A 141,327-nucleotide genomic window follows, 5' to 3' on the forward strand; every position below is an offset into this window, starting at 1 on the left:
GCACCTGGTTTCTCACAGGGTGGGATGTGAGAGCCCACAGAGCCCTTTGGGAGGGGCAGGACCCCCATGGGCTGCACGGAATCGCTGGTGAGTCAGACCAGAGTTGTTGGGGAGTTATTGATCTCCACAGAGAGAAATGTGAACAGCAACAGGAGTCACACCAGGCATGTGAGGGTGGAGAGCCTTGCCCTGGTGTCCTCCCCACAGGCTCTGCCAGGCTGACCACGGGAGATGTACCATCATTAACGTCCTGGTCTCGGTGATCGAGCTCTGCCTCTTCCTTTATAACTTCTCACATGCTGTTAAAGCTGAGAGGAAGGATTACCTATCTCAAAACTAATGAAAAAGAAGTACTGAATGTTTGCTTCTGGCCAAGAAAATAATTATTTTGTTACACGTGTCAGTTTGATTTCAGCATTAATAGAGCAAGCAATAAATACTGAATAAAAGCCGATCCATTTATTTACAATTTATCTGCCTGGGGTTTTATTGTTTCCTACCATCTCGTGCTGTCCATGAATGATTTATCCAACGCTTACATTTCCTAAGTGCTGATTTGCAGAAGGAAATAAGCAATTTCTGTCTGACTTCACGTGTATTATGAAGATCTCTGAGAGTTGCCAGCCCTGGGCTCGTCCTCACCTGCCGTGGTGGAGTGTGTTCCTTCACAGCTCTCAACTGGCTCTTGGCACTCCTGTCCCTCTCCCTGCCTTCCACCCACACAGCTGGGGTGGGGGTGCTGCTCTGGGAGGAGGGAAGCCAGGGTGTCCTGGTGCTGTGTCCCCTGTTGAGGGACATCAAGCCATTTTGCTCCTCTGGGTTCAGTTTCCCCATCTTAGTTGGGGCTTGGGCAGAGGCCCCTTCATTAAGGGCTTGGTGCCCTGAGATGACCTTCAGTTGTCTGCTTGCAGCGTGCAAGTGCTGGCTGGAGCTGAGGCTTTGACTCCATCACTCCAGGATCTGAGCTGGGAATGACAGAGGTGGCTGTGATGGGAGAATATGGAGTTTTGCAGGAAACAGAGGCAGGGAGCTGTTGAGTACCTCAGGGTAGTAGAACAATCGTAGATTGGATTGGAAGGAACCTTGAAGATCACCTTAAAGACCACAGGCAGGGACACCTTCCACTAGCCCAGGTTGCTCCAAGCCCCCTCCAGCCTGGCCTTGGACACTTCCAGGGATGGGGCAGCCACAGCTTCTCTCAATACCTGTCATTGATAGTATCGTGTCCTACAATCGTAGGAACTGTGCCCTGGAGCTGGAGAGCAGCATTTCCTTGTCTTTGTGCTCCTGGGAATTGCACAGGGTTGGTGGAGAGAGGAGCTTGGTGGAGAAAAAGGCCAGTAGATCCAGCTGTGCCTCGTGGCTTGGGCAGCAGCTTCAAACAGGGCTGTGCTGACTCCCAGCCAGTGCTCAGTGCTTGGCACCAAAGGTCAGAGCTGGAGGAGAGACCAGCTCCACAAGTGCTTCGCTGTAGATTATCCTTGAAGCCTTTAAAAGTCCAATCCAGGTTGTGCCTGCCTGCTTTTCCTTAGAGATGCTTTATCTTACAGCCTTCAGAGGAGGGGAGGGGGAAAAAATGTTAGTTTAATGTTCTTGTGGTTTTCGAGAGGACGCGGCAGGGGTTTGATTAGTTTATTGCTTGATGTCAGATTAGAAACGGAGCTTTAAGCAGGGCTGCTCCAGCTGGAAACGAGTAACGGGCGGCTTTGGAGACATGTTCCAAATTTGTGCATTCCTGCAGCTCTGCAGAGGGACTGACACTGGAAATGCTCCTGGAGTTGTTCCTCAGCAGCAGCCTGTGCCCCAGCCCTGAGTGGGATTTCACTCACGGCTCTGGAACAGCCCAGTGGATCTTCAGCGCCAGCAGCAGAACAACACGTGGTTTATTGAGATGAGACCACGGGCTTGGGCTTCTAATTAGAACTGTCATTTACAGAGGGAATTAAGGTTTTGTTTGAATTCCCAGGACGTGCAGGATGGACGTGTAACTCATCCCGATCAACGTTACATTGTGACTTTGTTCTGGTCGAGCCTTTAAAAAGGCGGTTTCTGACCCACTGGGTCCTCAGGCACATTTTTCCTGTTGGGTGGAAACACGAGGATTTGCTCTCCGAGATGTCGAACAAAGGGGTTCTCAGACTTGCCCTTTAGGTAACATTTAATGTGTCGTGTGGGTGAGGAATTTTATTAAAAAGCAGCAGATTTGGCAGCGTTCTGCTGTGAGGAGGAAAGCTGTGCTGTCTCCCTGCCCCTCTAAAGAAAAAGGAAGGTTAAAATACGAGAGCTGCTGGTTTTTGGCTCTGAGCAGCAGGGTTGGAGAAGCCAACCTGCAGTGGCTTCTCCAAGCAAAGGTCTTCCTGGAATGTGCCCAGAGAGACACATTCCCTTTGCCTTCCCTTCCACTCCTCCCTTTCTCTCTTGGACGACATGGTCAGGACTTCAGTTGCTTCCAGTTGTTATTTTATCAAAAATACAAGTGCTGGGGGAAGGCCTGGTACGTGCTACACACACTTGGATGTCACAGTGCCCCGAGTAAAATGTCCCCAGCTCCTACATGAGGACAGAGATGACCTTGGGAGGCTGCTGGGCATTTTCACATGCTGTCATTTCTGGTGTGAGCTCAGTGCTGAGCTCAGGGCATGGATGGCTGGTCTCCCACGCTGTCTGGTGGGACCAGGCTGGGAGAACTGCTCCAGATCTGGCCCTCAGTGGGAATAGGCTCATCCCCCTCTTTCCAGAGCCACCGTGTCACCTTTGGCTGACTGGCCACCTGCCTGGAGCCAGAGCAATGTGGGAAACCCATTTGCTCCTCAGTGGAGCCACAGGCGATGGCCCCGGAGCAGAGGGGGTGTCACTTGTGGCCCATTTGTCTGTGCAATAAAGATCTGAGATTTCTGACCTCCGAGATGTTTTTGGATCCATAAATTACCAGTGATGCCGAGGGCAGGGTCAGGGGTCTGACCCCTCGGCAGTTTGCAGGACCTTTTGCCTGTATTTTTCTCCCTGGAAGTGTTTTGCTGCCTCAGTTCCCCCCTCCTCCAGGTTTCCATCCTGTCGGTGCCACCAGCCCTGGGGTGCAGCAGCAGCACTGGCCCCACTGTTCCCCCGTGGGCGATGGGTGGTGGAGCTGATGCACAGGATGGGCAGGAAGGGACAGTGCTGGTGAGCAGCCTGTGCATGGGACAGAAATAGGTCTGGAGTGGGGTTGGCAGCTCCCCTGAGCCCAGACTCTGGCTCTGCCCTGTCCCCTCACCTGTCCCCCAACTCTGTATGGGGTCCCACGGGTTTTGGCAGGCCCTGGCTCTGTCCCAGGGCTCAGTCTCCTCTGGCAGCAGAGGTGCTGGGAGGGTCCCCCCATCCCACCCCCCACCCCCCCCATGGTGACCCCACTGTCCCCAAGGGCAGGGAGCAGTGCCAGGGGGATATTTGGGGGACGTGGCTGGGACTGGCAGTCAAAAATAGCTGTGCCACCTCAACCCTGCCAAGGGGACAATGGCAGACCTAGGGAGGCAGAGAGGACACTGTCACTTCCTTGTCCCTTGCCAGCCTGAGGGGTGGGAGGAAGCAGAGATCCATGGAGATTTTTACAGTTTACAAGAGTTTATTCAACTGGTTTCTGACTTTAGTTCTACCGAGTGGGTGCTGAACAGTTACAAGCTCCTTCAGGTAAATTACAGCCAATCTAACAAACAAACAAACAAAGAGGGGGGAAAAATAAAAACAAAAGAAAAAAATAAAAAGGAACAACTGGGAAAAACAATAAGAAAATCCACAACTTTTTCACGTGTCATTAAATATATTCATATATAATAACCATAATATATTAGTATGCATTGTAAAGAAACATCGCCCAAAGCAGTCTGCCATGGTCATAACTAAACAACATTTACAGTTCAAGATATTAACAGAAATAATAAAAAAAAAATCAACAAAAACAGTTGAACCCCAAAACAACACAGGTTTTGTGAGGGGACGAGGGGGGTGTGCGGGGAGAGGGCACGGACACGACGAGACGAACAGAAACGAGACGAAGCGACTTTTGTCGGGTGCTACCGTCAGTGATGATTGTTTTGGCATTTCAGCTGCTCTCCAAAGCCCTCCTGGAGGCACCACGGCCCCTTCCCTGGTCACCCCCGCTGCCCTCCCAGACCCCCATCCTGTCCCCAGGGCCGTGGGGGTGCCCGGGTTCTTTGCTGGTCGTGGTGTGGTTGGTTCCCCTCAGAGCTGCACCCCCGGCCGTGCAGGGCGTGTTTGGGGGGGGGCATCTTGTCCCTCTTTGGGTGACTGGACAGAGGTGTCCCCCTAGGAGATGTCCTGGAGCAGGGGGTGGCTGCAGGGAAGTGCTGCATCCCTGGGCACCCCGAAAATGGGTGTGGGGGAGGCTGTGTGCCAGTTCCACCAGCAGCTCCTCCAGGTCAGGGTTACTGGGAGTGCATGAAGGGCACTGGGGGACAGTGCATGGAGTGAAGGGGTTTCCCTGGTCTGGTTGGAAATGCAAAACTCCAGCGGGGATGACGGGACAGGATCCTGGTGGGACAGGGATGGGGACTTCACCCCTGTGGGATCTGAGCTGTTCCATGTCCTGTGCGAACTCCTTTCCTTCAGATTTCCCAGGTTGTGTCGGTGCCTGGGGGGGTCTGGCCATGGCATGGAGTGGGTGGTGGTTCTTCTGCAGCCTCTGAGACCAGTGGGAGCGGGCAAGGGGTTGGGGGTGTCCCTGGGTGGGTTTAGGGGTGTCAAGGCTGTGCTGGGGAGGGTGGCTGTGCTCGACAAGGTTGGAAAACGGGAGTGAGCGTTGGGTGTCCAGGTGTGCTCAGTGGGCAGTTCCCAAGTCCTCGTGTCCCCTGGCCTTGCCTTCCTGCACTCCAAGTGAACTGGCTTTCGGTTGGATCCCATTGGTTTTAGGCCATTTGAAGGTCTCCTGTGGTTCAGGACATCCCAAATAACCAAGGACATGCTGTCTCCAGCTGGTGGGGTGTCCCTGGCATCAGCTGACATTGGCTGCAGGAGAGCATCCAACCCCATTCTGGGGCTTTAAGTCTCCATTTAGACACTTGAGGTCAGATTTTGTTCCTCAAAACTTGGTGGCTTGGGTTCCCTGGGTTGCAAAACTGTCACCTCTCCTTGAGCTCTGAGATGAGAAAAACCAAGTCCACTCTGGGAAAGGGGAGAAAACACAGACTTGAGGGGGATTTGCTTGATGTCCAGGGTGGGATTTTTCTGCTAATACCCACACTAATTTTGGAGGGCCTTGTGGTGGCAGGGGGAGGCTCAGCAGAGCTTGCTCCCTCCGGGTGGTGTCTCCAGCAGCCCAGTGCTGGCTGGAGCTTCCCTGGGAGCCTCCACTTTGCACCTATTTACATGGCTGCCTCGCTTTATGGTGGTTTATGTCATTATATAAATATTGTCAATTGCTATAAAACAAGGCAAAACCACTGGAAAATGTCATAAAATAGATGTTTCCAAGTTTCCTAAAAGGAAAAATATCAGGGAGGTTTTGCTTTTCATAGCGACTAATGTTTGCTTCTCCTCCAGGTACCCGTCCTGCCCTCCCTGCCTTTCCTGTCTCCCTGGATGAGGTGAACTCGGATATCCCCATTCCTCACGGGCTGCTGTGGCAGGGGAGCAGCCTGGCATGGGGGTGCAGTGCCTGGGTGCCAGCTCAACAGCCAGGCCTGCCCTCAGGATGCAGGTTGGAGGTGAGGCAGCCCCTACCTGGCTTAGTGTGTTTGTGATTTGAAATTGGGAAATTTAAATTTGGGGGTTTCACCCCCAGCAGAAGGAGGAGAACAGTTTGGGGAGCTCCAGGTGGGTCACACTTTGTTCATCCAGTCCCTTCCCTCAGGCAGGTCTCTGCCCTGCACGGGCTCTACCTCAGCCAAGCCTTAGAGCTCTACCCTGGCCCCGCAGGGACAGTCCCTGGCACTCACTGTCCCACCTCCTTTGTCTCCAAGGAGGTGGCCACCTAATGCAGGGATGCCAGGGAGCTACAGCTCCAGGGGGAGTGAGGGCAGAGCTGGTGTGGATCTGGGAGAACTGCCAGTGAAACCAGTGGCCAGCCAGGATCTGGGTGTCATCTGCACAGATCTTCAGTCATCTGAGGGTTCATGGTCTGCTGACAGCACCAGAGAGGACCGAGCCCATGAAGGAGATCTCAGGGGTGGCCGCAGTGGAGACTCAGGGATCTTCTGGAGAACTTCTGGGGCTGGATGCCAGGTTTTGGCCAAGTCTGGGTGTTTCCTTGGGGAACCTGGTTATTAACTCCTTGGCTGGGAATCGGTTGCTGGGAGGGCACCCCGTGGGCTCACGCTCCTCCAGTGTGGTGGGGGCAGCACTTCTCAGGGTGTGGGGGCTGGAGCGAGGAGTCGCTCCCCGGGTTATGCACATGGGGAAGCTGCCCACCAACAAGGTCCCCTCTTGGCTGTGCCTAAACTGGGCTCAGAGCATCATCACGGCTGGAGACCTCGGCCTCCCCAGGGACCACACGGCGGGTGGTGGTTACGGCTCTGGGGTACCCAAGTCTTCGATAACCCGTCAGTCGATCTCGGATCTGTCCTCGGCGAAAAGTCTCTGTTTAGTTTCCTCTACAGTAACTGTCTTGGTCAACCTAAGCTGCGAATACGTATTTTGGGGATGGGGAGTTAATTTCCAGCGTTGCTGTTGATTAGTTTCTTACAGGTCTGATGTTCCCATGCCGTGCTTTGGAAGCAGCAGATGTTAGCAGCTGAAGGCAGTTTGGTGTCTCTGAGTTCTTCGGCAATGGGGGGCAGGAAGAAGCGTGGGGGGGCACTGGGTGCCGCACCCACACTCCCCTTGGTTTGTGTCCATGTGCACGATTGTTTTTGTTGGGTTTAAGTTTTGTTTTCCCCCGGAATACGAGGTGCAATCCCGACAGCCCCACGGCCACGATCCCCCTCCCGTCCCCCCAGCCCGCCCCGGCGGCGCGTCCCCGTCGCCGGCCCCTGCCCGCCCCAGCTCTACACAAAGCAGCATGCACAGTCAGTCTCTCCCTCCCGCGCCCTCCGTGGCCTTCTCCTCCTTTTAGGCTTTCTTACACTTCCCCTTCTTCTCCCGCTGCTGGAACTTCCTGAGCCGCCGGGCCCACGTATCCCGCCACTGGATCACCAGGCTGGTTTTGTCCGCAATGATGCCGCTCTGGTCAGGAGAGTCCTCGTTGTTGCCCAGCAGCAAATACTTCTTCATGGGCTTGATTTTGGGGCACTTGCATGCTATGTCCTTGGAGTGGATCCACAGGGTCTGGTCTCCGCGCCGTATCCGGTTGCTCCCTTGTTTGTAGACGGAGATGATGTTGACCGTGAACTTCCACCAGTCGGCATTTTTTTCCGCTTTCAGGATGTGGATCTGAACAGCTGGAAAAAAAACAACACACGAGGCAAGAGAGGAAAAGATGTTACTGTCTGAGCTGGTGAGAAGAAAATGAATTTCAAGTCTTACCTAAATGGGCTGTGTGAAGAAGAAGGATTTTATCTCCAGAGCCCGGGCTGGGGGTGGCAGCGGACAAGGGTGGTGGGTGCCCCAAAACTGACCCTGTCCCCAGGCCACCCACCATGAGCAAGAGCAGCCAGTTCTGGCATCTGAGGGTCTCAGCAAAGGTTCTAAGACCACCACAGACTTGGGAGATGCTCTCCAGCTCTGCTGCCACACACAGCCCTCGGTTCCCAGGGAGAATGGATGTGGTAACCCAAGGCCCACGGGGGCTGCAGGAGTGGCTGTAACAGCAAGAACCATGGCATTCCTTGTGCTGGCAGCCCTGGGAATGACACAGGGCTACCCAGAGCAGTGGCAGGGAGCAGGTTGCTCGTCCTCCTCTGTGTCCAAGGGAGGACCAGCATCTCCCAGGACGTGGTTGTGAAACAAGCACAGGCAGAGCAGCTCCTGGGGCTGTTGGTGCAGCAACATCTGCCCCAGCACCTGTGAACTCTTAAAGTGATCAGAAAATCTTAAAAAAACCCAGGTGGATTCGTGTACACTGGACCTGTCTTTTCCCTTGAAGCCACAAGCACAGAGAGAATTCAAACCCTGGGACAGCTGGTGCCTCCAGCCTCGGGGGTGGCCTGAGCACAGGGCAGAGCCCCATGCATAGGTGTTGGAGGGGGCAGGACAGGGAATTGCCTGTTCCCAAACAGTGCTAAAGCCCCAGGCTGCGTCCTAGGACATGGGATGAATATTCTTTCCAATCCCCATGTCCAGAGAGCAGCTCATGCTCTCATGCTCTCACAGCCAGAGGATGTGTTTCTGCAGGAACCCTCCAGCCCCTCTGCTCTCCCTTCCTCACTGGATGGGCAACTTGGTGCTTCTGCACCAGGACTCTCAGGCAGCCCCAGGTTTTAAGAGAAGATGAGCCCCAGTCTGGAGCAAAACACTGGGACTACTCCTTATCTCCAAGCACTTGGAATCTGGAGGTAGGAAAGACCTGTGTGGGGCTGCAGCACATCTGCCCAGGGGCAGTGCAAGGAGGGAGCTCCTCATGAGACCCCGGCCTTGGAGCAAGACACTGAGCAGGTTCAGACCTATGGATGGATTTGGAAATGGGGAGGATCCCTGGTCAGATGTTTCCAGGAGATGTTCCTCAGTCAAGGTTGTCCATGTCTTGCTGTGGAAAAAGCCATTGCTGGAAAAAGCACCGAAGAAGGACTGAGGGTGGGGCTCAGAGAGCACAAGGAGAGGTCAGTGGCAGTGTCCAACTTTACTTCTGGCTCTGGCAGTCACTGGAGCATCTCTGCAGGTGCTGAATAGCAGCCTTGGGCTTCAAGGGGATAACTTACTGTGCTTGGCAGAGAACTGGGAGATCACAAACTCCCTAAGGAGGACTGACATGGGAGCTCAACTGTGATCCATAAGCAAGGTGATGATGTTTTCCAAGCCTGTGGCTGATGCTGTGTAATCTCCCCTGTTGCCATATGGGCTGAGAAAGCCTGGGGAGGGCTCAGCCCTCCAGCACTGCACCTCTTGCTCTTTCCTGAAGCACGGTTCCTACGTGACATTATCCCTGCAGCCACCAGCATCTGGGCAGGAGGGGTGGCCCACAGTGCCAACAGGGACAGAGAGGAGAGCTGGCTCAGCCACCACTGGGGTGGGAGAGGGCTCTCTACAAGGTCCAGCTGGGATGGTGCTGGACACCTGGATGCTTGAAGGGAGGGCTCTGCTCACGACTGAGTTCAGAAGGCCCTGCAGCCACCGTGGTTTTGTCCTGCAGCCCAGGTGGCCCCAAGCAGACAATGGTCACTTCTGCCAGCCTTCCTCCTCCTCTTCCTCCTCCTCCTTGGACACCTCGCCCATGCTGGACACATCCATGTCTCCTGGCCATCCCTACAGGTGCTGCTGTGCCCTCCTCAGGTGACATCCTTGGGTTTAACCCTGATTTGGGTTTAAATCAAAGGGAAGGAAAGAGACTTACATGGGAAAGGGAGTGTTTGGCCCCACAGTACGGTGAGGAAGAGGAGATACAAGCCTGGAGGCAGCTCCTGCTGCACCAGTGGCCTTCCTCCTGACAGCAGTTCCTCACAGTGCAGGGGTGGCAGATGAGGATGGGAACTGCAATCAGCTGGGATTGCATCCTCCAGGGAGTCTGAGCACATTCCTCCTCACTAAAAGTCAGCTTCCAGGAAAATATCCTCACCAGGCAGTGACTACCCAGCCCTCCTAGGGTTGCTGACTGTTGCTGACTGTCCCCACCAGCAGAGACAGAGGCAAAATCCCAGGTGGTGACACCAGCCCTGGCTGGGAGAGCAGGCAGGGGCTCCGTGCAGGCTGGTGCAGCCCAACTATAAAGTGCTTTTTTACTAAATCTTTGAGCTTTTCCCTTTTTCCCACTCTTCCCCCATGCCTTGGGAGCTATAACCCCCTGCCCATCCACCTGCCTGTCTCAGCTGTCTGGCCAGGCCCAAGCAGGGCCAATCCTGCTTCTATAAATTAACAGCAGGAGAAGAAACTCCCCAAAAAACCAGGCAAAACTCTCTCATTTGCCTTTTAACAACCCAATTTCCCCCCACCGGGTTAGAGATGGAGGAGAATCACCCCCTCTATAAAAACACACCGTGCCAACTGATCCCAGGCTCTGGGAGGAAGCAGAGCTCTGCAGCCCAGCACAGCTTTTTAACACGTTGCAAAATATATGGGGTATTTTTTTTTCAGAGCATGTCATGGAGGCCAGATGCTTTCATTAAAAAAAAATAAAGAAAAAGAAAAAAAAAGAGGAAAAAAAAAGGAAAAAAAACAACCCTAAGCTCTGACCATGTATTTCCCTGTCTGGTGTGAAGGTAACAAAATGTGAAGATTAGCCAATTTTTATTTTTTGGAAACAAATCTTTCCAAAAAAGCTTAAACCTTTGACCTGCCTTGGGTCCACACTGACAAAATGGAGAAAATGAATGAAAAGGAACCGGAGAGAGGTGGTTACAGGAAACTCCGCTCTAAAACACACAGTCTGTATTTTTTTTGATGTCAAGGCCCCCGTCTCTTATTTTTTTCCCCTTTTATTAATGAAGTGGAAGGAGTGAAAGCTTTGAGGAAGGCTTGGCTGCCGTGGCTGCAGCTGCCTCCCCTGACAGCCCGTTTTCTGCCCATAACTTCACATCCAGGACATGCAGTTCCCCCTGAGCCTGGTTTTGGAGTCCAGGTTTAGCAGTGCCTTGCCTGGGTGTTTCAGTGGTGGAGTGGGACCAGCTTCTCCAGCATCTCCCAAAGGACACAAGACATGCAGAGACATACCTAAGCTGGCTTCCCTGAGGGAATCCCCAGGGATTTAGACTCTCATTTCTCATGAAAGAGAAGGTTTCAGCCCCTTCATGATTTGGAGAGGGCTCAGCTGTGCCCCCTCCACCTCCCAAAGCTGGTTTTGGTGCTTGGTGTTGTCCTTACCTGCCATTTCCTAGGGCAAAGCTTGGCTTTGTCTGTGCTGGGGTGAACTGCTCTCACTTTGCTTTCCCACTGAACCCCTGTTACCAAGACTGTCCCTGTCACCACATCCCTGGAAAAACATCCCTGAAAGCATCCATGGGGCAGCCAGATGAGAGGATGCAATAGGGGATGGTGGTTATTCACCACTGGGGAGATGGTGCTCCCCTGGCCACGATGCCCTGGGAGTGGGTGGTGACCTGGAGCAGGAGCACAAAAATCAAACAAACTGCAGCTTTCACAGTGCTGCTGCTCCAGCTGGGGCTGGTGACAGTGGTTTCCAGGGAGGATGGGCCCCAGTGCAGGCTGGTGACATTGGTTTCCAGTGAGGATGGGCCCCAGTGGCTTGTCCCTGAGCTTTGCAAACAGTGGGGAGCTGAGCCCTGCAGGCAGTCTGAGGCTGCCGCACCCCAGACACCCCCACAGCTCCAGGGATTTTTCTCCAGGTTCACTGTTCTGCTCCCTGCCAGCCCCAAAGGAGCCCCAGTCAGCAATGGGCACAGAGAGCTGGGGGACCTGGTGAGCACATGGAGCAGCCCCATGAACCACATCCCACCCTACACTGGTGCTCCTGGACCACAAATCCTGCCTGGATGGTGCCTGACAAGTCTCACCACGTTATGCTGCTTTGGAAGAAGAAGGTGGCCGAGTGGTCCCTGGGCTGTGGGAGGGGATGGAGTGTCCCTGCTCCCCTCCTGCATTCCCTGGAGCTCAGCTCAGGGGCTCAGGATGCTGCCTGGCTCCCGGAGGCTTGGCAGGGAGCCTCCAGCCACAAGAAAGACCCAAAGGCTGGATGTTGGAGATGAAAGCAGAAGGGTGGATGGCTTGATGTTAATAAAAACAAAACCCAACCCAAAGCCTCCAAACAACATGTCTGAGGGCAGCTGCACGAGGCTTAAAGCAAAGCAGCTCCTTGCAGCATTCAGAGACCATGAGTCAGGGGCCCGAAAATCCTGGGATTGCCATGAAAAGAGTGAGGCTGGGAAAAAAATTAATTATTTAAATTTTTAGGTTTGCTTTTGGGGGTTGTGATAAATCTTCTGCTTTCGAGGTTTCCCCTGCCAAGGCTGACCTAGGCCTGGGCTGCAGGGCCAAATCTGTGCATCCTATTGTGGATACACAGAATATCATGTATATCCTGTGCACTGACCTGTCCATGGGAGCTGGAGCTTTGGGGAGCTTCCAGAGACTGGGAGCATCACTGTGCTGGCCCCTGGGGAAGATTCCATGGGCCCAGGGGGTGGCAGTGGGAGCAGAGCAGTTTGCTGGGAGAACAAGAGGGTCTTTGGACTGATGGAAGTAGGTGTTTAATATGGACTGATGGAAGTGGGAGCTTGGGGTTCAGGTGTCCCAGCCTGAGATGGGGCTTTCCAAAGGCTTGGCTCCCATCTCACTGCACAAGCAGAGTGGAGCCCATGTGGATTTTATTCCAACCCAGCAGCTAAAGGTGACCCCGACACCATCTGGGTTTGGGAATGTAAAGGGCTGGCTCCTCACTGGAGCAAAGAGTTAAAATGGGATTTTTCTCCTTATTTTTTAATTTTTAATTTATTTGGCGGCGGCTTTGCCTCGCTCCAGTTGCCAATTTCCTACTGGTTTAATATTGGAGATTTATGACCCCTAATCCCGGCCGGCCTGGGTGTGCCCTGGCCAGGGCACGGTCCCTCCCCATGGTGCTGAGGGTCCCCTCGCTGCCCGGGCTCACTCCCTCAGCACGTGGAGTGACTCCCTCAGCACAGGAGGGATTGCTCGGCACTTCCCCGCTCCAGGAATGGGATTTCTCCACCTTCCTGGGCAGTGGAAGGGTCTGTGAGCACCGGGGATGGTGCTTCCCCCCGTGCCTTGTGTTTTCCTGTGGATTCAGGGTTTTTTCTCCCCCCTCCCTCTTTGCAAGCTGCCTTTTGAAAACACGTTTTTCCTTTTTTCCAGCAGCCCCTGCCAAGCTCCTCTCGACAAAGGGGGTGACTAAGTGAAGGCTCCGCAAAAGGAAGGATTTTTTCTTCACTTTTTTTTCCAAGAAAGGGCAAAGTGAGCAGATGATCTCACCTTTCAGATGAGGATCCTGTTCCTCAGCCCCATCCTCTCCCCAGTGCTGGGCTGGGGACACAGGACCCAGCACAACGCTCTGGGATCATCTGGGCAGGATCAGGCCCTGCTACAGCACAGGGGGCTCAGAATCAGGGGGGAAATGAGGTTTAAAAGCTTCAGGTTTCCTTTACCAAAGCCACTTGGATGAGCCACAATCACACAGAGAGTGGGAAAAGCCCCAAAGGTCAGGATGAAATGGCAGCACCCAAGTGATGGTCCCACATCACCTGGATCAGCATCACCTGCTCTAATCAAATAATCCCTTCTCCTTTTGGGCCACGGGGGAATCTCCACCCTCAGTGGGTTCAGCAGGGATCCCCTCTGCTTCCCCAGGCTAATTTAAGTGATCCCAACCCAGTGAAACCCCTCCCCTACCCCTGGATTTCTGGGAGCTGGGTGACCCTGCGCTCCCCCACGCAGCCAAAGTAAACCCAGAAAAAGCTTTTCTGCTTCTCTTCTTGCCTTCTCCCCTCCCCGAATCTCCCAGCCCGCCCTCCCCGCGTCCTGTTTCACTCCAAATATTTGCACCAAAACCCACCTCGCAGGGAAAAAGCCCAATTTAAAATAAAAAGAAAAAACCCACAAACCCAACAAAAACAAACAGATAAGAAAAATAAATAAGGGAAAATATCCCCTTTGAATGGTTGAATGAAGCGGGGAGCTAAAAAGCCCCATTGAGGAGCGCGGGCGGATGATAGCTCCCGATTGAGCCCGCGGGAGAAGTAACTCTGTTCAAGCTAATTAGGGCCTTTTAGGACATTCAGCACAGCGATGGCAGCAGAACGGTGAGGAAAAGAGCCTCCTAATTGGCTTCCTGCTGGGGTGTCAGTCCCAAAGTCTTTATTATCCCTCCCTGCACCTTTTCATCCCTTTCTTCCCTCCCTCACCCTGGTGAAAGCCTGGACTGCCCCGGCACGGCACCGCTCACCCTGCTGCCTCACCAGGCTGGTTTGCCCTTGGAAAAGCAAATTTGCCGTGGCTGTGGGGCTGGTTGGGGCTGTTGGGGACCCCTCCAGATTCAGGAGGGCTCAGCTGGGAGCACCCCAGTTCCTGCACTCGCTCACCCAAACCAGCAAATGGTTTTGGCTCACTGGTGAAGCTGCAGAAGTGCTGCCGCGGGATAAAAGAGAAGAGAAAAGCTCTTTCCAGCTCCCCTAATCACTGCTCTGGGGGTATCTCTCCCCTTTTCATGGCTCCAGGGGTATCTTCTGCCCAAAAAAGCTCTTGACCTGCTCTCATCTCCCCGGGGTCTGTTGGAGCCCATGAGCCACTTTACAGCCTCAAACAAAACCAAGTGTGAGCTTTCAGCTGAACCCCCAACACCCCCCTGGTGACACTGGACAAGCCAAGGAGCAAAACCACACCAGGGCTGCCCCTTCAGCAAAACCCAGGTGCTGCCACCACCAAAACCTCCCAACCCTCGCCCCAAGAGCACAGGGAAAGGTGACACTGCTTGGCTGGAAAGTGCTCTGAGGGGGATGCACTTGCCTTTTTGTCCTCCCTTCCATTCTCCCAACCCCCAGGGCCGACTTGGATCATGACAAGTCCAAGTTTCCTGCAGTCAAGCAGGAACTGTTTTCTCCCCTCTTCAGAATGCAAATGCTCCAGTGTGAGCTCAGCTCTCAAGACATGCTGGAGAAGCCAGGTGGGAAAATGGGGGATGCATGTCCACATGTGGGAAATGTGTTTGTAGCTTCTTAGCCAGCAGAGAATTCACCCACAAGGAAACTCCATGGCTTTAGTGGCCTGGGACTCAGCCCTGCTCCCCTCCTTAATAACCCCATATATAACCTTAATAACCTTTTAGCAGAGACTTTCCCATGTGCCATTAAACCCTTTTATCCAAGGGAAAAGGCATTCCTTGGACCTTTCCAACATGTGATGAACCTCCAGCAGCTCCTACGAGCACGACCAGACCTCGGCACAGCCTTGCTGGATGGGGACCACAACTGCAGCCCAGCCTTGTCAAGGGATACTCTCTGCTCCACAACCATTTTGCCATGTGGATAAAGGAAGAATAAATGGGAATGGAAATAAAATATTTGCTCCCAAGGCCTTTTTCCCTCCCCTGAGCTCAGGGGGAAGTATCAGAGCACAAAGCCAGTGTGGAGCATCCCCTCAGCCAGCCCTGCTGGGAAGTGCCTTGTCCAGGGATGGGCTGTTAAATGGGAATTCGTTCTGCTCTTGCAAACACTTCCCAGACATGCTGAGCTGCTGCTGTGTGTTTGAAGGAGGAAGGAGGTATCTCCACTCCTGGGTGTTTTCATGCAGATGGAATGAGATGCTTTTGCTTGATAGTTTGGTGGAAATATATATACACACAGATACAAATATACACATGCATATATTTATATGTAGATATAGATATTAGATATCTTTTATGTAGTCCTCCACTGTGGTGGGAAAGACTGGCAGGCACTGGACAGATGCTAAACCCTGCAGCATCTCATATTCCCTGGGTTTTGCATGTGTGAAGGCTCAGCTTTGAGCTAGGCTTGCCAGTGCTCAGCCCACTCCCCATCCCTGGGTCAAACTCAAAAGCTCATGGTTGGTTCTTCCCCCAGACACTTTGCTCCCCCCTCTACAGTCCCTGGAGGGGGGAGATAACTTCCAACCCCTCCATAAGTTTAGCTGCATTTCTAACCATCCCCTGGCACACAGCATCTGTATTTAAGGAGATTTTTCCAGGTTGGTCCTGTTCCTGACACTCAGCTCATCCCAGCAGCGTTGGCATGGCTGGCAAAGGAGGGACAGAGCAGAGCCATCCCTCCCCACCTGCCAGTGGGTGATGTCTGAGCCAAGGAGGAGAGAAGCTCCTCCTGGGGTCACCCTGGATATGTCCTGCATGGACACTGCAAGGACCCACTGGTGACCATGTTGGGAATGGACCCACATTAAAAATAATCCCAGGAGCAGAGAGCTTGGGATGTGCCTGCTCCAAGCCACTGCTGCAGGGCAGAGCTGTGGAAGGATTCTCAGGACCTTGGGTACCAGCAAGGATTCCACAGTGTCCCTGGCTTGTCCCAGGGCTGCATCACCTTCTGAACTATCCTGGGATTAAAGGGGGATGGATTTGGGTGACAGGGAACTGCTTTCTGCTCATCCCCATGGCAAAGCACACTTTTTGAAAGCTGCTGTACCTTATAGCACTGTGAGAAGAGAGGGGACATGGTGTCATTGTAACCAAGAAGACACTGGAAATACCTGGAAAATATGAGTCTCCCTGCAGATGCTAAGACAACCCTCTAATCAGGGTCCATAGTGTCCTCATCCCAATTTCCCAAGAAACACACTGCATCACTTTCTCCACCAAGAATTGCTGCCCAGGGCTTCCTCTCCAAACCTGCCAAAAATCATTCCCAAAATTGCACACGACCCAGCACAGGTAGAGCTGGGCTGCCCATGGCTGGGACACAGCCAGCAGCCTTTCCCTGGGCTGGGAGGGCTTGGGGACACTCCAGAGGGGGATGCTCCTCCTCTGCATCCCTTTGCCACCTCTCATCCCTGGGAAGCAGCAGCGCTGAGAGGGAGGACTCACCATAGTCTTTCTTACAGTACTTCTTCATGTTGATCTTCAGTTTCCCCTTGGAGGCTTTGCAGTATGAGTCACAATCTGCACGGAGAGAGGGGGAGGGCAAGAAAACATTAACAAAACAAATTAGCCTTAAAATGAATAAAGGGCTGGGGGAAGGGGGGACGGCTCAAAGCTGCAGCCTGCCATGAATAAGCAGCGTGCCTGTTGATATCCATCTGCCAGGCCCCGATTGGGTCGTCTAAGGGGGCATTCAGAAAACCCTTCCTTTCTAAAGAAAGCTGCTCACAAAGGAAACCATCCTCCCGCCCGCCTCCCCCAGCCCGGCTTCCCTGGGCCGCCTCTGTCTTCCTGGGAGACCCCGGGGGCCTCCCTTATTGTGCCACCCAGAGCTTTTGAGAGCCACACAAATTCTCCCTGTTCTCCAGCTCCCAACTGGAGCCTGCCCGGAGCCCACAGAGGCCCCATTGTCACCCCTAACCCGGACCAGTGTCAGCCTTTGGCATTCATTGCCGAGAGATTCGGGCTGGGGTCACCCTCCGACAATGCGGGTCAGAGAGGAAATTAGCAGCCCATGAAGCATTAGCAAAGCCTTTTGGTGTCCACTCTACTGAAGTGTGCAAATAAAATGCCCCAGTAGGAACATTTCATTTCTAATGGGCCCCCACTGCTGGGACACGCCGGCCGTGCCCGGGCGGCGCAGGGGCCGGAGCGGCGGCAGGCGGGAGGGCTGGCACGGCCTCCTGGCACTGCCACCAGGGCTGGAGCCGGGCCACGGGCCTGGGTGGCTGCAGGGATGCTGAGCCCTGCCCCGGGAGCTGCTGCTCCCCAGGGACCTGCTCCGGTGAGGGATGTGGGATGTGGGATGTGGCTGGACAGCATCACGTGGTTGGTGCCCTCCAGCCGCTGCTGGGAACATTCCAGTGGTGCCACAGCTGGAGATGTACCACCCCGTGCCAGCTCCCAGAATCGGGGTGGGCTCATGGACGTGCTGCCCGTGCACATCTCATGTCTCCTCAGCACCCACAGGTGCTGGAGAGAGGCTCCCAGCACACAGAATCCCCTTATTCGGGAAAAAATGGGACACGTCTGGTACAGTGACAGCCCCCAGACACCTCCACTGTCCCAGCTGCCCACATCCCTCCACAGCCACCCATGGAGCCCAGGTGTGAAAACTGAAGTGCCACAGCAGGGCAGGGATGCAGGGAAGGATGGGAATGCTGCTGGTATCCCACAGCCAGTGCATGCCAGGTGCCCATATCCTGCCCCAGCCCACATGGGCAGTGCCAGACCAGAACACACTTGCCCAGGCAACACCCCCTCCTCTCCAGTACCACGACATGAAACCCTGGGGGAGAAGCTGTGCGGCATCTTCCCTGTCCCCCATCAGCAAGGCTGTGTCACACTCCGGAGTGGCACATGCCACAGCCTCAGCAGGGCTTGAGGCCTCATTCCTTGTGTGCTGCAAAAGCCCTTGCAGCACAAGTTCCTTCCCAGGGACACTGGCACTAAGCAGGTTGGGAGGGGAAACACAGGCACAGAGCTTGGAAGTGGCTGCACAGCCATAGCAGTGGCAGCATTTCCTGGCCATAACTCTGTTTGCAGCTCTGCTGTGCACACAGGGGCCGTGGTATGAAGCCAGCTTTGGGACAGGGCCATGCTGGAGGAGCTGATCTCCAGTGGTGGATGCTCAGAGCCAGCCCAGGCAAGGAGGGCAGATGTGGTGCACTGGGTGCTCTGCACCCTCTCAGCTCACCAGCCCCAGTACAGGAGGTGTCCCTGAGTGGGAGGTGAGTTCAGAACCACGGGGAGCTTTGTCAGGTGGAGAGGAGATGCTCCAGGAGGTCTCACGGACCCCAGATCCAACTCTGCCAGATGCCTCTGGCAGCAGAGCCAAACCCAGCCTGAGCCAAGCAGCAGCTGAAAAGTTTGAGTGGAGGAACTAACAAGTGAAGGAAACTCGAGGAGCTGGACACTCACACTTGCCAAGATCATCAGGTACCACCTCGGTACCAACACTTCTGATCCATGTGTGCCCCAGCCCCTCTCAACATGGCCACGAAGAGTTCCCCAGCTCAGCACCATCCTCCTGCCCCGTCTCTGCCTGCTGTTCCCACTCCTCAGGAGAGCATCCACAGGAATACATGGCTTCATCTTTCAGCATAACCCAGTCAGGGCCAAAACCAAAAGCCATGATTTGAAGCAAGGTCCCTTCCTCCTCCAATAGTCCCAGCTGAGGTTTCTGCACGGCTACAACCCAGCCAAAGCCCCTCAAAACCCAGGAGCTGAGCTGATGACTGAGGGTTTCCAGCCTCTGGTTCCATTTGCTTTTCTCATCTAACACGACTCTGAACATTGATTAAAACTTGAAATGCACTGAGAAAGGAGTGGATATTCCATAAAAGCTGTAGTTGAGATGATGGAGATTGGCTAGCAAAGTCCCAGCCATGCCTACGTGGCAGGATGTCACCATGCAATGGGGTGTGACTGCCCGGTGTCCCTGAGATCAGGGAACAGAAATATTCCTGATCCAACACACTGGTAAGATGTTCCTGGCCATAAACATTGCAGGAAAAGTCTATAAGGGAACTAAATGTGCATGCAGTGACCTGACAGCCCAGAGAGGCTTCCCCTCAGCTGCTCAGTGGAGCAGGGGATGACAAGGGACAGACAGGCCATCGCAGCTCCTACAGGTTTCTGACACCATTCTGCTCAACTGCTGATGTTCTCAGGACACCAGTGTGGTTATGATAAACATGGTGATGGTTCTCCCCTGGCACAGAAATCCTGGAGCTCTGTGGATATTCACTGCTGCTGTTACCCCTCAGCCCCTGGGCAGCAGCTGCTCTGCTACAGGGGCAGGTGGAGAGGGAGCAGCTGAGCAGGGACAAGCCTGGGAGCTCTGGCTGCACATCCCTCCTGTCCTGGCCAAGTCAGACAGATGCTGGCAAGCAGCTGGCTCTGAGCACTAGCAGGGTGGACAGCAGCTCCCACCTCCATGGCTCAGCCCCTGGATCTGTAGGGGGGTCTCCACCATCCAGGCTGATAGAGCCCACCTGGAGCAGATCCTCCTCCAGCCCAACTGCACTGCTTTGGGATCCACCCCAAGAAACAGCAATCAGATAGAAACCATTGCTCTGCACTTCAGTCCAGACCACTGACAAGAACAACCCCAAGTCACCTCAGCAACCTCTCCCCACAGGAACATCACTAACCACATCTGAGCTTCCCAGTCCTTGCACCACTGCTATGATAATTCCACACTGCCTGAGATTCCAGACCTGCTGGAAACCCATCCTCGTGCTGTTTCCCAGACAGGGAGCCTGTGGGGTGATTGGGCACCAACCAACTACCCCACACATGCTGCAGGACAGCACCCTGTCTCCACAGCACCCCATCCCACACCTCTGCTTGCTCCCAAGGTGAAAACCTGGAGCTCAAGACACCCACCTACAGCCGGGTCTGACCCTGTTTTGACTGACACAACCCTGTCCTGCCTTCTCTTTTCTCTTTCCCCAGCCCCACGGGCTGTGCCAGAGCCCCAGCTGGTTTGAATTGAACTCTCTGTGGCCAGAGCCAGCTGGTGTAAATCACAGTGAATCACCAGATGCCAGGGCTGGTTTCCGTGGGTGGGGGATTTGCCCCGGTTCATTTCCTTTGTCTCCGATGTGGAGAGCTCTCCTGCCTCCTGGGTGACTTGGAGGTTCTGTGGGGCCTCTTTGGGAGGGCAAATGAGATTTCCCAGAGCCAAGCATTGAGCCGGTTTGGCTGGGAAGCACTGCTGTGTGCATGGGGTAATGTTGAGAGATCACTGTTGCTTAGGGAAAGTGTGTGGAAGAGATGCTGCAGGATGTTATTTTAGTGCTGCCTAACGCCTGGGACAGACCCTGCTCTCATCCACCAAGGGACACTTCAGCATTTGGGCTCTGGGGAAGGTTTGCTGAGCTGCTGCTCCCTGATGGAAAGTGATAATGGAGCTGGGGAAGGGATGGGAGGGAGGATCAGCCGGCTGAAAGGGGAGGAGAGGATGGATGTGGAGCCCAGGGTGCTCTAACAGCCGTCCCAGTGACTCGTGGGTGTGCACAGGACATACAAACCATGTGAGACTCTTGCAAAATTTGTTCCCAGATGGTTCTGTTGCAAACCTCTGGAGTCCCAACACGTGTTGCTTGGTTACTCCAGGGACTTGCTGTCCTGCAGGTCCCTCTTGCCCCTCTCCAGGAGGCTGCAGAGGATCAGCCTGAGGTAACCTGCCCATGGAAGGTGATGCCAGAGTCTGGCCAAAAGGTCAGGCTGAAGATTAAGGGAGCTGCCTGAAGAGGTGAAGCCTCTTTGGGGTGGGGAACAACCTGGTACCTGAAGCATGGGGTGGTCGGTGTCCAGGTGCTGTTCAGCCAGGTGCTATAGGTGGGATGTAGGGGCACCAGGAGGGGCGGATGGGGTCAGGCCCAGCTCTCTGCCCACCGTGTTGTACAAACATCCCTTGCACACGGGGGTGCAGAACAAGGGTTGGTGCCCACCCTGCTGCTGTCCTGCCTTGCTCCTCCTCCAGGCAGACCTGTCCTCTCAGCCTGCCTGGCCCTGGGCAGGACCTGAGACCTCTCTGAGCTGCTCCTAGCCTTAATCTGACCCAGCCACCCCTCTTCTGAAGGATCCAACCCCCCCTGGCTACAGCACCGCGGTGCAGGAGAAACCAAGTGCTGATATCCAAGCACCCTCCTCCCCTGCTCCCGGCACTTTCCGCCCCGAGTTTGCTCAGCTGCACAAATATTTCAGAGCAAATCCCCGTTTCAGAGGCTCAAACCCAAAGCACAACCAGACCTTAGTGCTTTTTTTTTTTTTTTCCTTCATCACTGCCTCCCGGCGCGGTGACATCCTGCTCCTCCCTGCCGGGTCCCCGGGGCCGGGAGCGCCCGGCCGATTCCCTGCGGGGAAAGCACCAACTTTCTGCGTTTCCCGGATAAACAGAGTGGGAGGGGATCTGGGAAGAGGCGTTTGGCGCTACTTGTTCGCAGAGGGAGCAGGTGGCGGGCGGCTGTTTCGTGTCCGTCGCAGCTTAGTAAAAAGTGTCAGCACAGCCTTCAGCAGCTTTGCAGCTCAGCCCATCCCCTTGATATAACTAATTCTCTGGCTGAGCAAAGAGTTTTCACAGCTAAACACCTTCTTTGTTTTGCCTTTTTTTTTTTTTTTTTTAATTTGATTTTTTTTTAATTTTATTTTTAAACGTCTTCCTTTTGGGGTTGGGTCGAGCAGGGCTGGGGTTGCTCCCAGCAGACTGGGAGCTGTGGGATGCTGGGCCCCTGGTCACCCCGTGCTTTGCTAACGCACCACGTTCCTCCCAGAGGCTGTTTATTTAAGAGTTGGGACTCTGTGATCCTTGTGGGTCCCTCCCAACCCAGGATATTGTGTGACTCTGAGTGCTGATGCTCCCAGGGTTGGGCAGGATGGAGGTGCTGGCAGCAGAGCTGGGGGTGCTGAGTGTTGTTCCTGAGAAGACGCTGCACGAGGCGCCTCTTGCTGCGCTTGCAGTTCCAAAATGAGCTTTAAGCCCCCGCGAAAGCCACATGTCGGTAACGGAAATTAAAGGCCCCTTGATTCTGACATGATAGAACGATTAAAGCCACATTTCTTGGCCTGGGTACCTAACTCGAAACGCAGATATAAGGCTTAGATCCCCAAGGGGATTCAGATTTCTAATCCCAATTTATGCAGCTAAATTCCTATTGATTTCCCCCAGGTAGGGCCCTAAATGCCTTTGTGGGCTGCGATCCAAAGTGGAGGTGTTGTGGCTTAGAAGGGGAGCCCCAGCCTTGATGGTCTGACCTCAGCGTTTCAGGGTGAAGGGCATTTTCCTGCCTTCTCTCCCTGGGGGCTGTGCTTCCTCCTGGGGCTCTGGAGGGGGGGCCTGGGTGCCCCCATCTCCTGTTGTCCCTGGGTGGGATGTGCAACCAGGCTGAGCCACTAAATGAAGGTAAAGGGCCATTATCAAATCCTACATCCATGATTCTATACCTGGAGAGAGCAGGATTGAGGAAATGCAGTAGGGCCTGCCTGGGCTCCCAAATACCCCCAGAGTGGGCCAGTGCATATCAATGGGGCTGTTTTGACTTATTGTAATGCAAGGGGACTGTGGTGGTGAGCAGCTTTCATCTCTCTGCCCTTTTCTCTTCCTTCCCCAGCATTACTGGTCAGAAATCCCCACACAGGGCTGGTGCATGAGCTGCCCCTTGTGACAGGGGAAACAGGGCAGCATCCAGGTCCCCACCAGCTCTGGGCAAATCTGTGCTTGGAAATGCCAGTGCACAACACCTAGACATCTCTGCAGGCATCTCCAAACCCATGCTCCAGCTGTGCTGCTGCTTCTGGTTTTCTAACAGTTGGAGGGGGGATCTGCCCCCAACTAGGGGATGAGATTTATGTTTCTGTGCTGCAGAATCTGCACAAAAAGGAGAGGAAGGTGTATTTTTGTGAGCTCTGGTATCATAGTGATGCTGAAGATGGACCCAAGTGATCCCTCCTTTCACCAGGAGTCAGGGAATCCCAGTTCTTGGCTGTGTCCATGCCCAGATCCCGCAGCTGAGCCAGCAGTGCTCTCAACCAAAGCCCTGGTGTGGTTCCATGAGCCTATCCAACAACCACAAAACTATTCCAGGTGCTCCAAAGAACTGCTGCAGCCTTAGTCCTGTGGGACATACAGGACACCTACGGCTCCACTGGTCTGCAGAGCTTCCTGCTGCCCCTTCCCCACAGAATTGAGTGCTCCTCCAGGCTGTTCAGACTCTGGGAATAAATTTCCAGCCCTTCTCACAGGCAGCAATCCCACATCTTCAGCTCGTGGCTGGGGACATGGAGGAACAGCACAAGGAGCAGAAGGGGTATGGGGAGGGGGAGCCAGTTTTTGTTTGGGAAGGGCAGGGGCAGCAACGTCTGTCTCTGCCCTGTGATTGAGCAGGGGCTCAGCTGGGTGCTCAGTGTGCTCAAACTGGGCATGAAAACATTTCTGGAAGCTACCTCAAGGCATCCCAAAGGCAGTTTAACTCCCAGGCAACACAGGATAAAATGCAATCCACAACTACCCAGCACTGGGACAGGAGAGGATGACCCTGTGCCAGGGTTTGGCCTGTAGCAGTTATGGCAGGGATGCCTTTGGCTCTTAGACCTCTGGAGATTTCCCCAGATGACCATGAAATCCTGTTTTGCTTCCCACAGCACTGAGGCTGCCCCTTGCTTCCATCCCAAAGAATTATTTTAACATCTCCTCCCTCAATCTCAGTGAACGACTGTTAGAGTCATTTTGGAGAGTGCCAGCTCTGCTTGCTCCAAGCTTCCAGCTCTTGGCCTTTGCTGCCCACACATCCTGAGGGAGGGGATGCTCTGGAGAGGCCCTCTCCTTGTCCAGGGAATATGGATGGGATCCTCCCTGTGGGACAAGCAGCAGGGACTGCAATGTGTTTGGCTCTCAGAGCACACACGGCCTGCGAGGGATCGATGCTGTGACCTAATTTGGGCTGGACTACAGTGGGAGTCTTTGTCTCAGTGTTGGCTGCTTTAATATAAAGAAGCTCTAATAAAAAAGCAAACTTGGGGCAGAGAATCCCTCCCAGGTTATTCACTTTAGCAGTGGGATCACTTCTCCTGCACCCTTGTCCAGCCATTGGATGGAGCAGGAGGTCTGTTATGACTACATTGGCTCCTCTCCCCCACCTGGTGAGGACCCAGCTGTTGAGCATGATGCCCTTTGCAAATATGATGTGCAAATCAGTGCCCTTCATCCTGGGCCTGCTGCAGGACAGCCAGTGCCTCTGGCTGGTGGCCTTGGCCATCTCTCCAGCACAGCCAGGAGCCAGAATGGGGAGACACATCTTTTCCAAGCCTTGGACCTGGGATGAGCTGGGACTGGGCTGCTCAAGTCACACATGTTGTGTTGTCTACAGAATGGTCCCCAGGTTTGAAGCAGTCCCTACCTGAGCCTGTGGACAGGGATTCCAAGGGTCTGGATCTGCTCACAGAGGGTCTGTGCAAGTTCCTGGTGCACAGCAAGCCTTTGGTACAGCCTTGCATTTAACCACACAGCTGTGAGACTTCACTGTCTGTCCTTGGTCACCCCCTGAGCTGGCTCAGGGCAGCCTTGGAGCAGCAGTCCCCAGGAGCTGGCAGGGATTTGTCCCATCAGCTGAGACCCAGCCTTGGAGAGGGTCTGTGACCAGCCTGCAATGGCAGAGGTACCTGCTTGGGCACCAGAGCATCTTCTGACCTCCAAAGCAGGCTGAGGAGCACCTTTGTACCAGCACACGAGTATGTGGGGCACTGTAACCCTGCCCTGTACTGATCACACCATGGCACTGAGCTACACCAGCCCCAGTGGGGCAGGAGGAGTGGCAGGAATTACTTCCACTATTTTTTTGTTTGTTTTGGTGCTCTGCAGACCTAACCTTTCCCTGGGACCCTACTGAAACCCCCAGAAACAGATACACAAAACTTTTCCTGCAGGGCAGCTCCAGGACTCCCTGGGACCACCTGGCAGGAGCATCCTGAGCCCTGCCTGCAGTGGATCCTCACAAGACAGCCTGTTCCAAAGATCCCCAGGCAGCATCCAGGCTGCTCCGTGCCCAAACTGGGGACGTGCTGTCTGGTGCTGAGAAGCTGCCTGAACCCCCGGCCGGGCAGCCCCGCAGGGGGAGAGCCAGGACCACAGCATCCCAGTGGATAACTGCCATTAACCTCTCCCTTGGAACAAGAAGGTGCAAATGAGCCCACAGTAGCCTCCTTTCTTCTGGCTGAGCAAGATTGATTGAAAAACAAATTGGCGCAAATAAAGCATGTAATTAGATTAAAGCCTCTCGCCTGGAGCGGGCGGGAAGCGGCAGCGAGGGCTTCGCAGGAGCCCGCAGCCCCTTCTCACCTCCCCAGCACCCAGCGTGGCCTGGGGGACACTGGACCCTCCAGCATGACCCCCAGCACCCGCAGGATGCGGCCAGGGCTGCCCGTGATCTCAGGGGAACCGCCCTTGCCAGGCCCCCCATGCGCAGCCACTCCAGTTCCAGCTGTGCTCCAGGCATGGTTTGGGTGCCTTTGGTGCATCCCTGGGAACCCTGGTCACGGTGTTCAGAGGGAGAATCACCCCCAGACACCCCCCGAGCCCCACTGTGCCTCGGAGTGAGTTTGGTCCCTGCCTCCTGAGCTGCCTGCTGCCAGTTTGGGAACAGGAGAGAATGGCCTGAGTGATATCTGGTGTTTTGGGACAAGTGTGCCCATAGCAGCCATGGCCTCATCAGCATCCCAATGTTCCCGGATATAAAGGGAGTGAGTAGGAAGGTTATGGCTGCTGGTGACACAGTGGGGACATTCCCACTGTGACCCACTGGAAAACAGTGCAATGGAAAACACCACACCAACACCGAGTTTCATGGTTCATCCACCCCCTCCTCTCCACCCTCCTCACTCTCTCCCAGGAGCACACAGGGCTGGCAGCACATTTTCTACCCCCTTCCCACAGGATCAAACCCAGCACTGAGCCCCAGGAAATGTGGGGGTGCCAGCCCTGACAGTGCTTCATCCACACCCGGTGCTTCCCCACTCCAAACATATCCCGAGCCACTGACGAGCTCCAGGGGTGCTGCTCCCTGAACTCCAGGGGTGCCCTGGGATGCAGAACTGCCAAGAGCCACTGACAACACCATTAAATACATTCATAGGAAACCATCTGTCCTCAGGAGCATCAGCCACCCCCTAAATTCCTGCCCAACAGCAGCTCCCAGCTGAGCAGAACCGGAACAGGGAAAATCACACTTCCCACTTTGAAACAGAGAGCTGGTGCTGGGGACAAGGGCTTTGTTTCTCCAAGGGGAATCAGAATCTGGAAATGTCCCCTGATGGGGAGAGAATCAGTTCGTTTCACTTCAGAATCATCATCATTGTTTTTGCAAATGGATCTGACAGTGACGCTGAGCTGGGCAGTCCTTGAGCTGAAGCTCATGGCTTGGCTACAGTGCCCAGGGCTTGTGGGCACCCAGGTACCCCCAGGGTCAGGAGGACAGTCCCTTAGGCAGTGTCCAGAGCTGGGCATGTGGGGATGAAGGGAGACAGGGATGGAAAGATGTGGGATGGAGAGATGAGGGATGGAGGGATGTGGGGATGAAGGGTTGCAGGGATGGAGGGATGTGGGGATGAAGGGTTGCAGGGATGGAAGGATATGGGGATGAAAGAATATGGGGATGGAAGAATGGAAGGTTTGGGGGCGGAGGGATGGAGGAATGAAGGGAGGTGGAGATGAAGGGATGTGGGGATGGAGGAATGGAAGGATGTGGGGATAAAGGGTTGCAGGGATGAAGGGATATGGGGATGAAAGAACAAGGGGATGGAGGACTGGAGGGATTTGGAGGTGGAGGGAATCAGGTGCAGGGATGTGGGGATGGAGGAATGGAAGGATTTGGGAGTGGAGGAATGAATGGATGTGGGGGTGCAGGAAGCCCTGCACTGGGGTGATAAGAGCACAGTGCAGTTGTGCGTGAGGCTTATCTGCATTTCAGCAGTTTTGTGGGGTTTGTTTTGGGGTTTTTTTCCCCCAGACTTTCTGAGATGTTTTGAAGTGACCAGAAGTTTCCTCTCTGGAAGCCCCTCACCCCTATTGTGCTCACAGCCATTCACTGCAGATCACCATGAGAAACCTCTTTTCAGGAGGGAGCTGGACGCTGGGGCCGATCAATCAGTCAATCAATCATGCAGTCAATCCATCACCTCGCTTACAGCCCCAGACAGGCGAGAGAATACCCATGCAGGGCTGAATTCATTCCTCATTTGGATGGGTACAAAGCTGGAGACCCCCAGACTGAGCCCAGATTTACACCAGGGTGACTGAAATGACAGTTTCTGCCCCCGATTGTGCCGAAGGCAGCTGGGCAGACCTTTATTCCCAGGCTGCGGGATGCGCCCGGCCCTCCACAGACAGAGCTGCCACTCGCTGTTAGAGCTTCCTCGGAGCAAAGTGCTGTGGCTTTTCTCTCCACAAGGTCCCTCTGGCCATGCCCCATCCCATCCTCACCCAGATGAGCAGGCAGGGCTGTGCCCTGGCAGCTCCCCCCCAGCCCTTTGGGAGCCCTTTGGGAAGGAAGGGAGCGGTGCCGGGCCCTGTGCTCGGATCCGGTGCTGCTGATCCCCTCCAGACCCTGTGAGTGCTGACACGAGTGCCAACACACCTTCACACACTCCTGTTCACTGCACACCAGTGCTGGGTGATGGCTGAGGCAGGTCACTGCTCCCAACCCAAAGGAAAGCTCAGCCTGGCTGTGCTCCTGTCCCTGCTCCGTCATTTTCCGAGCGAGCCTCGCACCCCTCGCAGATGTTGTGGAGGCAGCTGGCAGCTCACATGGTGTTGACTCCTTGTTTCCAGCTGCTGCAGCTCGTTAAAAGGAGCTGTAGTACATTTAATCCTTTCCTACTGTCACTCTTGCCTTGAAGCTGTTGCTGCAGTGATGATCACGGTGTTTACGGGGCTGTGAGCAGGGGGACAGTGATCTGCTCATGTGCCTGGAGTGGAGCTGTGGAGCCAAAAAGGCACGTTCCCATGGGGATGCAAGGGCACAAGCTAGCTAGGGGACTGGGAATAAGGAGATTTCTCCCAGCTGCCCGAGCCATGAAATTCAAGCACAGCTCCTGTACACGTGATGGGAGCAAGGGATTTATTTAACTCATCCTCTACCTGTGCCTGCTGAGGTTTTGCTGGGGTGATGCAGATGCTGGTGGCAGCAGACCCCAGGGACCCCTTTTTCCTCCATGCCTATCATGGAGACAGGCTGTGAGCCTCTGACCACCCTCTGAAATCTGCATTTGGCCCTTCTGCTGAGGGATGCAGGAGCCCATTCCTGCTGCTCACCCTGTGATTGTCCCGGGAGTGATGGTGCGTACCTGGGAGCAGGGGACTCTCAGAGGGTGGCCTTGCATCACCTCAATTCATCTGGGCATGGGCAGGCAAAGATTAAAGCTTTTGACATTCAGACAAAAGAAAACCAACCCTTTTTTAGGGCTTGAATACTCTGGCTACCTGCAAATGCTGCTGAAACAGGAGTTCCAGGTCATCAGGGAGACCAATTTTCCCCATTCCTGGTTCTTGGGGGAGGATTCTGGCTAAATTTGGATATCAAGGCATGTACCCACCCCTGCAGTCTGAGAATGCTGCAACTTGCAGCCAAGCTGTGCACATTGGGGGAGCCCCAGGGATCACCAAGACTGGGGCTTTCCCCCTTTCCTGCACTTGCTTCCAGCCTCTTCCTCACCAGCCAGGAACAAAAAGGCCCAAATGACATTTGGAAAGTCCAGATCTGGTTTTGAAGCTGCAGAGGCTGATTTCCAGGGGAAAACACGTGAAGTTGCATCAATCCAATCACCTGGTTTTATTTAAGCCCACTAGCCAAAATCATCCACCTCAGATAATCATTCCCAAGCCAATCTGGATTTGATTCAGATAAGACAATGACTGAGTGGCAGGTTTGTAAACCTTTACCCCCCACTGTTATTTTTGTTTGCCCTTTCACTGGGGCCCTTCTGCCTCTCTGAATGGGACCAGAGAAGGAAGGGGTGGGAGCACGAACTCTTCTTGCCTCAAAAAGTCTGCAAAAGTGAGGAGCACCCCCTCCTCATACTCCAATCTCCCAGAATGGGAGAGCATGAATGCATTTCATCTAAACAATTCAGTTTTGGACTGTTCTCCCAAATTGATTGGGACCTCTGAGAGCTAAGCAGAGCCAGGCAGGACCCCCCACACCAAAGCTGATGTTGTCCCACCCCTTGTACCAAGGCCAGGTTTGGCCCACGCTCTTCTGCAATGTGCCCCTCGTTGGCTCCCAGTGGAGTGATGCTCTCTCAGCTCTTGGCCAGGGTGGTGCTTTCTGTCCCCTGTAGCTTCGAGCAAAGGAAATAAAGCAGCATCTCTCCCAGAACTGGCTGCATCCAAAATCTCTCACTGATTACCTTCTCCATCTCTGTAACCCTTTTGCTCCCACAGCACAGGAGCTCTGGCTTGCAGACACACTGATTTAAGGATGTGTTAAAAACCCCCATGAAGTTCAGCAGAATTCTACAGGATTTGGGGGGGGCTAAGGGTTGCCAAGGCACAGCACTGTCAGATGCTCCCCCTCAAGGGGAAGGCATGAAATACGGAGGGTTCAAGCTCCTTGGACAAAACAGTGCTTAAAAAGTCCAGGTTAAGTGTGATGGGTCCTGTTCCTGATAACCCAACACCTTGTTTTGTATGGACTCCCCAAACCACACACCTCATGTTGGCATCCAATGTCTAAGGCAAAGCACCCAAAGGGCTGCTCAGCAGGGCTGGGCTGGAGGGAGCTGCCTGGGGCAGCCCTTGGTGTGTCTTCAGGCTCCTTCCAGCCCTGCAGCTCGGAGGGAACATTTCCAGAAGCACACAGGAAACAACAGGCACAACCCAAGGCTGGGAGATCATTCTTGCCTGGACCAGCCTGATACTGAAACACAGAGTTGCTGCTTCTGCATTTACATGTAGCAGGACTTGTCCTTTCAATCAGTCCTACAGAACACCCTGGGATTTACCTTGCCATGACACTGGAGACCTAAGACCTTGTCCCTTTGCTCCCTGGGTTCCCCACCCTGGGAGAGCTCCTGAGCACACAGCAACACACACAGCCTGTGTGACAACCCTTGCCACGGGACGAGCCTTGGCTCAGAGTTCAATTCGAGGTGACGTCCATCACTTTTAGTACAAACTCCTAAATTTATGAACCCTCCTACACTGCTGAGGCAAAAGTAAACAGCCTTTACACCTCGTGTCCTTCACAGCTGTGGCACTGCTCAAATACCCCAGGAACCTGCAGGCAGTGGGACAAGTCACCCTTTCCTGGGACTCTCTGGCTCCTGCCATCATCCCCTGCTCAGACCTGGACACAAGACACATTGTTATAACACACACAGGTCACATCAGCACTCGAGATTGCTTGGCACAAGGAATGCACAGATCTAGGAATGTAACAGAAATGCTCCTATACAGCAGTAAGCAATGATTAGGGGTTTTTTCCCTTTTTGGAGGATTTTTGGTTCTCCAGTCCTTCTCCACCAAAAAATCTCCTTGGAACTGTTCTCATCCTTCTGAGAAGGTAACCACGAAACTTTAATCAACTAGTGGTGGTTTCAAATCCTTACCTCTTTTCCATCAAGTGTTGGTTCCACATTGAGTGGAACCACACATTGAGTTCCACCCTGTGTGCTTATGGATTTAGAACCTCTGGAAAAACCTCTCTCCACCTTCTCTACGCTCCCACATGCTCTGAGGAACACCCGTCTCTCAGGATGCTGCACAGCTGTTCCGAACACTCAGACACTTGGGCGTAAAAGGAAACCACTTGTCCGGGTACAAACACCAGAATTGATGTATTTAATGCAATTTCATTCAAGGGAGGGGGTTGCTCAGAAGGCTTTTAGCATCACAATGCTTCAAAAGAAGAGAGAACATACCTGCGGGCTCCTCTGTGCTGCTGGCGGCCGTGGTGGGGGGCGCGGCGGGGATCTCTGCGGGACAGCGAGGAGACAGGAGCAGAGGGGAGATAAAAGAAGGAGGAATTATTCCAAATCCCAGAGAGCCTGGCCCCTGCACACACTGCGTGTTCCCTCCCCAGCCGTGTCTACCAGCACGGAGGGTTTCCCAACGATGTCCTCCAGCAAGGAGCATTGCAAGAGCCCCAGAAACCAGTGCACCAGGACCATACCTACTGGGGAGCCAGGCCTCCCTGGAGGGTGTGGGAAAGGGGTTTTTTAATAAAACATTTTGGCTTGTGGCTGTGGGCTGCACTGTGCCCAGCCCCTGCAGGCAGTGGGAATGCTGCTGCCTCTCCCTGTCCCAGGGTTGTCCCTTCCAGCTGCTGTCTCCACCCACGTCTGAGGCAGTGTGAGCACTCCTCTCCTGTGAGAGAGGGTGCAGGTAAAGCATTGCACCTCTCTGCAGGGATGCAAGTGTTACCTCACACATTTAAGGGAAACACAAACATATCTGGTGCCTGGTTTTGATTTGGGACCAGCTTTGCAGAGCAAAAACCGCATAATATTCGGGATATTCATGCCCACGCCTGGCTGTGTTTGTTGAAATTCAAAGGATGGGCTGTGGATGGAGGGATGGCCCCAGCTTTGCAGGATGCTCTCCTTTCCCAGAGCACATACATAGCTCTCATCACAGACATCCTTCACACATTCAGGGCATGGTGATGCAATTTCTGTGCATTCCTGGTAATCCTGGTGGGGGAACTCCCTGCCAGCCCAGTTTGAAAGTGGAATTTAGGCATGAGCTGGGGGTCAGCATTTGTCTCCTTCCGCTTGTGCTCTTGGGAACACACCTGGCCACGAAGGCAGGGTTTGCTGGAGTCAGTCTGCATTGTGGTGACAGCAGCTCACAGGGGCGCAGTCCAATGAGCATTAGGGGATTTTTTCAAGTCATTCACTCTCATGCAATTAAACACAGGCATAGCCCATGTGAAAGACATGGTGCACAGTCAGGCAGCACATGGACAGCCAGCACAGCCATCCCAAAAGGCTGGGTGGGTACTCCTGCCTGCAGTGCAGACAGACCCTACTGGGGTATTTGTTCATTCCCCATGAGGTGTTTCTTGCATGACTGTAAGTCTCTGGGACAAGGAAAATATAAGCAGTGGTAAATCAGAGAGTAACTGTGCCCTTGCAGGAGAGGTGGCAGTGAGCCTGTGGCAGTGGGAGAGCAGTGTGGGCAGGGATGGAGCCCCCCACTACACACAGATCAAATACGTGTGAACTCCATCCCCTCCCACGAGTAGGATATGCTGACTGACATTTTTCAAGGATGAAAATGTGCTGGTTTGGGTTTTTCTGGGATGAGGGAATTGTGAGTTGCTCATATCCTCACTTGAATTGCTTCAGTGTCCTATGTGCAGATCCAGCTCCCAACAACTGCACATGGGCTTGACAGCCAGGCCAGAGCCCGGCTTGGAAAGCATTTTTAGCAGAAGCTTTGGCCCCTGGGCAAGGATGTTTTGCAGTGACACAGAAGTAAGTGGCTCCCATGGGTGCTGGGTGGTGCTCAGGTGGCGGGGCCAGGCAGGGCAGCCCTGCCAGGCTCACACCAGTCTTGAGCATGCCGGGTCGGGAGCTGCGTGATCACAGCCCGGCTCCAAACCCCTGGATGGGTCATGTTGAAATCCTGTGTCTGTCTTTATTTAGTGCAACAAATCCCAAGGGAGCTGATGCAAGGAACAATTTACTCTCTGATTTGCCATGGCCCTGGGGAATGACTAATGATAAACCTTTGTGCATACTTGCTGCAGCACAGACTGGAGCCACGACTGGAGATCTTGGGGAAACAAGCATCTAGTTTGAGCTCTTGCTGTCTCATTGCAACATAGGGAAAAATGAATCTCAAGTGACTAAAGCCCACCCCAGAATGTATGTTTTCTTCAGCAGGAGAAGGTGGAGAAAGGGTATCTGCCCCATAATTTGGCAATGGCCATGCTGAGAGGGAGATGCTGCGAGGGGACAGAGCAGGAGCAGACTGTGGGTTCCCAGCAAAGACTTGATTTTTTCAACCTTGACTTTTCTTGTTGGGCCTTTTTCCCCTTTTAGCAGCAGGGAATCACCCTTGAGGGAAGCAGTTTCTCCTTTCCAGCCCATCCCAGGCACGCTAATTTTGATGCTTCCTTTCGTTAGGGTGGGGGGAGATGTCTCACAAGGTCCATGAGCCACTGAATGACCCAACAGCAGCAAACCCAGCAGGCAGCAGAGAGGAGCACCAGGCTAAAGCCCACCTTGCCTGGGCAGTGAGAGCTCAGCAGGGGCTGAGTGGGGATCTGGGTGTTTGCAGAGCAAATGCTGCAGCGGAGACACTTTGGGAGCTGTACCTGTACCAGGGTGCTCCCTGCTGTTGTTTGAAGAGCAGGGGAGGAGAGCAGCCTTGGGAAGGCAAATTGAAAAGCAAGCCCAAGGAAGCAAACAATAAAACAGCCTCTGTTTCTGGGAGAGTTGTGTGAGTGCAAGATCCCCTTTAGCAACCCAGGTGCTATAACTGTGTTACTGTGATGGCAACTCCACCAAACCAGCAGCTCCTCTGATTTGAGGTCTGTGTCAGTGCAGCACAACCTGATTTTGGAGAGAAAATCCTGTTTGTAGTGATCTGCTGCAGCATCCAGACCTGATGTGGTACCCAAAAATAAATGTGCTCTTGAGGCACCTTTGCTCCATGAAGCAAAATCAAATTACCATCAAACTGGTCTGTAACTGCACTCACACAGCCCACCCAATGAGGCAGATGAGCTGTTTGGAAGCCAGTGCTGGATTTTGGGCTATGATCCCTCCTGTGGGCAGTGCAGATGGCAGGGGAGCCCAGGCAGCTCCATCCCCTGAGCACTGCCTGCTGGCACGGTCGTGACAGGGTTAAGCAGCCTCCCAACACGGGCAGTGGCTCCTGCGGGTTTTAAAGGGTTAATATCTCTAATCTACAGACATTGAAAGAGTGATCCACCTACTTATGCAGGGGGCGATGGGAGAGCGGCTTTGCTGGTAGCCTTTGGCGCATCGGTTGCAGGTGATGCCGGTGACACCGTCCTTGCAGGGACACTGGCCCGTGGTTTGGTTACAGGTTTGGCCGGCGGCACCCACGGGATGGCAATCGCACTCTGTGGGGAAGAACACACAACAAGAGGGTCGGGGAGAGCAGAACGGGGGCAGGCGACGTTGTGGCATCGTCGGGAGCAATCCCGGCGTGGCTCCACCTTTGCTGCCGCCGGCAAACATCCCACCCAGCCAGCGACCGCACTGACCTGGAACGGAGGTGGCATGTGGCAGAGGGGGTGTGGAGGCCCTTACTTGGGCACAGAGGGGATGGCACCGGGGAGAGGGTGGCCCTGCCACAGCCCATCCCACTGCAGGGATGGAAACGCAGCCAGGATGTCCCAGGTGCTGCACAGCCCTGGGGAGGCAGCATGGGGACACCCACCCGTGGACACAGAATCACAGAGTACATCGAGTTGGAAGGGGCCCACAGGGATCATCGAGGCCAACTGTTAGCCCTGCACAGGCCCATCCCCAAGAGTCACACCGTGTGCCTGAGAGGAAACACAACTGCCTTATCCATGAGTGCTGTGATCAAGAGTTTGCAGCACTGGAAGAGGAGGGGAGCAGGCAAAGCAGCACCCACTGCCCACACCCAGCAGCTTCAAACACCCTCAGGCTCCCAGGAGCAGTGGCAGGACTGTAAGGAAGAGGGACAAAACCCAGGAGTGTTTCATTGCCCCTTCAGCACACGAGATCTCAGGCAGGGAGCAAGTGCTTTCAGAGACGTTGGGAATTCGTTGGGAATTCGTTTCACGTGCGCTACAAGAAAAACCAAAGCAGCCACCCTCCTCCTTTCAGTGCTTTTGCTCGAGCCCTTCCCTGCTGAGCAGCATCCCTGGCAGCTGGCACTGAGGGAGCAGGAAGGAAATGCCCTTGTGGGATGCAGGCAGGCTGGAGGACCTGCTGTTCCCGGCCAGATGGATGGAGGCTTGACTGCAGAGCTGGGCAGATGTGAAGGGTTTGGCAGGGGATGTAAATACTGCACTTGAAAACATTCACCATCTCATTTCCCACAGTGGGACTTACCGGCGCAGCTGTTTGGTTAAAAAAAAAAAAAAAAAAAAAACCCAAAAAAAAAAAAAAAAAAGCCAAAAAAAAGGCATCAGGGCTTGTTATCATCGCTGCTCCAAAAGGATTACGGCCTCGCACATTTGTTAACAGCCCTGATTTCTAAGAGCTGCAAGCACCGTGCCAGACTGTGGTCTGCCCCTGCTGAGCGGTGGCAGGGAGAGGCAGGAAAGCAGGAAAGCTTTCCTTTTCTTCTGCAGCATCCTCGGGAAGGAGCCAGCCAAATCCCTCCCAGGGGAGCACTGATCCCGCTCTCCTTCTGCCCCTCAGGGGAGCTGCCTGCTACAAAGGGGGTTTGGGGGAAAATGTGTCCCACTGCCCAAAATCTGGAGGGGGCTGGTCTGTGGGTCAGGACCAGTAAGAGTGTCTCCATGGGCTCCAGTGGCTTAAAACCCCCCCAAATCCCCCAAACTGGGCATACCACTCCCATGAGGGTTTGTTCTGGACCCTGCAATGATTCTTCGTTTGTCTTGCAACCCCCCCAGCTCTGAGACACCCTAAATCCACCTCGTTTGGGGACAACAAATCACACCCCACATTCATTTCTGTTGGTGTCCAAGCTTTGATGTTTGGCTGGAGCTTCCCTCCAACCCACCCCAGCACGATTCTGCTTCAGCTTCCCTGTACCAGCAGCTCCAAGTTTGACCCCCCTCCCAGCAGGGTTTGGATAGTGCCTCTGGCCTCCTTGCACTGGGATTTCCCCTTCTCCCTGCGTGGGACATCCCATCCCTGTGCAGCCCTTCCCAGAGCACCAGCAAACTGCTGCCATCCCTGACTCCACCAGTCTTGGATGGGAAGAGATGGAGCCTTGCCAAAACCTGATGATTTTTCACATGCAAGGGGAAAAAAAACCTTCAAGAAACCAACACAATTTTTACTTCTTTTATCTTCTTTTCCTAACACTTCTGATTTGGTTTTTTTGGTTAAGAGTCCTGCTCTCTCCCCTGCTGTGAGCTGTCCCTGGGAAATAGCTGCTTGCAAACCTGCCCACAGCAGAAAATTTGCTTTTCTAAACTTAATTTTGACTGAAAAAGTTTCAACATGAAATGAGTGTGGCTGGTGATGAGCTCGGAGAGCAGAGGGATGTTTAGGTGGGAAAACCTGCCCATTGCAGCCCCAGGGGATGGCTTTGATAATGCTGGGGGAGAGGAAATAAAAACACATTAAGTGAAAGAGTGAAGAAGAGCCAGGGCAGAAAAGAGTTAAAGAAGAGCAGAGAGGCAGGAGTTAATACAAAAATAAGCAAATCAGGGAAGGGTTACACAAGAAGAGGCAAAGGGCAGGAGGATGGGGAGGAACACGCCTCATGTTTCAGGCGTCCCCTCTGGGGCTGCGCGCTGGTTTCAGGCATCGCCTGCAAACCCCCATCCTGTGAGTAATCCTCCCCCATGTGAACGGATTGCACCGATTTCAGTGGGACTGCTTGGACGAGAGAGGGAAAGGGAGGAAAAAAAAGCCTTGGTGATGAGTAAGATTTACAGAATCAGGCTCTTGGAGGCCGGGCTGCAGAGCCCAGAGCGCTCTTCTGGACACCACATAAATAAATAGCGATGCTGCTGCTTCCTTCCCTCATGAGGTAATGCCTCGGCACGGCTTGTCCGGAGCTGCTGGGTTATTTTTACAGCCGTATCTGTCTGAGGTTGTCTCCTCTCTCCCCAGTCCGGGCTCCTGTGAGGGCTCTGCAGCACAAGTGTCACCCGTGTCCCCACGGGCACGCGTGATGTGCCCAAGGTTGCAGAGTAGGCAAGTCATGGAGGAGCTGGGACTCACCAGCTCGTGGTCCAGGACCTCCCCAGGACAAAGCCCTGGCTGATCTCTGACAGCTCATGCTGACACACGGTGGGGTAAATCCCCTCTGGGTGGAGGGATGTGCTTTGTGTCACCAGTCCCCAGCTTTTGGTTGGAGCACAGGACCCTGCGCGTCCGGGACCGCTGCCCTGGGCAGAGCACTCCGGCTCCTCCAGAGCCTGATCCCATTCTGACTTGTCTATCTTCCAGAAAACTCTCTGAATCAGCAGCAACTCAGCCCTCGTGGCGCAGGGAGGCAGGAGGTGGTCTAGGCAGTGTCTGCAGATGTGTATTTGCCGTCCCTGTCCTAGAGAAGCTGAACCAGCGCCAGCAATTAGGAGCAATTAAAGGTAATTTGCAGTTCCCTGGCCAGTGCAAACACTTGCAGCCAGCAATTACAGGCTCTTCTCCTTCCCCAGCCGTGGAGTGGCTGGGCTGCTGGTGCTTGATGCTGATTTTTCTAGTACGGTTCAAATTCCTTTGGGCTGTAACCCCAAATTGAGGAAAGGCTGCAGTAGAGTCACAGCGGGGGTGTGATTGGTGCCAATGCCCCCTTTGGCATCCCCATGGCCTTCCTGATGGGCACCTTTGGACTCACAAAACGGCTTTTCAGGCCTCAGCTTCCCTGAGTGCAAGGATCTGTCCATCACCCACCACGATGCAGGGGGTCAGCAGTGCCCTGCACTGAGCAGAGCCCTTGGGGCCCCAGGGCTGAGGAAACCTCACTGATCAGGAATGGAGGGTGTCTAGGACATGACTGGGATAATAAGGGGGATAACAGGTGATTTTTCTACTGTATCCTCATGCCTTGCTTGAAAGGATCACCCCACAGAGGAGGGTGCAAGGAGATGAGAGAGCAGCAAAGAGGAATTATGTAGGTGCAAGAAAACGGGAGGTCTGCAGTCTGTTAGTCCACGGAGCATTGGGGGAAGGAAATAACCATCAGGATTTAGTTATTTCAGAAAATCTTAAAGAAAAATCCTTGATGTGGCAGAAATGATCAGGAATTTCCAGGGAAAAATGAAATTATTTCCTGCTTGAAAACATGGCTGTGGAGGAGGAAACAAGGAGCAGGAACCTATGGTGAGGTTTTAATGGGCACTGATGGTAGCAGTGGAGGTGCCTCTGCCCATAAAAGCTGATTTTTCTTATGAAATAATCATGGAGTGGAAAGCAGGGAGCTAAAAGCATTTCTAGGTGACTCCCTGCAACTTGGCTAGTCCAGATGTGTTGGTCTTCTGCGAGACAGACCCAAACTGGCCGAATGGATGAGGGGATAGCAGCCAAAATCCGGTGCACAGAAGGCTGCATAATTGGAAGGAGGGAACAGGATGGCTCATACACACTGAAGGGTCCCAATTAACTGCAACCACTCCAGGAAAAGATCTAGGAGTCAATGAAACATCTGGCTGATTGCAACGGAGCTCAGAAGAGCCACAAGATGGGAGGCTGTGTTATGAAAGGGGTAGAGAGTAACAGTGAATGTAATATCATGGCACTATAGAAATCAATAGCACGTCCTCAGCTGGGGAACTGGAGTGAAAGGCAGGGAGAGGCACCCATCTGAGGACGGAAAAGATTAGGAATGCCTTGCCAAGAGACGGTGGAGGGGTGCCAAGTAACGCAGAGCGCCGAGAAGGTCAGACAGGTGCTCCTCTTCACTGGTCCTTAAAGCACCGGGACAAAGGGACATTCAAGGCGTTTAAAAGGCAACCTTTTTCAATGATAAAAGGAAATGCTTCTTTGCACTGCACGTAATTAACTCGTAGAACTCATGCTACGAGACACCATGGCAAGGGCCCAACAGGATTAGATAGGGCTATGAATGAGAACATCTGTAGTTACATTAGCTGGGATTAATATATATACGGATATAAGCACTCCAAGCCAGCTACTAACTGCCTGCAGTTAGGAGGAGATTTCCCCTGGGGCCAAGCTCTTGCAGAACTGGCTGTCTTGGAGTTTTATATCTCTGTCTGGAGCTTCCAAGACAAGCCACTATTTATATGTACAAACCTGCTGAGGCAGAGCATCACCCGCCCGAGCACGGGCAGGGACACATTTCTGTGCCTCAGCTGAGGTTTGGGACTGAAAAAATACCTGCAAGCAAATCTTAGGGCCTTTCATGGAAGGATGCAAAACACCCTGGGAAAGTGGTTGAACTTGCCGGGGTGTCTCTGCCCCGCTGAAGGCTGACAAATAGCATGACAAAAGTGCAAATATTTTTCCTCCCCTGAATTTTGGTCGGAGTTATTCCCAGCTGCTAATCTTCCCCCACACACGTGTGTTGAAAGGTAAACAGAGGGATAAATCTCCAGGCTTAGCTCTCCTCAAGTGTGACCTTTATTGAGAAGGTACCTGAAAAGACCTGCATTTTTGGAGAATTAACATCTTCCTGCTTTCAGGGAAGCTGTGTCTTTGGGAGGCTTTCAGAATGATGAAAAATCTTTTTGACTGAGAAAAAAAGGCTTTGATTTTACAAGGTGTGCAGATTTCCTCTTGTCACACTGGATCTGCCACGGTCACACACCTCGCAGGGCTTCCAGATCCAACTGCCCAAAGCGTGACCTCTGTACTGAGCAGTGACCCAACAGAGCATCAGACTGGAAAAAAACCACCTTAATTTACAATAGTCACTGATGAAGTTCCCTGTACTGAGAAATCACATTAATTTTAAGTATGAATTCAAGTCTCATATAGCCCAGATGCCTTAGGTGCCCACGCTTTAAAATGTTTTTCCAGAATCACGGCCAAAAATTGCTTCCCTTTGGTTGCTTTTCTTCTCTCCTCTGAAGACTTCAATGGCAGTGAAAAATGTGGCTACAGAAAATTTCTGTTGGAAAAAAAAAATGCCCCAAACCCAGATTTCTTTCAAACCCCTTCTCTTTGATTGCAGAAGTATTTTAAACACCAAAATGTCAAAACAACTCAAATTTACCTGTTGCCTCAATAACACAACCTGGTGCAGTAACCATATCTCAGCCTTATGCTTTAGTATTTAAAGGTGTGGTTCCAATATTATTACTTAAATGAGCTTTTTTTTGTTGTTGTTGTAGAGTTATTTTTTTCCTGCTCCACTGTCTTTAGTAACTTGGATACTGAGATCCTGGTTCCTCTGGACATATCTGCTCAGGGAATGCAAGGTGTGAGAACCCCTTGGGTGGGTCCAGCTCTCCCATTGTATCCATAATCCATCCCAGGGATGACCCCTTGAAGCTGTCACAAAGTCCTGACCTGGGCAGGCTATTTTAGGAGATTTGCTTTGGCTCCTCTCTTTGGGGAATCGATTCAAAATAAGCAGCTCTCCTTCCTCTGGAGACCTATCCCAGTTATTTCTCCATGGATGAGGAAAGTCTGGTCTGATCTCCGTGCACCTGAGTGCTGCTGGCTCTGAGGGCAGCACCCTGTGGGGATGGGGGAGACCACAGCCACTGCCAGAGCATCTCCACCACGGGCAGCACGTCCTGCAAATCCCACAGATTTATGTCATGGGGAAGAGAAACTGTGGTATTTAGTGTGCACCCACCCAGTCTGGCCCCAGCCAGTTTGCTTAACCAGCAGCAGAGGTTGAAATGTCTCCGTGTTAACCCTGAATACTAATAATGACTTTAAATATTAACTATTAACTGCTTTGCAAGGAGATCGTCGGCTTGTCTGCGATATTGTGAACTGGATTTAGCTCTCCAAAGGATCATGTTCATGCACAATGTCCCTCAGCACATTCTCTCGGAGATTTAAAGGTTTCTTGCCAGCAGAACATGAATTCCTCCTTTTATCGGGCGAAGCCAAATAATCTCTTGGTGTTCCACAGCGTCCCTCCTCCTGCGCCGCTTCTCAGGGCTCTCCCATTTCTTCCTCCTGAACTGGCACTCGGGGAAGCCAAGGGCTCTGGCGCCCTGCAGTTTGGGCCAAATTTCACAGATTAGACCTTGTCTTTGTCTTCTCCATAACAAGGAACAGACGGGCCCACAAAGCCTCCACTGAGCAGGAGTCGCCGCTAATCCGGAGGGGGCTTTGAACCACGGCAATAAATCCACTTTTTGGGCAGGAGCACTATGGGCAGGCATTAGAGATACAGACAATAAGACAATTATGGCAGCACTCTCCAAAATGCTCGAAAATTCCCTCGTTAAAAAAGTTGCTAGAAATTCCCCCCCGTCGTCTGGGAGCTCCGGCTTTTGGGTGATTCTCAGCCAGGGATGCTGAGACACCCCGGGATGAAGCATCAGGGCTTGCTTCTCCCTGCTTTGCTGGCAGCACTTGGGTTTTGTCATGGAGGATGTTATCCCTTTTGTTTTTCCATCAAAAGATGTCAAGTCTGGTCTAAGACCTGCAGGGCAAGCTCTGGCCAGGCAAAGAAGAGCTTAGTGGGGCACATGACTCTAAAGCAAAATACGGCTCATCCTGCTTTCATGGAAGACATTGCAGGGGAAAGAGTGTGTTGGAAAATACTAATTTTGAGGGGGGGAAAAAAAAGTCAAACCTTTTCTCCTCCTGATGTGTTTTTAGCCTGGCTCCTGAGGAAATGAAGTTCCTACAAGTGTATTCTCCCACTAACAGCATTTCAGTTAAATCTGGCAGCAGAGCAAAAGTTTTAGAGATAATGAGGTTGCCACAAGCCTCACGAAAAAAGGCAGTGGAGAAGATGAGAGAGAAACTCTAGGAAAAGCTCTGCAGAGGGGGATCCCTTCAGTGTGCACAGCCCTTATGGGACACTAAAGTATCCACAGTGGGGAGAGCCCCCAACACCTCAAGTGCAGGGGAGAATTGCAATGAGAGCTCTCGGGGCACAAATCCCAGTCACTAATTCATGATGCTCCGAGAAGCCTATGTTTAAGTGGAAAATAAATCCTTTTTCTACCAGAAAAAAAAGCCTTTTCGTTTTACAATGCTGAAAGCCAGAGTGTGTGGATGAGCAGCTTTGGTTTAATTCTTAGGATCTGAGAGCCTGGAGGACTTTCCACTCTGGAGAACTGGTCTGAAGCAGGAAATTATCTCAACAGTTTGAAAACACTTATGGGGAAGGCAAATTATTCCTTGTCTTTCCTCTGTCTTGGAGATATGCAGAAGTCTGGCTATGCAAGTGAATTTAGCAACTTTTGTTCATAGTCTGAGACATCATGGAGAACTGGGGTTTAGTCTGGTTTTATTTCTTAATTAGGGTGCAAATTCCCCTCTATTGTGTCGCACACCACCACTTCTGAAAAACCACAGTCCAAACCTGCCCTCCAGGATTGCTTCTGGATGTATCTCTGCTAGAAAACCAAACCCAAGCCACAGTTTTGAAGATGGTCGGCCCCCAGTTTAACCAATAAAACTCCTTTTGGGCACCAACATTGCCAGGATGTGATTTTTCAGGAATGCAGAACTAGCTCTTGTCAAGGAATCAACTATCTACATTTTCCGATTCAGCTGGATCATCCAAGTGCCTAACATGGATTTGAGACTCAGCTGTCAGCTATATCTCCCCTCTGAAGGTGCTGGGGGGTGGTTTCCAGGCTGCAGTGGAGACTCAAGGTCCTTCTGAGCATCTCTGGAGGAGCCTCCTCCGTCCTCCATCCTCCTCATCACACCTTTTTGTTCCCTGGAGTCAGCAGAGTGTCTTTTCCTGAACCCTGCAAGTCCCACACAGTGCTGGCAGGTTCTGCCATGGCTTTTACCCTTTCCTCTTTCCCTTTTCCAGCTCATCCCTTCCCTGGGCTGTTCCTCCCCTCCCGTACCAAAAGCGCCACAGGTGGAAGTGAATCTCTAACCCAGCTCACCTGGGGGTGTCCCTCTCCTGGGGGGTGGTGCTTGGGGTTTTACAGAGCATTCCCAGACACACAGAACGTGCTGGGGCCCTGACTGCATCTCCCCTGGGAGCAGGTGCTCCTGGCTGGGCTGGGAATGCCAAGTGGAGACAGCAGGGCCCCACTCCGGGGTCTGTGCAGCAGGTCAGGCCCCTGACCCATGAACTGGTGTCTTGGTTATGTTCACGTGTCTTCCCAGCCCATCTGAACATGTCAAAAGTCCCTTCCTCACCTGCCCTTCCCTAAACCGGGTTTGTTTCAAATTTACCTTTAATGCAAGGGAGTTGTACCAACTCAGCAAAATCCAAAAGATTCCTGGCAGAGAGGGGAGCTCTGCTGAACAGGGCTCTGGAAGTACCAGTGTGGTTCTTTGGAGGAGAACCAGAGCCCAGATAAGCAGCAGTCCCCTCCTCCAAGGTGCACAGTGCCTGCCCAGAGCAGTCCCAGGAGTCCTGGCTGGCAGGGGAGTCATATCCCACAGCAAAAGTGCCTGGGCAGGAGCAATACGTGGAATTATTGACTTCCCTGGAGCCAGAAGACAGCTGCAGCTTAGGGGAATTTTTGGCATGGAGGTGATTGTGCTCTGACCTTATCAACAGGCAAACAGACAAACCCCTCTCTCTTCTTTTTCCTTTTTTTTAAAATTTTTTTAAATTTTCTTTCTTTTGTTGTTTTTTTGGTTAATGACCTTCAAAACCAACTTCCAGACATTGTAGCAGAGCAGAGACTCCCAGCACATGCATTTCATCTGGGATGTGGGTGGCAGAGCCTCCTCACTCATGGCAATGCCTCTTGGTGCTCTGCCAGCCCCTGGGGCTGGGAGGGAGGTCTGAGGTCCTCTCTGCTCTCTCCAAGCATCCAGGTTTCAATCCTGGATTGCCTAAAATATCCTCCACTGAAAGCAAATATCTGTTTAAACTTTGCTGTGTTGTGGGAGGTGGCCCTGATCGGAAGCCAGAGAGAGGAAAAAGTCAGTGATGAATTTCTGGGAAGACCAGAAAGGAGGAGTTTACCTTCATCCTAGCTAATTTGCACTAAAATGGAGAACCATACATCATTAAAATTATGGATTTTAAGAAGCTGGAATGGCCAGGTAGATGCCTTGTGTTGAGCTTGATTATTCATTTGAAAAAGAAAAAAAAAATCACTCCTTTTCCACGTTTTCACACTACAAATGCAGAACAGTTTAGGAGTTTCTGTAATACTCATGTCCCTCCTTTGCTCTAGGACCCTCCCAGCCCACACTGGTGAATGGTGCAGCTCTGCCCTGGGTCCTGGGGGTGCCATAGAGGAGGTGGCACTTGGTGGCAGTGGCACTGGAGCTCCTGAGCTGCCCCAGGACACCCCCCCATAGCGACCCGTGAGCACGGACAGCTCAAAGCTGCACTTCCATAAACCTTCTCCAGCTGATTTGTGTGTGCCTGGGGGTTGCTGATGACAAGTTTTAGATGTAGAAACCATAAATCAGCTCTCGGCACTTGGAGTAATATCGATATAAAGACTTGTGGGGCCTTGGGGAAGGGGGTGACTAAGGCATAGCCACTAACAAATGCAGTATGGAAATGCAGCTAGAAAACTGTTCCCCTGGCAGTGGAAGGGCATGTCCTGTGGAGAAATGAAAGTCTGTGCTTGGCAGATCGATGCCTTGGAATTTGGACTTTCTCCAGTGATGTGATTTCTCAGAGATGACCAAGCCCTGACACATGAACTCGACCCAAGCCCCACCAGCACTACGAGTTGGCTCATCTCTGATCTGAACAGTAGCTCCAGATGGTCTTCAAAGAGGAAGAAAAAGAGAAAAGAAAGGGAAGGAAGTTGGATAATTAAGGACAACTTGCTGGTGTGAATTCCTAGAAAGTATTGCCTTCGACTTTGCCTTGAAACAACAACTGAGCTGGACTGGAGATGGGCATCAAAATGAGGTTGCTCTGGAGAGAGGAGCATCTCTCTTGGGTTGCACTTCACCCTTGCCTAAGGTGGACACCAAGGGCAGATCTCCTGCGTGGATGGGCTCCCTGCAGTGATGGGAGGGTGCCTGGGGAGCAGGTACTCACTGCAGACAAGGAAAGGCTGGGGACAGGAGCCCTGTCAGGAGCCACCACTGGTGGCCCTGCTGTTCCTGGAGCCCTGGTGTAGGGGATCCAGCCAGGCCATCCCTACGTGTGGGATGTGTTATCTGTGAGCTGGCCTACCCTCCACCCAGGTGTGGATGGGGGACCATGATGGCAGGGGACATCCCTGAGGATGGTGGGGTGCTGACCACAACTGAAACCATGGAAGACTGAAATCTCTGTCCTACACTGGGACATGGCCTGTGGGACACCAGTGGGACACCAGCACACTGATGGCAGTGAGCCCCTTCTCAGATTCTTCTGTCTAAGGTGGGGTTTATCCCCACTGCCCTCTGCACCCCAACTTCCCAGCGGGGCTCCAGGCAGCAAAGAGAGGTTCCATCTCCCCTGGCTTCAGCCTCGTGGAAATGAGCTCTCAGCTCTAAGCTGGTCACGCAGCTCCCTCTATAGTCAGTGGAGAGAGGCGGGGACTCGTCCCACTGTCCCTGTCACCAGAGGCTCTGCTCCCCTCTCCAGGCAGCACCGGGAGCCAAAGGGGTTCGACTGTGTTAGTCCCCCCACTCAGGACCTGCAGCTGGGTGGGAAGAAAACCTGTGTCTGCACCCATGAAATCAAGGATCAGAGGCTGAGCCCATGGGGATGGCACTTACCCTCCCTCTGCTTCAACCCAAACTGCCTCCAAAACGAAAATGTCAAAGGCTTGACCCTTTGTGGTTACGAGCCAGGATGGGCAGGTAGGCTGGGAGTGCCTTTTGGGTTTTGAACAAGCCATTAAGTGCTTCAGTGCAGATGGAAAACCTGCCAGGCTCTGCACAGGCGTGGAGCTGTGGCAGCACCAGGGAATCAGACAATCCCATTTTTTACCAAAACACGGAGTCCTAATGAATGTGACCTCTCCAGGTGCCAAATCCTGCCCCTCCACAAGGGGTTTACACTGGCAGCCTCAGCACAAGTGCATTCATAACGTGTATCATTTGTCATCTTTTCATCAAAAAGTGTGTAAAGCCTCTCCCTCAAGTGCAGAGCTGTTTTACAGCCGGGCTATAAAATCCTGCAGACTCTCTGCTCCAATAGAATTACATTAGTGCCAATAATCTGGCAAATATCAGGAGGGAATTTAATCAAAAGAAATAACACCAGGGCCCTGATTTACGGCGGCCCACGACAGAGCGGGGCGGACGAAGGTTTGCAGGACCCAGATGTGGAATTTCACTTGCAACATCATTTGGAGCAGAGGGAAAGCAGAAGGAACTGGAAGCACGGCTTTGGTGTGTTGGGAACTCTTTGTGCTTTCTCAAAAACTAGTGAGAAAGGAACTATTCAGCCTTGTCTGTCTGAAAAGATGAACGTGCAAAATTTCTTATATCTGGAGCTTTGTTGCTTCTCTGGACAGCCCCCACACCTAAAGGGTCAATGCAACACCAGGGGTTTGATGTGTCCAGGGCAAAGGGCATCCTGCTCCCTTGCCCTCTGGGATGAGCCCATCCACCCCCCCAGTGGAGGAGCAGCAGGACCATGGGACTCCTCCAGCCCCAGCGTCCCCAGCTGGGGCCACGCAGAGATCAGCTCTGGGGTCTGACCTCAAAACACCGGGGGAACCCGAGCCCTGGCTTGAGTAACTGCTGTCCCTGGGTTTGCCTGACCACCCACCCACAGCAGCCACACTCCTCCAGCCCCAGCCCAGCCCCAGCCCCAGCTCCAGCCTGGCAGGCTCTGGCGCACACCCAGTGTTGCCACTTCATGCAATATCCCCGCTCCATCTATCATCAATTCCTTTGCATGTGGTTTGCAGACTCCGTGCCGTGCCCTGCCTTGTGTGGCTCTGTGACAGGGCATCTCTGGGCACTGACAAATTCTTTGCTTTTATCATTTTTGCAAGAAAACCACTAGAAGCAGACGCAGAGGCGAATTACATGGCACAGCTGCATCGCTGTTAACCATCAGGGAAAAGTCATCCTTAAAGCCCAGCTCTTCTTATGCCTTCATCTGTGCTGCTGAGACAACTTCAGATTATGAAAAAAATCTATAATTTAACAGTTATTATAGGTTTGGCTATTAGAAAGCCAAACAGCCCTGTGGATGGGTAGGAGGATGTTGCCCAGCTCTGCTTTCTGCTCACCTTTTGCTGCCTAAGCCTCACACTGTGCCCTATGAACACATGCAAAATTTGTAGATTTCTCTTTTTCTCCAAGTTAAAATTAAGTAGGCCTTGTGCAAACATTTCTGCAACATTATATTTTTGCATAAATAGCCAAGCAACCATTGAAAAAAATGCCTCTCTAATTTTCTAACATTAGATGTGTTATGAGTTGAGGTGCATAACCTCTTGTATAGGATGGAGTGGGAGATGAGGAATGTGAGTGAGAGGAAAGGCATTTTAGCTGGATGTGTGTGTTAGGCTGAATAAAGGAGTTGAATTAACACAAAAATCTCCTTGGCAGCTCTTTCCTGGGGTGTTTGCTGTGAGCTCACACACTTGCCAGGGTAGGTGAGTGTGTCACGTGCTCTTGGCAGCTCCCAGGGCACCAGGGCTCTATTGTATGCATTTATTTAAATTTGCTACATGTGGGACACAATCAGAGCAATGTGATGGCTGAAAGACTCAAGTCTTACAGAGAAAACAGTCTGCTGGGTGAGAGCAGACAGCAGGTAGTGGTGAGGGAGATGGCAGATGCTTCAGAACGGTTAATTCCTCAATTCGAAACATATTTGGTCGAGATGAGGCTCTGGGAGAGGGTTGCCCATTGTCAGCTGGTTTGGTGAGATGACAAATGAATATTGTTATCACTGGTGAGATGGCTGAAGCTTTTAGATGATAGGGTTGTTTTTTAAACATGCCTGTTTTCAACAATTCCTTCAGAAAAAGCTCTAAATTGGGAAAGGAAAATAGAGGGAATATGAACCTCCACTGTGTCATAAACAGAGCTCAGGAAAACGGGTTTTCAAAGGAATGCCTGTGCTGTAGGAAACCTAATTTTGCTGCTTTTGTACAGGACAGTGGATTACACCAACAATAACCCAACAAGTACTGTGAAATCCTGCTCATAGGCTGCAAGCTGGGAGCTGGTCAGCACAGTTATCACATACCTTTGTATCTGTTACAAACCATGGGGGGCTGGAGAAGTATTTAAATTTGGCCACCTCCAATTTTAAGTGCAGGAGCAGTTTGAGAAGGCAGAGGATGAGAAAAGGACAATTGCAAAGAGCATTTAATAGAGTGAATGACCCAGCAACTGGGAAATTCAGCCTAAAATCCTTGTGGAGGGCCTCATGGGGGCCAGTGCCTGAATTCCCGGTGCTCTCCTGGGGCAGCTTTGAGGTTTCCCACCTGCAGGTACCACCCAGCTGTGTTTTTGGGTAGGATCACTGTGCTGTCAGCCACGGAGAGGTCAGCAGAGTGAAGGGCCAGGGAACAGCAAAGAGGGATGGGCAGGACAAGGGGAACAGGCTGCCTGGCCAGGGAGGAGAGCTGGGAAAAGCAGGAATGAGGACGGTCCTGGGAAGTGCCAGGATCAGTCAAAAGAGGGTTAAGCATGGACATTGCATAGGGCAGAGTCTGCCTTTTCCCAGGATGGAAAAGCAGGAGATGGAATCCATCCTACTCTCCAGCCAAGCATCCTCTCCCTGCTTCATGCTCCCTGTGCTGATCCCAGAGGACTGGAATCCCTATGGATGCACAGTGAGCCCATGGCTGACAAAGAGCCCCCCTCTCCTCCAAATCACACCACATCCCCAGAAGTCCCTGAGCTGGGGAGGCAGAAACCACAGCCCTGGGAAGGAGTTTACTGTCCTTGGGGATGGCAAGAATTCTTCCCGATGTGGCGGCCCCAAACCCTTTCTGGGGAGAAGGAAGGTAGGCAGGAATCAGGCTCTGGACAGCAGCAGTGCTGATGATGGAGGGTGATGGATGTCCACATGGGTCCCACAAGGAGTGCCCACACCTTCACCATTTCCATTTGACTGGCCCAATCAAACATTCCTTCACTGCTGTTTCACTGTTATTTCATCAGTGACCTGGCTGTGAAGGCAGAAATACTGACTTTATTCCGACACAGATCCTCTCAGGATGGGGAGACAAAGCATTTCCACTCATAGCATGCAGCTCCCTGCCAGAGCTGGGGTCCCTCTGGGATGCTGGGTGTTGGGGCTGGCATGGAAGTGGCTCAGCCCCTCAACACCCCTCTCTTCTGGCTCTTTGCATCCTGAAATGGCAGCTCCTCTGCCACCCAGGCCCAGGGATGGGGTTCCCAGCAGCCCACACATCAGCTGGAGCTGGTCAGGAGCCTCAGTGCAGGGTGGGTCGAAAATATCTCGTTGGAATAGTTTTTACAAGGTGAAGAGGGAGGAATAGGACTGTCTGAAGAAGTGGTTTCTTTTTCTGTTTTGGCAAAAAGTGTCTGTTTTCAGTGGGGAAAAAAAATAAAGAAGCAGCATTTTCATTAAAAATTAAAATGCTGAAGACTCAAAACTTTCCAGCCAAAAATACCCAGCTAAGGCCAAAAAGCTTTTCATTTCTTATTGAAATGAGTCTTTAGAGAGAAAAGAGCTGAAGATTTCTGTGGGAAACACCAGCATTCTCTAGTCTGCCTTTTGAATGTTTGCTTGATTCCTTTTGCTGCACCTCAGGTTCAGGATTTACGTCTCCCCCAGCTGAGAGCGAAAAAGGTTCATTTGCAGGATTTGCTCTTATTGCTGCTCCCGCCCCAGCTGAAGCCCAGCTCGCCTCCACGTCCACACGAGGAAACCTCAAAAAACTCTGAGCTCAAAATAAACTCGTTTCCCTTTTTACTGTTCCCTCCTCGTCCGGAGGAGTGACATGTTCTGTGCGTGGGTTAAGTGCTGCCTGTGCCCCAGCAGTGCCGGGCGAGGGTGGAGTGGGGGAGCTGGAGATGGGTATTTGGGGGAGGCTGATTTACAGATGATACATCTGACCCCATACCTGGGATTTTGTGCACTTTACATGTGTGATGACCAGGTTAGCAGACGAAGCACGTGGTAATTGATAAACACTGAAATAATTTAGTCATCCTCAGCAGTGAGGACTTGTTGTATTTCGGTGGCCTCGTCCTCACCAGGAGGAGACCAGGAAGAGGTGATATCAGGGAACGTGGGGGCAAGAAAAGCAATTTCAAACGGCAAGAAAAGTCATTTCAAATTGGTTTGGGAGAGGGAGGAGCAGGAGGAGTTTGGCTCCTGCAGGAGCAGGAGCTGCAGGAAGGGGCGGGAGGGGAAGGAGCTGCGGGGTCCCGGCCATCCCACGCCCGACCCCGGTACCTTTGCAGGCCTTGCGGTGGGAGATGGGCTTGCTGAGGTCTCGGTAGAAGCCCTCCTTGCAGTAGTGGCAGTGCCTCCCCGCCGTGTTGTGCCGGCAGTTGAGGCAGACGCCGCCGCTCTTGCGCCCCGACAGCTTGTACAGCTCCATGTTGAAGCGGCAGCGCCGGGCGTGCAGGTTGCAGTTGCAGGCTGAGAGAGGCAAAGAGTGGAGATTGTCACCATTTGTGCCCAGCCACGGAGGTGCCAAACCCAGGGGAGCCTGTGTGAGCAGGGCTGGGCACCCAGTGTGCTCTGTCAGAGCGGGGTGTCACAGGGCGGGATGCTTTGGTGACAGCTGCTGACCCATATCCCCTCCTGACCAAGGCTGTGTGATAAGTCCAGCTTTCTGGAGGGGAAGCTGAGGTCACCAAGACCTCATTTCACTATCCTTGCAGCAAAATGTGCCTTTGCCTCTCCCTGTTCTTAATGTGGATTAGAATCTGGGTGCAGGCAGGGCTGTGAGGACGGGGAGCCCATCCATGGTCAGGGAACAGAGCACACCCCCCCACACTCCTCCTCCAGCTTTGTCACAAGCACTTTGTCCCAAGCAAGCACCCTTCTCATCCACTCTCACTTTGTATTGTGCTACTGCTCAGCACAAAGGCCCCCAAACTGCCATGAAATCCCCACTTCCCAGTCAGTACCTCAGGAACCCCCTCTGCCCACCCCTGCAGGAAGGGCATTTCCATCATCACCTGCCCGACCTTCCCGGTATTCCCACTCTCACCAGTTCTGACCCACGTGTGCGTTTGAGCCCCAAATACCATTTCAAGACCTTCCTAGCTAGTTTCTTCCTCGTCTTTCCATACCACAGGCTCTGTTACTCATCTGCAGCCTCGAGTATGCTGATAAACCTCACCTCTGCCTCAACATCCCCCATCCCGCCTGGGGCAGGGCCGGCCTGACACCCTGTTAGCCAAATACCAAGAAGTCCCCCAGTGCTTTGATTGCATGTGCTGTGACTGAGATGTCCAATTCCTCCACCATATGCAGCCTAATGTCAACACAGGCACTATTTTAACAGGGGGCCTTCGCAAAGGACAACTTAAGGACTTCAAAAGCCCGACCCCTCTCCTGCCTCTCCCCAGAGCTGTCACGGGGACATCAAGAGGCAGTTGCTGGGGCTCTGGGCTTTGCTGAGAATTTTATAGCTTGTTTTCTTTTCCCCTTGCTTTTATTTGCTCTTCACCCCTGAACAATGCAGCTGTGCCATGCCAGCCCACAGCTGGGCCTCTCGGCTCGGCACGAAGGTGTCACAGCTCTGGGCTTGTCACCTTCCTTTAGAGCAGAGACATCTTAATCCCTCATTCCTTCCTGTTTACCTTATGGTGCTTGCCCAACACAAAGACATGCTATATTTGCTTAATTATCAAATTTCAATCCAGAAAATTACAGTGCAGTTCCGCATTATTCATCAGGAACAACCCCCAGCTGACACGAGACGTGAAAGGAAAGGGAAGAGCGAAATCCTCCATCCACATCTAACCAGTGGGATGGAGCCTGCTCTCTCCATGCCTTGCAATCAGAATTCCTGCAGCTGGCGTGGTGAGGCCAAACCTCAGGTCCCCACCAAACGCTGGCAGAGCAGGAGCAGCAGCCACCAACGTGCCAATGGTGACAGGAGTGGCCCGGGAGTGCTTTGCCGGCCGGGAGGGAGGGAGATTCCTGACGCTGAGCGGGGCCACGGCTTTGAACCGTGGTTTGCCTCTCCTTTAGATCAGCCCAGCAGCCCGTGGGTGCATTTGTCAACTCCTGAAACAGGAGATGACCATCAAGGAGACCGGAGACACCGCTCCTGCATCCCATGGGAACGGCTGCTGTTTGGATCTGGTCGGTCTCACAGACACATGTGCTGATGCTGCGCTTTAACAGCCTGTTTGCAGCTAAAAGGAGCACAGGAGCACACACCAGGCACTTTCTGTGCCCTCTTTGGAGGCTTTTCCCCTCCCATCTAAACCTCAGGAAGAGCAGCATGCTGTGCCTTGCTGGAGCAGCTGCTCAGCTCTGGTTCCTCCTCATCTCACATGTGCTGAGCAGCCCCAGCACCACGATGGCTCCACCACACGCGGTAAAAATAGGGGGTTAGAGGTGATTCTCACCCTGCAGAATACACGAGCTGAGCTTCTGGGAAGGAGGTGAAGTTTTTAGAGTCCCAATCCTTGTTTTACAGAAGGTAAAATCCTTGTTTTACAGAGGTGAATGAAGATGTTGAGATTAAACCCTTTTTCTGGGCGTGCAGAAGGCGCAGGGCCAAGGGCTGGTTCCTTCACTGAAGGCAGAGCCTCTCCCCAGGCATGAACCAGGGCTGTGACATGAAGGATGATCTCTTGGCTGTACCTAAATCCCAAGGCAACACCTGTATCAGTGGCACAGCCTCAGGACTCAGCTCAAGCAGAGGAAAAAAGAGATTTAAATCCCTCAGTCTGAGGGTTGGTCATCCCTGCTGTAGCCTGTGACCCACATGGGCACATCTCCATCATTCAAAGCCTTGAGGCTCATGAGCAGCTCTGCCTTTGGTGCTACAAACCACAGGATTTAGTCCCTGTTGATTAACAAGAGGAGACATTTCTCCAGGGGGTGGCATGGCCTCACAAAAGACTTAGTTCTTCCTTGAATCTGTCAGAAATGCATGTTTTCCCCAGAGAGTGAAAGCTCACCTCCTCCTAAAACTTGTATTTTAGGAGAGCTGGACTTGGCACTCGAGTATTTTGCAAGATTGCATTGGCAAATCCCTTTTTAAAATTCAAAGCTGAGCCCACACGAAGAGTGACTGAAAATCTTCGCATTTCTTTGGGTTGCTTGATAAGCAGAAATGTTTTTGCAGAGCCAGGAAAACAGGACTCTTGGGATTTTCTCAAGTTCTTTGCTAATATTTCTGCTGGTCCCACCAGAGCAGAGCTGCACAGGAATGTGGAGGAATAAGTGGAGTGTGCAGAGCAGCTCAGAGCTCTGCTCCTGGGGTCAATTTTACATTGATCTTCCAGGGATGGGAAAATCCAGTGTCTGAAGAAGGGAAGAAGATGAACCTCACAAGACGCTGCAAGGAGCTCCCCAAAACAGCCATCCCTGTCCTCACCCAGCATCAACAACCTAAATATTGTGGATGCCTTGGGGTATAAACCCTCCAAGGAGGAAGTGGATGAGCTGGGAGAAGGTGTGGGCTGGTCCAGCCCATCTCCACGAGCAGCATGACCTCCCTGTGAGCTTCCCACAAGCACAACAAGCAGCCAGGGAGCAACAGCCACCCCTCCACTGTGACTTCTCAGGTTTTTTTGGCTCCATCAGCTCAGCCTTTGTTCTGTCTCCTCCTTCCACCTGCACTCCCAAGGCACAGAGGACACCCCTGGACACTGATTGCCTCCTAGCACACGGCTGCACTGCCATCATCCACCCCCTCCTGATCCACCTGTTTCTGCTGACAGAAGTGGCCAAACTGACACAGGGAGAGTGGTTTTAATTGAAATTACTGCCTCCTGTGTTCACCCTGAGTGCCTGGGTCCTGAGTGGCCAGTGCTGTGCACCCCTGGCCACCAGCCAGGGCTGGATAGAAGCTCCATCTGCAGCCTGATGTGTTTGCAGATGCCCAGTGGGAGAGGTTTGGTCTGACTGAGGGAAGATAGCCATCCTGTTTTCTCCTGACAATAGCACATAGGGACAGAGGAATTAGGGCAATGCAGTAAATGACTCATCCAGGCAGCAGAAAGTCCTTGCTGGGACACGTCGGGATGGGATCTATCACCCTGAGGTGCAGAGTGCTGTGGACCCAGCAGCAGGTTGTGATGCTCTTGGATCCCATCTCCCAACCTGTGCACAGTCCCTGGGTGCTCCCCATGCTCTCCATGGTGTGCAGGGCGTGTGGCTCACCCAGCCACACTTCCCTGGACAGAGGCACTCGGGAAAGGCGGATCCTGCCCTCCCTCTCCCTCACCCGAGGTTAATCCCCCGCTGTGCTAAAGAGTTCTGCCTCGCTCCTGACACGACTTGGCCTGGCTTTAATTTTCAGCCACTGCTTCTTGGTTGGAATTTCCCTGCCACACTAAGTGGCTCTTTAGCAACCCAACTTTTCTTTCTATGAATGCCTTTGCCAGCTGTAGTAAAAATCACCTCCCGGTATTGGCATCACCTACACGCCCCACGCTTTGCTTTTCACCTGGGGGAGAAGACACCCCTGCACGGGCTGCAGACCCAGCTATGAGCAAAACATGGGCCAGGTGCTGAGATCTCTCTGATGAAAGGGTTTGGCTGCAGTTGCTCAGCTAAGCTCAGTGCTGCTGTCTCCTGCTCTCCTCTTTCTCCCCTCTTGCCAAGGACCTCACAAGCCTTTTGTTCGCTTGCTTTATTGCACACAGATGTACAGAGCTTCATCAAACTGTCTCTACCTGAGCAGCCAGGCTCCGATATGAATAACCAGGTTTCATTTAAACACAGATGTTCAGAAACTTGGAGAAGGCTGGAGTGGAAAAGGGGAAAGCTGTGGTTTGGACCCGGCTGAAGAAAGTACCGCAGAATCTTCTCCGCATTGAAAACAGCGACTCGGTCAAATTAATCACTCAAAGAAGGTCAAGGTGGGCAGGATTTTCCATTTGGGAGAACGAAAGGAGATACATGAATGGAAGCACAGGCTGGAGCTGTGTGGTGGGAGCTGTGGTTGTGGTCTTTGTGCTGCTGCTGTGTCCCCCAGGCCCCATGTCCCAGTGCCCTGCGTCTCCCAGGACGCATTCCTCTCCGTGGTTTTCATTCAGCAATGACAATGCTGCCCTTTCAAAAGACCCCACCCTCCCAAAGCTTATATTTTGGCAATTTTCAAAATGCAAATTACTTTTTAAACAAACGAAAGCCCCAAAACATTTTGTTTTAATTTTTGCAAACAATAATTCGGGGGAAGGGGGGAAGGGAAAGGGGGGGATAGAAGAACCCAGAGGCTGAAAGTAATCTCTAAATTTGACTTGAATTTATGAACAGTCTCAGTCTCTTTAAAATTGTCCTTTTCCCAAATAAGTTCCTTTTTTCCAGAAAATTGCTAGTTCAGCCTGAGCCATTATTTCTCTTCTGCAGAGCAATCCTTGCGTGCACTGTCCTGGCTGCTGAGAGGGCACCCTGTCCTTACCCATCTGGGGGGGCTTTGCTCCCAGGGCACCCCTGGAGATATCTTCAGGGATCTTATTTTTGAGGACCACACTGGTCAAGGAAACAGCCACCTTTAAATCAACGAGAGGAGACAATAGAGGTGAGGCAGCCAGAGACCTGTCTGCTTGCTGGACTGGGAGGTAAAGAGAAATCCCCTCTGGAGACAGCAGGAGGGTGTCCCTGGTCCCCTACAGTGTCTCTTCAAGCTTGCTGGCAACTGGTTTGAGGTTTTGGAGCAGCTGGGCATGAACCTGGAGCTGCTGGATGAGCTCCCACACCACTACATGCACTGGACCCCACCGGTCCAGCACAGGCTGCTGTGCATTGGGTTGCCAGGGCTGTGCCTGGTGAGTGATCCCAGGTGGTGTGGCCTGCAGGGATCTCTCCTGAGGGCTATGGATGTGGGGGAGAGGGTTTCTGTCCATGGGTGAACACTGGCCGTGGTGGTGGCAAAGTCCTGCAGAGTGGAACCACCACGTGTGGCCCCAGGAGCTTGGAGCCATCAGTACTGAGTGTCCAGACCCAGCCCTGCTGCCCTCCCGTGTGGCCCAGTGCCACCCACCACAGGCCCAGCCAGACACCGAACAGAAACGTGTGCTCAGGAAAATTCATTTGCGTGAGCTGCTGAGTCTGAGTGAGGAGGAGGCTCGGAAGTTGGCTTGGTTTGCTCAAGCAAGGGGAAATCCATCGGGGGGTTGTGGCTGCGAGGGGGGAGACACAAGGTCTGTGCCAGGCCCCAGGTTTTCCTGACAGTAAGAGCAAAAGGATGGAGGGAAGTGTGTGGACACGCCACAAAATATGCAGCTATGACTGACATCGCCCATGGGCCCCCAGCCACAAACCTGGCCTGCAGCAAAAGCAAGTGTGCACTGTGGTGGGGGAAGGAAAGCCCCATCCTTGCTGGGATGGGACCCCCCCACTGCTGGGCCTGAAGGCTTTTTGAGCATCCCCTCACAGTCTGAGCTACTCCCCGTGAGGCCTCTCCCCTCTCTTCGCCCGTGAGAAACACCCTGAGAGCAAGGAATGGCCAAACTGCAAAGGTGGGTGAAGCAAGAAAGAAGGGTCCTGGGGAGAAACACACTGACAGCATCTTCCCCTTGGCACAAAAATGGGTTGGGGAACAGAAGACTTTTCCATGCCTGAAAAACCTGAGGAATAGCCGTTCTGTGGAAAAGTTCTAGACGAGATGTCATCAGAGTGACTCAGAACCTCCCTGGGGATGATGCACACCCCAAGTGCCTTTCACTTCCCAGTTTGTCCAGTTCCCAAACCTCTACATCCCTGAGGGACCGGAAGGCCCTGGAGATGACCCCCTGTCAACACTGGTTCTGCAAAGCAGAACAACTCTCTGCAACACTGAAGCCCAAGTTGGTAACAGCAACATTTACACCCACCTGGGATTTCCAATGATAAGACACTCATTCTCTTTTATGTAAAAAAAAAAAAGCCAGACTCTCTTTTGGCTGAAATGTTTGAGATCAGGCATCTGACTCAGGCTGAATATTTCTAGAAAAGTCCCTGCTAAAATGATTCAGCTGGTAACGAGAAACAAGACTAGTGAAAAATACTGTGCTGTGCCAATGCTAACAAATTTGGGGATTTATTTCCTTAAAGAAAATCTATTGCCCTTATATTAGAAGCCAAGGCTTAAACAGAAAAACATTGCTCTATGGTAGGGATGTGTCTTTTGCTGTCTCTAAGAAGAGCTCCTCAAGCTTGGCCGAGTTTCTAAAGGCACTGAAAAATGGGGGACATGTTTGATTAAAGCTGATGGAGTTTTGTAGCTGAATTCCCTGAAAATCTAATTTTCACTGGCCAAACCAAGCCTGTAGAGAAAGCATATGCTTGTCCTGCTGGTGGCCTCTGGTGCTGAATGTGGTGGTGCCAACCCACCCTGATCCCTCCTGCCTTCAATGCAAAGTCCATCATGCCCTGCCATGTTCATCATCAACTCCATCCGCAGGAAGGGTGAACTTTCAGCAGATGCTGGGGAGTGGGTGGGAGAAGCAGATGCTAAACAGCAGAGCTTGACAGCTTCAACCCATGAATGTGTTTTGGGAATTGCCCTCAACCCGGCTGACAGCAGGGGTAAACCAGGCATGTCCATGGCAAACCAGATGTCCATCAACACCCGTAGCCAGCTTAAATACTGTCCATCAAAACTGGGCAGCCGACAGCTTGGCAAGACCAACTCCCAGGATGTGGTCTCTGGCATGTGGTTATGAGAGCGGATACAGGGAGGAAGTCCAGAGCTGTTCACAGATCAAACCCCAAGGAGGGAAGAACAAGTCCCATCAGATCAGCTACTGAGGGTTACTTTGTCATCACACACAATTATCAAGTTTTCTGTAGTGCAGGGTGACCAAAGCTCTTCCCAATAGCACAAGATCCCTTTGGAGAGCACCCAGCAGCTGCTGCAAACCAGGCACTGTGGCTGCCTGTCCATCCCTCCAGCCCCACATGCCATGGGAGCTGGTCCCAACAGGGACAGACACCACTCACAACTTAACCTCCAACGTGAACTTGTCTGGCTGGGGTCTGATATATGTTTTTATTAATTTCATGAGGGGACATATTTTCATAACTGCTTCCACATTTATTAGTTCCAGACTGGACTGGAACACCAGAATCTCAGTAGGTATTTCCTGGCTGTACACGTGGCGTTTCTGGCCCCACAGGAAGCATCAGAGGAGCAAGAGCGAGACTTATCTTCTGGGAGATTTACAGCTCTGAGTTATTCAGATTTTGAGCCAGATTTTAACAATCTCTGGGGAGTGAAGATCCCCCCACTGCCAGCCAGCACACGTGGCAAACAGCTGCTCGCAGCCAGCGAGGTCCTACTGAATGGTGGGTTCATGCTTGGAACCCTTGGAGACACGTCCAGTGACCTGCAATGACTCCTTCCAAGCCACCAGGCAGCTGACTGTCTATCAACAGGCAATTGGGGTGGATGAGAAACCTGTGGGCCTGTTGTGTTTCACTGAAATGTTGGGATTTGTGGCAGCCTCTCACCCAAGGCATTTTATCCCAAGACAAAAGCAAGTCTTACTCAATACAGGATGGAAATCACAAAGCAAGCCTTGCCCTGGTGCAGCACACACGGTTGTACTCAAAGTGCCTGGAAATGGGTTGCAAATCACCCTCACTTCATCCAGTGTGCTGATAGGAGGCATCACTGCTCTTCAACAGGGACTGGAGAAGACTCTTTTTCCACCTAGAGAACCTCTGGGAGCTGTCTGAAGATGAGGCCTTCAGCCTTGTAATCTACATCGTGAGTCTGCCTCAACAAGGACTGGAGGAACCACCTCTGAGGAGTGGGATGAGAGCTCCAGGTGGACCTCACCTGAGGGCTGATCTGTGACTCAGAAGGACATGGGCAGAGTGTGTGCCAGGCTTGTCTCCTACACTGACAGCACTTTGTACCCACATCCAGGTCCCAGCACAGCCAGTGAAGTGACGGCACTTGCAGGCACATTCTGAGTGATCCAACAAGAGCTCCCCTCTGCAAATCAGATGTTGTGCAGGAAGTTTGCAGATAACCTTCTGACTGGAAAGAGTTTAATTAATTTTATTTTTTTTTTGGAAGGGAAAAGTCAGGAAGTGAACTCTTTATTTCAGTGTGGGAGATGATACCAGGCTGTCATCAGCTTTCTTTATTTAATTGCACCATCCAAACCCAGCCTCCTGAGATTGTAAATCCTTTGAAATGAATTGTTTGCCTCCCGTAATTCATCCAGATGCCATCCAAAGGCAGGAGCTGATGGAGGGCTCACCCCACAACCCACAGGTTATCAGAGATAGCAGGCAGCCACCAGCCCCCCCTTTGCCCAGCCCAGCTCAGCTCTGAGGTGCTCCTTAAGTGTCAGTGTTTATTTAGAGTCCAAGGGGAATCCACTTGGGAACAATTTACCCACTTAGACTCTGGCCTTGTGGTTTCCTCTTATCTGGTACAGATCTCAGCAGCAGCTTCCCTCGACTGCTCCCTGCTCCACGAGTTGTGGTGCCTTGCAAGACCTTTCTCCCCTCTCTAGCCCACACCTCGGTGTTTCCCTCCTCCCTGTCCAGCCTGATGACTCCATGGGCAGTTCTGAACCGCTGCAGGTTGAGTGGATGCTTTTCAAATTGCCAAAATCATCATCCCAGCCCCAAGTGCTTGGTCTCATCAATACATCTGTGTTTCTGTAAAACCCTGCAGCTCAAGAGGAGGGCACCTGGTGGGTCTGAGCACTGCAAACCTCCAGGTGATGCTCCAGCCCAGACCAAGGGGCAGGAGCCAGCACACCCAGTGCACAGGCCATCACTGCCCCACTCCAAGACGTTTTCCTATAAGCATTCCTACATTTCTGATCGAGGAGGAATCAGCCATTTGAGGGGTAAAGCCCCAGCACAAACAGGTATTGAAAGAATTTGCTCATTCAGAGCAAAATTTACCCAAAATGCAAAAGGCTGATGTGTAAGCAACCCAGGAAACAGTCAAAGCATTTTCAAATCTGTATTAAAACTCTTCAGCCCAGAAGGACCAGGGATAAAAACAGCTTTAGCTCTGCTTCCATCAGTGCCCCAGGGAGCCAGGAAACTTGGCCATGGTTCCCCATCAGCCAGGGGTGAAAGCAATGCAAAGTGGTTTTAAACTAGCTCAGGCTGTGCTTCCTCCAGGGCAGACCCAGCCTAAAGTGCTGCAGCTCCTGTGCCCAGTCACTGCCGCTCCGGTGGTGCTAATTCAGCCTCCTGTGAGGTCGGGCTGTGCCGGGATCTACTTTATAAACAAACAAAGAGTGTTCAGGAACGTGCTGTGTTTTTTTAACCCTAGATCATTTCCCAATCTTCTCTGGAGCAGGGCCAGGGGAATTGTTAAACCAGCCCCAGCCAGACCCGCTTCCGAAGGGACTCTGTAGCTGGGAACCGTGGGCTGCTGCCGGAGCCTGGCATGGAGCTCAGCACATCCCATGGCATCTCTCCCCAAACTGAGCAGCACCCCCACCAAGGTGACACAGAGTCCAGTGCCCTCTGTCACTGTATGAGAAACACCTTTCTGATGTCCAGCTCTTGCAGGATTTCCCTCTGGAGCCCGAGTTGGCACCACTTTCTCCTGTAACACCCTTTTGTCCTTTCCCCACCGTTGGCTGGATGCTGCCTTCCCTCCTGTCTGCCAGGATCCCATCACCTCATCTCCCTGGGCAGTGCCAGTGGCTGCATCTGTGTATTTACACCCCTCTAGACCCCATATCCCTGGGGCAGCAAGGACAGGGGATCCCTGCCCATAAGATACCATCCTTCTTGGAGCAGGGAAAGGATGTTATCCTGCAGGCAGATCCCACAAGCAGCTCACAGAACTGCCGGGTTACAGCATGGACAAAAGCCCCAGGCAGGGGGATTCTCCAAGGGGATGGTCCCCTCTGTTTTGTCCCACATTGTGGGACCGTTTGGGAGATGGTCCTGCCTGTGCCTGCAGATGCTGCTCCAGCCCTTGCCTTACTCTGGGAGATGGAGCACAGGGTGGCTTTGGGAGCGCTCACCACGGCCTCCTGCCCTTCCCCATGAATTACAGACCTCAGCTTGGCCACTTGACACGCCAGCAGTAACACAAGCCTGACAGATGATGGCTCTTGGGAAGGGATTTGGTTTCCCTCCGAGGCCGAGCTGGCTCAGGGGAGCCGTTGGCAGCTCAGCGCGTTCGCTTCCACCCGGCAGAGCGGGACCAAACATCTGGAGAGGTTGGCCATGGGGCTGCCCCTGTGCCACACAGCCTGGGCTCAGCCCCTTCTGCTCAGCAGCTCTTTCCTCAGTGAGGAGATGCTCCCCAGTACAACACCCCTTCCCAGCACAACACCCCTTCCCAGCACAGCACCCATTCCCAGAACGACACCTCTTCCCAGAACAACACCTCTTCCCAGAACAACACCCCTTCCCGGAACAACACCCCCTCCCAGTACAACACCCCTTCCCAGCACAACACCCCTTCCCAGGCTGGAGGCCACGCCAGGAGAGCCAGAAACACTCATCTCTGCCTGTGCCATCCCCAACTGCAAAGCCCTGGCTGTGTCCAGAAGGACACCCATGTCCTGATATGACATCAAAGCCTTGAGCCGCCCTGAGCTGCCATTTCCCATTTTTGGAAAATATTTTCCAACCCTGTTATATTAATTAATGCACTTAAAAGTAGATGAGTGCTTTGTAGGATTGGTTTCTTGCATCAGCTATTGTGCAGGGAAGAACTAGTGTCTTCCAAAGCACCACTGGTCCAAAATAAGTCTTGATCTTCCCTGCATGGTGGGTGTCTCTGTTTTTCTGGCAATGAAGTTCCCTGATCACTTTGGGCAGGTTCAGTTCACCATTAACCAACCCTGAAAAGGGCCTGAGCTCCTGCAATCTGCAAAGTGCTCTGCTGAAGCAGGTGTGTGCATGGGAAACATCATTCCAGGAGCCTGGGGCTGGGCACCAGCACACCTCCCTGTTATGCTAATAAAGTACAGTAGGTTGCTGCTAATTAATCCCTTTTCAATCAATCCTACAGTGACTATGAAAACAGGGACCATCCATCCTTACGTGCACGTCTGGATGAAGGTGGGAAGCTGATCACTGGCACATGTGTTTTTTCTCTCTGCTCTGCCCTTCTTTCTGCTCTGCAAACACCCCAAAATTCAGTAGCTGTTGATGCCAAGGCAATGAGCAGAGTCAGCACTTCCTTCTTCCCATCCCACTCCTGCCCACTACTGCCTCATCTAAGGCATGGGCACACACTTCCCTGGACACCCCAGATGGTGACGAACTGCTGTCCCAAACAAACAGCTGCACTATCCCATTCCCTGCACTCTGGCACACAAACAATTCCACCAAAAGCAGAGAAGGTCATGCCATGGCTTGGCCAATCCTGGTCAAGCCACCTAACACTGCCGTGCCTCAGTTTCCCTTCCTGGAAGTGGGCAGGTGCCTCAGGGGGACCCTGGGAGGGTTTTGTTGTGGCAAAGGCTGAGAGCTGTGGGTCACAGGAGCCCAAATTGTCTGTGGATCTCTCTGTTAGATGACTCATAAAAATTCAGCACTATCTGGGAAACCTCAGCAGAGATGGATTTGAATTCCACTTCCAAGTCCTCCAAAACCTGAGGTAATCTGCAACCACACAGTCCTGAGAACAAATCCCAGCAGCTGATGGGATAAGCATCCACTGCCCACCCCACAGTCTCTGTATGGGTTGGCTTCCCAAATGCTGTGCAGGTGTGAGGAGTCCTGTTTGCTCAGGGATATTCACACCTTTGGGGCTGTGGACACAGCTCTCCTCTGTGCCCTGGCAAACAGAGCTATCTTATCACCAGGACACTATCGGGGCATCTGAGAGGGAAGGAAAGCTCAGGCTGCTGTGCCTGACCTCCCAATCAGCGTTATCATCAACAGGGACATGACAGTATTTCACAGAGGGGTTGGGACAAGCTGTCTGCCCTGCTCCCCCCACACTGTGGGATGGTGACTCTGCTCAGTCCCGGGACTCCCCAGCAAGGCACTGGTGTATTTTGTTTTCCTGGAGATTGGGGTTTTATCAAAAGCTGACAGGCTTATCCTGCCTTATCAGGGGAGCAGTGCTACCGTTAATGGTTTTCTGTAACAGGCTCTGGGCAGAAATGTTGATTGTGCCTGGGCTTGAGTGGGTCATGGAGGATGGGAGGCCACCACAGCTGAGCTCAGCATCCTCAGCCCACTGCAGGGGTCTCCATGCAAAGGAGCACCACCATCCCATGGGTGAATGGGACCGTCCTGCACTATCCTGCCACGTTTGACATCAAAACCCCAGAACCTGTGAACATTCAAAGGTCCTTCTGCAAGAGGGCAGCTGCCAGCCTGGGTGTCCCACGCCCACATCCATCTGGAACACAGTATTTCACCTTCTCACTTTCTCTTGGATTGCCCTGGGATAGGTTACTTGTCCGTTCTCCTGCTTCCCAGGTGACTGGTGACAGCCTGAGCTGGCTGAAAGCTCATCCCAGAGAAGGGTCTGGGTGCTGTAGGTGACGGGCTGTTACCTGAGGGTTCAGCAGCCACGATGCCCCTTAGATGCCAACATCTCAAGGAGCTTCATGGTCTGGGTGTGCTCATCCTCCCAAGCAGCTGTCATCCCCTTTTATAAATGGCAAAACTGAGGTTGCAGTGAGGGATCACAGAGATGTGAGGATCATTATAGAAAGAATTGATGAGCTGGAAATGCAAGTCTCTCTGGGGTCAGTGGGATCTATCGGAAAATGTAGGGAATCTTAAGACAAGTCTCTACCTTAAGCCAGTGTTTGAACATAGTCATGAGGGCATGGATGGAAAAATGCTTGGTGGTGCAGGACAAGGGGAATGGGTGGGTATGGACACTTCCAGTGCCAGAGGAAGTGATGTTCACTTCATGAAGGATGCTCAGCTCCTGGCTCTGCACAGCTCAGCCCAGCCCTGAGATGGTGTGGGCCTGATCCCACTGACCCAGCATCACCAAGGATGAAGAAAGCAGACATTTACTCAATCCTGAAGCAAAGCCACCATATCTGACCCCACAGCCTCCCTCAGGCAAGGACAATGCACCTGAAAATGCAGCAGCACTTCACTGCCCAGCCCTGAGCCCAAGGCTGCCTGCACACTTTGAAGGGTCACTTAGGGCAAACTTTGATGGCATCAAGTCAAAACACACAGCCCCAGGAAGGCTGTTCTTCTCTTTCTCTCAGAGGGATTTAATCCAGATCAAAGCTGGTCAAACACAGGGATTTGCCAGCTTTTCTGCTGGGATCAACCTCCAATGCATGCCACAGCCCTGGGACACTGCCTTGGTCAGCCTGGCCCTCGCTGCTGTTATCACCCCAGGCTGGGGGGCCAGGAAAGACCAGGACTGTTTGAAGAGGATGATTAATCCCTGGATGTGACAGCTTTCATAGCAACGGGGCAGTCTTCGGAGAAGAGCTTGACATGAACACCCAGACACATAAAGCTGCACGTTCTTCAGGGCACAAAGGCTGTTTCTGTCTGTGGAAACTCTTTGCTTTTCATTTTGGCCAAGACTTGAGGAATGGAAGTGCCTAGTAGAGGGTTCCCTGGGGGTGAGAGAAGGATACTGAGGTCCCCCCTTTCCTAAAGCCATATCAGCCACATTTTCCAAGCCCCCTGCTCTCCACTGGGCTGTGGCCATGCAGCCACTTCCAGCATCCTGTGGTCACATCTGTAACATCAGGGTCACTGCCAAAACCCACCCTGGGGCACAGCAATCACCACGAGACAGCCCAGACCCGAGCAAAGGTGCTGACAACCTCTTTGAGGACAGAGGAGGAGGAGGGGGTGTAATGGAGCCTTGGGTCTCCCAGCAGCTGCCTTCTCCCTTGCCCTGGGGGACTCCAGAGACACCACACACTCCTGTGCCTGCCGGGCAGATGTTATCAGAACCCTTTAATTACCTTATCACGAGCAATTAGCTCCCACTGCCCCTGGCACAGTCTGCAGATCTGGATCCTTTCAAAGGAGGGCCGGCAGATGTGCAGACATTCCTGGGATGGAGGGAGTGGCAGTGCTGGCAGTGGTGGAGACGATGCTCAGAAATAGGCTGGAGTCACTCAAGCCAAGGGACGGGCCACTTTGGCCCTAAAATTGCCTGTCCCACCACTTCATTCTGTCCTGGATCTGAGTCCAGTCCATGAGCACTCCTGCAGTCACAGCAAGAAGGAGCATGACTGTGTGCTTACATGGACATGGGGCAGCCTGGGCATGGGCAGGAATTGAGCCATGTTCCCACAAATCCTGGAGCCAGCCCTGAACAGGTTCCCATACAAAAAAACCCTGGAGTTGTACCTATAGTTTGAGTCTGACCTGCCAGGGACACTGTTCAGCTTGTGTCCAGACTGTTCTCCCTCTTCATCCCATGGGAAGGATCTCTGGATGTACGACCCTACATTGTGTCTGGAAACAGGGAAAGCTGGTGCAAGCCAGCCCCATGCCAGGGAACACGTGGTGCTAACGATGTGGAGAGGCTGGCTTGGCTTCCATGGGACAGGCTGGCTCAGCCTGACAGTGCCACATGGTGTGGCTGCTTCTCAGGTCACACTGAGGTGACATCTTACTGCTGTGGGACAGGGCTGGAAAAGCTTCTTGCCCTGGGCTGGGAGACTAAGGCTGTGCAGGCAGCGTGACAGGCCTAATCCCTTCATCTAAAGGGGTTTTCTCCCTTTTTTAACATGATCCCCACTTGCCTGCAGCCCAGCTGCTGCACTAGACTTAGGCTGAGCCTGTCTCTGTGGGAGACCTGCTCCAGGCCTCAGCTGAAGGTCATGAATTTTGCCCGAGTGTTGCAGAGAGGAGATTGCATTTCTCCAAAGGAAACTGCATTTCCTCTGGTTACAGCAACCGGCTGGGAGCGAGGAGTCCTGGATCTTAATCTGGCCTCTGCTTTTGAGTCTTGGATGCTGCTCTGAGCCAAACCTCTGATCCTGCTGTGGTTCATTTTCAGGCGCGTGTGCCCCAGAAACCTTTTTTTTTTTAAATTCATTTTTCATACAGAATTCTTTCACTTGATGGATGCAGTGAGAAACTATTTCCCAAACAGGAAAGAGGACCTCCCTCCCCCTCCTCTCTCCTGTGGATGTTTTTAATAACAACATCAATTGTCTACAAACAACTTATTCCTTTCTGACCTCAAAACAACTCCTGGTTAGTGCATTCCAGCTTGGCCACAAAATGAGTCTGAGTGACTTCACAGGGCTCAGCAAGAGGGTTTCCATCACAATGCCTGGTCAGTGAAGGGCCTGATCCTTGCAGATGGGAAGTGTCTTGGCTTTGCTGAGGGATGAGGATGCTGAGCAGCTTGGAAATACACCCCGAGCACAGGGGCTGGGGTGCTGCTCTGCCAGTGATTTCCCTGGTGTTTATAACTTCAGCTGCTCCCTTTTTCCCCAAGTCTACATCTATGAGGACATCCCTGCTTGTCCTTTGTCCTGAAGCCCCCGGGAGTGGTGTGGGCCAAGAAGCATTTCTGCTGTGGGCACTGGGCTCCTCGTGGCCCAAGCCAGCTGTACAAGGCATGAGCAGGAGGTGAGACCTCCCACAGGTCTTGCTGCTGCACTGTGCAGATCAGGGAGGGGTTACAGTGGGGTGACAAAAGAAAGGGGAGTCTGAAGCTCCCTGGTGCCACCCCCGAGGGGGGATGTGTCCCCCACCACGCTGCAAGCTATGCCACCCACAGCCCAAGGCTAAACAATGACAGAGCTTTAATGTATTAGTGCAGACACAGACCAGCATTTAAAACCAGGTTTGGCTTAGGAAGTGGGAATTTTGGGGTCATCTTCCATTTCCATCCCTGATTTCAACAGAAATCACCATGAAATTGTGGCTGGGGATTGGTGAGATGATGCTCTCACAGCCGCCTCCCATGATCCCGCCCTTGGATAGGTCAAAAATGTGCTGTGCTCCTGGAGCAGCCAGACTTGCTCAGCCCCAGCAGCCTCATGAGTGCTCCTGGTTAACAGGCTCCTCTCTGGGCATCTCACACTCACAGCTGTTACAGCCCAATTTCCAAATTTGCAGTCCTGCACAGCTGGACCACAGGGATCACCACAGGACCCAGACCCACCGGCCCCGAGACTGCAGGATCCCAACCTGGCTGGGGGCATTTTCCAGCCAAAATTATTGATTTAAAGCAGCTTGGGACCAGCTGGAGCTGCTCACGAAGTCATGGTGATCAAGCTGCAAAGAAATGCTGATTTTCCTGTTAGGTCACTGGAAATACCCATCTGGGCAATTTTGAAATGCAATATTTTGGTTTTCCGGTGTGAAAGGGCACTGCAAAGCCAAGGTCACCTCAAGGCAACCAGAGGAGGGGTGTCAAGCCACAGAGAATCAAACCAAAGGGAGGTTTGGTGTGGGGGATCAGATGAAACATTTCTATGGCCTGCAATCCTGGAGGGAAGGGGGAAGGGAAGTGTGCAGGACAGCAGATGCTTTGGCAAGGAAAAGAAAACAGGCTTGAGCTCAAGCCCACCTCCGGACAGAAAAGCTTTTGCAGTTCCCAGCTTGGCCAGAGCCGCAGGCACTCGCCCACTCCCGACTCCCCTCTGCAGGCGTGAGGGGCCACAGAGCTGTGCCCTGGGATGGGAGACCCCTCTGGACTGGCAGCAACCACCCAACACCCACCTTTCCACCCCAGAGCCCGAGCTGCCTAAAGCAAACCCCTGCCTCTGCCTCTTCTCACCCCAGCACAAACCTGGAGGTCTTGGAGAGACCCAGACATTAACTCCAAAAAGCCTGACTGGAGCGGGGGCTGATGTGCAAAACCTCTCCCACAGAAGCTTTTCTGGCTGGGTTTCCAGCCCAGTTGCTATGCAGACCACCACCATCTCCATGGGGCAGCCCATTTGTGTCCCCAGGGGTGGTGGGTGCCTCTGCCCCCTCTGGGCCAGGTACCACCCCACCAGCCACAGCTTTGGAGCCTGAGCACACCAGTTCTCCTGCCTTGCCTTCCTTTGGGTGACCAGTTTCTCAAAACCAAACCTGTGAAGTGCCTGTGGTTTGCCCAGTGCTGAACACAGGGCTTTTAAGTGCTTGTTTGCCATGGTTTGTATCTCTGGCACAAAGCTCGCTGCAGCTCTGGAAATAACGCGGAGCCGGAGCCCGATCCCCACGGCAGGAAACAAACCTCATTTTATGAGCGTTAACAGACAGCAGAGCACCGGCAGGAACACGAGGCATTCCCTAGGAACCCAGATGTTTGTAAACCAACAGGCTGGGCCTCGCTCACGCTGATGTCAGGGAATGCTCAGGGCCTTAAGGGATGTTCCTACATTAGGAAACAATGTCCTCAAAAACCACAAAAACAGGGAGTCCGGGGTTGAGAGGAGGAAAACGAACCCGTGACACCCACCGAAGTGTCACCTTGTGGTCACACCCAGAGGAGCAGGAGATAGCAGGAGCAAAGGCCAGCCTAGCCAGGGTAATACAGCAAGGAGAAGCTGAGAGGCCAAGGGGACATGGCTCTTAGCCCTCCCTTAGTGGCTGACACTCTTTTAAGTTCTTACAGGCTTGAATTTGGCCCTCAGCGTTTTCTGGCTGCCATGCAGGGTGTTGGATTAAGGTCCTGGAACTCAGCAGTGGGATGGTTGCTGACTCCACTTGGAAAACAAACGTGTTTTCACCTGAAAGACCTGAGAACTTCCAATCATAAGCAGAGAAACAAACTCATCTTCACTGGGACAAACATTGCTTCTTTTGAAACCAGGCTTGGACCATCAGCCTAAAGCTCTCTCTGATGTCCCTTCCCCCAGGAGCTCAAGTCTTCACCTGTGGCCAAGCACGTTCCCTCCAAGGGAGAAAAGCTTTCTTCTCCCTTTGAAGGCAGCCCAGCAGATTCATTCCAGCTGCACCGTCTCGGGGAGCGCAAGTGAGAGGGATTTATTTATTGCTCTTGTTGACAAGCTGAACTAAACGGGCACTTGTAATCTGAAATCAGAGTATCTGCTGCAGCCTGGCACTGAGGCAGCTGTGGGTGAGAGCTGAACGGGTGCCACCAGCTGGGATCTGGGCACGACTCTGTCGCATGGCACATCCAGCCCTCCCTGGGATACTTCCCTGCTCCATCTGACCGGCACGCTGGGGCTGGCAGTGAGGCCCTTTGGGCTGTGTTTGCCAGTGAAGGGAAGACGTAATTCAAATGGTGTTTCAAATGCAACTTCTGAGCCCTTCCCCAGGATGGGAAGGGGATGTTTGTGCCCAGGGACCAGTGGTGGGAGAGCTGCAGCACAGCAACTCACTGCTGGCTGCTGCTTGGGCAGGCATCTAAACTGCTGGTCCCTGGGCTACGGTTTTGCCTGGATTTAAGTTGGTGGCACACAGCAAACCTCTCCAGCCACACAGCTCATCCCAGGAGCTGTTCCTGACCAGATTGCTGTGGGGGCAGTTCGGAGCTGGAACTGTAGTCAGAGGGGCTGGAGTACCCTGAGTGTCCTGGGGATGGGACACTGGAGACCAGGCAGAAATCCTGCCCATGCCTTTGATGCCTTCCTGGGTGATAGAGGGTATTTTTTCAGCAGCAGCACAGACACAGACAGGTTCTTTCACCTCTGTTTGGACAGCTGCATGGAGAGCGTCCCGGCTGAGAAACAAGACTTTGGTGTCATTTTTTTAAACTTCTGCTGGGTTATTTATCACTGATTCCAGTCCTGGATCCATTCACTGTGTGGCTGTGGCCAGCAGTGCGTGGGCAGGAGAAATGCCCCAGGGGCCACGAAACCACAGCCTGAGCAACTCTGGCTGAGGAGGGCAGCAGGAGCAGGAGCTTCCCCCTGTGCGGAGCAGGCGGCTGCTCTCCGTCATCACCCACTCAGCAGGAGAGTCCAGCCAGAGATATTGCCCCAAACAGGCCATTTAGTCTGGGGAGCCCTTTAAGGGATTGAGAACTAGGGAGCATCAGCCCCAGGGGCTGGTGGTGTTGCCTGTCCATTGTCCTGTCTCGGAAGATGCTGCAGAGCTGCGAGGACTTTGCACGGGTATCCCCCTAAGGGTGTGGGATGTGTGATGTAGTGAGGCTTCATCAGGAATAAACTCTTGAAAACAAACTTTGTAGTTGCTGACACTCAGCTCACACTTCCAATAAACTGAAAAACTATTCTTTCAGGCAAAACAGCCCCAAATAAACATTATTCAAATTGAAGCTCAGGGTCTCTGCCTGGATGCAAAAAACATTTCTTTCAGAATGCCTGGAGGTGAGAAGGATGGTTGTGGGTCTGGGATGCTCAGCTGGTCTATGAGAGAGGGGCCTTCAAGTTTCCACCCTGTGATGGCCCTTTGGGATGCTCTCCATTGGCTCCAGCAACACAAGGAGTGGAGAACTGCCTGCATTCACCACCCCAAGGTCCTCAAGGTGTCCCCACTGCACCTTGTAGGACACAGAGACACTGCATCTGGGGGCACATCTGCATGGAGAAAGACAGAGTCCATAAGACCTGGCCCTATATCTTGATGCTCTCCAGCATTTATCCCTTCATCCAGAGCAATGCCCACACCAGGAAACAGGGAAGGAGCAATTTTTGCCCCGACCATACAGATCTTCAACTCAGCCCCACCAACCTTCAGCCTTACTGTTTACACAGTTCTCTTTCCCTTAAAAAATGCAAGAGATAGTTTCATTTAGAGGGGTCTTAGGCTCGGTTTCATGTCTGCATCCCACTCTGGGCCTCACCACACTGAGCTGCCCCTTTGCTGTCTGCAGCCACGACTCCAAACCCTTTGCTAACAAACGCGGGCAGCGCCGGCCCCGTGCGCCCAACACGTCCCTCTGCTCCAGGCAATTGTTCGTCCCAGATCCTGCCTGGATCATTTTTAACCTTCTACAACTCTGGCTCTGGCAGAACTAAGGCTGCTCGGTGGGTAGCCTATTCTGACCAGCGCTCCCTTGTATTTGCCTCTCCAGGTGGTAACAGGCTGAAAAGCGCCTGTAATCCCCCTGAATGAACCACACAGCACAGAAACAAAGTCGAACTCCATTGTGTTGTGTTCATCCCCTTTTAACACGGGCTGGTTCAGCCACCCAAGATAAAATGGGCAAGGATCTCACAGCTCCCTGTGCCAGGCCCCCAAAGGAAAACGTAGGAAAGGTCCACCAGATTCCCCCACGGCCCTGAGGGGTTTCTCTGCCAAACTGATTGTGCTCTTGCCACCCCTTTTCAACCAGATCAAGGAAAAAAGTCTCCTGTCCCATCTCCTCCCACAACCGGTGCCTTTCACCACATTTTTGTCAAAGTTCAATTCGATTTTTTCTCCAGCCTTAGTTGGGTTCCACATTGAAGTAGAAAAGCTCCCTTTAGGACAGCAGTGCATGTCCATAGCTATAAATGGGAGACACATTTATACATGAGACACTTGTGCCTCAGGCTTCCTCTGAAAGACATCAGCCCATGGCCATGGACTCAACCGACCCGCCGAGACAGCGACTCCAATCTCAAGGTCAATGATGAGCTGTTTGAAACAGTTCACTCAGCAGGGAGTGCAACACATTCTCCATGCCAAGCATCACATATCTTATGTCTTATTTCTTCAGTTCAGGTTTTCTACAAAGATTCCAGCCAGGAAACTCTTGATAATCCTTGGCTGGTTGATTTAGTTTGTGGATCTGCTGCTCTGCACCCTCCCAAGACCCCTGACACGACTCAAGGTCTCTTGGCAGACCCGACTGCTGCCCTGAGGCTGAGAGGCTGCACTGACACTGCTCCCAGCATGGGCTGAGGATGCAGAGGCAAAAAGGCAGAGTTGAGCCCCAGCCCCAGAGCTGTACATTTGGCTGCCTTGTAGAAAGGTGATGCTGAGCATGGGGGTGGCCACACACTGAATTCAGCTGCATTCACCTGCCCTGCTTGTATAGAAACTCCTCAGCCAAAAAGAGCTCTGTGCCCTCTCCTAGTGTGTCTCTGTTAGGGGTGATCTCTCCTTGCTGCCCACAGCAGCAGCCCTCATGCCTCTTCATCCCACCATGCTCCCGAGGACTCATGGTGCTGAGCAGCCAAGCCAGGGACGCTCCACACCTCCATGTTCAGCTCCTACTCATTTCCAACAGCTTTAAGTGGTGAAAGCCCCAATGGAGTAAAATTGGCTCCAGAGCATCCTCTGTGCCAGAGCCTGAATTCTGCTCAAACTCCTACCAGGGCAGTGCTGGGAATGCTCCCACTTGGCTTGTCTGCAGGGCATCCTGTGAGCTACCAAGCTCGGAGTGACTGGGATCGGGAGGGAATAGATCAGGGCAGCTGCTGGACTCAAGGTCAGCTGGGACTGCCCTTGACTGCAGGTCAGTTGGTCCCTGCGTTGGCAGCTCAGGAGCCGGGATGGGCTGTGCCTGCTGACACCAGAGGAGCTCCCGGCTCCAGCAACATGGACTGCTCTGTCCTGCCCTTTGCATGTCTCCCTTCCCCTGCCCCCCCCTGTGGATGAGCCACAGCTTTGCCTCCCTGACCTAGAGCTACTCAGGCCAAAATGAACAAGACCTCACCGAGGAAGCAGCCATGAGCTGTGTCCTGTGCACTGCTCTGTTTAACTGAAAACAACTGCCCTCTGCCAGTTCAAATACAACTCCCCTTTCCTTACTTATATAACATGGTAACCTTCTTTCAACAAATTCCCTTTATTTCTGGCCCAACAAAGCATTATAAACCCTTATGTTTCTTGGCTACAATGGCCAAGACCCTCAGAGAAAAGCAAAGTGATTCAGAGTCAGCGCTGGGTGCTCCTCACTGGTACAGGTCCAGGCTTAGGTGAAACACTCCATGCATGAAGGACTGGATGTTTGCTAAGGGCAGGGGAAGCTGGCAGGATGTGGGAACTTTCTTCTGACTGTTGTCTGCCTTGTGCCACTGCAGAGCTGGATCCAAGAGGAGAAATGTCAGCACAGCTCAGGCTGCTCAGCACCTCCTGAGCAAGGTCTGCCCTCCATCCAGCACACCTTAAATGGCCCCAGGCATGTCCTTGACCCAAACTGGGAACATCCCTGGTTCTTCCTTTCTCCAGCTGGGCAGGGGTTTCCAACAGGATGAGGCAGAATAAGATTTCTACTTTGGGTTCTCACAAGCCTTAAAACGGACCTGCATCCAGGCTCTTCACCAGAAGTCAGGTTTGTCTTGTCAGAAAAGTAGTGGAGAAGGGTTTGGGGTAAAGGCAGAGTTTCCATTGCCAAACCCAGGCAGTGATGGGGAGAGGGAATGATGTGAGATCCAAGGAGATCCACCTTGGTCCCGTTTGCTGGGGATCAGTGCCTGCTGAGCCAATGGCTGGTTCGTTAAGTCAGCTGTTGTTTGAAAAGGCGTCTCATTAGCCTGGCGTTTTCCAAGAACATCAGAGCTTTGGCAGGGGCCAAGCAGCAGTCTGAGGTTAACAAAACAACCTGGTGTAGACAGGCGCTCTGGTGCCTCGGAGAAGTCCTCTGTCAGCAGCTCAGTTCATGCCACGGGGATCTGTGTGGACGCCAGGGACGTCCACTCCTCATCTTCCCGAGCCCTTCCTGAGGTTGGGAACAGCCCGTGTCCGCAGGGGGACAGTCCATGAGACGCACATGGAGAACAAAACCTCCTAGTCCTGCTGGAGAGACAGCAGCTCCCTGGCTCCCGCAGGCATTTCTCCACTACAAGTGAGCGCTGGAGCCAAGAGCAACCTGTGCGACGTCCAACGCGCCGTCTCCTTCGGCCGCGCTCGGCCCGCAGCAGCAGCCGCAGTCTCAGGGGACAAGCCCGGCTGGAAATGTCATTAGCATGTGTCACCTCTGCCTGCTTGGAAGGATTAATCAGAGCGAGGAGCTCACTTTTAACGAGCCTTTTCATGGTGCGTTACCGGGGGAGAAAAAAACACACCACCACCACCTTCCCCCCTCGAGCGAAACAGATTTTCCAATAAAATTTATAGAGCATGAAAAGGGCTTCTGGCTCTGGGGTTCAGAGGTGGCTGGCCCTGTGCGTGTGGAGGCACCACCCTCCTCCTCCTCCTCCTCAGATCAAAACAAAACCAACAGGCAGAAGAATTCCCGGAGCAGATAAGTGAAGTCCCGTCCTTCACTGGAACGAGTGAGGTGATGGTGTTGGTAAGTGACCCTCTGATGGACAAACTGAGCCCTCTGAGGTTTCTGGGGTCGTCAGGCCAGGCACTCATCCATGGCCACAGGGCTCAGCTCCTCCAGGAACCCCCTAGGACATCCCTGGATGCCAGGAGCAAACTCCCAGGCTTTCCTTGCACCGAAGTGGAACTTAAACCCCAACCCAAGCCGTGCCACACTGTGTGTGTGCAGATGTTCAGCACGGAGAGCTTGCACAGGGGATAAACACACTGTGGACAAGGTGGAAGCCCACGTGCTCTACAGTCTGTGGTTCAGTAGCCATGTTACATTTGAGCTAGCCACTCCAATTTCTCTTTCAGAACCACAGGGCAAAAGCAGCCACTTCCAAGGGTGCTGCACCTCACCCTTGGGCAGGTGTCTAAGGGGTACAATGAGCCATTCTCAGTGCTCTGGGTGAGATGCTCAGACTCAACATCCCCCTTTCAGCCCTGGGCAAGGGGCAGGAGCATCCCCAGGCTGTCATTCACTGGGGCTGGAAGTGTGAGGAGCCAGGGATCACCCTGTGACTGGCATTTCCCAGCTGGCTCTGTCCAGCCTCAGGACCTTGGGAGCCAGCATCCCCTTGTGGGTGAGGGATGGGGGACAGGGGGATGGAGACTGGGGAAGGGGGAGTGGGATTTCCATGCCCAGCCAAGAGAACAAATTATTCTTGCACAGTCCACCCTTCCCTCCAGTCGAGAGTAATCCTTGCAACCATGACAGCCACTTCTCTTTGCCCCAGAGAACTGTATAAATCAGAGCAGAACAAAAGTTCTTTGCTGGGAGCTGGGCATGTGCACTGCCTTTCAAAGGGGAGGCACATTTCTCTATAGATCTGCGTTCTCCAGGGACTGCAACTCTGACAGCAGAGAGATTAAGCAAAACAACCCACTCAACCTTCCCTTCTCCAGCGTCTCTCCATGGGTGGAACAAACCCATCACAGTCAAACCACAGGGCAGGGCCATAATTCACACTTGTTCCTTTGCCTCTTAGTTGTTTAATGGCCTATTTTTCCTACTTAATGTTTTCAAAGTTTTGAGTAATAATTACATAGAATACGGCCTCCTTTGGCGCTAGAGCTGGAAAACTTAGAAATAATGAGGAAAAGCAAACCAAATGTACCAATTATTAGAGTCCTCGGGGAACCTGCAGAGCTCTAGTGAGCTGTATCCAAACCTTCAGCAGAGCCATTCAAGCTGCATTCCTCGCTGGAGTGGTAAACACGCACACACGAACCCTCGCCCACACACCCCGAGTGAGCAGCTTTAAATCAACCCAACGACACCAGGCAAACTTCTTAAGCTAAAGCAACCACAGCTTCTTTTGTTACTGGCAGTACCTCAGGTTGCAGGTCCCCAAGGGGACAGTGCTGCTGATGGTGTGTCCATCACCCACAGCACCACGAGTCAGGTGATGTGAGGGAGCGAGCGCTGAATCCCTCCCGTGCTCTCACAGACCATGATGTGTTTTCTTGGAACTCTTCTAAGCAAGCAGGGCAGCAAAATCATTTCTTTTCCGCTTCTGTTTGCACCAGTGGAGACCTGGCTCAGCCCCACACCGGCTGAAGGAGGGACTGAAAAATCAGTCATGGGGAGTTTAAGCCCTTGTGCTCCTCAGGGGTTTTGGGGAATGGGCTATTTTTCTGTGAGCTCCTAATTATACAGCTATTTGCATGGGCAAATTTTGGCTTCTGGGTTGTGCCCTGTGTGCCTGCTTCAAGGCTTGGATATTGGTGGGGTGTGGGACTGTGACCTCTGTCAGTTCTGTGTCTCTCCACCTGCTCCAAGGCCAGCAGGAGAAGCTCTAGGTGCACTCTGTGCCTGTTACCCCCATCCCCAGCCTCCCTCACATCTCCTGCAGAAGGCTGTTCTGGAGCTGGGGACCAGTCTCCACCTTGCTGACACTGGAGAGCTCTCATGTGGCAGCTCTCTGCAGAGGGGACATGGCATTGTGGGCAAGGGACACTCAAAAGGTCCCCTGAGCCACCTTGGGGCCACCTTGGAGCCACCCAGTAACTCCATCACCCTCCAGGCACAGCAGAACCAGGCACAGACTTTTCCTCCATCTCAGATGAGCCAAACTGAAAACCTGGCCTGGAAATGTCTTTGAAGGAAAAGGAAGTATTAAAGAGTAAAGAATGAACAACAACCACATATGTTTATCATTAGTCATACAAAGAAGTGCCATCCCTGAAATCTGTGCCAAGAAACCTACTGCTATGATGTTCCTCTGCATAGGAAATAACAAGGAATTGTGCAATTGCAGTTGTTGTCAGAGCATATAACCCGAGCTGGGAAGTGGAGTTGTGGCTTTTGCCAACGTGCCTGGGTGTCAAACCCAAAACTGATTACCCAGTGGGTGTGCTCGAGACAGCAATCACACACTGACCCACATGTTGGAGGCTCTTGGAGGAAGCATTTGCATTTTTCCAATGAAAAACATCTAAATGCAGTAGAAACATTTTTGGGTTTATTTCAGATTTAAACGGTTTCATTTGGGGTTTTGAAAGCCAAGCCAAGCCAAAAGTTTGGGTTTAAAACAAAAAAAGGGAAATATTTCTCTCCTGTTTTGAATTGCCTTCCATCAGATAATAAAAAAACTTCATGGAAAGGGAAGAGTTTCTTTCAAACATTCACATCCAGTCTCAGACAGTAAACTCAAAGGAGTTGGATGTTTTTAAACAGCTCCCCCATTAGCAGCAATGTGACTTCTTTCCCAACAGCATCGAGATTCAACCTCTCCTGTTTTCCTGCTGTCATTCCACTAACAGGTGGGATAGTTTTAGGGTGCCTGATTTGAAGCTGAATTGTCTCCAGAAGGTTTCCAGGGGGGCTGAGCACCCCCTTTTCCTGCCCATCCTGCCCATGGTCTAGGTTGGGAGCCTGGCAGTGCTTTGCTTCCCTTCTCATGGCTGCATCCAATAACCTCTTCCACAATTTTCTCCACAGGCAGAGGAGCCTGACTGAGGGTCTGGATCCCCCCAGAATTTGGGTACACACACAAAGAGTGAAAAACCACCCTGCTCCACAGTGGCTCCAGCCTGCAAAATGGGGATAAATACTATTTACTCTCTGCAAGCTGTGCATGAAAAATGATAAAATGAGGATAAATCTCTGCTTTCTCTTCTTTTCCCATCTTTTTAATGCAAGGAAGGTAAAACTCCTGAGCCCTGGGGATTGCCTTTATTTTCTCTTTTATGATATTTACTAAAGACTTAAAGATGGGAAGAGGCAGAAGCCTATGGTGTGTATGGGCTGAGATGAAAAGGTCCCGGATCCCCAGCGGGATAGGAAGGCTTCCAACAGGAGGCACAAGCTGCTTGGCTTTGTTTCTCAATTCAAACATGGTACCAGGCACAAAAGGAGGTGAATAATATCGCTCTCCCAGGCGGTGAGCCCACGCCTCACTGCTGGCCATAATCATCATAATTCTAAACAAAAAAAGGATGCCAGCAAGAAAAATGATTTGGGATTAAGGGTTCCCGTGTCCCACCTGCTGGCTCAGGGTATTCTTCTGCTGAATAGACCTTCAGCTCTCCCAGACCTCGGGCACCCTGGGGCAGGATCCATCCCTTTCCGGGCCACCATTGACATACTGTGGGATCAAAATGCCTAAGGAAAGATTCCTGGGGAGCTGATCATGTGAATAAAAGGGCAACCTGTCAATGACTCCACGACAGCACAAACACTGGGGTTGAGGGGAAAGCACAGCTCAGGTTTTCCTGCAAGGCAGAGGTTGGGGGGAATGGGCAGCACAATGCATGTTAATGCCTGAGCTGACCAGGGCTGGGCAGCTCAATGCCACTCCAGGAACTCCCTGTAATCTGCCATTATATCCCTCTTTTGACATGGCTTTCCTCTGCTTAATGGTCCTCTGTGGGCTTGGCTCCCGAGGAACAAGGCTGAGCTGGCCGGCCCCTTCCCCAGTCCCAAGGTGTGAGGACAATGCTCAATTTTCTCCTAACAGCACAAATACAATGAGAGAGTCAAGCTACCCTTACATGTCAATAGAGCATCTAAACCCAACCTTTTTCCCCTCACAGTCACCCCTTGAACCACAGAAACCTCTATTGTCCACTGCATCCAAGGGTGAGGAGCTCCACAGCTTGCCCACAGTGCTGGAGGAATGAAGGAATGATATCCTTACATTTGACTTGGACCAAGATCCTATTGGCTTCATTCATCCCCTCCTGCACAAAGTCCCACATGTTCTCACAGAGCATCCTGCCCCATCAGCATCCACCCATCCCTGCATCCCACTCCCAGTGCTGGAAGGGGACACAGCCCAAAGGCTCAGAAATGAGCTTCCTGGCCACACACTTTTCCTGCCCCATTCCCTGCACGGGTCAGGCTTTGCTGAGTGGGTTCAGGGGCTGTGAAAGCCTCCAGCCACAGCCAAGTTCAAATCCTGCTGCAGAGGCAGGACAAGCAGCTACTCCCAGGCCTCCACTGCAGCCACTGGAGGAGCATCACCACTTGTGTTGGCCAGGCTGAAGGAGCAACATCACCTGCCTTGTTTGGCTGGAGGAACATCACCACCTGTGCTGGTTTGGGCTGGAGGAACATCACCACCTGTGCTGGTTTGGGCTGGAGGAGCATCACCACCCACCTCAGTCAGGCTGGAGAGCATCACTGACTTTCCTGGACAGGCAGGAGGAACACCACCACCCACCCTGACTGTGCTGGAGATGCATCACTGCCCTCCTTGGCTGGCCCCAGAGCACCTTGGCAGGCTCTGAATGAAGGTCCTTGCTGGCCTTGCCAAACCAGAAGGTCAGTGGTGCTCACAAGGCACCACGGCAATACAGAGTAAAAGCTAAAACTGAAGGGAACTGAGCTCTGACCACAACTCCCCAAGAAGACAAACCCATTCCACTGAGTCTTTAAGCTGGCTTAGAAACCTCTACAGGCCACCTGGAGAGCTGTGCCCTTTGCAGTTTGTGCAGCAGGTGCTGCTCAGACATGACAGTCCCTCCCTTTATCCTTGGCATGGTGGGGGCAGCTTAGGTAACCCAGTGCTGGCATTTCCCCTTGGAGCTCTGCCCTGCTCCCACTGTGATCAGTGGGATGCTTCAATTAACTCCAGAGAAGAGACTGCCACCAGCTCTTCCATCAGCTTTATCCAGCATGGAACAAGCCCTTAGAATGACATAAATAAATAACAGCATTTCCATCTGGTTTTGGATCAAAGCTGGTAGGATTTTTAACTCATTAAGAACCGATGTGCCTTGCCCTTCATTTGCCCAGCTTGTTACGTGGGTACAAACTCTTTATGGCAAACAACTGCCCTGATCCCCCCACAGCTTTACACAGTGAGATGCCACTTCCCCATGGGGAAGATATGGGTGACCAGATTTGTCCTTTCAGAGATCAGCCACCATTTACAGGGAAATTACATCCCTGCTCGGGGCACAGGTTATGGGGCACCTACAGAATAATTCACAGAATCACAGAATGTGCTGGGTTGGAAGGGACCCCACTGAGTCCAACACCTGGTCCTGCACAGACCCATCCCAAGAGTCACACCATGTGCCCAAGTGTATTGTCCAAACACTTCCTGACCTCTGTCAGGCTTGAGGCAGCTTTGATGCCCAGCTTGGCCCCTGTAAAACACTCAGGGCACATCATCCCAAGCAGGTCTTGCATTCAAAGCTGGTCAGGTGAACAGCTGGCATAGGGATGAGTCAGGAAAGCCAAGATATAAGGGTAAAACTCTATCTATAGGATTATAAATGTATCTGTAGTAGCTGTAGAGCCCCGCTGGGGCAAGGCCACACAAGAGATATAGAGCAGTAAAGACAAGGGCTGAGGAAAGGCCCTGTGCTGAGGTGCTGGGGACAGGGGAGCCTCAGAAGGAAGGGAGGCAGGGAGGGAGGCAGGGAGGGAGAAGAGTTGCTCGGGGCCTCTGCCTGTGATGGGACATGGACAGAGCTGAGAGATGCACTGACAGACGATGCACTGACAGACGCTGCACTGAGAGGTGCTTTCACCTGGGCTGGGGTTTGCTTCCCTTGGAAGGATGTGGCCATGGGGCTCACCTGTGCAGGCAGGGGTGGGATACACCACAGCCATGTCACCCTGTGACAGACTGACCTGCAAAGATGCCGATGAAATTGCCTCCTCCTGCCCTCACCACCATCGCATTTCACTGACTCCAGCAGAAAGGTTCACCATTTCTCACAAATTATGTCAACCACACCAACCTCACCAAATAAAAACCAAGACTGAACACAGCCAGCAGAGTGGAGATACCCAAGTAACAGATACACAGGTACCCAAGCAGGGGCTGGAGGAAGTAGGGATGTCACTGGGATCTGTCAAACACCATTGGCAGCACTGGGGTACATGAGTGTCCATGCTTTGGCTGTTGACAGTTTGGGTGCTTTCAGCTTTCTGTGGAAACCTCACACATCCTGTGCTTTGTACAGGTACTCAGCATGCAGAATTTTTCCAATTTCAGAGATATTTGTTTCTTTCATAGCTGTTTCAGGGTGGATGTATGAACTCTAGCTCTGTCTGTAGCACCAAGATGCTGCTCTTCTGGCAGAAACTTCTGAACCAGATACTGAAATGCAGAATCAGAGTGTGTGACACACTGGCCTAACCCTCCTAAGCCTCATCTTTTCTATCTGCTGAGGCCTTTTGCGTAGATTCACAGACTGCAAACACCAAAGTGGGCTCTAGGGCTAAATCAAAAGGCAGAATCTCCACAACACCTACAGCAATCCCACAAGATCTAACGGAGCCACAGCAAAAGGATCAGTCAAAGAAACATCAAGGACTTCAGATGAAGGATGATCAGCCTCAACACTATAGGCACTTTATTCATATTTGCAAAGACTTTCCTGGTCATGTCTTCGTATGGGAAAGAGCAGGATCTGCCACACTTCTTTGAAGAGGTACATCAAAAGACATTGCCAAAGAAGACAATTTGGGGGCATTACAGTCACAATACCCCATTGCATCATTCATCAATTACACAGCAAAGCCCAGCTGAAACCCAGCTTTCAGTACGAGCCTGTGATGAAGTGACAATCTCACCCACATCTGTGAGAAAGGTCTGGGCCACATTTATCTCAGGGAGAACTGGGAGCCTCCAGTAATTTTGCTTAATCTTTTAAACGAGGTTCTGAGTTTACAAGAGATTCAGTCTGGGTGTCTGGCCAGAAAGGGAAGTCCTGGCATCATCTGGGTCCTTATGTCCTGCGGTATTGTGACAATCTCTAGAGCATCTCCTTGGACCGGCAATTCCGATGCCCAACAGGGTGTTGAATTTGGAGTTGTCTAAGAGGTTTCAGTTCTCTGTCTAGCATTACTCCCTCCTGCAGGGTTGGGAATTGTTGTGAATTTTATTTTGTTTTGAAAGAGGGGAGTTTTTGACTCCTGTTTCCCTCAGCCTCCAGCTGCTTTGCCAATGGCTCACAGCGCATGACTTCTAGGGGCTTGTGGGACCAGACCCAGGATCTGCTGGGGGCTGGTTGTGCTTGGTCATTGCAACCCCCAACTGGCCCAAATCCAGCCTAGAAAGGAAAGACCCAGAGCAGAGCAGGGAGAGGGGCAGGATGGCCTCTTGCAGTGCACTCCCTGTTCCTGCTCTCCAGTGTTTCTCCTCTAATAAGGGCGCTTGCACTTGAGGTTCTGCACTTCATCTTGTTCATAAAACTGATGCTAGGCAGAAGGCTTGGCTCAGCTTGAGCGTGACCCACAGCTATAAATCTGCTCTGCTCCCCCTGCTTACACCCCCACGGAGCTGCTGTCACTGCCCATTTTGAGTTGAAAAACCAAACATGACATCTCCCAGGTGCAGATGTGTCTCCCCTCCCTTCCAGACTTCCTTGGTTTCTCTTTCTGAAGAGAGAGAGATTTAGCAGGCTCTCCTCCTGGATGGAAACGTTGAGGCAATGGCTGGGGCAGAGGGACTGTTCTGAGACCCACGGGAGACAGCAGCCACCCCATCAGCCACCGGGCTGGAGCAGGGCTGGAGGTCTTGCCGTGCCCCAGGAGAAATCCAGAGGAAACAAGTTTTCCACATCCCAGCACTGAGGCAGTTGAGAGGATGGGGAAAGTTTCCTGGAGTTTGCTGCAGGAAGAGCTTCATGTAGCAAAAAAACAGGTTGTGAGAGGAGGATGGTGGGGAGAAGATCAGACAAGGAGGCAAGCTGGTCTCATGGAAAAAACTAAACTGAGCTCCAGTGCTTCTGCCCTTCCTGCAAGCACCCGTTACACCCCGTAACCCAGTGTGTGCTACACAGCCCTGTGGGCTCCCTCCTGAGGGAGAGGACATGCTGGGGACAGAGAACAGACAGAGTCTGAGGGCCCTAAGAGCCTTCTGACCTTTACAAAGGCATAGATAAAATGCAGAACAAGTCTAAACTCCAAATGGCCCCAACCACTTCTAATCCCTTATCCCATACTGGTTAATCCGTATAAATAACCTGAAAATGTTCTGGATGTGTGATCCATAGAGGTAAAAGCCATTAAAGTACTATTACTACTGATGTGCTACTAAAATAAATTACAAGGATTCCATCTTTGGTTCCGAAACCACTAAATTTCAGAGAAACACCAACCAGCTATTGCCACATGGCTGCCCCATACTCAAGCACCTCCCAGGGAGTCTGGTGCTACTCAGGTTGGAAACAGGATCCTGCACCAAAAGGTCCTTTCTTCTGACCAGTATAGCCAGTCTAAGGGCCAGTTACAGAGGCTGAGGCTGGGATTCATCCCCACTTATCACTGGCATTTTAACTGATGCCTATTTTAAGCACCTGGTTACTCTCACCTTCATTAGCAGGCATGAAGGGAGGAAGGACTTCCAAGGAGGAAATTCAGAGTGTAAAGGGAAATATCTCCCCACTTCCCAACCAACATCTCCATGATCCTGCAATAACATCACCATAAGCACAGACCAAGGGTGGCATCAGCCATTTATGTGAGTGTTACGTGGAGCTGGTAAGCCCTGACCACACACCTCTATGGGCTTTCTAGAAGAACCTAAGCTGGGAGCTCCTAAATGCTACCTGGGGCCAGCAAGGTTTGGGGTGAAGGCAGCAGTACTAACCAGCCACGTCACACTTGCTGTGACTGGCCATGTGACTCCCTGCTCAACTCACGGGGACAGAAATATTCCCAAACCCTGCTCCTGTGACAGCCCCGTGTGACTTTTATAGCTCATTGTCTGCTCAAGCACCAGATTTCCTTCTATCTCTGTGCTATGTGGAGGTGGGTCTTATTTCTGCAGCTGGTGCAAGAAGCCTCCTCTTCAGATCACACAGTGATAAGAAGTGACTGGGGCTCTTTACGACATTGCTTAATGAGCTGATGACATTTTTACGAATGAAGAATAATAATAATAAAGTCCCAAGATGATTAGACTTGTTGATCCTTCAGAGATGCCAAGACCCTCCCCTGACTAACAAACCCCATTCACATTCTTCTCAGCAGATGAAATCTTTGCCGCATGTTTTCTCTCCCTGCCCTCCACCAAAACTGTCCTCTCCTTCTGGCCAGCCTGAAATCAGATGTGGGAAGAACCTGCCTTTCCTTCTGGTGGGAAACTTTGACTTCTTCCATACAGGACGTGAGACTCCCAAATCAGAGGTGTCCATGGAGGATGGGAGCTGGGATGGGAGAGCAAGCCTGGATATCAGCTGATCTTTCATTAAGGTCATGAGAGGGACGTGGGATGAGGTGTGCACAAAGGCACTACTGTGTATGGCCCCACAAGAGCCATTCCTGCCTCCTTAACAGATAAGATGGCTTTGAAAGAGTGAGTTAAGTGTGCCAGGGTATACGAAGACTTTGTGAGGGGCTTTTCTAAAATCTCCCACAAGAGGCTGTTAAGGAAACCTGGTAACCAGAGGATAAGAGGCAAATTCCCATCTTAAACCCAGCCTGGGGTAGCAGAGACAAAGAGCTCGAACCCTGCAAGGCTTGGCGTGCAGGGGGGTGAGCGGCGCCCGGGGCACAGTCATAATTAAAAATAATAACACTGAGCACGTTCAAAGCACTCGGTAAACACGATTAACTAATTAGTCAACTCTTTACTAATTAACCAGTCACAGGACTGGTGTTGCTCAATATGTTTAATGATCCGGAGAGCAGTTGAATAGCTGGGGGCAGCGTCTGCCGAGGACGCGGGAACTGCGCAGGGGAGTGACGGGGAGGCTGAGATGGGCTCACACAGGGCTTGGACAGGAGGGGACAGGCATGGACACGGGATGGACGCTCTGATCCTGCTGAAGACAGGGTTGTCCTCTTCTCCTCTTCCCTGGCAAACCCCTGCCTACTTCTCGGGGTAGGGGACTCCCTGTGCACCTCCCACAGCTGCCTGTAGTTCACGTTTGTCGCTGTTTAGGCACAGCAGGATGCAGATGGAAATTTTCAGATATACCTGAAACCAGTCCAGTCTGAGATCAGGAGGAATCCCCCAAATGCCGTGCACTGCAAGCTTCAGGTTAACGCTCCCCAGCACAGCAATGATGAGTCTCCTCTCTCTTTCCTTCCAGTAAACCAAGAATTGGAGTAACAGTAGTGCAGGGTTGGGGAAAAGAAGAGAGAATTAGGACCAGGGAGTCTCTCTGGTTGCCACTGTATTGCTCATTGATCAGCTCCCCCACCCGTGCCTTAGTTTCCCCAGGACAGGTACTGTATGTCACACCAGACCCTTTCACATCAATTTGTTTTTTAATCAGGGCTGCACACACTTCCCCACAAATTGAGTGATAAACATCTTTCCAAAAAGCAGATACTCTACTGCTCACTGTCCTGAGTCATGCATGAGTCCCTGCCTCCTTCTGAGGCTGTTCTCAAACTGCTTCTGCTGGCACCAGCCTGTCTCTGCTGCTGTGACAGGTGTCACACCAAAGGAAAGCTGCTCTTTGCTGGTGGCTCCAGCACATCTCAGAGTCCTGCAGGGCACCTTCATGCCCCTGCCATGATTCTGCCAGTGAAAGCCACCTTTGGGGACTGGTTTTAAGTATTTCCTAGATGTAATTTAGGCATTTACTGTCCAGCAGGCCAGGATTCCAAGTCTCTCTGTAATCAAGCACTGGATTTTCACAGCATCACAGATGCATCTAGAACAGATCTGGATGGCTGTGGCCATGTCTTTTATTAAAGCTTCTCATCATACAGATCCTTATTCCCCAGCACCAGGAGTTTATTCCCTGCAGGAGGGATCTGCCAGAACAGAGGGAGCACCAGGCAGTCCCAGCACCACTTTTCCTGGTATAGCTGGGAAGTGCTGTGCTTTCCTTGGGACCTGCAGACCTGCAGCACCTGCACACACCACGCAGTCCTGATGGGCTCACATGGCCAGGCAGCACCTCAGCCACTGCCACGGCCTCTCACAGGACACCTGCAAGAGAAACCAAGCTGCGGACAAGGTCTGACCTTGGGGCTCTTCACTTGGAGCTCTGGTGGCTGGATGGGCTTTTTCCATCAGACATCCCCAGAGAACTGAGGAAGGGCACCCAGTGCTTTGCAGGGAAGACAGAGGACTAGGGCAGGACCTGCCAGCTCTGCACAACGTGATGATTACTGGGTGCTCTGCTCATGGTGATGGAGCATCCCACCTTGCTGGAGTCATCACAGAGTGCCTGAAAAGATCATCTTCTCCGTTTTCTCCCAACTGGCTCCTGCACCTTGAGAATGAAGACCCACTGGGCAAGCGGCTCCTGGCTGAGTTACCGGCTTGCTGTGGTGGTAGTGAAAGTTTCCAACTGCAAACACTTGATTCTGCAGTTACCAAGAGAGAAAGAAAGAAAATTCTCCCATGCAGAACAGCGTTTCGAGGTCAATAGAGAAAACCCTGTGGCCTGAATACCCAATCTGGGGAGCCTGGGGAGCCTGGCAGGGAGGCTCGGGGTCTGGGTGTCTGCGTTGTCACACTTGTAGCCAGGTTACCATGGCTCATCCACAGTGCATCCACACCCGGGGGGCTGCTGCCTGCCTGCAGTCAATGGGCTCTGCTCTTCCAGCATTGAGAAGGACAGTTGATTTGCAGGAGAAAAGCTCGTCCTTAGTGGTCCTGTCATGTCATCACCCCAGGGGTTCACAAAGGAGTGTGGGTGCAGCCCAGAAAGGGGATGCCTGTGCTGCCCTGCAGCCCCTGGCATGGCTCAGGGACTGGCTGCCCACGGGCACGGTGCCCACACCCCTCCCCAAGGAAGGGGTGCTGCACCGAGGGGCCACTGGGCACCCACCTCACCCTGCTCAGCCGGGCCCAGACACAGCTTGGTCCCCTGGGCATCCCACAGAGGGGACCTGAGCACAGTGGGAGGTGGTGAGCACACAGAAATGGCCATGTTGCCCTAAATTCATGGGGTCTGTTAGTCTCACCCCGTGCACAGGAGTATTTGGGTGCCCAGGGTGCTGGGACATCGGTGCCTTCAGAGTCATGGATCAAGAGCCACCTAAGCAAACAAGGACACAAGAACCCTGTGTTTTTTGTTTTTCTTTTCCTAAATGCTTGAGCTCACACCCAGAGCAGGGTTTCCAGTGGGGTGAAAAGGCCATGGATGCTGTTCAGTGCCCAAAAGACACCCTGGCTGCCCCAGCTGCCCATCCCATGGATGGGGATCCTTGCTCAGCTCTCTTTCAGGGCTGCCCCCCATCAAGCCCTGCTACTGTGGGAGGAGAGTTGGGTGCTTTGGCCATGTCTGCCCACCCCCCTCCCCTCCTCCTGGGGGATAAGAACTGAAATAAAAGGTCCATTTCTTTAGAAAGCCAGGCCTGACTATGGGAAGGGTCCCTGTATCCATGCAGCTCTCCCGGCCTCCCACTCCCCTGTTTAGTAATCTCACTTCTGGGCCTGAATTCATTCAGACGCTGTGAAGGATTAGCTGACCTTTCTTTCAGAGCTTGGTAAGCTGGGGATGTTAAAGCTTCCCAAAAATTAAACTCTCAGGAGGCTGTCTCAGAGGCTGGGAGCCTGGAGAGTTGCTCAGAGGCTGTGGCTGCTTCCCCAGCATCTGCCCTGGGACAGGGACAGACCCTGGACAGTCCCTTCATGCCCCCCAAAAAGTGCTCAAATCCACACACAGCCTTAGCACCCAACTGCACGGTGGTGGTGTGGGGTGAAACCAGCTGGTTTTTTCTCCTCTTAGACAATTTGGTCATTTTTTCTGTTTGTCATATGTGGGTTTCAGCTCCCGCTTTCCCAGTTTCTCTTTGCTGCCATGAGAGGAAGGAATAAGAGAAAATGTGAGCCCGTGAACTTGGGAGCTGAGGTTTGGGGAAGTGGGGAAAGCTGTCTGATGGTGCTGTCACAGCTAAGGGGGCACCAGCTTGTGAGGACAAGCTGCTCTCACCATTACAAACCAGTGTTCACTCTGAAACCTAATGACAATTTGTGGCTTGAGTAGCATTTTGCTGCCTGGGATCTCAAACTGGGTCTGAGCACAGGGAGCTTATTTTAAGCTCCCAAGTGCAGATGGGATGAAGTGACATTGAAAATGCTTCCTGCAGAGTGGGGAATGTCCACACAACAGAGCTGCACTCCCCTGACCAACTGGGTCTGATTTTCAGAGCTGCTCTTTGCCGGATGCATGGGAGATGCAGAAAAATTTCCCTCTTTTTCCACATTTTTCTGTGAATTTTCCCCTGACGGAGAAATCTCAGAGCAAGGGGACTATACCTGGATATGAGCAGAAAGGACACTGTTAACAAAGACCCAGGCACCAGCAAGGGAGGTGATATCACTGCTTCTCCCATTTAAGGACTTAAGGAAAGTAGCTGGAGCTGGGGGGAAGCTGGAGGCTGCATTGCCTGTGCCCCACTCCTCTGAAAAATGCTGGGGGCTGTCTTTGGGGGAACCCCCTCTGCAAAGGACAGGCTGCAAGGATGGCCCCACACCCCAGCAGGCAGGGCAACCAAAGTCCTGGAGGCAGCACTTTGCCTCTTTGGTTTCAGACTCCCCTGTTTGGGGTTGTGTTGTTGCATCTGGCAGAACAGGAGCAAATTCATCAGCACGAGCAAAGCCCACATGCGGCCAAGTCCGACCGTGTGTCCAAACCCAGAGCAAACTGCACAGAGGGAGAGCAGGGCTTCATCCAAAGCCCAAGGAAAACAGTGGTGAGACTAGAAATGAATTCTTCTCTTCCCACTTGCTTTCTCTCTCCATCCCGTTGGAACCAAAGCCGTTTCCACGCGGAAAGAATCCGCAGCAGCAGCGTCTGAGCGGCGCAGAAGCCCGACTCCAGCAAACCCACTGCTCTCCTTCCCATCTAGTTAAACTCAGCTTTTGTACAGAAGCTGCGAGGGGGGCGAGGGGATGCCTTTGTTATGCTCTTAAATTGCTTGTTTAAATGGGCAGCCAGCTTCTAACTGGGCTAATTTTATAGGCACCATAACACGACGAGAGGAGTTTCTTTTACGACCCCGCACTCCCCCTGTCTCAGGCACGGGGGGCTCGCACGGAACCACCAGTTCTCTGGCAGAAGAAGGCACCAGTAATCCTGAAAAATAAAACTGTCTTATGAGATATAAATTAGATTATTGCTCTGGGGAGATGAGCTGCTCTGCTCACCCACGGGGCCGCCGCCGTCGGAGAGCATCTGTTGCAATTACAGGTTCCTCCAGCCTGCTCGGCAGAAATGACCTCTCAAATATTTCGGCAGCAGCTGGAGCTCGCACAAGCACTCCATGTTCTTTTTACAGCTGAACAGCAAGTGCTTGATCTGTGCTAAATTGCTGGTTGGTGGTCTCATCTTCTCCAAGGACCCTGGAGGGGGTGTCCAGAGTCCTCTTGAGAAGGTAACGGGGTCCAGATTGTCACCTTGCAGCGGGTGCTGGAGGCTGAGCTTGTCTCTCTTCACGGGCTTGTACAGTACAAAGTGCACCCTTGGCACTAGATCAGCAATATTAATTGCCCATGAGAGGAAGCATATAATCAGCCTTCAATGCTGTATAATTACACAGAAATTACCAGAAGAAATTAATTCCAAAAGGTGAACATATGGGCCGCAACATTGAAGCCAAAGCTGGGTTTTGCCTCTGGTTACTGCCACTCATAACTGAGGGCAGAATCTAGGCCAAAAGTGTGTTTTCTAGTTCGTGATTTATTGTACCAAAATGGAACTGGTAATGAAAACCGCGTTCCACTTAATACACAGCCGACTTCCAACAAAAATGCCAGCAGGAACTCTTTCTTCTCCTTCTTGCCTTACAGCTGCCCGTCAGCAGAGGATCTACAAGCTCAGCCCTCCTGCCATGGCCACAGGGAGAGGCAGCACCACGCCACCAAACCCAAAAGCTGTCTGGCACGAGGCTCAGTGCCAGACACTCAGCCATGGCCCAGCCAGCCACGGATTCTCCTCCACCTCTCCCTCATCTCCTTCATCCTGTCACATCCTCCCCACCTGAGCAGGGCCGAGCCTCAATTGTACATTATTTCAGCAAGCAGACAAAAAGCCACCTCTGACAATATATTTCAGCACACTGAAATATATTGAAATATATATTTCCAAATATTGAAATATTTTGAAATATATATTTCCAAAATACCCCCACGGGCTGACTCTATCATGCTGAACCTGCCCCACTCTGCTGCAGCATTGACCCATCCCACCCAAACCGTGTGGGTGCTGAGCACCCTCTGCAGCACCCAAAGCTGATGGAGCCGTATGGGGCAAGAGCTTTCCTCCTTCCTGGCCCAACCTGCTGCTTCTTAGCTTTAAAAAACATCATTTTTTTCCTGCATGCACAAAACAGCAGGACACCTCTGCTCTCCTCAACGACGGCAGCAGGTGGAGAAAGCTCCAAGGAAGCCCAACAGTGGCAAAAGGAACCCCATGACCCCTCCAACCCCTTCCTTGCAAACACGGGGCGACCTGTGGGAAACGGTCGGGAGATGGCCGAGTGCCACGGCTGAGCCCCTTCGCTGCGAACGGGAATTCATTTGCATGCCAAAGTGGTAGTCGGGCGCTTCACAACAACACGGTGCAAGCATTTAAATGTATTTGAATCTTCAGTATCGCCCGGCCACCGCCCAGCAGCGCCTTCCCCTTGGAGAAAATCCCTCCAGGAGGGTGGGGGGGAGGGTTGGAAGAGGGTTCCAAGTAAAAGATGCCCAAAGGAAACCTCAGGTCCCAAGGGCAGCAAAATGACGGAGAGCTGAAACGCACCGAATTCAGGCACAAGGCGTATCTGCGGCGGGGTTTTCCCAGCCAAAAACATGCGTGCCAGCGACAACAGGAAACTCGCGGGCTGTGTGACAAGTGTTGTGGCCTCTCCTTAGCTCTCTTACTGCTCAATGGGTCCCGGGTGACTCCGCAATCAAGGTCCCATTCAAGCCAGGAAGAGCCGAATCCCGGGGATATGTGTCAGGCCAGCACTTTCCACTTTTCTTTCAGCCCATGGACACCTATAAATTTTCCAGGGACAGTGGTACAGTACATGCCTCCGCTGTAGCCACTTCCAGACTCCTTAAAAGTAGCCCAGGACCCTGAGAAATCCATTATATTAAGCAATTAACAGTGGTGTGTGTGAGTTCACGGACCTTCTCTCTGCCAAAGAACAGAGTACAAAGTACATCACCCCCAGTCAAGGCAAGTGAGTCAAATTGTTGGCAATAAATATATTTATTCCAAATGTCGACCCACTTTACACTCCTTTATTTAACACAGCTGATCTAAGGGGGAGCTGGAATAAAGGGAAAATAAAGTCTGTGAGGCTTCATGCCTCCCTGGTTCTCTTGGCAGAGCTGGCTGAGTTCTGGTTGCTATTATTAGTGTTACGATTGTTGTTGTTATTATTATTGTTATGATTATATGCATTTCATTCTCTTTTGGGTAATGCATAATTTATGACTCTGTCTCGATCCCCTTTCAATGGATTCACTATCCAGGGAGACTTGCTGAATAATTTGGATCATTCGTTTTCAAGTGCATGGGCTGCCGACAAATTGTTCGCTTTTCATTCCTAGGGACATTCATTGGTCACCCAAACCAGGGGATTTCTTTGGTCGCCCCAGGCACGTGATGTGCCGTCTGGGGTTTTGTTGGGATTTTTTTTTTTTTGATTGGGTGAAACTTTGTGAAGTGGAGACTAACAAATAGCTCATTTGGGGGGGGGGGCTGGATTTCTGGAGAAGTCAGTTTGCCAAATTTTTGTGAACATTTGGGGGTTTCTCGGAGGCTTGTGAAAAGTAAATGCTGCAAAGCACATTAAATGTTATTTAAATGTTTTAAAGGCAACGTTATTCTTGCTGTTTGCTATTCAAAATTATCATGCAGCTGATAATTAAGTTTTGCTTACTCAGCTCTACCTGGAAAAATATTGAGGTATTAGACCTGCTTTGCCTAAAATCCTGAGGGAAAGGGAATTTTCAAGAGGCTTGCATTTGGGGATCTTTTTGCCTTAAAATCAAATAAGTGCCTGTATCGACTTGGCTGGGTCCACCAGTGGGATCCTGAAAAGCCCTGATCCTGCAGGAACCATCCATCCCACGAGAGCAGCATCCCCCCAGCCCTGGGCAGGCTCTGAGCTCAGTGAGGATGAGCACTGCTCTTCACTGTGCTGACCATGACATGGAGACAGCTGACACATCACCTCTGGTACCCGTTTGTCTGGGAGGGCCCCACTTGGGCAAATCTCGGCAGATTTGCTGCCAGCCCCATGAAAATCATTAGGACATGCCAGCTCAGCTGATACCAAAGCTGTGTTGGTCCACAGACCACTCTGACCGTCTCTCTCCTAGGCTAGATGTTGCACTGTGCCCAAAAATGCCACTGGATAAATCCAGGTACACCTGGGAATTAACAGGGCTGTGCATCCCCGCTCCGGCTCAGACCTTTCCGGCACAGCACAGTGGGATTGCGACCCATAGTCCCAGAGCTTCCAACTCTCTGCATCACAAAAGCAGCAGAGGACAAACCCCGGTCCTCAGGGCCCGGCGCAGGAGCAGCTCATCCCCTCCCTGCCCCGCGCTGCCTGCTCAGCCCCGATTTAGGAGCAGTCCAGCCCCGATTTAGGAGCAGCTCATCCCGTCCCTGCCCCGCACCGCCCGCTGCCCGCACTGCCTGCTCAGCCCCGATTTACGAGCAGCATGTGAAGGACAGACACTGGGCCACTGGGCTGAACAATGCGGGAATATTAGCCGAGTTACAAAAACAAACAAACCAAACCCTGCCGGGAGCCCGTTTCATTTATCTTCTTTTGTCCAGTTTTGCTTCAGCGTGAAAGTCGCCCTTTCAAGTCCCGCAGTTGTGTTCCAGCCCCGGCGGGTAGCTGATCCAAAGCGTTACACTCAGAGCTTCCCAATGGCGTGTTTGCACAGTTCAATTCATTTCTAAATATTCAGCGGAGTTTCCCTCCCTCCAACCCTCCCAGGACTTTTTGCCCGAGAGCCGAGGGTGTAAAGTACAGGGCCGGGGATATTGGTGCACAGAGCCTTTGTGTGCAAACACAAGCTGCTGTTTGTATTTGCCTTCACACTGTCAGAGCTCAATTGTGCGCGGTGCAATGCCGGTTACCAGTCTGCTTTCAATATCCGCTCGGCCATCCCTGCTGCCAGAGGGACGCTCCCCCTCCCCGGCAGCTTTGAAGAAAAGGGATTTAATTTCATGAGACTTTCGGTAATCACGTTACAATCTCCCAACATTAACCAGAACTGACTCCCTGTTGCAAAAGGGCGGGCCGACGACCCGGTAAACAGCCTGGCCCGGGACAGGCTGCACTGACAGAGGAAGGCAAAATGCCTGGCTGGTTCTGTGCCGCTTATCAGATGAGGCTGGAAAACAACAGCCTCTTGCCAGCACCGGGAGGGAGCAGCCAGCTTTGCCCAATCTGAGGATGCTCCACAGGCTGCTCTGCTCATCCCATGCACCACGATGGCTGATTTTAAAACCAGACCTTTTTCTTCTGTCCATACCTCTACCCATCATTTGCCTTCCTTCTTCCCTGTTCCGTTTACAGTGTCCTGATACCTCTGACACATTCCCCAGGACTTGCTTTGCTTCTGAAACAGTCTCTTTCTGATTATGCATCGCTACCTGCTGCAGTGGCCAGTGGTCCAGGAAGAGCCAGGGCCACTGCACACAGGGAGTGGGGTCTGGGGAAGGTCTTGAATAAAGAAGAGGCTGAGAACAGGGAGATTTAGGTCTCCCTGCACTGTCTCTTCCTCCCCTCTCCTCACCTCCCTGCACACATAGCTCAGCTCTTCCCAGAGCATCTCTTGACCAAGCAGAGATGACGCTCCAGATCCTGAAGGAAAGTACTTTTGGGGCTGTGAGAGCAAAGCAAGGTGCTGCACAGGCTACCAGGCACTGGGCAGTCCCCAGTGGGTATAAAACAATCCCTTTTTGCAATCAGATGTGCTGTACTTTCTCTCTTCATCCACTGTGGTCTGACTGCCCGAGACTGGAGCCTAAATACCCACACAGTTGACATTAAGGGACATTAATTCTCCCCAAAAAGCTGCCATGAAAATAGTTGCACTTGGTCAAAATAAAGCACAAATCACAGTGATCCACACGGCGCCACAAAGCGCAGCCTGGCAGGGATCGGGGTGATGGATGGCTCTGAAATACCACAGGGAAGATGACGTGGACTCCTCATCCATCTTTCCATCCAAAGCTCTGAACTTGGAGCACACAGGCATGTGCAAAGATGGTGATCAGGGATGGAACAGCTGGGCTTCGCCTCGCACAAGCTGGGAGCTCGCAGACCCAGCACGGATATGGCACACAGCCCGGAGAGCGAGCGCGAGGCAGGGACTGCTGAGCCAGCAGCATTCCTGCTGCACTCCTCCTCTAATTCCCACCTGGGATAGGGGGGAGAGAAATCTCACCCCCCTCCCTAGTACCTTGAGAAATTGGGGAGCGCTCTTCCCACTCCATTGTGAACCGTTGGTGAAGTTGTGTCTACTTCTCCTCTGGCAGAAACTGTTTCCCACCCCAGATGGTCCAAAAGAATAAATCTGCTGTAAAACAAACTTGCAGAGCCCGGCTGCTCACAGCCTGCTTCTGCCCCTTATGTCATTTTTGCCCTTCCCTAGGTGAATCTGGGCATCCTGGGTGTAGGCTCTGGGCTCCCCATTCTCCTCTCCCCAAACAGTAGAGATGCAGCAGCTTTGACCCTCAAGCAGGGAGCCCCAAGGTTGCTCACCCCACCTGCACCAGCATTCCCAACCTGCCCACACAATCTCTTTCTTGCGGCTCATTTTTGGCAGAATATGGCAAAGGTCTCCTGGGCTCATCCTTAAGCGTTACCAGCTCCTCCATTCCCAGGGACACAACACAGGAACAGGGCTGAGGGCTGTGGCTCCCCATACAGCACCCTAGGGCACCCTGTTCCTGCACCAGGCTCAGCACAAGAGGAGATCCCTTTCCATGTGAAACCACAAGCTGGGTGACAACAGCTGTTGGGCAAAGCCAGAGGTCCCTTCCAGCACATATCCCGTGAAATAATTTAGAAAAACCCTGTGATTCCAGGAGAGAGTGAAATAGAAGTTTGTTCCTTCCCCAACTTCCAACCCTCTATCCAGACAGGGGGTGCAGATATGATTTTCACCCCTCCCATCACTCGCAAGACACTTCGAAAAGCTTTGAAAGGAAAACTCCTGTCTGCATCCTCTGTGCTCTCACAGCTGCGTGTGGGACATGAATCTTTCCCTGCCTACAGCTTTCTTAGCCAGCTCCAGTGATGGAGCAGGCACTTTGCACAGGGGGTGCATGCTGTGGGCAGCAGTTCTGTGCCCAGTTTGTGCTGTCGATGCATCAGTGCCCCCAGTGCCAGCTGAGACCTTGTGGTGCCCGGCACCATCCACGCTGAGCCCTGGAATGAAACAGTCTCTCTGACCATATCACTCCATCAGTTTTTAAACTCCAGCTTTCACTAAAACCAGTGCTGTTCAAAATAAACCCATAAATCAAGCTCCCAGCTGAGCTGTGCACCTCCTCCATTCCTGCTGCTGACATGGGTGCCCGTGGTTTCCCCGGGTAGAAATCTGTTTCTTTAGTATCTACCAAAAAAAGGCAGGATTTCTTCCTTCCCATCAATTAATTCCCTGCCTTTCTGAGCCTAAAGCAAACTCCCAGGCAGTGTGTGGCTGAGCCCCTCCATACCACTGCTCTCTGCTGCTCTTTGCTCCCTCCAACAGCCTCCACGGCCACACTGACTCAGGCAGGAAAAGCCTCCCTCTCTCCTTATCAGTCCCCAGGGCATCCTAATCCCCTTATAAATGAAAGCTATTAAACAGATATCTTTTTAAAAGCCTGCCCGTCACTTCAGCCAGAGCAGCCCCATCCCGGCTATCAGGACTCGTCGGAGTGTGGTTAATGCGGGTGAGCCACTGCCCCGGACAGAGCTGGGGTTGCACCGGGTGACGATCTGGCCTGTTCCTGTAGGAGCTGTGCTTTGATCCCCCGGAACGCCGGGCTGCAGAGCCAGGCTGAGCCCCTCGCCGTGCCAGGCCTGGGCTCTGCCACGCTGCCGTGCGGGAAGCAGCGGGGATCTGGCAGGGATGCTCGGGAGGGGAGCTCGGGTTACTGCAAAGAAAACGCTCCCCGCTGATCGCAGCGGCAGAGGCCAAACGGCGGCCACTGCTCCAGAGACACCCTGGGGACGGAGCAGATGTGACTGCTGGGCTCTGGCTGCTGGGCTCTGCCACTGCTGAACCCTCTCCCCGGGTCTGAGCTGCCTGCACGGGCTGATCCCGGCAGCAAATCCTCTCCCTCCTCTCTTGCTGCCTGAAAACCGAGGGGGATCTGTTTGGTGCAATCGTGAACATACTGCAAATAAATGGTCTGGGTGAGGTTGAGTCTGGGGGTTGTGAAGCCCCCCCATGTGTTGGAGGCTCAACCCTGCCACAGGTTGGTGTGTCCTGTGCCCCAGGCAGCTGTGCCAGTGCTATCCAGGAATGGCTGGATGTTGTAATTGGTGGATTCTGGGGCTTGTTTGGGTTTATTTCTGCTGTTTGACAACAACAAGGGGTGAAATGATGTACAACCTCTACCATGCTAGGCTGGTTCCAAGTCATCCTGACCCAAGATCTCCTTTGCCCTGGATATCCCACAAGACAAAACTGGTCAGGGATAAAACTCAACACAGCACCCTAAAACCCTCCAGAAAGCCCTCAGTAAAACTCTGCTTACACAGCCAAACCTCAGGACACCATAACCCATAATAAGCACAAGAGCCTCCAAAGCCACTGTACCAAAAAGCAGGGCATCACAAAAAAGAAGATAGGAGCCAAAAAGGTAGCAGCCCTCCATGGTCAGAAAGTCCATTCCCCATTCCTGAGGATGAAGGGGAGATACATTAAGAACACAAAGACACACTCGTGTGCCCCAGCTGCTCCCATTTCACAGACCAGGTAGGAAAACCAGAACCAGGGGAGTGCTTTTCCAGGCAGGATCCCCGCAGGCAGCGGAGATTAAAGAGCCCTTATGGGCTTCTTGCTCCATCCTCAGAGAGGCAGCACATCCCCCCAGGCAGCCATGGGGAGTTTGCCCAAGCCAGGACAGCGTAGGCTGAATAAGGATGACATGCTTTGGCCCAGAAAGAGGAGGGCAGAGATTAGCCGTGGACAAGCTCAAGGGAAGGCAAGTGTCCAACCCAGAGTGCCAAGCCTGGTTTTGTTTTAGCCTTAACTGCGCTTTTTTGTTTGTTTGTTTGTTGGTGTAAAAACCTTTCTGTTGGAAATCAGTTTAACTTTAAGCTTCCTGAGAATAAAAGCCTGTGAGAAAGCTCTGCCCATGCAAGGCTCCCTTGGGAGGCTACAATGGGAGTCTCAGCAGCTTATGGGCCCATATTTCTATGGCTACAGCACCCATCTGCTCAGCAATACAGTGTTACCCACTGCTCGTGCAATTCCCCATGCAGCACAACCCGCTGGGAGCTGCACCAGGCTGGGCTGAAAAGGCCCTGTGGCTCCAAGGATGGCACATGGTGCCACAAGAGGTGCAACCCTCACAGGGTCTGGCCCAGTTGCTGGTTGGTGCCATGTTATTGGTGAAGCTGTCCCAGTGCACAGTTTCCCTAGGTATGAGAACATTTCATGCCTTTCTTAACTCAAGTCCAAAGGATTTCACAGAACCCCCTTTTACTCCCTATAAATGGGGAAACTGAGGCACAGGACAAGCCTGGGTATCAGAAATGCTGAGTATCCCTTATACCATCAGAAGGTAACAGTATCACCACACAGCAGCTCCAAAGTCCCCCTGTGAGCCTTGCCTGGCTGGATCGAGGTACAGACATCGTCGTGCTGTGCTGTCAGCATCTGTCTCAGATGGGCAAAGGGTATTACACCATGGGGATCCTGAATAGGCACCCTGGGGTTCCTGCTCTGCCACCCTGGGGATCCTATATGGGCACCCTGGGCATCCTGCAGGGACACCATGGAAAATGTGCTCAGAGCCTCTTTGCTCAGATTGGGAACGTCACCGCTTTTCAAGGCAAGGTTTGCATCTTTCCACATTCCTCTGGAAGAGACGTGGCCATAAGCAGGACGACACTCAGACCCCTCAAAATCTTCTCACAGAAGGATTTACAAAGCCACTTAAATCCACTGTCTGACTCCCATCCCACCACGGTGCCCAGAACTGAAGGGGAAGCGGGTGCAGTGGATGTGCCTCTGTGTGACCAGGTCACTGTCAGCTCTTCCAGTCCTACCCACACTACACTTCCCACTGCTGCAGCCAGAGCCTCTTTCCCTCTGTTCCCCTCCAGGACAGACCATTTCTAAAGCCCTGATCACCCCAGGAGAGGAGAAGACAGAAAGGACATCTCCAACCAGCCCAGTTCTTCCTGGTCAGATGGGTTTTGTCCACTGTGAACTATTGTCACCCATCGGAGGTGCAGGACTTGCCCTGACTCCCCGCTCTGCCGTGTGCTCCCTGGGTGCCTGGACCCTGCAGACAGGCACTGGGGCTGCTTGCACAGCCAAACAATGCCTGCAGCCACCAGTCACCACCAGCTTGACTCCTCATCCCATTTGAAGGCCAAAGGGAATGGGAAAGAATCATCCAATGGGATTACCCACTCTGCCAACCCTGGGGAAAATGGTTGAAAAGACAGGATGAGAACCGTGAAGGCTTTTCAGGTAGAGTTGATTAATGCAGGGGAAAGAAAAGGGATCAACTAAACATAATAAGAGACACCAGGAACTCCCTGGAATGAAATCCTGCAGTCCTTACATCCCTCTGTGGGAGCAGAGCGAGAGGAGCTCGCTGCTGTGGGAGGATGTGATTTCCCTGGCTGTGATTAGGGTGGAGGGAGCCTGTTAGCTATTTTAGTAAGCACTGCCCTGCAAATACATCCCTGGACCACCTCGGAGGTGATAAAGCCCCAGGTTTGTCTGGAAGGAAGTTTTTCACTGGGAGTGTTTGGCAGGCTGTTCTCTCATAGTTCCTGGTCAACTCCTTGTCCGACACTAAGTTTCCTTTTAGCTGAATGAGAAACTTGCTCGGAAATTGCTCTGACATGAGACACATCCCAGCCTGGGAACCCTACGGCAGCGCACACCACGGAGCAGAGCCTGTCTAACACCAGGCTCCCTGTGCTGCCTGTGCCAAATCCCCTATCTGAAAACACAATATGTTTCCCTTCTCTCACTGTGCTCACACTTGGTTTTGTTAAACACTCTCTAGGCATCACAGAGGGCCAAAAATCCGAGAGGCAGACACTGCTGACGTCAGACACACGTGCAGGTGGCGGGTGCATCTCCGGGCCCCACGGGGGAATGGGCTGGGAAGAACCAGAGCCAGCACTGGGAACAGAGTCTGGAGGCCGTTCTCCAAGTGCCTGTCAGCGGGCTGCAGCCCTGGGTTCGTCCAGCAGTGCTTTATATGGCCAAATGCAAAGGTATTTTATGGAAACTAAAGGGAAGGTGCTTGTCGGGGTTAATTTCCAGCACTTGAAATGGCACCGCTGTTCCTGAGAAATTGTGGAATGGTGTCATTTTAGTGATGTCATTAAATCTGGTCCAAGCCCCTGCCTGCATTTTCATGTGTCCACACCAGCTCACCAGCAGTTGAGCTCCGACAACTTTTTAGTTCAAGCCTTTTCCAGCTGCAGTCTCGCCTCCCAGGGGAGCTGGAAGCTTCATCAGGACAAACCGGGTTGGAGACAGGAGGCTTGGGCTGGACCAACGCTGAGCAAACAGAGCCAGCCCAACGGCACTGGAGAGGGGGAGGATGGAGAACAGACCTCCAAGCTTGTCTCCAAGCTGTGTCCTCCCTGGAGCGCGCTCGCTCCCAGGCACTCCGCCAAAGCTGGACTGCAAAGCCAAGCTCTACGTGGATGAATTATTTGCCAGGTAAAGCTGATGGGAACCTGAATCTGTGAAAAGCTCTGCTGGCCGGGTTCCTTCTGCAGGAGCAGATCCTGGAGAACATCTCCTCGGGACAAGACCTGTCCCGTCCATGGGCAGTGCTGGGATCTCGCAGGCAGCAAGAAGCGATAAAGAAAAATTAGATCTGGCTGGCAAAAAATGTTCCCGTGGGAAATTTTGACTTTCTGTCAGAAACTGCAGTGCATTTCTTTTTCAGCACCAAATAAGCATGAATAGGAACAAAGATTCAGTTTTGGCAGGGGGAATGGACTTACCAAAGAAAACACCCAAATTTTTAAGCAAAGCAGACACATTCTATAATTTTTCTCCCTGGATGAAAATAAAAATAAAAATAAAAACCCCAACGATTTTCCAGAAAGGAAAAAAATAAATTTGATGAAAAAATTGTAACTAGTTTTCACACCACTACCTGAGGCAAAATTAGCTAATTTGGCTAATTGACCTACTCTTTCAGCACGGCTGTTCAGCAGGGTTTGGCCGCCTCTGCCTTCCCTCTCAAGCGGTGGGAGATGCCTCCAGCGTGCAACCGGCAGCATCACCACCAACTCCCCGCTCATCCCCTGCCCCTGCCCGGTGCAGGCGAGTCCACAGCCCCCGCTGACCGCAGGGCCTGACTTTCTCTGGGATTTAGGAGAGAAACCAGGGTGGGCTGATGGTCATGAACAAGTGGGTGGGAGCTGAATAGGGTTATTGTGATCTTTATCTGGGGGGATTATTCCAGGCAGTGTGGGCTTGGCAGGGCAACACGGTTGTTTGGCCGTGGCTGGTTTTGGAGAGCGATAGGTACGGCCCCAGGGAACGGCGCACCGGGATAGGGCTGTGGAAAATTATTTTACGGTACCTTCATCCTTGCAAAACATTCACTTCCCAGCAAAGTCGGTGAAAAAGGAAAAAACAGAGCGATTTTCGTTTGCAGAAGTCTGACGCGGCTGAGACTGCTCATGGTCTGAAATGCAAAGCCTGGCATAAAAGTGACACATTTTACTGGAAACTGGGAACTTGTTTCCCTTTTATTGGAAATAAATTGGAAGGGAGAAGGATGGTAAGAGCACGGGGCCAGCACAATAACTGAAGCATTTTTCAGGAGCATTTGGGGACCCCGTAGAGTAGACCGAGGGTCCGATAGCACCCCGAGATCGCACCAAAATTTATGGCATTGCTGACAGCGGTAACTGCAGGCAGGGAACTCGTCCCAGCCCGTGAGCGGGGGTTGAGGCTGGGGGAGCTGGACACCTCCTGTCCTCGGCCCAGAGAATAATATAAGAAATAACCGAGAAGCGGATCCCCGTCCCCGAGCGCTGCCGGGCAGGGGGATTCACGGGACGGAAGAAAAGCAAACGCGGAGATAACCCCGGCATCGCTCGGGACACGGCATCTCCCCGCCGCTTTCCCCCGTCCCGGCGGGAGCCGCAGCCCGGAGGAGCCGGGGCTCCGGAGCGGGGCCGAGCATCGCTGCCGAGACCCCCGCGCCTCCCCCGGCGCCTCCATCGCGTGTGCCCCGGTGCCACCGGGCCGCAGGAGCGGGACCCCCTCCGCGCCGGACACCCCGGGCTCGGCCGTGCCTCGGTGTTGAAGGCGCCGGCGAAGAAACTGCGCTCTCTGCGAGGGACACATCTGATTGTGATTTGGGGGGGAAAAAAATAAAAAAGAAAGAAAAAAAAAGGAAAAGAAGGGAAAGAAAACAAAACCAAAAAAATAAGGCGCCCAACCCCGGCCGCTCGGCGAGGGTTTTTTTCCTATCGTCGGAGCTGCAAATATTTTGGAAGACGGGGCCGTGTTTTCCGTGTAAACAAGGCGGCGGCGGGGGCCGGAGCCGCGCTCCGCGGGGCCGAGGGGTCCCGGCGCGGATAGCCGAGCTCAGCCCGAGGAATCCCAGACCCCGGGGCTGGGTCCCCACCGGCACACGGCTGAGCCAGGGGCTGGCACTGGCCCCCCAAACCGCGGCGAGGAGGGGACCGGCAACGCACGGGGTTCCCGCTGGGAAGCGGGGATGGAAAATCGCGGGGAATCGTTAGCGGGATATGTGAAGACTCTCGAGGAAGAGCAACTCAAACCTTTCACCCTTATCCCCCCTGGCAGAAGCGAAGGGACACCCCGTCTCCGCTCGGGGACAGACAGGAACGGCGCGAGTTTCTCGCCCGGGATGGAACGAACCGGCTGTTGCCGGGTTCTCATTTGGCCTCGGGGCTCATTCAAGTCCCCGTCACCGCCTCCCGGGGCCGCCCGCACCCCTCGGGGAGGCAGCGGCGGCAGCCGTAGGCACTGCCGGGTTTCCCTCCCCTGCTCCCAAACACTTTCCTCCTCCGCGGAGGCCGGAGCCCGTCCTCGTCCTGTCCGGGCACGGAGCCTCTCGAGCTCTGCGGCGGGTCTCTGCGCCGGTGTCCCGGGGAAGAGAGCGGGGCTGCCGGCGAGCTCCGGGATCCCCGGACCGAACCCCAGGCCGTGCCCTGCGGGACCCCCGACCGGGACCTGCCTGTGACGGGAGATCCTCCCCAGCCAGCCAGGGCCCCTCCGCGCTTCTCTGGACACGAACGGCCTTTTCTCGGATTCCTGAGTGTCTCTTCTCCCCCCTCCTGAGCTCCTTGGTGTCCCCTGCCTCGCGTTTCCGAGGTTCCCTGCTGTCCCCTGCTCTGTGCTCCGGAGTCCCCCGGTACTCCCTGTCCTGCGCCGCCGGGTGCCTCGGTGTGCCCCCGTCTTGTTGTCCCGGCTGCCTCCGGTTTCCCCTCTTCCACACCTCCGGGGCTCTCGGTATCCCCTCCCCCAAATTCCTGTGCCTCGCCGTGCCCTGCCCGGCGGTCCCCGGTTCCCCATGCCCCCTGCTTTGCACCCAGACGTCCCTCGGTATTGTCACCGTCGCGCTCCCGGGTGCCTCAGCGTTCCCTGCCTGGAGCTGCCGGACGCCTCGGTGTCCCATCCCCTGCGCTTCCGAACGCCTTCACAGCCCCGTTCCGCGCTTCTGGGCCCCTCGGCGTCCCGTCCTTTGCCCTACGCTCCCCGGTACCTCAGTGTCCTCACCCTGCCCTGTTCTCCATCTCCCCGCGTGTTCCTGTCCTGCTCGCCGTGTCCCTGGTTGTCCCTGCGCCGCTCGCCGTGTCCCTGGATGTCCCCGTGCCTTTCGCTCCCGTACCCCGCGGGTCCTTCGCTCTGCCCTCCCTCTCCCTGCCCCTCCGGGGACCTCCGCGCCCTCTCGCCGTCCTTCTCCCCGCCTCTGCCGCGGCGCTGGACTCACCCACACACTCGTTGGCCTCCCGGGCCGTCGCTCGCTGCCAGGGCCGGTCGTAGTGGAAGGGCTTGCAGCGGTCGCACTCGGGGCCGGCCGTGTTGTGCTTGCAGTCGCACACCAAGCTGTCGTCGCGGTCACGGACACAGCGCGACGCGTGGCCGTTGCACTTGCATCGCCCGCCGACCTGCAAGTCGGAGACGGCGTAGAAGTAGGAGTCGCGGGCCAGCTCGGAGTCGTCCTCGCTCTCGTCGCCGAAGGTGTGGAGGCGGCTGAAGGTCACCCTGATGTCGGTGGCCGTCACCCAGTCCTGCAGCACGGGCGAGTTGTCGAAGTCGTGGGCGGTGGGGCGGCCGTCCAGGGTGCTGAAGGCGATGAGGCCGCCGGAGAGGGGCCGCACGTCGGTGTGCGAGTCGGTGCACACCGCCTCCTGCTCGTTCTGCTTCGTGATGGCGGCGCGGTTCGGCTTGTTGTACATCTTGCGGCACTGCGTGGAGTAGAACTGGAAGGGCACCCAGGTCTTGCCGTAGTCCATGGACTTGTGGATGGCCATGGACTCGGGGCGCGGCGAGCAGAACTGCAGGCTGACGTAGGTCACCTCGAATTTCTTGCCGAGGGAGAGGGTGAGGGTGACGTTGTGGGGGTACTGGACGTAGCTGTCGGACTGCCAGCAGGTCAGGTTGTGCGGGTTGTTGAGGTCGGTGAGGAAGGAGGGCGGGTGGGCGCGCTTGGGGTCGGAGGCGTTGCAGAGGTGGCAGGTGCGGACCTGCTCCTCGCCCTTCTCCGTCACCACGCAGTACCGCGACGGCGGCTTCCCGCAGGTGCTGGACACCTTCACCTCCTTCCCGAAGGCCGAGTTGACGAAGTCGGGGATGCAGCGGCGGGGCAGCCCGTGCTCGTCGTAGCAGGGGTCGGGCTGGGCTGTCTGCACGGCGAACATGCTCACGCCGTGGTAGCCCCCGCGCAGGGGCTGCGCCAGCCACGCCGCCGCCAGCAGCAGGGCCAGCGGCGCCTCCGCGCCCCTCCGCGGCATCCTGCGCGACCTCCGCGCGGCGTGGGGACAGCGGGGAGGGGGCACGGGGGACACGGGGGAGCCGCCGCTCGGGCGCGCAGCTCCGCGGGGCGCCTCGGCCGAGGGACGCGGTGCGGCGGCTCAGGGAGCGCGGAGCATCGCCCGCCCCGCGGCCAGCCCCGCGGAGAAAGGGGAGACCGCGGCGGCGGCGGCACCACAAAAGTGGGGCTGGCGGCGGGGCTGGGTCCCGCCTGCCTCCCGCCCCGGCCCTCGCACGGAGAATGACTGGCGGTCCCAGCCCCCGCCGCGTTTGAGGTCATGCTAAAGGAGTGACATCGCGCTCAAGGAACAGAACAACGACATCCACTGGCGGCTCAGCCAGAGACGCGCACAGGCCTCGGGGAGGGCGGGGGGGGGGATGGGAGTGGGACGGAGCCCGCCCCGACACCGCGGCGATGGGCGCCAGCGCCGCCGCGGGGCTCCCGAGCCGCCCCGAGCACCGCGGAAGGACCATCCCGCTCCCCCCCGCCCCTCTGTACCCCCGACGGGGCTGGGGGAGCCCAGGGCCGCCCCAGCAGCTGGGGATGCTCCGTGGGCGTGGAGCGGGGAGAGGGGGGGAGCGGCCGGGAGGAGCCCCCCGCCCACCTGTGGGGACGCCGAGAGGGACAGGATGGGGACGTCTCCCAGCTGGTTGCTGCTGGCCTCCCCTCTCTACCAGGCCAGACAGGGACTGGTCCCCTCAGCTGGACCGGGAGGGGGGGCCGGGGAAGAGCCCGAAGCACGCCCGGGCACCGGCCCTCTCCGAGGGGGCTCCTGGAGGGTCTCGGCCCGCAGCTTTCGCCCCCGGCACAGAAACTCCAAAGCCAGGGAAGTTTAACAGGGAGAAATCTCGAGTCTTTGGGCACTACACGGGAACTAACGGGCCTGGCGACCGTCGGCAGGTTGTTTTAGGGGGCTGATCTCGTCTCCCCTGGGACAACCCAGGCACAGGGGCCGCCCCCCGCCTCGGTTTGCAGTTTGTCGGGGCTCCCGTTAAAGCGAGGAAGGGGTTAAAGGGCGGCACTTGTCCCGCACTGGGCCGTGGCCCAGCCCCGGTCTCCCCTTCCCGCCTGTCCTGCGGACCCTCAGTGCCTGGGGCCGCCCCCTGCGGCCGCCTCCCTCCTGATCAGCTCTGTCCCAGCTCTTCCCCCCGGTGATCCCGACCGGGGGCAGAGCCCCAGGGGACAGTACCGAGATCTCGGAGAGACGGTCCCGCGAGGGAGCGGAGAGTTTCCCTCCCGCGGCTCCCGGCCGCCCTTCTCGCCCCCCTTCCCTCTCTCTTTGATTAAAAGGGCACTTTTATTTTTCCAACGGAGGTGCCCTCTCTCGGAGCGCTGCCCACGCCGTGTCACTCAAGCGGCCTGGCCCTGGCACGGTGGCGCGGTCCCCTCCCCGGCGAGCTCCGGCGGGGCGGCCCGAGGGGACGGGGGCTGCCCGGGCAGCCGTGAGCCCCAGGCCGGCCTCCGCCCCCTCCTCTCCTCCCGCCCCTCTCCCCGCTTTGAATTCCTTGCCACCGAGCTGAATAAAAGTGGTTGTTGTAAATTGAATTAGTGCCTGATTAATCTGCTCCCGGGCCTGCTAGCCCAGCGGGGCGTCTTTGGCAATGCAACCGCCTTCCCTGCAGGGCAGCGGGGCTCCGCAGCCTCCCTGCCCCCACTGCTCCCCCCGGATCTCCCCCACCCGCCCCCCAGCCCCGCCACTCCCGGGATTTGTTAACTCTTCCCCGGGAAACAGCCCCTCCGTCCCGCTCCCGGGGCTCTTGGTGCTCCTTCGCCGGAGGAAGAGGGGTGTTTGTGTGTATTGGGAAAGCGGTCGGCCCAGGACTGGGGGGGGTCCCAGTCCCGCTGGTCTCACCCGAGCTGCCCTCAGTCGCAGCCTGGCACACCCGGGACACACACGGACAATCCTGGGATACCCCAGCCCCGAAGAAAGATTTTCCCCCGATCTTGAATTGAGGACCTATTTGCGTAATTGAGATAGGGTGGTACCTCAAGGAGGAAGGGGGACACTTTAGACCAAACCGTCCCGGGCCGTGGGGGCCAGGCCGGGAGAGAGCTGCGGGAGGCCCCGGGACATCGCCGCCCGGTGCGGGCTCTCCCCATCGCCGGGTGGGCTCGGCCGCGGCTGTGCGGACAACTCGGGATGGGAATCCCCAGCCGGAAGCTCCAAATTCAGGCCCGCAGATTCTTCCACGTGTCTGCCATGAGCATCCCCGTTCGTCGTTTCTGAGCCCCCGCTCTGTCCGCCCGGCGCTTCTCCTTCGGCCACGCACGTCCGGGACCAGCCCTTCCTTGCGGGACTCCCCGTCCGCCCGTTCTGGGCCGTGCCGGGGAGGAGAAGCGATGGGGCCACCGGCTCCTGTGCCCGGGAGGGACATGAAGCCACGGGGCCACCGGCTCCTGTGCCCGGGGGGGACACGCGGGGCCGTCTCGGGGCGCAGCAGGTGCCGGTGCGAGGACCCGCGTTTCTCCAGGGGAAGGATGCGGGTTTGGCTCCAGTTTCTCCCCACGCTCCTCGACCCTCTTTCCGGCCCGGCCGCGGCACCGGGAATGCCGCCGGGCACCGGGCGCAGGATAGGGCTGAAATTTCAGCGTTTCTTTAAAATCCGGGAAGGTTTTTAAAGGTCACTCCCCACCTTCCCAGTCCCTCAAAGTCCGCACGGTTCTTTAACGCCTCACGGCAAAAAATAGGGCGAATCTAAGAAATCCCGGCTCCCGCTAAACTCCCCCGCAAACCCGAAGTGCTGCCTAATCCCATTAGCAGGGTGTTAATTTAACAACCACCCGGCGCTGCCGAGCGCGGGGCCCCGCACTGCCCGGCGGCGTTCCCGGGGCTGCGGCTCTCGCCTCTCTCCTGCCCTTCTCACTGAGTTTATTCGGTGTTTCACAACCCCCGGGGTTTGTAATGGCTCTTGCGGTCATTAACGTGATTTACTGAGGCTTTCTCCTCTAATTACCTCGCCCTCGAGCTATTAAATGCGTGTAAGCAGTTCCGCGGGGACCGAGGCGCAACTCTCCGAGCCTCGGGCCCGAGTCTGTCCGCCCGCTCCGGGCAGGGGCCTGGGGCCGTCCCGGGAGGATGGAGCAGGGCGGGTGCTCGGGGTACCAGGCCACAGGTCGCCCCCCTACCTTGGGGTTTGATTTTCCTGTTATTAAGCACCAGCTAACCCCGACCCTCTCCTGGCTCGGAAGGGGACAGATCCTTGCCGAATCCAGCCCCGTTGCGACCCTGATGCACGCTCGCTCTCTCTCCGGGACCGGAGCATCTCCTGTACCCGCACCGGGACCGGAGCATCTCCGGTACCTGCACCAGGGACGGAGCATCGCTGGCACCAGCACCGGAGCATCTCCGGTACTTCCACCGGGACCGGAGCACCTCCAGTACCTCCAGTACCTGCCCTGGGAACGCGGCCGACTCCCGTGAGGGCCCAGGGGCTGAGCGGCGCCGGGGCACGGTCGGTCCAGGGCAGAGCGGAGCCTCCCCGTTCCCCCGCGTTGGGCCCGAGAGAAGCCCCGGTGACGGAGAGCCGAGAAGGGCTTTATTTCAGCCCCACCGGGGCCAGCGGGAAAGGCGGCCCCGGCGCTCGGAGCCTGTTTTAAAAGTCAAATAGCTTCGGGTGCCGGAGCTCGTCCTCCTCGCCGGGAACAATGCGCTGCTCCTCGCCCACCTCCCCCTGCACGGCCCGGCTTTGGAGAAGGGAGGGGGGAAAATCCGGGCGGCTCTTCCCCTCCTCGGCTCTCGGGGGGCCGTTCCCCGGCGGGATCGGGAGCGGCTGGAAAAGCAGAGAAGACCCGGGTTGAAATAATCAGGAGCGATTTATTCCCCTGGAGTGACAGTTCTTTTGAGCAGTTGCCGAATGGCAGTTTCTGTCTTTCTGAAAGCTTTTCTTCCAGATTCTGTTCAGATTAGGCTGGGGAGATGAATGAGGCCATTATCCAGCCCAGTAGCTATTCTGAAATGCCAAATTAATTACCAAGGGCTAAATCAAGGCGATGGGGGCTGAAGGCGGAGCGGGGGGGTGGGGGGGGGAAGGCGGCGGCGGTTTGAGGTGTGAAAATATCTCCGCGATCTTTTAAACACTGACACGGCGGGCGGCCCGGGGTGCTCCCCTCAAACCCTCCAAACCTCGCTCCGCAGGTGATGGGGGCAGCGGTGTCTGGAGGGGCCCCGGCCGGGCGGAGCGGGCGAGGAGACCCCGCGGGGTCCTGCTCTGGCTGCCCCTTCCCCGGCTCCGGAAGGGCCCTGGCGGCCGCCGCATCTCTCACCGGGCTGAACTGGGGCCGGGGCCGGAGCCGAGGCCGCTCGCCCCCTCTTGATGCTCACGGGTCTGGCCGGACCCTCCGGGCGCTCCCGTCGGGGCTCTCCGCCACCTGCTCGCCGGAGTGAGGAGCAGCCGCGCTCTCCCCAGTCCTGCTGCAGCGCTTTGTCATCGACTGAGCCGCCGCGGAGGGAGCCTGGGGGATTCCCTAAGCTCCGAAGGGCCCGATCGGGGATGCAAAAAGTGATCAAACTGTCGCTTCTTTCACCAGTGTTTGCGATGAGTGCGAGAAGGGAGCGTGTATGTGCAGAAATGCTGACCCATAACTCGGTTCGCGTTGTCTGGCTTGGAGGGTTACAGAGAAAGGGGAAAAAGACTGATCCCAAGGGGATTAGGCAAGAAGGCACCTCTGGCTCTTCCTGCACTGATGTTGCTCTGCCAGCACCGATCACAACATTCGCACATGACATTTAATCCTCCACCCTAAAACTCTTTGGCTCTCGGCAGGCAGTTATTGTTATTATTGTTGCTCTAATATTTACGCTTTGCTCCCAAACAAGTGTAATTTCCCTGGTCGCTTTGTAGAACTCTGGCCTTTAATCCAGTTTTCTCTTCAGTTCCCGGGAGACCACACCTCTGGCTCCTCTCATTCATGAAAAAAAAATTGCGCGAATTTTACACAAGAAAATTAAACGTTTGGGGAATGGTGGGTCAAACCTGACTATCAGTTTTGGGTTAGGGTTAGGGCTGAATTTTCTGCAGCAAACCCACACGGCCAGTGACATCCCGGCTCAGCCCGGGTAGAACCGCTGGCAGCAGCGAGAGCAGAGTTAGGCAAGACTTTTCCCTGCACTAGACAGTCCTTGCAAACGAGGAACAAGCAATGAGGAGATTTCCCAGGGGCTGAGAAGTGGGCTGTAGAAGGAACCAAGCCTTTAATGTAAATTGGCCGTGGCTGGCAGAGACCACTGAACACTGGGCTATTCAGCATCGCTGTGAACCTCTAATGATCAACTCGGTTTTCAATTATACACCCACAATTGCCACCAAGCGAGATAAGCCTCTGGAATACTATATTTTCTCTTGCAAAATGTTTTCTGTAGGGCAGGCAGGCTGGAAAGCTCAGTGAGTAATATTTGATTTATTTTCAGCAGAGCAGCGGGACACCAGCAGCCAGGAGAGCTCCCGGCCGGACCAAACAGGTGCCCAAACGGCTGTCGCACTCCTGGGGACTCGCAGGTGGATTCAGCCACTGCAGGGAGACGAAGCATTGTGGGAACCAGATATTCCCAGGAAAACAGAGGCGCTCCTTGATGTTAAACCCCGTGATTTATTTGTGTGCTCCTCTGCAGAAACAATGGCTTCATTTGGATGGGTGCAGATGTAGCACAACAAAAAAGAATGCAGCTTGACCTGGAAAATGCTGCCATACACTGGACATGCTGCCGAGGTCTCATCCAGGGGAAAAAGGAGATGTTGCCTGGCATAGCCCAGAAACATGCACAGATCCTCCAGACTTCAGTTCCTCATACATCCCAAAAAAGGCTACCCTACATAATCAAGCTATTTCCAAGTTAAATTACTTTTCTGAGCAATATATTACAGGGAGTGGGACCAGAAGAACACAGTGACCTTGCAACAATGTTTTGAGCTCCACGGGGAAAAAATACCAGAAGTGAACTGGGAGCTCGGTCCACCCGGAATGCCCGGGCACAGCTGAAGAAACCTCGCTGCAATGAATTGATGGAGGCCTGGCAGAACCCCCCGCACTGATGGAGGGAATAACCCTGTGCGTTTCTGGGCACTGAGAGTGTAACCCCGAGTTCATGGATCTGGGGGGCTCTGCTGCCAGGCCGAGGTGTGGGAGATGTGGAGTGAAGAAAACAACTTTTGGCTTGGAGGTGGAAGATTCCTGTGCAAACTTTGCTGGTGATCTATGTGGGGAGGAGGGGATGGGGACATCCAGTTTATTCAGTAAAATGTTTAATCCAGAGAGACTTCCACTGAGTTTATTGGAACCACGGCACAGTGCAGAAGAAAGGACTCTGCAGATAGTATTTTTAGATGATTAAAGCATCCACCTGGATCTCAGGGGACCTGGGAGCAAGTCCACGCACTGCAAAGGATTTTCTGCTAGTTTTAGGACTACTCTCTTTATATCAAATATTTGTGGGTCTGACTGGCAGAGGGACATCAGAGCAATTCACAAATCTCTGCTGAGTCCGGTCTCTGGAAACACATCTCCCCGAGGCCCCGAGGCTCTGCACCCACCTGAGAGATCACTCAGCTCACCTCCCACGCCCTGTCTTATGGCTGTTCGGGACTCAGAGCGAGCATCCCTGCCCTGAAGTGCCCGGCTCTGACCCCACACCACAGTTTGCACAGGAGTTTAGTGTCTCTCCTCCAGCTTGGCATTCAGTCCCCATGGACGGATTTGGGGCTCGCTGACTTTCCTGTCTGTGCTGGTTGGAGACAACCCAGGCTTGGAGGACTCAAATGCCTTCACAGCAGCTGCTGGCCCGGGCTGTCCCTTTGGCAGAGGGATGTCACCACCCCGGCAGCCCCATGGTGACCATTGCCTGGCAGGGATCCCCGCTGTCATTTACGGGTAATCGGCAGCAAACGGAGCAGAAGGGAAGACACTTGGGGTGGGCTCCTTGGGTGAAATCTGACCTCCGCAGCCATCAATCGTCCTCGACATCTCTTCCTTTTTTATTATTTCTACTTTTTCTTGCAAGTGCTGTGGCTCTGCAGGGAGCAAAGAAAAGTTTCTTCGCTTTCTGCAGAGAAGCAGTAAAGACAAGCTGAGAGCCGAGCAGGACTTCCCTGTCTGCCTGGCGCTGCCTGACAGCAGCTCAAGGGAGTCCTGGGCACTGTTAGTTGCTCCTCTGGGAGGAAATCAGCCTTGATTCAGAGTCATCTGCCCCTGGGCCCTGTTTGGGAAGGATAACAACAAAGTTTTTTCCTTTTGATTTGAGACCAGCGTTACTCAAAGGAAATTCATCCCTTTACTCTCTGTTTTGAATCCCTTCAGCAAATTCTGAGCAGCAATTCAAACACAAGAGTTCTGGTGCCAAGAGAATCCAGATGGAGAAGGTCAGACGTTGTCCAGAGCAAAGAGAGAGCAGCCAGGATAAGGGCAGGGATATTGCAGTGAGCAGTGCACCACGTTCCTTTAAAACAACTAACGTTCCTTTAAATAATTAATTTGAGCAGAGACAATTCTTCACCTACGTTACAGAATTGTTTGCTGGACACAGTGAACACTCCTGATATCAGTCCAGTGTAGGAGTTTCTTCGGCTCTGGCAAGAAACTGGCCCATGCAAAGACTTTCTACCTCGGCAGAGATTATTTAGGAGAACCCAAGATTCACAGCTTTATACGGGACCCATGTAAGGCTGTGGAGCTGAAATGCTGATCTTCTTGCTGTGAATTTTCCTCCCCACTGATTCAGAATAGAGCCTTGAAAAGGAATTTGATCTTCTTAAGCTGGTGTAAGGTAAAGATAGAACCTGGGCTGAGCTTCAAGGGCAGAGGCTGGAGCCAGGGCAGGCAGGGCTGGGTGTATTTCAGCTACCTAGGGAGCAGGATTATTAAAACGTGGGTCCCCAGAGCTTCTGAATTCCCACCACCTACTAACCCCCTTAGCCAGATAATTAACTATTCTCCAACATTGCTTTGCAGGGACCAGTGGGCTCTTGGGACTCAGCTCCAATTGAAAATGTGGCAGTGCTGGGGCAGGCTCTATTGCACCATTGCAGATGAAGGGGGTGTTTTGTTGCTTTCTTTGTTTAAAAGTAATAAAAAAAAATATATTCCAGAAAGCATCCTGTTCCCTGAAGGAAGAAGTGGGGGTCTGTAGGGAGGGTCATGCGAGCAGCCATCCAGGTTTTGGGTTTATATCTTCCTTAAGGAAAATGTCCTCTTGATATGAGACAAGGAGTGCTGGGGGGTTTCCTGGCACCCTCAAATCAACTCTGCAGAGGGAGGCTGCCCAGCCCTGGCCTGGTCCTTTATGAAGGTATGTCATCCATCAGGACAGCAGGAAACATGTTTTTCAGGAGCCTTACCCAGAGCTTTGCAGCATTCGGTCTCTTTTTGGCAGCCATCCTAACCTAATTATAATTAAGTAAGTATTAAGCTGGAATGAAGTGGCCTTCGAGTGGCTATAACCTTCTAATAGGAGAACTTGGGGTAAGGCAGCAGGAGCCGGGCTCAGGTTGGGCACTGAGGCATCGTGTGAGCCCAGACACGGCACGCTGGGGACGGGGCCAGCAGCTCCATCGAGGAACCTTCCCCACAGGACACAGAACCCTCGCCCCGCTCCACCCCAGGGCTGGGGTTATACAGAGAGAGGGTTACCCACCCCGGTGCCGGTGCTGAGCTCCGGAGCCTTATCCAGGAGCTGTCTCCACACGCGCTGCCATTACCAGCGTCATTAATCAGCGCTGTGCCCGTACGAGGGTGGGCGAGGGGGGTCGGGCACGTCTGAGCGAGCACAGCCAACAAGCGCCGCTTGTCCGCCCTGGCACGGCACTCCCCGCACATCATCCCTGCGTGTTGGGGGGTCCGCACCGTCCCGAGCCCAGCCGGGGGACCCCCTGGCCCCAGCGCGGTGGGTGCCAGTGCCCGGCGGCGGGCACCGCCCTGCCCCATCCGGAGCCCTCGCAGGGGTGAAGCAGCTGGGGAGCGCTCGTTTGCCGAGCTGAATTCCTCGCTGTCGACTGCTGCTCAGCGGCACCGTCGCCTGCCTGCTGCAAGCTGAGCCCCGCCGCGCACGCCCTGGAGCGCCCGAGCCCCGGGACTGCCGGCGGGACAGCGGAGGAGGAGCAGGAGGAAGGGGGAATGAGGCAACGGCGAGAGAAGGCAAATGGGCAACTCTGCGCCGTCCTCAGATATTCAGCAGAGAAATGACGCTCGCACCCTTTATAAAGCTCTTTGCTGCCCGTGGCAGAAAAGGCTTCTGTGAACTTCTGCAGTTCTCATCCCTGCTCCCGATGCCTTGGAAACAAGGGGTAGGGAGAAAGTAAAACTTCTTTTCTTGTCCTGGCACGCTATTGCCCCATCCCTACCCTCTATGGCTTCAGTAATGCCCTGTTGTTTTTCAGTGTTAATCATGTGCAAAACCATTCTCCCAGCACGCTGCCTGGTTTTGATTCTGCTGGAAAACAGCCTTATCTCCAGGATCCTGCCTGTCCCTGTCACCCCAACTGATGCACACACATGCTGCAGGGAAGTCAATAATTCCACATATTACTCCCACCCAGGCACTTTTACTGTGGGATAGGAAGACAAATTCCAGTTGCAACCACCTCACATCCATCAGATGTTGCACCAAGACCTTGCTGCCCACATCACTGCTCCCTCCTTCCAGCCCTGCCACAGGTGTCCTGGACATTTGGTGGCATCAGTAAGTGTGAGGTGACAGATGCAGTAAAAATGTTACTGCTGTGAGAGTTAATGTGTGGTGTGAGGTGTTCCTAAGCCACCCCAAAATACAGAGACAAATGTACACAACTCTGCACCGCCTGAGACCTGGGGATCATGGAGATATCTGTAACACATCCATCCCTGCTGGCCTCTGATAAACCAGAGGGTTTGGGTTCATAATTGTCTCATTTAAATATTAATTTACAAATCTGAGCCTAGGCACACACTGATGGCAACTAGGAGGAATTTCCGAGCATGGAGTGGCTTTGCTATAAATATGAATTAGAGCATCAGGATGAAACTGGCCACTGGGAATGATGCCAAATTGATTAAGTTTAAGAATTTAAGGGCAGCAGGGTGCCTGTGGGTGCCTCCTGCCCAGGGGAGCCCTGCACTTGCTGTGCTGTGGTGTTCACTCAGAACTACCTGCTGCCCACCTGTGAACCCCCCCCTTGTCCTGTCCACTCTGCTGCCCCCAAAGGAGGATTGCTGAGGGGCTGCTCCACAGGTTTGCTGCCTCACCTGGCAGATCCAACATCCTGGTGTCTTTGGAAAAAGATACCAAAAGCTGTGTGTGTTCCTTGGTGAACGTGACGCTGTTTGGCAGCCCAAGGGAAATGTTAAATGTGTTTCCACCAGGGCTTGGTAAAATGCCGTGGTCAGGCTGATCACTCCAGGCCACCTGGAAAAGCCTTGCTGTGCTCAATACCAGCTTGCAGGTGGCTCCCCAGTTTGGTGACTGGCTTGCTGAACCCAAACTGGCTGTGGTGACTCTCAGGCATCCCCCTCTGCCAGTTCCCTGGTCAGGACATCCATCCTTTCCCAGCCCAGGACCTGGAAATCACTGTACACAGGGGACGTGGCTGCCTGCCCCATCCCCTTCCCCTGCCCTTTACTCCCTCCCCAGGAGTTATTCCAGCCTGGGGTCTGCAGGTGAGCAGGCTGGTGAGGATCTCCAAAAGGTTTGTGGGGGGCTGTTATTGCCAGGGCTTGCTTTCCCAAAGCTCCCAGCATCCTTTCAGCTGCACCCCTCTGGAAAAGCCCTCAGAGCACACACCCAACACGAAATACATGACTGAAGTCAGTGTGATTCCAGCAGTGGCCCATCTGCTACAGCGGGAGACGAATTCCTCGCACAGGGAGGGCTCAGTGTCCATGGGAGGTTTCTCCTGGGAATTTTGCATGCTGAGAGCACGTGCTGGGGGTTGTTCAGGAGATGGGCACCAAGAGTTCCCGGCCTCCTGCAGCCCTTGCATATTCCCAGCCACTGTCAGGTCAGGTCAGGTCCTCCCCAGACCTTTGCTGAAAGCATCTCTGCTGATGCTGGCATCAGGATTTCATCCTCTGCATGGAGTGGGATGCCCTCAAACCTTTCCCACTGAAGACAGCAGTGACCTCAAACGGCATTGCTCCTCCCTCGATGTCTCCTTGCATGTGTTACCTGACTATGCAGCCAGTTCATCCCTGAAGGGAGCCAGAGCCATTCCTGGGCAGCAGAGACCTCCTCTGGTCGCCCAGTCCAGCTCTGTCCTGCTTCCAGCCTCTTTTGGTTGGGCTGGATGGGACTGTGTGTCCAAAGGTGGGATCTCTGTCCCATTTTTGCCATCTCCCCGAGCGTGAGATAAACCCTGCCCACAAATACCATTTTCTCCTCATGGTTGATCTGGGCACATAATTCAGATGCCTGAAAGGACATTGAATTTGTCACCTGGACAAGGTGACCGCCCAAGCTGGTCAGGGTAAACGTCCCTCTCCTAGTTCAGCTTATCCCAAGATATGCCTGCAGTGGATTTGCACGGGGTGGTTTTTTTTTTTTTTAAAGCAGGGGAAAAAAAGGAACTTCAGGGGAAAACCCGATCCATTGCAGCTCAGCCTGAGGCCCTGCTGCCACCTACTGGGGTCCCAACGCCGAGCCCTCTGCGCCAGCCCGGGGTGGGGATGGGTCCTGCCTGGGTGTGGGGACTCCTACAGGGTGCTGGAAGGGGAGGGAAGCCCCTATCCTCGTTATCCTGGATCTATCCCTCTCCTGCTGCAGGCTCATTTGGGAGCAAAACCGCTGGAGAGCCTTAAGACCCCCAGGCATTCCAGCTGAGGAGCTTGGCTGTCCTCTGGGCTGGCACTTGCAGAAGTATTTTGGCACGTGCGTTTTGGGGAGGCAGAGCCCAGCTCCCGAGGGATGCAGGAACCTCTGCTTTCTACTTGTTGATCTGGTTTTCAGATTTGCACCGGGTGCTTTGCACGCCCGTCACAATGTGCATCCGAATTGTGACTCTCCCTTCGGGCCACAGGGATGACAGGGATGTGGGCACGGCGGGGTGGGTGGTGCCCTGTGCCCCTCGTGGCTCCCCTCGGTGGCAGCGCTGTGAGCTGGGGAAGAAGCACAAGCTGCAGATGCTCGGGATTCACAGCGTGCTTTGAATGTTGCCACCTCCACGTCCAGCTGGATGGGCTGCCCAGGAGCGTGGCCAGCTGTCCCCAGGCCCACCTGGCCAACGTGCAACCAGCTCCAGTGGTTTTCCAGAAGGTTTATTCAGCCCCATCATGACCTGGAGCGAGGCCGACTGGTTATGGACACACCTTTCACAGGCAGTGCCCAGAGCAGGATCTCACATCCAGGCATTATTGTTATGGGTTCACCAGGAGCTGTGATGCCCTGGGAAGTGGAAGGTGCTCGTGGCTCTGGAGGCTCAGAGGTGGCTGGGACAGAGGGTGCTGGGCTGAGGGTCACCATGGTCACAGATATCACAGTACCCACCAAATTTCACCATCCTCACATCGTCTCTCCTCCGGGTTGACTCCAGGAATTCTGCCAGAGGAAGAGCTCTCCCTGGGGAGGTGCTTTCCAGGGGTGCACGGCCCAGCTGGGCGCACAGGACCGGCTGAGCTGCACCCCCCGAGTGATGCTCAGACCCCTCCATCTCTGCAGTTCTCCGGCGAAACACAGGGTGGAAACCTCAGCCCGTACGAAAGCCGCTCCCAGACCAGCTCTTCCCAGGGCTCTGCCCCTTCCCGGGGCTGCCTGCGCTCCTTATAGCCTCGGGGACGATCCGGACCAGGAATCGCCCTGCTGTCAGGGGAGGAAGTTCTGAAAAGTGAGGAACGGGGTGTTCCACCTTCGAGAGACAGATTTCTGTTCGGGTAAGGCTGGGACAAGGACACCTCTCTGCATCCAAGGGGACTTCCTGCAGTAGCATCTTGCCTCGAGGAGTCAGGTAAAAAGCTTGGATGCAGCTCCTGCAGCAGGTGAAAAGGCAGGGTGGGACCGGGCCCAGGCGGGTGTTTTGGCACAAAGGTGGCCATGGGGCACAATGAAGTGCTCTCCTCCATAAGCCACTGGCAGTAAGAGAAGTGATTGAAGGAGGGATTGATTAGAATTGGGGAGGTTGGGACTGGCACTTGGAAAGGCTTTCCAGCAGTGAGAACAGAGCCATGCTGGCATTGCCGGGGATGCTGGAGATTCCTGGTCCTCAGTGGACTCGGGAACAGGGCAGATAATTGTCTGTCAGGGACAAGTGTCTGTAGCAGCCCTGCCTTGGTGCAGGGGATGGTCCCTTGCATCCAGCTGGCTCCCCTCGGTCTCCATCCCAGCCCTGATTCCTGCACCTCTTTCTTGTCCTTCCCTGTTTCTCCTGTAGGAAAAGGGCACCCCATCCTCTTCCACAGCTCTGCCTTATGCACTTGCAAGCTACACCCTGGGTCCTGAGAAGAGCACCAGCCACTGGCACAGCAATGGACAGCTTGGAAACCCAAACCACAGTGTGCTGTGACCGTGAGGGCAGGAGGGGTGTCTGGCTCCTTCTCTTACAATTCCCACTCTAATTGTTAATGTTACAGTGGGGAATATGTTTGGTTTTACTGCGTCAAAGTTTTACTCAGACTTTTACTCATCTTGCTTCTCCCTTTGACCAGCGTGGATGGTTTCCAGCAAGAATTCACGTGGCTTGGAGCATGCACAGGTCAGAGACCGAAACAGAAACAGTCCCAAGGCTGCAGGATGGATCAGCCAGAGCAGGACCTGCCAGATGGCAGATAGGAAACTGAGGCACAGAAGGCTGAGTGACCTGCTCATGTCCCCAGGGTGGCAGTGGCAGTGTGGGGAGCTGAGCCATGATCTCCCAAACCAGGATCTGACTTTCCCTGTGGAAGAAGGGACTTGAGAGAGGAGGTGGAAGACACCCAGAAGTTAGTGTGGTTTTGCTCCAGGCACCCAAGCCTTTGCACAGGAGAATAGAAAAGTGCAGATCAGACAAGTGTTCACCCGCCAAAAGTGTGACAGTTCTGGAGCCCTTCGACCCCAGAGCTGGACCTTTGGCACTTTGACGGATTGGGTCATTTAAGGTTGTGTTTTCATCTCCTATGTGGGGGGTAGGAGGGGAACATCTGGGGTCAGATCTGCCACCACCAAAGTCTATGGCCCAGTTTCGTTTCTCAGGGGTCAGTCTCAGGTGGTGTGGAACAATCTTTTAGGATCCTTTGAGTTTGCACTGAGAAATGAAAAACACAAGTCGTGGGGAAAACCAGCGAGAATAAGCAGGTTCCCTTTTCAGTGGACCCTGCTTCCCCTTCCCTCTGAAGCTGGGCAGGCAGTGGGGAGAGGCTGCAGAGCTGCTTCTCTGGGGCTGTGATGCTCTGTTATTATGTGAACTCAGTGAGAAGGAAGCAATGAGCTCACCTGGAGCTGTGGCAGCTGAGCCTGTGCAACCACAGGCACAGCAGCACACAACAGCCCCGGTGTCTGTGTAAGGTGAGTCAGTCCCCCAAATCTGGTGGAAATCCATACACTGGACACCAGTGAAAGCATCCTAGGGAGATGGCCTGTGCTTAGAACCAATGGCTTTATGGCATTTTGGGGGGCTGAGTTTCTGGATTTCCAGTGTGTGGCTTGTTTCAGGGAGTGTGTCTATGTGTGGAGTAGAGAGAAAAGGGAACAAGACCATGATGAACTTATGTGAACTTAAGTGCAATATGAACTTAAGCGTTCAAGGCCAGGTTGGACGGGGCTCTGAGCAATCTGGTCTAGTGGAAGGTGTCCCTGCCCATGCCAGGGGTTGGAACAAGATGATCTTTAAGGTCCTTTCCAACCCAAACCATTCTGTGATTCTATGATTCTACGAACTTCTGAGAATCTCTGTGAGTTCAGGGTAAGTATTATCTTCAGCAGCCATCCAAGAGGTGCCTTTGTGATGATTTGGACGAAATGGAGTCCAAGTAGAAGCCAGGCAAAGGTGATTTGAGTCTGTGAGTTCCCATTCCTGGAAATGAAAAAGGATTTGAAGCAAGAGCAACTGCTCTCGCGGGACACAGCCCATGGGCCCTCCTGCACCCTGGTTCTTTGCATACATGGGAAACCTGATTTGCTTAGAAATGTTCTCTGTGGAAATCATTTGCTATCACCAAAAGGGCTCAATTACTTTGCTCTTCTCCCAACCCAGTGTTTTTATTATTTGCTTTGGTGTCACTTGTGGAAAAATGACTTTTACATTTAACTACTTTGTCTCTATCCCTGTACTGTCTTTCGAGCATCTCTGGAGCAAAGGTGGTGTCCCCTGAGCATCTGGAAGCAGTGATGTGGCCAGATCTCTGCCCTTTAATTTGCACCGATGTGGGCTTTTATGTGGAGTTACCTGGAACTCACAGTTTGATATTTGGGTCTTTTTACTTTGCCACATCAGCTGTGGAGGGACAAAGCAGATCAGGTGAGCACAAGGGCAGAGCGGTGCTGACAGCCCACGCTGGTGTGGAGCTTGTCCGTCAGAACCGGCTGTTTCCACGTTTTCCCCGGCGGAGGCAGCTGACCTCAGGTCAGCGTTTCGCATCACGTGCCTCGGCGTGTTTACTCCGATATCGAGAACCCAAAGATCCAAACAAGCGTGTTGTCAGCGCAGCCTCAGCTTCCTCCTCCCGGCGGGGGCTGCTCGGCAGCTTGAGGGGAGGAGCTGAGCTGCGGCGCCGTGCGATGAGATGAGAGGAGATGAGGTGAGATGAGCCGGCAGCTGCCGTGTGCTCCGCGGTACCGCGCCGGCTGCATCTCCCTCCCTGAGTTTTGGCATCGCCATCGGTGCCACCGCAGCCACCCTGAATGCAGCCCTGCCCCGTGGGTGGTTGGGCGACTGGGGATGCCACTCCTCCTCTCCGTGCAGCCTCTGAAAGCTACCACCTGGGACCACCTCCCGCTGCCCTGCTGTCATCCTGGAGCGTGGCACCAGCAACCCGAGGATCCCCTGAACTCATAAATGAGAACAACTGAGTAATAAGGAGGAATGCAGCGCCCTGCTCCCAGGACATCCCATGAGCACGCGGGTGTCGACATCCCTTGGAGGTGCCTCTGCTCCAGAGCCCTTTCCCCGAGTGGCTGCTCCAGCCTGGTGGTTGCCACGCTGCTGTTTGTCACTCTTGCCCCTGCAAGCTGGAGCCTCCTTGGTGGTGGCTGGGGCACCTCCCTGTGCTCCTCCACTTCCTTCCGCCAGCATGAGCCCCCCCAGCCCCCGTGTTTGGTAACTTCCTGAGCTGCACCGTGCCCCCAGGAGCAAAACAAGCAGCTCCCAGGGTGTCAGGTGGGGAGGGCACGGGATGGGAGGGGACACACTGCAGCTCCGACACCCAGAGAAGTTTGGCCTCTGCAGCTTTAGCTCTTCAGACGTGTCCCAATTCCTCCAGTTCAGGGGTACGGCCTAAAAAGCTGGGTCTAAAATGAGCAGGTGGGAACAGGGCACAAGGGATGGGAAAGATCAGACTGGCATCCTAAATCCTGAACACAGCCCTTAAAGCTCGCACGAGGAGCCCAAGCCCAGAGGAGCTGCGGCGCAAAGCCCGCTCCACTGGAGTATTCGGCTGTTTTCCGGGGTAGTGCCTTGGGGCAGGTGTCACTGTAGCTTAGACACCAGACTTTCCCCGTCCTGCTATTTTTGCTGCCAGAGAATTTCTTGTGAATTGCTGGTCCCGCTCAGCTGGGCCCCTGTCCCGGCCGCAGCGGTGTCACCTGGCGCAGGGTGGAGCGCGGTTTGCACGGCGGGTGGTTGTGTCAATGGGTCACCAATGAAAGGGGATTTTGGCTCTGACTGGGTTTGCTTTTTTTAAAATTCACTGGAATCTCACTGCGAAACCGCACGTCTATTTTGGCCCCTGAGCAGCTTTCGAGTCTCGGAGCATCGGTGGCAGTGGTCACTCTCTTCTGAAAAACCAAAACCCGCAGAGGAACCCGCAGGCAGGTTCTTGCCCTTCCCACGGCACCATCCGGGCCGGATCCGGCCGCAAGCCCCAGGCACAGATGGGCCAGCAGGGAGGCACGGGGGGCCAGTACTGCCAGCAATGGAGGTGGCACAGACCCTTTCTCAGGAGCAGGCTTGAAGGCAGCAGGAAAACGCCATTCCTGGTTGCCACCAGAGCAGACATGACCCCAGCCTGGTGTCACTCAGCCTGAGCTTTGCACTGTCACGGACATGCTGAGGGTTTTCCCAGCAAAGATGGGGTAAAGGGCTGCATAGGGAAGGAAGGCAAACAAACTCACATAATGCATAGGATGGAGGCATGAAGGGAAGGAGAGAGGGATGGAGGAATGGAGAGGTGGATGGCAGGAGGGAAAGACAAATATATGAATGGAGGGAAGGGTAGAGGGTTGGAAAGGTGCACAGATGAAGGGAAAGAAGGAGAGATTGATGGAGGGAAAGGTAGATGGATGAATAGCAGGATGGTGGGATGGATGGATGGATGGATGGATGGGTGGCAGAATGGCAGGAGGGATAGATGGAGGGGTGGACAACAGAAGAGTGAAGGGTGGAAGGCAAAGTGGTGGGGGGACAGACGGGTGTCACGATGGATGAGGGGATGACTAGCTGGATGAGCAGCAGGATAGTGGTAGGGAGGGAGTAAGGAGGGATGGATGAGTGAAAGGAGGGAGGGAGGGCTGGAGGGCTGGAGGGCTGGAGGGCTGGGTGGGCGGAGGAAGGGGTGGGCGGAGGGCAGGTGGAGGGGGCACGGCCGGGGCGGGGCGGGCGGTGCACATGTGCGGGGCGGACCCGCCGCCAGCCCCGCCCGCCCGTCCCGGTGCTGCCGGTGCCGCCCGGCGCGGAGCGGAGCCCGGCGGGGCAGCCGAGCCGAGCCGAGGATGGGCAGGGAGCCCCGGCCGCAGCCGCCCCCCAGGTGGGAGAGCCGCGGGTGTCCGTGTGACGGGGCGGGGGGTCCGAGCGCGGTGTAAGCGGGGTGTCCATGTGAGCGGGGCGGGGGGCTCTGCAGAGCTGCTGCACGTGGAGGGCGAGCGGGGGCGTTCCTTGTGTTCCCGGGGTGTCCGTGTAAGCGGGGGCACCCGGTGGGTTTGGGGGGTTGGTGTACTTGGGAGAGCGGAGGCCACCGGGCTGTATAATTCGGGGTGTCCTAGTAACAGGAGGGCGACTGAAGGCAGTGTAATGGGGAGGTCCCGTGCGAGTGGGGGCTTCACTTAAACCCACCAGTGGGGTGTCATCAGCCTTGCACCCTTGGAAGGGCCACCCTGAATCACCTCGGGGTCCCCTTGCGGGTGGTCTGTGGCCGGCCGTGCCCTGGCCGGGAGGAGCCGGTGTCACCCCGCGGGTGGGGACGGGCCCCGCTGCTGTGACTCATTTCTGGACTCTGTGTTTGTTTTCCTCCGCGCCGCCCCACGGAGCTGCTGCTCGGGGCCCAGGTGTGGGGCCCTGCCCGCCCCAGGGGACCACCCTGCCGGGGCTGAGTCCGCGGGAAATCCCGGGGGCTCTCCGCTCTCTGCCTGGAGTTTTGGCCGGGCCGCTGGCGGGGTGGGGTGGCAGTGAGTCACCCCGGGTCACTGCGGCAGGAGCTCTTCCCCAGGCTGAAAGGACCCGAGGGTCACGAGTCTCCTGTTGCTCCCATCACCCTCAGCTGGGTCTCCACAGCCCAAGGAGGCTGAGATGTAACCCCAGGGAGGGCTCTGCTTTGGCAACAGGATGTGGTTTGGGATGTGACAAGCTCAGCAGAGTGTCATCCCTCCAGCATTGGAGCCTGGACGTGCACCAGCCCTGAGAGGTTCTCATGCTGCTTCATGCACCAGCCTGTGCTGATAGGAGTGCCTGCAAAGGAGCATCTTCCCTCAGGTGCCTCTGTGGCCTTACGGTGTCACCAGTGGCTCCTGTTTAGTGCCCAGACCCAGCCTGGCCTCCTGCCACGCTCATTTCTGCACCGGCCTCCCCGAGAGGATGTTTAGCTGCTTTGGACGGTGTAAACCCTGAGGGAGGAAAAGGCTTGGCTGATTCAAATCACTAACGAAAGCGGGAGAAAAGAGATTTCAGACCTTTGTTTTCATGTTTATTACGATCTTGCTGCTGTCACCCCAGCACCCCTTAACTTTGCAAAGGGCTGGTTTCGGGGCTGCTGCTGCTGTCAGTGCAGCGAAACCGTGCTCAGGCAGCTGCTGGCTGGTGCTGCTCATGCTACTCCTGCTGGAGGGGCTGGTGCTGCTTGCCCTGATGCTGAAGGGGCTGATGCTGAACAGCTGCAATTTATTTAGATTTTCCATTTAGATTAGTTTTCTAAATCTTGGTTTGATGCAAACTCCAGGGATATGCAGGATGTCAGCACTTTAATTTTCCCGTGTGTCAGAAAGGTCTTGTTGGTTTTGTGTGGTTTTTTTCCTTTTCTTTTTCAAAGCAAAACTTGGAAGGAGTTGCAAATTGTTTCCGAAACATGATTGTAAAGCGGTTTGGAGCTCTGAGTGTTGCTCAGATTAGAGGTTAAATGTAGAAAGGTGAGAAGATAACGAGCGAGAGCCTGGCAGAGGTGGTTGCAGTGGTTGCATCCCTCAGTTACAGTGACTACGTAAGGTTGGAGGGCTCAGGTGATGCTGTGTGTGTTTACTGGGGCTGGGGATGCTCTGCAGGGAGGCAGCTGAGTAGATCCAGGTCTGCTGCACTGGGAGTCTGGGATGTGGCCAGCTCCAGCTTCGTGATGTGCTGCCGAAATAAAGCATGGGGAGCTCATTGCTGTGCCTTCCCTGGCATCCTGTGGCCATCACTGTCCTGCTCTCTGCAGTTCTGCAGCCTGGTCAGGGGAGGGAAAGGGGATGAGAAGGCTGGAGATGCTTGTATGGAGGGAAAACCTGGAATGGTGGTGTGCACTGATTTGGGGAGGGGGTTAGGGCTCCTCACCGGCAGCCCCACATCTCTGGTGCTGTAGGATGGTGCAGCTGGCTCATCCCTCCTCCCCCGTGGGAATCAGGGCATCCCAACTGGGAGAGAAACAGAGCAAAACTGTCACCGTGTGCTTTTTGCTGAATGTGAAAACGAAGATGTAAATTTTGCGCTGAGAAAGAAGAACTGAGTGCTGTGGGAGGCACTGGCAGAGGCACTGTCCACCGCTCCATCAGGTCGAGCTGCTCCAGTGGGATGAGCTCCCCATGCTGCAGCAGCCCTTGGGGCTGAGGGATGCCAAATGTGGTGCTCTGGCCATGCTGGGGACCAGGGACAGCCACTCAGTGGCATGGGGACCTTGCCATGCTGCAGCTCACCCTGGAGTAGTTTCAACTTCTCTTTTTCGGGTGCCTGCTGAGCACGACGGGGCTGCCCATTTTTGCGTTGTTATTTTGCAAGTGGAAAATGGGCCATGAGTGTGCCGGGGAAAGCCACTCAGGTGAGTGCCCTGAGGTTGGCTTTGAGCAATGGGAGGCTCTTGCTGTGTCTGAACTCTGCTCCCATCAGTGCTTTGAACTTCCAGGGGGCAGCAGGTGAGAGGATGGGGATGGGAAATGAGGTTCCTAAGGAAGCTGTGCCCCCATTCCCTGTGGGCACTGCACTGTTGCCCAGCAGGTCTGTTCTTGCTGCAGTCCTCTGCTTTGCTGTTTTGGGCTGGAAATGTCAGTCTTCACTGCAGAGGAGGAAAACGTGACCTGTGGATGCATTCCAGGCTCCATAGCTGCAGTTCTTGCTCTTTCCCTCCTCCCTGCAAGACTTCCCTAAGAGGCTCGGTATTCCAGGACTCCCCATCCTTGCCCTATCCCTCATGTCCAGAGGTGGCATGAGGACATTTTTGTGACCAATCCTTTGTGAGGGTCCCACCCATCCAAAGCCATCATTGGGGTCTCCACGTGACCTCTGCCACCCACCTAAGGTTGCATTCACCTTGTGTTAGAGTTGTTTGGTGATGTGGGTGTGACACACCCGAGGATCTGCTGAACATCCCCCTGTGCCGCAGCCTGGAGTGCAGACAGGACCTGTCACCAGTGCTGGCACCCTGCCCCCGTCACTGGCCTCCCGGGTGGGAACCTGGGGGGGGCGGCTGCATCTCCCGAGCGCCTTTCCCAGCACGGACACCGAAAACCCACGCCCCTGTTTTTCTGATCTCGTCTCTGGCCGCCAATTAGCACGACGTGAGAACTTGTCTCCCTGATGACGCGCCCGTGTGACTCCTCGGATGCTTTAATTGCCGGGTTTTCAGCAGCCCGGCTGCGATGAAATGGTGATTGTTGTGATTGTGTGCCGTGCAGTAACTAAAAGATGCAGCTCTTTGGCGAAGCCTAATTAGGAAATAGGGACACTGTTGGGAATGGCTCTGTGATGCGATTTTCCTAATGAAAGCTACTGAATAGGCAGCCTTGTAATGAAGAACAGACTCGCAAGGGCACTGCCAATTGCTCTTCTCTAGTGTTAATTTTGTATTTCCTCCCCATTGTTTCTAATACCCTCTTGGAAAAGCTTGAAGATAAAATGCTTTATTTTCTTACGCCTCGTATCCTGTTTGGCAAGCAGCGATTATAGCATGTGCATCTGGAATACATGAGTGGCCAGGCATGAGCTCCTTCAGACTTGTTAATCTCTGATTTCAAGGTCTGCCACTGGAAAAAAAAAACAAACCACGAAAATAAAGCAACTTCAGCTTGCAGATGATCGGCTCCCTCGCGGTGTGGCACAGCAGGAGATGCTCGGCTGAGGTGGCAGATGTGAGGCTGGAGAGAGCTGGCTCTGAGTGATGCCCCGGGGAGCACAGTTTGTGTGGAAGCAGCGTGGTGGGGTTTCGTGGTTTCATCTCAGCTGTCCTCTCCTCGCACGTGCTGTGTTTAACCTGCTGCATCTGAGAGTTCACCCAGGTTTGAGGCTCCTGCTGGTAAGGCAGAGCCTGGAGGTTGGATCCTGCCCGGGGCAGCTGTGGCTGAGTGCTCCCACCTGTGCCACACCGTTCCCGGAACAGGGCTGGAGAGCCCTCCGGTGTGCCCGGGGAGGAGCAGGCTCTGGTGCTCTCTCCCCAGCTGTGCCGAGCTGGCCAGGCAGTGAAAAGGCCTGCAGATGTTTTTAGCCAACAGATGTGAGCATGAGCCTCTTGCTGAGCTAAAAGGGGAATAGGAAAACACTACCTGGCTGGGTGGCGTGGTGCTGTGACAGTTATCAATGACTGTGGGTGCCGCAGGGACACCATCTGTATTTGTAAGGAGAGATGGGGATGGGGCTTGGCTTTCCCTCAATTTGTTTAATTGCCCAAAATTCCCACAGTGCTTGGGGTGAGAGCAGCTTGGGTGCTCCTAAAATGCTGCTGGTCCTTATTTTGGGGTGGGTTTAAGCAGAAGTGAGCGGAGCCTGGCATGAGGAGCTCATGTGATGAGGGTGGCTGGGAATGGAAGGACATGCTGGAGCATCGTCCCCCCGGTCACGCTGCTCACTGCCCGACGCTGCTTTGTCTGGGCAGGAAGAGCTCAGCTTCAACCTGATCTTGTGACTGTCCTTAGCAGCTGATGGGGTAGGGAATTTGTCATCTTTTTTATCCTGCATTGGAGGGTTTTGTGCAGTCACATCAGGGCATTTTCACTCTTGTGTCAATGCCTGTTCCATGGACAAGGGTATGGTTGGTGTGTGCAGGCTTAGGAAAGATGCTGTTGTTTTGAGCCTGCAAAAGTGTTTTTCATCCCTTCCACAAAGGCCCATTCTTTGTTGTCTCAAATTAGGATGAAACGCTTCCCCTTTCAGCTGCTTCCCCCATCGCTCGATGTCTATTTAAACCCTCAGCCCAGAGGCTTCTCGGCAAACAAGCTCTCATCCTTTCAGGTGGCATTTCCCTTTTCTCATTGTTTCTGGCAATCTGTACATGTGAAACTTCACAAATGTTTCTTCATTCTCGGTGTCTTTGTGTTGATAAATCTCATAAATGGGCACACACCACCCACAGTCTCCCCCTGCCTGGTGCAGTCACAGCATCCCTCAGGTGCGGAGGCGACCGAGCAAACTCCAGCCTGGCAGACCCATCCCTGCTGCTCCTCATCCAGCTGTGTGAATCCTGCTTATCTGAGGGGGTTTCTGCTTGAGGTTTGCCCCCCTGGATCAATTAGCTGGGTTGCAATCAAGGCCAACAAGTCCCCAAAGGACTGCTCATTAAATGGAAATTGTTCCCAGATGGATCTGGTCTGAATGCCGGTGGGTGCTAATCCTTTAGGGAACTCGGATGGTGTGAAGGAATGGCTCTGTGGGTCTAAATCTGCTTTTGCTGGCACAGAGCACACCCAGAGCCTGGGGATGTCTGTGGCCCTGAGCTGCCAGATCACAGTGCAGGGTTTAGAAGTGATGGCAGGATAATGAGTATTTAACAGCATCCCACCTGCTTCTTGTGGTCTCCAACCAGAACATCACCACGAGGGTGATTTTTTAGGATGAAGGGAACAGCCTTTGACTGGGGAAATTGTATGCTTACAGTCACCATCATGCCAGTTCCCAGGAGCTTGGCTCCTGGGGAAGAACTGGGATGAAGGACTGGCCTTGTCCCTGTCCCGTGATGCTCCTGCCCATCCATGGGAGGAACCAGGGGCTGGAAGGGGTTCAGGCTCCATGAGCTGCTGCACTCCTTGCTCCTGTGACACATGCCTGGGGTGGGCTTTGGGGACTTGCTCTGCGTGTGAGAACCAGCAGGTTGGGGCTGTGCCAGCCTGGCTGGAGGCACTTCACAGGTGGGTTGCTCTTGGTGCTGCTCGTGGCTGTCATGTCACTGAGCCAGGGAGAGGGGATGGAGAGTCATGGATAGGGCCTTCATGTGGAGAAGGGAATACCTCTTGGCTTGTCTTCTCTATGGATTTGTGGGCTGATAGGGATGTAGCTCTGATGGCTGTATTAGGCCAGCCCAAAGGATGGTCCAGCTCAGGGTTCTGCCCTCAGGCTTGGACTTTGCTCACTGCAGTGGGACTGGCCCAGGCTCTCCAGTCCCTGCAATCTTCCCTCTGTGCAGCCTGCCCTTCTTCACATCTGCAGGTTTGGCACATCTGGGATGCAGCAGTGGCCTCCAGCACTGAGTCTGCTTCTTCCCAGAGGTGAACACTGGGTTTGGAAAGGTTTTGAGCCCTGGGCTCATTGTTCTCCTCTCAAGTGTGAGTGCTGCCCTGATGTCTGTGCTGTTGGTTGTCTGAAGGTGCTCAGGGCATGAACAGCCCGGTGGGGTTGGCCACAGCTGGCTGTCCCACTGTTGGGTGGGTGCCCACCTCTCCTTGGGCTGTCTCCTTGTTTGGATACTTCCTTTCTTCTTGCTGACTGTGATGGTGGTGCTGTGGTTGTATTGAGTCCTCTGGTCAAAGTGACCCCTGTGTGAGCTTGGGAAGCGTGTGTGAATCTCAGCCTCACTTGCCCTTGGCCTGAGAGTGATGGGGAACAGCCAAAAACGTCCTTGCCATCATCTGTCTTTTGTGGTGCTGCAGCCAGCGGTGCTGGAAGTAAATTGAAGGTTTTGGGCAACCAAGCCAGGGACTGAAAAGGCTCCTGGGTTCCCAGCAGGGCCTCCACAATGGCAGGAAGCAACTTCTAAAGCTTCCTTTGGATACACAGGGCCTTGGGGGAAAGATTTACTTGCTTGTTTATGCTGTAAGTTAATCTATTTAGTGGGTTTGGCATTAAAGCTCACAAAAAGCCCTCTGAAATGGTCACGCTGCTTGTTTGTAGGGCTTTGTCTCTCACTTACTTTGTTTCACAGCTGGAGTAGTTAAGCAGAGACAGAGCCAATTGAAATCTCACGTGTAAACTTGTTTTTCCAAATAGGGCTGAAGGAATTAACACCAGCTCTCACTGTCCCTCATCACAAGGGAGCTGTGGGGGGAAGGCAGTGTGGGGCAGGGGTTGGGTCTCCTCTGGGAGGGATCCTTGTGCTCTGTGCCACCTTGCTGGCATGTAGGATGGGGATGGTCCCTGGCTCTACTCTGGCTAATTTTTGCAAAAGAAAAAAACCAACAAACCCAAACCAACCCCCAAACAACCCAGCACCCCTCCCTGTGAGCCTCTGTAGCAGAGTAGGGAGCAACATGACATGTTTTTTTTAAGGGGGGTGAGAAGTCTTGGGAAGAGTTTGGAGTGGCACAGAAAAGTGCTGGATCAATGGAACCAAAGAGTGGGTGATGAGAATTTTTCATGATATCTCAGTATCACTGTTTCCCCTTGTGTTTGATGCTATCCTGAATACAATAGTGCCACCCATGTGTAACCTTGCACTGTAAAAATGGATTTTCCCCATGGACCATGTCCAAAGAAGCCCCACGTACACAGAAGGTGATGTAGGAAGCATGGGGGACAGCTGGGGTTGAGGTCTGTGCCTACAGTAGTAGGTGCTGGGCTCCCTCCCAAGCTGAACAACATTTCCTTGCAGCATCTTCATCTTGGGAGGGAGCCCAGCACCTGCTGGACATAGACCTCATCTCCAGGTGCCCACATGCTTTTGGGAGGGTGTCTCCTGCTGAGCATGGAAATACCTCGAGTCTTATCACCTTTACCTCGTGTGAGTGGCCCTAAGACCCTTCAGACAGGGATGTCTCCTCGTGGTCTGTCCCACCAGGCTGAACAGCCACCCTGGGAAGTGTTGGGAGGGACTGTTTGATGCTGTCATGTCCTTCACTTCCTTCTTGGCAGGGGCAGCTTGGGCTGCTGCCTGTATTTTGGGAAACACCTTTTTTTCCCCCCCCTAAATTCTGCACTTGCTGAATTTTTTTATTTTTTCCCCCGGTCCTCTCCTGTGACACCCAGGAACTTCTCTGCTGAACTTCCACCTTCCCTAAAGAGCAGCCCTGGAGTTTCCATCACATCCTGCTGACAGCACTCAGCACGATGCTGGGCTGTGACCAACACCATGGGCATCTCCAGCCTAAATCTTCTTGGGCTTGACAAAGAGCTTGTAATTGACTGTGATGTTGAGTGAAGCTTTAATCTTTATCACTCCTGTGATAAAGACTGATAGAAGCTAAAATTGACATTTGCATCATGTGGCGAGGGGTTTTCATAATTGGTGCCAGGAACAAGTACATTTCCTCTCTGAAAAGTGAGTATATAAAACTGATCTTCTCTTACTCAGATCAGATGTGTGTCAGTGCTGTTGGGGTTTTTTTTGAGGAGAAAAGGGCTTTTCTTACCCTGGCTGAGTTTTGCCAATCTCACGCAGCCCATTGGGTGGTCGTGGGTGAGGTTGGGGTTGTTGATGTCCTGGGTGACCTCTCCACACCCATCACAGGCTGGCTGAGAGCCCTGTGTGGATGCCAGGCAGGTGTGGAGGTGTCCCTGGCTGCCTGGCACTGGTGGCAGAGCTGCTTTTGCTGATGAGAGCAAGAGGAGAGGAGATGGGCTTTGACTCTGCTCCTGGCCAAAAAGCAAAGCCTGGGCTGCTGAAACCTGCCAGCCTTGGTCTGGTGGGTCAGAGGGTGAGCAAAGTGCTGATGGAGGGGAGATAACGAGCACAGGGTAGGGTTGGTGTCCCTCTCTCTCCTCCCCTTTTGGTTTTCTTTTCAGAAAGTTACTGTTAACATCAAGATGTACTTTACAGTGATGAAATCCGAGAAATTTCCACAGACTCTGTAGCTGCTCATGTGCCTCAAGGCAGGAGGATTGAAAAGGCAGTGGAGTGCAGACTGGAAGGGCCTTCAGGACTGGAAAGACTGCTGAGGGTCCCTCCCTGGCCTTGGGACAGGGAATATGTTCCCTCTGTCATTCTTTCTGAGTCTCTTCCTGCTTGTTCTGCCTTCAAGCACATGGGCACAGATAAGTCTCCTCCTCTTTACAGCAGCCTTTCTGTGACTAAGTCCATCCCATTTCCCACCTCCTGCAGACCAGAACATATTTTCTCCCCATGCTTCAATTTGAACCTTGTCCTTCAGCATCTCCAGAAATGGGACTTCTGCAGTTTCCTTCAGAAACCATGGCAAAAAATAATTGACTTTATTCTAAAGCATCAGGGAGAAACATCCCTCCCTGTGCCTTTCACTTCCCAAAGGCTGATAATTGAACCATGCAAGAGTGTTGTGTCACAGGAGCTAAAAATAATGGAATATGGAGATGAAGGGTGCCAATGGTGAGAGCATCTCTGATTGAAAGGACCTGCAGTGAGTCACTGGGGTTGCAGACAGAGAAATGTCATTTTGGAGGAGAGAAGGTACCACAGCAACTGTTCTTAGTGGGACTAATTTAGAGATTTGTATTTCTCAGCATCAAAATACATCGTGGCTTTAAAGGGGTAGCGAGTGGAATTCCCCTATTGTCTGTTTGTCAAGAACACACCAGATCCTGTCCTGAAAAATGGTAATTGTAAAAAAGAAGGTTTTAAAAATAAGTCAAGAGGAAGTCTCAGTTTGCAGAGTGGCTGGTGGGGAGGTTCACAGGCAGTTCTGTGCTGGACACTGGTGCTGATGTGGTTTCAGTTTCCCCTAAACACTGTGCTGGGGTCTGCTGCTGGTTGTGGTCTCCACGTAGTCACCCTGTTCTCACTGCCAACCTCCTAAAAGGGAGTCACTCTTCAAGTGTCTTCAGCTTGTGTGAGTCTGTGATAACATCACAGGCTGCTTCTGTTCCTCAAGGAAATGCATCGTTAGGGTAAAATTCAGGCCTGGATATGGAAGCAACAAACCTTCAAATGACTGGTTTGAGCTCAGGTCAGTTGAGATGCAGAGCCAATGAAAAATTTTGCAATTCTCACTCAATTATTGTCGAATGTCTCTAGAGGAGGGGCCACCCAGATGATGAGAGGGATGGAGCAGCTCTGCTGGGAGGAAAGGCTGAGAGCATTGTAATTGTTCAGCTTGGAAAAGAGAAGGCTTTGAGGTGACCTCATTGTGGCCTTTTGGTACCCCAAGGAGGTACAAGAAAGATGGAGAGAGACTATTTACAGGGGCCTGGAGTGACAGGACAGGGGGGATGGCTTCAAACTGACAGAAAGTAGAATTTGATTAGAGATTAGGAATAAATTGTTCCCTGTGAGGGTGGGGAGGCCCTGGCACAGGTTGCCCAGAGAAGCTGTTGCTGCCCCATCCCTGGAAGTGTCCAAGGCCAGGTTGGACGGGGCTTGGAGCAACCTGGGCTAGTGGAAGGTGTCCCTGCCCATGGCAGGGGGTGGGATTGAGATGGGGCTTTATGGCCCCTTCCAACCTAAATCATTCTGTGATTCTTGACATCTCCTGTTGTCTTCTGCTGTCCAGCATTAAGGAGGGTGGGTGCTGTGCCCCCACTGCAGGTTTGGTACCCAAATGCTGCACCCAGCATCCACAACTGCTGAGCTGCTGCAGTTCTCATGCTCTTCCAACAGTTCCTATGAGACCCCGGGACTGGAAAAGGGGGTCTCCTTTGTTTGCATTCCACACCTTCACTTGCTGCCAGCACTGCTGATGGGGAAGGTGGAAGTGATGCAGCAAAACCGATATGTCCATGTTTTAATCCAACATTTGTTCACCTTGACTGGATTGCAGTTTCCAGGCTGCTCTTACTGCACATTGCTGAGACTCCTTTTCTCTTACTTTATCCAACTGCAGCTATTGCTGCACAGGGACAGACTGAAAGGATCAGAGGGGTTTTGTGTGAGCCCTGAGAGTCTCCTGAGCTGCACATGGTCTCCTTGAAGTTGATCCCATGGTGTCTCCTGCAAATGACTAAGTGCTGTGAGTTCTTGCTAAAACTAGAACCAGTGCATTGCTCTGGACTTGTCCTGGTGTGACCAGAAGCTGAGCCTGCTGCAAACTCAACCCTTTGTGCTGTGTCTCCCTCCAGCCCTTGCACTGTGTTTTGCAGTTGCTTTGCCTCAGTGTCTCTGGTCAGGCTGAGAAGGAGACTGTTTTTCCCCACTTCATTAAAGTGAAAATAAGCTCCTGGAAACGAACTCCCTGGAGCTGGAGCCTGGTCAGTAATATTGTGATGAGAAGTTCATTACCAGGATGATCACGTGGTGATGGTTTCACTCTGAAATCACTAAAATTTTGTTGTGGTTGGGTTTTGTATGTTTGAGGGGCAGCCCCGCCTGCCTGTCAAACTTTTTCTTACTAAAAAATGACTGAAAAATACTGACTCAAGGGAGGAGAGCCCCAAACAGCAGCCTTCAGCCAAGATCCTCCATGGGCAGTTGGATGCTGGAGCTTCCCCATACCTCTGCCATCACTTCAAATCCTGCTTGTGTCAGTCAGCCTTGGCAGGGTGGGTGAGAGACTGGATCTTCCCTCCAGAAGGGATGGGGAGGTGCTTGGTTATAGACACAGGGCAGTTGATTTTAATAACCTCAGGGCACAGCCCATGACTGGGAATTGATGGGAATTTTGCCCCTGGCTGAAGAGCCAATGCAGGTTTGGTGTGGAAATGAGACCTGTGCTGCCCTGTCCCACACACTCTGGGCTCTTGGTGTCCATGGCTATTTGTTGCCAGACCTCACGTGCTCCAAAGAACTAAGGAATGATGCATTTATTTTCTCTTATTTGTGTTTTCTGGATTATCAGTGCTCTACTGTAGTTGATCTGTGAAATAGCCCCACAAAATTGACCTGAGGCAGTTTTAAAGTGCACATTCCATCTTCAAAGGTGGGAATAACCTGGAGCAGAGACTTTAAAGTGGTGCTTGTAGAGCTTTCTGGGCCTGGTGGTTTATGGAGAGCTGCTCACTCCAGCCTCTGGCACTCTTCTTCAGAGCTCACACCCGACTGTCCAGAAGTGGAACTCTAGTGAGGAATCCAGGAAATTTTCAGCAGAAAAAAAAATCCCTGGTAAAAAAGTTGGCTTCTGCTGTTGTTTCTTATGAATGGAATTTGGGAGGCTGGGAAAGAAGTAAAGCTAAACTGAGTGAGTCTAATTGCAATTTCCATGTTCCCATTATTGCGTTATCTGAGCTTCTTACAGGCTTTGAAACATTTGGTTGTGCAACTGCTGGCTAAGGAAGGAAGTGTGATTATTCCTGTTTTGCATGTGGGAAGCAGCTTAGGAGAATAAGGATGGGAGTTGTCTGGCTTAAGGATGCCTGCCTAAAAATTTAGGCCTCTAATTTAACTTAGTTTATGGGCCAGCCCTGAAGTGGGGTTCAAGCTGGATGGGTGAGCTGCCCTCCATAGCAGGTGCTCTCTCTGTCTGTGGAGGTTGATTTGTTTAGTCACCCCATTTTTGCATAGGTAAAGTTGGAGGCAATGAATCCTGCCCTGGGATAGACCCAGTGTGACCACGGAGCTTCACAGCAGAGCAAAGAGTTGAGGTGGATTTTCCAAAGTCACTGAATAATTTTTTTTTTTTTAAATTTGTGCCTTGGTCTCCATCAATTTTGGGGGCTCAGGATGATATTCCTGAAGTTCAGAGCCTTAATTACATCACTGTAAGAAACGAGACACCAAGAGTTTTGGCTGGTCTGCTTTGCCTTGGTGTGTTTTTGGCTTTGCAGCAGGTTCGGGGTGTGAGGGACTTTCTTCGTTTCACTGTGCACTTTTTGTGCTGGTCAGAGCCCTTGTGGGGATGCCAGAAGGGCTGCTGGGGGTCCAGGGTGTTCAGAGAAGATGTAAAACTCTGCCAGAAAGTCTGACTGAACAGTCATTGTGCATGTCAGTAGGAATGCTGCCTCCAGCTCTGGGGAACAGCTCAGGAAGGACATGGAGCTGCTGGAGCAAATCCAGAGGAGGCACCAAGATGATCAGAGGGATGGAGCAGCTCTGCTGGGAGAAAAGGCTGGGAGAGTTGGGATTGTTCAGCCTGGAGAAGAGAAGCTTTGGGATGACCTAACTGTGACCTTCCAGGAGCTATAAGAAAGATGGAGAGAGACTGGACAAGGGAACATGGCTTCAAACTGAAAGAGAGTAGAATTAGATTAGATATTAGGAAGAAATTGTTCCCTGTGAGGGTGGTGAGGCCCTGGCACAGGTTGCCCAGACAAGCTGTAGCTGCCCCATCCCAGGTTCGACAGGGCTTGGAGCCACCTGGGCTGGTGGAAGGTGTCCCTGCCCATGGCAGGGGGTGGAATGAGATGGGCTTTAAGGTCTCTTCCAACCCAAACCATTCTCTGATTCTGTGTTTCTGTGAATAAGCTCCTCCTGGACCACAGCACAGTGCCCCTGACCATGCACAGCCAGCTCTGGACAACTCAGCTGCAACTGAATCAACAAGATCAAGCATTTTGTAGGCAAGTAATGGCAGTTTTCTTCTTTAGATGATGGCGAGTGTCAACTTGCTGTTGGTCTTGCATCCACAGTGGTTCTCTCTCCCTCTCTGAGGAGCTGCACTTTGGGGATTTTTTGGAGGGGATCTACTTAATCCACTCATGTGGCAGGGCTGTCCTGCTCAGCAGTGTTAGACCTGCTGACACCTTCTCTTGGGCCCCTGCTCTGAGGCTGCAGCTGTTTATTGCTACTGATGCTGTCTGTGTGTGCAGTGGGAAGTGTGGGAAGTCCTGTCCCAGCCTGACTTGCTCTGACACTTCCTTACCAATAACTTGTGCCCAGTGGGGGAAGCTCTGGGAGAAGAGAGGCTGGTTAGGGTGGGGCCAGGTTATGAACTACTTGATGAATGACCTGAATGGCTCAGGAAAGTGAATCTGCCCATCTGCATGACCAATGAACTTAAGACTTTCTCTAGTCATAACAAGCCATGAAAACAGGCAGCTCCATCTCTCAAATTGAAGGTACCCTGTCTGAAAGGCTGAAGCTGCAGGTGTCTGTTGAGGAGTATGAATGGCCACTGACACCAAAATGCTGAGAAATTTTCGTAGTAGTTCATCCCAGAAGAGCAAATGTTGGCCTCCCATTATTTCTTTTTTTCCCCAAGCCATCAGACTGCTGGACAAAGGCCCTTCAAACCCATGAGTTTCCTTCTGAGGACTGACTCAACATACCCATAGAACCCCCTCTGAGTTTTGCTGTGAGGATTTGGTCCATCTGAGACAGTGAATTTTCCCCCTTTGCTCTGGGAAATGGGAGCCCTTAAAGATGGCACATCTTGTGATGGCTCTGTATGTTTTTTTCGCAGTAACTCCCGGGGAGGTGTAAATTATGGATGTTGTGTTCTGACCTTATGACTGTTCCTATGCGTCTCCCTGCTAATTAATGCACTGTAATTCCGGTGCTAAGAGATACTACCTCTAAAAATACCTAGAGGTGCCTCTCTGGTGAGAAGGCTACGGAATGCTTTAAGACCTGATCCATTCTTTAGCTGTAGAAAGCTTCTGGTAATGGGGCTTATCAAACCCCCTTGGGGAAGGGATGCAGGAGATTTTGCCCTCTAAATGGGGGTGAGATTTCCATCAGTGTCAGCAGAAACCCAGGCTACTGTGGCTGTAAGGAAAGCCTTCTGTGTTTGGAGTGATGCTTGAGACTGCCAACCAGACTGGAAAACAGACCCAAGCTGCCTGGGGCCAGAGTAAATCCTGGCCCTCAAGCCCACATTGAGCAAATGAGGGTGATGAATCATAAAATCATTAGGATTGGAAAAGATCTCCAAGATCTTGAAGTTCGACCTTTGAATGAATACCACCATGCCAACTAAACCATGGTGGAAATGAGCAGAAAGAATCTTTCCTTTCAGAATTTGTCAGTGGTTCAGTTTGGCTCCTTTAGCATCACTGTGGGGAGAGTCCAGCTCCATGGACATGCAGGGAGGAGTGGATATCTTGGCCCCCCTGGGTCTGCTCCTCCCCATCGCAGGATGGTGCTGCACGGCCGTGGGAAGGGGCCAAGGGAACTGACCCCTTCAAACAAGGAGAGAAGGCCCCAGGATTGCCTGAGCCCCACTTAGCCACGTCTGTCATCATTTAGGGGAGCACAGAAAGTCATTGCTTGGACCTGGGCAGCTGCTTTCATGTGTCTTTCCTTCCCCAGCCCCTCCATCGCTGCCCAGGTGCCCTGCTGTGGTATCTCACAGCCTGGTGAGTGCCAAGGGACACCGCAGTTATTTCTGACCGGATCGTTTGTGTGTGGTCTTTATTTTTGTATTTTCTTGAACACGACTGTTGAGTTTCCTGGAACTTGCTTGCCCCAAACCCGAGCCCTTTGCATGTTACGTTGCGCAGCGCGGTGGGTGCCGCCGGTGGCTCTCGGACGCGGCAGGAGGGTGAAATCATCGTCCAGAATTAGGAAATGGTGGCACAACTTCCTCTCCCCCGGCTCCAAAGCACTTCTCCTTTTGGCACCAGCAGGCGGGAAGGTGAAGTAAGAAGATCTCTGTTGAAAATGCAGAAGTGCAGGTTGCTCTTGGAAACCATCTCCATGGGCAAAGCCCTCGGCTCCAGTCAGTGGGGAGGGGGATGTTTTTGTGTGGATGGATTGAGCCGTGTGGGTTGTGGCTTCCTCTTCAGATGGGAAGTCCTCTCGGTGTGTAATGAGAGGCAGAGGGTGGGTGGGCTGCAGGCTCTGCAGTCCTCCCTCTGGACAGTTGCCTTCTCTTGCTCTGCCCTTGGGAACCAGCAGTCCATGTCCTCACTTGCCCATGCGTTATCTCAGCTGTCAGCCCTGCTCATGGAACACTAATCCCACAGATCCCACTTTCTGTGATGATCTGCCTTGTGCTGGAGAGAGGGAGAGCCCTCATCCAAGCCTGAGCTGTGCTTGTGTGGATGCTGTTGGCTGTTCCTGGGGGGTGCTGCTGGGGAGGGATCGAGGCTGCCGGGGTTTTGGCTGGAATTTTCTTTGACCTCATTTGATTACCGAGTCCTATGTGCTCAACAGTAGGGGAAAAAACACCACAGGGAAAGTAGCTTGTGCAAAAACACCTTCAACCAATACATTTCCAGAGACACAAATGACTTTCTAAGGTCACACGACAGATCCTGCAGCAGACCCTGAGCCTGAGAACGACTCGGCCATGGCACAAGGCAGCTGAGAGGGTGTGAGGGGCCATGGGGGGAGGGAGGAGTGCACCCATGGGGAAAAGCAAAAGCAGTTAAGGGCATGCCATGGATGAAGATGACTGAGGGTCATCTCTGCCATGGGTCCCACAGCCATCCACAGCAGATCTTTCCTCTTCCAGACTCTGCTGGGCACGAGATTTCTGCTGCAGCCGCTGGGGCTTTGGGGTGTCTGGTGGAAAGAAGAAGGAGCATCCCCACCAAGGAGAGCAGCCTGTGCACCTTTCAGCCCAGCTCTGCTTCTGCTGGAGCAGGGTGTTCTCTGGCTGTTTAGAGAGAGGGTGAGGTTGGGAGGGGGCTGGAAGGAAAGCTGTTGTTGGGAGTGCTGTGTGGAGAGGAGGTGCCATCATGAGGGAAGTGTCTGTGAGCATTGGCACTGAGAACAGGCAGAGCAGAGTGGCTGTGAATGGCACAACAGCTGGTGCAGGACCTCGGTGCTCTTCCCAGACCTACCAGGGGTTTGCCCTGGCACCTTGGGTGAGTTACCTTTTCTCCTCTTGGCTTTTCTCAACCCTTTCTCCTGTTGGAGCAGTGAGTCCACATGTTTGGAGCTACAGCACAGGCTGCCACCCCCAATTCTGCCAGTGAAGGGGGATCAATAACTGACAGTGCTGGGCTGCCAGATGTCCTAGTGCAGATGTGTTGTTCCTGTGAATTTTGCTTCTCCTACTTGAGCTCCCCTGCAAGAGGACTAGAGGTAAGATTATGGAATATAGATAGCAGATGATGAAATATTTACATGTGTACAACCCCAGAGGTAAGAAGTTTGTAGCCCTGGTTAGAAGGGTCTGTCCAGTCCTGTGTGTGTCACTGACATTTTCCAACATGCAGAAGGCTGTGATCTAGATCTACTGGAGGACTGAGCTTCTACAAGTAGGGCTGTTCTGCTCTATTCCAAGCTGAAATGGCCAAGCCCAGGGTCTGGGCTAAGACATGTTTGATTTGGGTGGATTATAGAGTATTTTCAGGTTTGCCTCTCTTGCTGATGTGAGAGTTGTGGTTCAGCCTCTGTTGCTCGGTTGGGTTACAAGTCTGAAGCCAAGACAAACGGCTGCAGTTTTGTGTCTGGGGTCACCTGCAGCGTGGGGAGCACCTACCTGGTGACACTTCACCTTGGGCTGGGGATTTTGTCTTTAAAAGTCAAAGCAATCCCAGAAGAGCCACCTCCATCCCCCGTGAGGGTGAAGCCCATGGGAGTGCTGCCGAAGGGGTGGCTGCAGGGCCACATCTCCCAGCTCCTGGTGTCACCACAGCAGTGTTCCTGCTGGGCTCTGGAGCTGCTGTGGTGCACGTTCGATCACAGACAGGCACAGCAGCTCTGCCACGATGCACACACAGTTCTCTGCACTGTTTGGACTCTGTTTCTTGGTATCCAGGTTGTATCCTTGGTATCTGCTGAAACTGCTGAGCTTCTAAGAGGACTCTCTATTTGGGATGGGATGGTCTGTAGCACTAAGGGACCAATGTTGGGTCCCTTTGACAGTAGATTTAAGCCCAGATTTCTTGTGTCCTTGCAGGCAGCCCAGTCTGCAAAGCCATTCTGCCCTTGCCAGGGATGCTGCAGTGCTTTAGGAGTGGTCATAGGAGTGAAGAACATCGAGTCTCTCTGGTGACCAGTGACAGGACCCCAGAGAATGGCTGGAGCTGTGTCAGTGGACGTTTAGGCTGGATATTAGGAAAAGGTTCTTCCCCCAGAGGGTGGTTGGGCACTGACCAGGCTCCCCAGGGCAGTGGGCACAGCACCAAGGCTGACAGAGCTCCAGGAGTGTTTGGACAACACTCTCAGGCACAGGGTGGGATATTGGGGTGTCCTGTGCAGGGCCAGGAGTTGGACTGGATGGTCTTTGTGGGTCCCGTCCAACTCAGGATATTCTGTGAAGTAGATGAAGCAAAGGCTTTGTTTGCCACCAAAATATTCAATGGGGTAAAGTTTCATGTGTACAGGACTGAACCTTCTTCCCAAAACTAAAGGCAGGAGATAAATGCACTCAGACTCTGTGCCTGCCTCCTCCAGCCTCTGAGCAGGGTGGCACCTGGGGGCTGGTCCTGTTTGAGTTCCTCTGAGGTGAACTTCCTCCCTTCCAGGTGATGGGTTGTTGTGGGAGTAAGAAGCTCTTCCAGCCTGGGCCGTACCTGAAAGCCCGATGCTTCAGAAGATTTTTATTTTTCCCCCTTCCCCAGCTCTAACTTTAACGGCCGCGCTTGGGGACGAGCACTTTGAAGCCTTAATTGCAATTATGAATCTTCCTCTGTTCCCAGGTTTCCCCTAATTGGCTTCCTGTGAGAATTTACAAAGCTGGTAAAAACAAAACTGCTGGGTTTTTTTCTGTGGGGGAGTTGGTGGCATGAGATTCCTGAGCCCAAATAAAACTCTGCTCAGCCGGGCCCTCTCGTGTGCCGCCGTGCGGGGCCGTGCCCGCCCCGTGCCCAGATGCTCACAAGGGTGGCATTATCTGAAATGTAAGCTGATTTACATGCTTGCATTTGGAAAGTGCTAATCTATTTTGATTTTTTTTTTCCCCTTCCCCTCACCCTCCCCTCTCTTTTTCTTTTCAGCCCTCTCTAATCTTCTGTGCTCTCTGCCAGGTTCCCAGCTCCTTTGGCTGGAATAGGCCCCAGCTAAATCCTTTATCTGTCTATTTGGCAACCCTGGGCGAAGTAGTTAGCAAACGGATGACACTTTTCCTGGCTCATTAATTAGATTTACTGAGCTGAGTGGCTGCTGCTGCTGCTGCTGCAAGAGTCTGCACAAGGCAGTTCTGTATTTTGTTTCTTAGAAATTTGGGGTTTAAAAAAACAGAGTTCCAAAGCAGTTCTGGTACTAGTGGTTGAATCCATGGTTCCCCTGTGTGCACTGCTGTTGAGAACACGTGTTTTTCTCATGTGGAGCTTTATTTCTGCAATTTGCTGCTGCATGGGCAGTTCTGGTTGTGTGTCACAATTTTACTGCTCAAGAAGTTTGAAGATGTGTACCTGGGTACTGTGCTGGGTGCTCGTGGCAGGATGTGATGGTTAAGGCAAGTGGTTCTTGTGGGTTAGAAATAACCTCTGTGAAACATTAGTATGTTTTTATGTATCATAAAAATGCTGTTTGACATGTCCTGCTCTGCCAGCTTTGCCTGCCAGGGTTATAAATGGGATTGGGAAGGCTACAGTAGGAAATAAAAATGACAGGATGAAAGAAAATTATGCTTTCACCTTCACCTGCCACAGCTTTCCAGCTGGTGGCTGAGGGAGTGTGGTGCAGCAGGAGCCTCTGCTGCTACTTTTGGAGGGGGAAACCGAGGCACAGAGAGGTCTCTCCTCATGCCATGGCACCAGAACTTGGGGTTTTATTGCAGACTTTCAGTTCCCTCCGTAACCACTTGACAACACTGTTGTCTTGTCGGCTTGAGCAGTCTGTGAGGAAGGTGAATGTTGGGGTCTTGTCATCCATTGCAACCTGGGAACCCAGTGCCAGGGTGCTGGGGCACCCTGTGGAGGCTGAGGGATGCTCGTGGTGCTGATGTGCTGCTGTTGCCGTGATCCTGTTTACAAACTGGGGTCACTCAGCCTGTGTTGGGGACAAGGGGAGGAAGGTCCTGGGCAGCATTTTAAGCTCCTCATGTGTAGGGCACTTCATTTGTTGGTGTAAACCTCCAAAACTAAAATTGCTGACTTGCCCATGACTGGATGGGGTGATGCAAAAGACTGATAGACGTGTCTTGCTGGCTTGTCCTCCCTCCAGTCCTGCAGATCCACAGGGAGGGGCACAGCTGTGGTCTCCCGTTCCTCGAGATTGAGGCTTTCTGTGTAAAAAGGGACATCCAGGAGGAGACTTGGAGTCCCTTTGCCTGTTCTCAGCTGAGCATTTGACCCAGGTAGATTTGCATGCTGTGAGATGGCATCTCGGGAGGGTGATCCTGCTCCTCCCCTGGGCACAGCCCGCAGCGATTGAGGCTCTGACTGTGCCCAGAGCAGGGTCTGCCCCATCAGCTGGTGTTACTGGACGTGAGAGGGTCTGGTGTCCTCCTTTCGTGGTCGTTGCTGGGTGGGAGCAGTCGAGGGAAGCACTGCCAAGCCCAGGCTCATGCAGAGGTAAGTGCTTTTAGCACAGGTTTCCTAAAGTGATGATCCCTATTAAATTTTAGTGTGTCATGTCCAATGGAAGACACTGAAAGCTCTGAAGGGAA

General features: G+C 53.4%; 2 protein-coding genes across 2 annotated transcripts in view; one reads left to right on the forward strand and one right to left on the reverse strand.

Annotated features, from left to right (window-relative positions):
• The window catches only part of STX8 (syntaxin 8), a 127,143-nt gene extending 126,672 nt beyond the window's left edge, over positions 1 to 471 (forward strand). Inside the window, exon 5 of the mRNA XM_027691823.1 lies at positions 1 to 471. This exon is cut by the window's left edge and continues 531 nt beyond it. The gene's annotated coding sequence lies outside the window, so the exon portion shown is untranslated.
• Positions 472 to 6,928: 6,457 nt separating this feature from the next.
• Positions 6,929 to 103,408, reverse strand: NTN1 (netrin 1). The gene is made up of 6 exons (XM_027691775.1): positions 102,381 to 103,408; positions 50,121 to 50,309; positions 34,042 to 34,191; positions 31,016 to 31,069; positions 16,544 to 16,618; positions 6,929 to 7,370 (listed from the first exon to the last, which is right to left on the reverse strand). The coding sequence occupies exons 1-6, from the start codon at positions 103,402 to 103,404 to the stop codon at positions 7,042 to 7,044; spliced, it is 1,821 nt and encodes a 606-aa protein (XP_027547576.1). The 5' UTR covers positions 103,405 to 103,408; the 3' UTR covers positions 6,929 to 7,041.
• Between the last annotated feature and the right edge of the window lie 37,919 nt (positions 103,409 to 141,327).

This window comes from Neopelma chrysocephalum, unplaced genomic scaffold (assembly GCF_003984885.1).
Source record: "Neopelma chrysocephalum unplaced genomic scaffold, ASM398488v2 Primary Assembly neopelma1_84, whole genome shotgun sequence".
Lineage (NCBI taxonomy): Eukaryota > Metazoa > Chordata > Aves > Passeriformes > Pipridae > Neopelma > Neopelma chrysocephalum.

Bases quoted from the DNA above. Each gene is read 5' to 3' on its own strand.
- NTN1 (XM_027691775.1), bottom strand. From the start codon at position 103,404: ATGCCGCGGAGGGGCGCGGAGGCGCCGCTGGCCCTGCTGCTGGCGGCG. The intron at 31,070-34,041 runs GTAGGTGGATCA...GCTGTCCCGCAG, and splicing joins TCCCATCGCCCCCTGCATAA to AGATCCCCGCCGCGCCCCCC. The intron at 16,619-31,015 runs GTATGTTCTCTC...CTCTCCGTGCAG, and splicing joins CAGCACAGAGGAGCCCGCAG to ATTGTGACTCATACTGCAAA.